Source organism: Cupressus sempervirens, chromosome 3, assembly GCF_028749045.1.
Source record: "Cupressus sempervirens isolate cs-2001-9-10 chromosome 3, ASM2874904v1, whole genome shotgun sequence".
NCBI classification, from domain to species: domain Eukaryota; kingdom Viridiplantae; phylum Streptophyta; class Pinopsida; order Cupressales; family Cupressaceae; genus Cupressus; species Cupressus sempervirens.
This window is the reverse complement of record NC_143120.1, coordinates 222,619,381-222,763,559: the sequence shown is the minus strand read 5'-3', so window position 1 is coordinate 222,763,559 and position 144,179 is coordinate 222,619,381. Positions and strand designations below refer to the sequence as shown.

General features: G+C 35.9%; 1 protein-coding gene across 3 annotated transcripts; it reads left to right on the top strand.

The window, feature by feature from the left end:
• The first annotated feature begins 24,674 nt into the window (after positions 1–24,674).
• LOC149565637 (Aldolase superfamily protein) lies at positions 24,675–138,606 on the top strand. Of its 3 annotated transcripts, none has more exons than XM_089819145.1 (10): positions 24,675–25,103; positions 25,249–25,326; positions 34,316–34,664; positions 59,816–60,005; positions 87,268–87,447; positions 109,209–109,289; positions 109,378–109,541; positions 121,834–121,970; positions 137,716–137,831; positions 137,996–138,606. In XM_089819145.1, exons 3-10 carry the CDS (start codon positions 34,402–34,404, stop codon positions 138,242–138,244), a joined length of 1,380 nt encoding a protein of 459 aa, XP_089675271.1. In that variant the 5' UTR covers positions 24,675–25,103; positions 25,249–25,326; positions 34,316–34,401; the 3' UTR covers positions 138,245–138,606. The 3 variants fall into 3 exon arrangements, with proteins under 3 accessions (XP_089675271.1, XP_089675273.1, XP_089675272.1); XM_089819147.1 differs by having other exon boundaries at positions 24,755–25,103; positions 34,428–34,664; XM_089819146.1 differs by lacking the exons at positions 24,675–25,103; positions 25,249–25,326 and adding an exon at positions 25,405–25,512.
• Positions 138,607–144,179: the final 5,573 nt, after the last annotated feature.

Below are 144,179 nucleotides of genomic sequence, written 5' to 3'. Positions count from 1 at the left end.
TTCTTCTTAATTCTTCTTTGTTGGACCTTGTTGTTCTATTTCCTTCTTCTTTTCTTGCTCCTTAGCCTTTTGAGTTGTGGTACTTGTACTTTCTCTTGTAATAGGCTTTGCAGGGCTTGGCTGAGTAGCCTTCTTTCTCTTTGTCTATGTCACAGGCTATTTGCTTGCTTTCCTCTTCTTGGGTTCTGGCTTAGTTGGTGCTTCCTCAGCTTGTTCCTCCTCAGCACCTTCTTCCTCTTCATCTTCACCCATGCCTTATGTCAAGGCATGTGGTTCCTAGCCCTATTCTTCTTCTTCATCATCTTCATCATCTTCCTTTTCTCCTTCTATAGTTCCTTCTCTAAATTTGGCCTTAAGTTTCTTGACCAACTTATCCTTCTTTTTCAATATAGATGTTGTCTTTAGATCCATGTCAACTTTTGATCTAACAACATCATAAGTGCCAAAAGGTTTTGCACTTTTATCAATTTCCTCTACAAGCAATGTTGTGATTGTTGTTGATGCCTCATCAATGTTTATCTCATATCCTAATGGCCTTAGCGATCTTGGTATTGCTACTTGAATATAAGTATAATCAATATCAACTAAGAAACACATATCATTAATGTGTTGCTCTCCTAAGGAAACTGGAAGTCTTAGTCTTTGATTCATGGAGTTCTTAAAGTCCTCAAAATAGCTTGTCATGAAGGTTTCAAAATTGGCTCCCATCTGCTCTATGCACTCATTTATCTATATAGCTATATACCTATTGGTCTTCCATCCTATCTTACCAAATGAGGGAAATTCATTCTGAACATAGAAAATGATACATATCAAAATTGAGCCAAACTTACATTGAACACTTTTGGATCTTCTTATTGCTCCCAAATTTTCCATAATTTGTTGCAATTACAATTCTACTAGATCATATGTATGATCTTTCTTAATAATTTTGTAGCCTACATCCACTGCAATGCATGGTACACTGTTTAGTTGGCTTGACTGGTAGAATTTGTGTGATATGACCTTCACAACAAATTCTAGAAGTGGATCTTTGATTGTATCAATGGTCATGCCCCTTTTATTCCATTTTGCCCCATGTGTTCTTCTCAATGGCTTCTTTTGAGTCGCTTCTTAGGGTCTTTGGTCGATCTAGGGTTGGATATCCTATAACCCTATTCACTATTCTCTTTGACAATTTAATAGGCCCTCCTTCCAACCATAAGCATCCATCGTGAATCCTACTTAAAACTATTCTAATCCATTCTATTTTAAAGATCATGGGGAAATCTAGGGCATGTGTTAGTCCCTTTCTCTCAACAATGTTGAATTCTTCTTTCAATACCCCATTCTCACATAGTTTTTCGTAGGTTTGGTGAATCTCCATGTCACCAATCCCTCCAACCTTGTAATTGTAGCATTTACTAACATCTTGAACCATTACGACTTTTGGTGGGATAATAGATAAAGTGCCAATATAGTTTTCTTATATGCAACTTCTAGAATTTCCCTAAAATCTAGTTGCTTAACCTCATTGCTAACTAGTTGAACCTCAAAAACTTCCTTATCCTTAGGGTTTTTGGAGCTAGAAGCCATTTTGCAACCTAGGGTTTCAAAAAACTTTGAAACAACATAGCTCGGCACTTGAGAAATACCTTAGATCGATGAGGTGATGCTAAATCTTTGCTGGAATCTTCGCAAATACTTTATCTTTGCTTGGAAATCACTTTTTTTTTCTGCTCGATCTTTGCTCTATGTTTGAATGATGAAAAATGATCAAAAAATTGACCTTATACCCTTCAATACATAGCATTTAATGCTTAGTGCATATACAACTGTACACTCGACTCCTTATGCGATTTCTACTTTACTCGACATCAATGCAAATTCCACTTCACTTGGTAGCTATAGGAATTACCCTTACTTGGCTTCAATAGAAATTCTCTTTACTCGACAGCAACTATCATTTCTTTTATTCAGCAACTACAACTCACTCGACTCCAACTAGTCTTGGCTGACAACTCGATACACACTAGGATTTTACTCAGCTTCAAAAGGAAACTTTTCACACTTGGCAATAGGATGAAAACTTGAAGATTCAATCTTTCATATTTATTCATGCTAATTTATTCTTTTTAGTACTAATTTTTTTTGGAACTGATGTATGATAAAGCTTTTAAGTATTAGTCTCACATACCTTCTCTTGCTTAGTTAGATGAAGTATGGCCACTTGACCTTTTAGGTGAAGTGATCCCTCCATTTGATGAGCTACTTCCATCTTTTCTCTCCCATGTCTTATTTATCTCTCCTCTAATATGTTCAACATCTACTTTTCCTTTTCCTTTGTCAAACTCAGAGTTGGATGCTTTGACCTTGTTGGGCAATACTTGCTGATGTGACTTGTCTTTAGGCAGCTAAAATAGGTAATTTGACTTAACCATCTACTATAGTTACCACTAAAATGTATTCTTATGTAGTTCTCAGGGATGTGTCCATACTCTTGACAGTAGTGGTAGCTCTGCCTAGTGTTGTAGTCCCAGTTATAGCAGTGTCCATGACTTCCTGCCTTTGTTGGTTTATTTGTTGACCACATAGGCTTAGATCTTCATTCAAAGGTTCTATGTCCATACTCTTGACAATTGTAATAGTGACCTTCAAATCTCAATGTCTTGATGGTTCTAGTCCTGCAGTCATGTGCCTGATGACCTTGCTTATTGCACTTATGACAGTGACCCATGTTTTTAGGTTTGTCATGTTGATTTGTAGTCTTGCTTCTACACACATTAGCAGTATGTCCTTTCTTACTACAAAAATGACAAGTGGGTTTGGAATTCTTACCTTTGTTCAGTAGTCTTGAATGACTCTCCTTCTTCAATGTTAGTATAGCCTAGTCCTGATGTGTCATTGCTGGACCTAAGGGATTTCAATAGTTTCTCAAAGTACTTGATAGCTTCATTTGGTTTGTTGAATCTCTCTCTCTCTCTCTCTCTCTCTCTCTCTCTCTCTCTCTCTCTCTCTCTCTCTCTCTCTCTCTCTGTCTGTGATCATTTTGTAGTTGTTCATTCTGCAACTTTAGTGTGGTGATCTCAATGTCTCAATGTCCTTGACATTTAGCTCATGATGAGCATTCATCATCTGACTTAGGGTATCCAATTGCATGTTGGATATTCTAGCAAGCTTAGTTGACTTCTCCTCTAGTTTATTGGCTAGGATCCTGTTGCCATCTTCTATCATGAACTTTTCCTCAATGGCTCTCTTCTTTTGTTTAGTTACTTCACATAGCATCATAGCTTGTGATTCTTGCTCAATCTTGAGATTTTTGATCACTTCTGCTTTAGCTCTGTTCTTCTCTAGTAGATCTAATATTGTTGCATCAAACTCATTTGAGTCTCCATTAGCAAATACTTTAGTGGTGTCAATCTCCTTGTATTGTGTATCATTCTCACCTATGGCTATTTCTTTTCCTCTCTTTAGGGATTTTCTCAGTTCCTCCCTAGCTTCTTCCAGAGAATGTAAAATGAGATGTATTTCAATCTCCTGGTTCTCTATAATCTTCCCAAGCTTGTAGACCTCCATCTCTAGATCTTTTCTCCAAGTTGTAAGGCTCCTCTTCGTGGGAACTCGGCTCTAATACCAATTGTTGGAATTTACAAGTGGGAAGTATATTTCTGAGAGGGGGGTGAATCAAAAGTGCTAAACTTTAACCTTTAAAACTTTTAACTTAAATCAATACATGTATGAAAACATATTGAAATAACATGAAAGTAAAAGCATGCATGAAAAACATTTGATCACCTAGAAACCCTCCAAAATGAGAAGGTAAAATTGGGGTGGAGATGACACCCACAACTTACTACTGCAACAATAATGTAACTTGTCAAGGTTACAATGTTTGACCATTAGCAATGGTCTGCCCTGTGAGAGGCCTGCCCTATTAAAGGCTTTTACACCTTGTTAGAAGTGCACCTGTCTAAAGGATTTATAAGACATTCACTTGGAATGCCACCCTGTTAAAGGATTTATATAATGGTTGTTAAACCAACCTAAGTCCATAGGATTTCATTCTGCTGCAATAATTGTTAGAGAGTATAGTAGAATGTTTGACCTAATCACTTACAATCTGATATTGCTAATTTTAGATCCTTGTTTTGTCTGATCTGACCCTCATTGATCTGATATGAAGCCCTTATAATGTTGATTCTCTATTATACTAACTGATCTTGCAATATGCCTACTCTGCTAAGTCACCTTGAATGTCCTCTTATCACTTCACCCCTTTTACTCCTTATGTTCTTCACTCACATGCATCACACTCTTATCATTCAGTGCAGACAAATTATGGGGCTTCAATCTCCTTAAAAATATTTTGTGACTTAGGGTTAGGTATGAATCTACGACTGAGATTCATTTATTTTGCCTCTTTAGCATTCCAATTATTTGATTGGTTGCATGTTGATTACATAGGGAATCAAATAGATTTGATCTTATCTCTAAGCTTTGAGATCTATCCATTACCTAGCGTGGAAAATAGTTAACATCTTAGTTTGTGAAGGCACAAACTCTTATGTTGATTCTGTGTTGCTTGACAATTGTTGATTACTGATGCTCGACACTTACTAAAATTCTTTCTTGCTCGACACCTGAACATGCTCGGCATCTATTGTTCACTTAGCACATATACTCACTCAGCACTATCTATTTGCTTGACACCTAAGTGACTCAAGACTTACTGTATTTCTGGCTTGGCACATATTGCAACTTGACACTTGTATATATTATACTCAACATATGTTGCTAGCTTGGCATGAACTTAACAAATAGCTTAAGTGTGTTGACACTCAATTGTCAAAACCATTATGAGATCAACAATCAGTGTTGATGAGTTGTAGAAAGTTGTAGCTGACTTAACAAAGGATAAGGTGAATCCACAAGAACCACCTTCTATTATCCCTATAGCTACTAGTGGACAACCTACAATGCAAACATCAATATACACATCTACAAAGGTTGACTACACAATCAAAGTGATGATGATTGAGCACAAGACTCAAACTATAGAGGAGAAAGAGCCTACAAAGGAACAAACATGATAGACAAATACTTTTGCCTCTATTGCATAAACACAGGGTGCACCAGCACAAATAATTGTTATTGATAAAGACAAATCATAAGAGGACAAGGAAACTCCAAAGGAAAAAGAGTAGGAAGCAATTCAAACATTGGTAAATCTACCAACTCCTGAGACTCCTACAAGAATGCTTCAGAAGCCAACATTGATGTTATGCCACTACAAATCTCAGCACCAGGCTTGAGCTCCACAAAAGTTGCAAGGGTACTTCACTATAGAGACCCTACATTAGATGAAGAGATAATCATTCCAAAATATGACTATGACACTATTACACTTGATCAGATAAATCTAATGTAGGAGGCATTAGAAAGGAAGAAGAAGCAGGAGATACTCAGAAATGAGTATAAATAAAAGCAAGTATTACATGAGATTAAGAACATCTTCTTAGATGCCTTCAACTTGCAATCACTTGATGAAAAAAAGCCCATTTTGGAGCAACTCTCAAAAATAGTGGACCAGGTGCAAAGTGAAGACTATGAAACCAATGCAAAACTAATGGAATGGTCAGAGAAGAAATTTCAAGCAAAGGTCAATGAAAAGATATCCAATGAAATAACACTATCGCAAGTAGAGCTGGAAAACAAAATTGAGAAGGTGAAGATAGTACTTGAGAATATATTCTCACTATACACAAAATTGTGTGATCCTTCAATCTTCACACAAGAAACCAGCCAAAGAATAATGAGCTTGGAAATAAATTTGGAATTATCAGGCATGCAATTACCAAAAGATTCAGCTCAAAGTGAGAAGCACTTTCATATAATGCTTCACACACAAAAGGAACTAGCTAATTGACAACAGAAGAAGCTAATACTAGAGCCAAATTAGTTCAAGTACAAGCTGCCCTAACCCCTCACATGGAGATTCTACAAAAGGAACTAGCCTATGCAGAAAATGTATCGAAGAAAGATCCTAATCTTTCAACATTAGATGGCTTAGCTCACCTTGCAACAGAGTCAGCAATACAAATCAAATCCCTAGAAGTTGCAATTCAAAATTGGGATGCTGCTTTGAGAATTGTGATGAAAGTAAACAAGACCTTCTTGGTAAAATACTCAGTCAATGTATAGACCCTTTGACATAAGTGTATAAAAGGGGGAGATAAATTAAAAGGCTAGAAGGAGACTTAATCTACAAGGGGAGACATATGAAAGGGGAGCCAAAACAAACAAAGCAGAGCAAACAAAGGGGGAGTACAAAGCAGAAAAGCAAAAATAGGGCATATTAGACCAGATCAAATAAAGAGTATCAGAAAGAATCAGCATGAGGCAAATCCAATCAGAGAAATTTTGGATACAAAGAAGGCACATCAACTCAGGGAGAGTTACAACAATTTTAAGGTATATAGTCCTTCACAAAATTTTGAACAGTTTTGAAGTTTTGTATATATGCCAAACTATAATTGTATTAGACTTAAGGGAGATAGACTCATCATGCATAGTTAAGTGTTTTTGACACTCATGTCAAAGGGGGAGATTGTTGATCTCAGAATGGTTTTGACAATTGAGTGTCAACACACTTAAGCTATTTGCTAAGTTCATGTCAAGCTAGCAACATATGATGAGTATAATATATACAAGTGTCAAGTTGCAATATGTGCCAAGCCAGAAATACAGTAACTGTTGAGTCATTCAAGTGCCAAGCAAATAGACAGTGTTCAGCATGTTCAAGTGTTGAGCAAGACAGAATTTCAGTAAGTGTCAAGCATCAGTAATTAGCAAGTGTCAAGCAACATAGAATCAACATAAGAGTTTGTGCCTTTACAAACTAAGATGTAAACCGTTTTGCATGCTAGCTAATGGATAGATCTCAAAGCTTAGAGATAAGATCGAATCTATTTGATTCCCTATGTAATCAACATGCAACCAATCAAATAATTAGAATGCTAAAGAGGAAAAATGGATGAATCTCAGTCGTAGATTCATACCTAACCCTAAGTCACAAAATATTTTTAAGGAGATCAAAGCCCCATAATTCATGTGCACTGAATGATGAGAGTGTGATGCATGTGAGAGAAGAACAAAAGGAGTAAAAAGGGTGAAGTGATAAGAGGACATTCAAGGTGACTTAGCAGAGCATGAGTATTGCAAGATCAATTAGCAGAATAGAGAATCAACGTTATAAGAGCTTCATATTAGATCAGTGAGGATCAAATAAGATAGAACAAGGATCTAAAATCAGCAATATCAGATTGTACATGATCAGGTCAAACATTCTACTATACTCTCTAACAATTATTGCAGCAGAATGAAATCCTATGGACTTAGGTTAGTTTAACAACCATTATATAAATCCTTTAACAAGGTGGCATTCCAAGTGAATGTCTTGTAAATCCTTTAGACAGGTGCACTTCTAACAAGGTGTAAAAGCCTTTACCAAGGTAGGCCTATCACAAGGCAGACCATTGTTAATGGTCAAACATTGTAACCTTGACAAGTTACATTATTGTTGTAGTGGTAATTTGTGGGTGTCATCCCCACCCCAGTTTTACCTTCTCATTTTGGAGGGTTTCTGGGTGATCAAATCTGGTGTCAAATGTTTTTCATGCATGCTTTTAATTTCATGTTAATTCAATATGTTTTCATGCATGTATTGATTTAAGTTAAAAGTTTTAAAGGTTAAAGTTTAGTACTTCTGATTCACCCCCCCTCTTAGAAGTATACTTCCCACTTGTAAATTCCAACACATACTCCCATCCTAGCCTATACTAGCACTAGAGGCATGGGCGAGGAAAGACAATGACTCTTATTAATTCATTTTACTCTCATTTAATGTAGTGTTATCACTTATTAAAACAACCTACAATGGGTTGCCCATCAGCCTCTTTAGGGCCTTGGCCTCCATTGCAAGCCACTTCCCAACATGACATACATATAACCTACCCTAAGCTTAGTAAAAGTAGTAGGTCTCATACGACCATAAATCACTCATCAATTCTTAAATAAGCAACTAGAAAAATATTGAAAACATTACTAATCATAATCACAGATTTCACCAATACGATCATCCTAACTGGAATGATCCAAAATCAAATACACATATACAAAATCATGACATCACATGACATCACCAAAATAATAACTCAATATCACCTCAGTCCTATACAAGCAACTAGGAAGTAATCCAAAGATAATTGATTGAAGACTCAAAGGTTATATCAGAAAAGTCACACCGTTCACCTTAGTTCTACACAAGAGAAACTGAAAGCAATAACGAAACAATAGATCAACTCGACATAGAGCACACATGACACATCACCATGATTGGGTATAAAAGATCGTAACCAAAATAAGCCATAACATCATCACATAATGAAAACTCCCAAGCCTCTGGTAAACATTCTGATTTGGTCAAAGCTAAGTCAAAACCCAAACCCCAAATCATACAACACAACAAACATCATAAAAATACATAACAATGCAACTTCCATAATTCATTCAATTTTGAAAACACGTAAGTCCAAATTTCACTATAGGTTTTCAAGTTTACATTTTCAAGTATTATGGTTTAAAGATTTTTTTATTACAATCAGGGTTCACGTTTTTGTTTTACGTTGTAAGTTTTCGACAATATAAAGTTTATAAAATTTCCCTTACAACTTAACCCATTTTCACTTTTAAATTCAAACACACAATTACCACTAACTTCTATAAACAATATTGCCTCTATTAAATATTATAAGATAATTTAAATAATAATTATTAAATTATTAGTATAATAATTATCGATTATTAAATAAAATAATATAATATTATTAATAATCACAATCATTAAATAATAATGTAATAAAAATTAAATTTAAACTTATTAAATGATATTTACTATTAATTAAATTAATTAATAATAATTAAACAATATTATTTAACATTAACTAACATTAATCTAAATCTAAATTTAAATTTAAATATTTAATAATTATTAAAAAAATCATAGTTTTAAATAAATAAACGTTTAAAACACAAGAGTTTAGAGACCTGCCAGCTTGCCTTTACAAGGTCGTCGCAACAACCTACTGTGACCGCATCAGATTACTGTTGCATTAGTAGCAGTACCTGTTGTTGCCGCAATAAGTTCCGCTGACTATGACGTGGGAGGATGGTGGGTGGGGGGTTGTGGCCTCACCCGCCAACTCATAATATTTTATAATTAAAAAATTGTTATATATATATATATATATATATATATATATATATATATATATATATATATATATATATATATATATATATATATATATATATATATATATATATATATATAACAAAAGATATATAAAACAAAAGATCTAAAATACCCTCCCCCTAAGGAAAATCCATTTTATAATTATTATTTTTTAAATTATTTTTTCTATAAATCACGAATTAGATTTAATAGGAAAAACTCTAGTAAACATTCAAATTTTGCATTTTATATATTGATTTCTTTCCCAAAACCCTACTTGATTAAAATACCCATCTATTAAATTCATAGAGCAAGGGTTTCTAAAATCTCACTTCTCATATACAGATAATCTCAGTATGAATAACAATTAAAAGATACGACAAGGGTTTCAATTTAATTAATTCAAGAACAAAAAATAAATAAAATCAACACAACGGATCAACCAAATCTAATATTTCAAAAACAAATTTATCCACACACGAAGAAGACATGAATTTGAAGACTGAAAAACTACAATGCAATAACTCACAAGATTCTACCTGAATCTGACGCTAATATGACAATGTACGAAGCACACGAGTAATTCCCTTTTTCTTCTGAAACCCTTCTCAAAAAATTGCTCCTCCAAATCTCGATTGTTGCAAAATGAGCTCTAGATTTCTGATAAAGAGTTCTCCCCTAAATTTAGGGCTTTGATTGTGCAATTGCGTAGGAAGACTCATTGATCTTTATCTTTTAATATTTAATTATATTTTAAACATTCATGCACACTTTTTTCAATTTAAAATGTCTTTATTAAATTAATTTTCTTTCTCTCTTTAATTAATTTTTGAGACATTTTTGATAAAACTATTTATTAACTTAATTAATAATAATATTTAACATTTATTTTAAAATGATTTCCTAAATATATTATTATTAAATTAAATATATATTATTACGCTCTAAAATTAGAACTATAACTTTATCTTTAATTTAATAAATTCCCAATTAATTAAATATGATTAAATATCAAATTTTCTTAATAATTTTCCATTAAATTAAATCATTAATTATTCTTTTAAATTGATTCAATTAAAATAAAAATCGCCAAACTCACAAGACAAACTACGAAAACCCATCATAAAGTACTAAAAACTAGATCAAAGTCCAGGGTTATAATCACAAATTTACATGACTTGACAAATTTGAAAGGGTAAACAACTTGGGTACTTCTCTTACTTTCTAGGACAATTGGCATAGGGATAGTATTCAAACTCAAGAGTTATCTCCCCTTTCTTACCATTGAGATATTGTGACAGGGTATGCTCATCTTGGCAATTCAAGGAAGTTGATACCTAGTACCTGCAATCTACAAAAAAACCACGCATGCACATACACATATATTCTAAACTAAACAGGCAATAGCGAGAAGTGATGCATCCTGTAGATCCTGACTAGCAGGTGACTACAACTCCCTTCCTCAACCATATCAAAAACATCATACATAAGATAAAATATATAGGTACACCATACACATGCAAGTATGGGGTAAGTATCCATAGAAAACATGTATAAATAATCCATTTAACTATCATCATGAAATAATTGGAAATCACTGTATACAATCATCATCAAAGAATAATCATGCATACATGAAATAAATAGTATCAAAGTAACTCATCATATAATCAACTGCATATGAAATTATATCCAACAATCTGGAAAACAATGTCACTAATCATCAAGCATAAACATAAAGCTGGCCTAAAAGAGTTCGACAAACTAATACAAAAAGTCAATTAGGGGTAGGCATTACAGAATGAGTGTAACAGTATAGAATTCAATGGTGAAAGATCATATAAAATAATAGGCTCCCATACAAACAAGATAATGCAACAAAACTAAGAAATAAGAGGAATATGTGATGCCTTTGTATGTAAATATATAATAATGGGAACTCAAACATAATGGAGGTATGTCAATATAAGGTAATAATGCAAATGGATAATCATGTAGACATAATATATATGATTTTAAACATAAAATAACCATTGTATATATTAGGATCCCCTAGATGAATAAATAACATTATGTAGCCCGTGAGATGTAGGAAAAGAGTGACATCTCTCAACATAAGAGGATAGATATATAAACACAACATAATAAATAAAGCATTATATTTAGCATGAGGAATGAATGGTGCCATAATTAAGATAAGATAATGAAGGCTAAAATATTATAATGTAATGCATCATGTGATTGTCACGACCTTCAACGTATATGGTGTAGCCATGTAGACAAAAGACAATTATATGTAAGCCATAATGTACCCAATATTAAGGCATAAACATGAATTTGGGACATATAAAGAGGGAATATATAATATCCCTACACTAAGTTCAAATGTGATTATACATGAGAAAAGAAGTGCACAATATTGAAGGAGCCATGGTGCTCTTAATCCTAATTATTTTGCAATAGAAACTCAATGTATAATAAGGTAAGACACATTGCTTAGATAAATCTGGAAGTGTGGTATTGTAGCATAGGATTAAAATTGTATGCTCTAAAGCCATGGTGTATTAATATAAGGTTCCATGTGGAGGCTCTAATAAGAATATTGTAATAATTTGTATGATTGATACAAAAACTTTAGTATATGTGACATGCTAGTATAAAATAAATAAACAACAATACAAGATTAATAGGAAATACAAATCTATCAATGACTAAGGAAAATGGTAGGGGATATGCAAATAAAAGCAAGTGGCTAACTTGAGTAGGAGAATGAAAGTAAACAACATAGTTAAATGAAATATAAACATAATGATGAGTAGGGAAAATGGTAGGGGCTATGCAAATAAAGGCAAGTGGCCAACTTGAGTAGGAGAATGAAAGTAAGCAACATATATAAATACATTATAAACATAATGATGAGTATTAAACACAAATACAAGGAAAAATGGGAAGAAAGGAGACTCACGATGTGATGCTAATTTTTGAAATTATATAGGATTTTAAAATGATCATCAATATGTCAAAATATCAACATTTGAATATTGTTATAGGCCTCCGAATGGAACTCCACGTATGACATTAATGTGAAAAACTAAAACTTGAATTTTCATATCACACCTCTCCTAATTAGATGATTTCAATCCCCAAAATCTCATTAAGAAAAAAATTACATGAAGAAGTAAGAACTTAATAATCAATTTCAACATGGGTTGGAAACACATGAGTACATTATTTTCCTAAAATAGGGAATCAAACATTGGTAATTAACCCCTTAATTGATCTAAAAGACACACGGGGACAATTGAAAGAGAAAGCTAAATATATGGACCCTCATAAGAATTTTTTGAGCCTCATGTCTCTTAACTTGAAGCAAGTTTAAATTATTGCATTTACAAGAAAACTACTAACCATTTTTTCCCCTGGTCTTCATTACTACTTCTATTAAAGACTTGCACATTTCATATTTGAAATCATCCACCCATCAATAAATGCAACAACGTCACAATGTACAATGTTTATTTCACTTTGCAAAAATGATTAAATGTAAAATGAAACTATGCATCAAAAGTGCAAATATTTACACAAAATGAGTCTTTCTAAAGTTTGTAGAATCACACTAAAGTTGTGCATCTTCAATATTAACAAACACATATTATCTTCAACAATGAAAGTAGAGTGGAAAAAAGTTATATTACCCCTCTTAGACAACTACATGCTACACCCATTGATAATGCAAAACACACCTCCTTCAATGGTCTACATATTGTTCCCCCTCGTAAAATAATTCAATCCACAAGGGTTTCATTCTACTATCAAACCTTTCTAGCACATAAAATATACTTATAACACCTATGAATGGCTCTATGAATTTGCATGCAATAAACAAAACAAAAATACCCTACGATTAATAGAAGCAAAATCCCTTTACATAAGATATGTCAATAAAATCCAATCGAAACCATACTCTCATATTATAGCACCTCCTATGTTTGTATTTTGTACCATGGCTTGCTTTGATTTGAGAGATACTTTGTGATATTCATGTACACACTCATTTGAGATGCTTCGATGACTTAACATTATTTTGATTTTTGGTATCATAACTGATATATGTTAGATGCTACAATGTTCAGTTTGATCATATCTACATGATGATGTTAGCGATGGGACATGATGCTTTATGATAATACATTGTTGTTTTGAATTTGAATATAAACTATGTTTATGGTTATATGATATATCTTATCAAATTTATTGTTGATGTGTTTGTGCTATAGATATTTACATAATTATTGCAATAGACCCTTATTATGATGTAAATGATTAATATAAAAAGATCATTTTAATGATTTTAATTAAATGCAGTTTCATGTGTTGTTTCTTTGGCTATATTATTATTGTGTATCTACACTTGATCAGGTTGTTTACTGTGCATGTCTAATATCCTCGACAATGGCACATGGAGTTAGTGATTTGGTTGTTCATACTGAGCCAATGTTGTCACTATATGGGTAACATATTTGTGTTAGTTAAAATAATAAACCATTTTGTTGATTGGTAAAATCCAAATTCATTGTGCATTTGTGATTAGATCATTGAGCATGTCTATGCAATTAGAGTTGTGGAAGTTATTAAGTTATCATGATTTAATTATTTAGGGGAAATTTTATATTTGATTTAAGTTTAATTTCTAATTGTAGGTTAAATTGTCATACTTAAATCCAAAGCAATTGAGATTTCCTGATTTATTTGGGTTAAGGGAGTTAATTATATTATTTTATTTTTAAGTAACTAATTTATATGTCAATTTGTAAAATTGCATATATTGACTAAAAGTGAGTTTATTGTCACTTCTCACTATAGAATCAAGGATTTTTGGAGCAAATCCTCCAAAATTCTTTGTGAACAATTTGGTCTTTTGTTCATTGTGTGAGTTGGGCTTGTGGGATCATTGCAAGAGTATGCTTGTTGGAGTCGTAGTTGGGAACTCCTCCTTTCCCGAGTGTTTCATCACTTTTGGCACCCCTATTATTTTGTGGTATTTGTTTCCATTTCTACACTTTTTTTTGTATGTAAATATATAATAGTGGAAACTCCACCATGGTTTTACTTTGTCTTCACTGGGATTCATGTTGAATATATAATCCTGACAATATGCTTGGTTGAGAGTGTTTTTACACTCGATGTTTCTTGTCTCTTTCTCATCCAACCCTTGCTTAGTTTTGAATTAGTGTGGATGGTTATGTCCATACATAAGCACATGCACGTGCCTATGATGGGGTGTTGTGATAACCAAACTCCTGGAATTAGGTCATTTGAGAGATGGTTCATTTGGGGGTTGAGTTGGGAAATTGCATTTCTTATAGGTACTCATCATGTGATGAGCTTGGGTATGTAGGGTAGACATGTGGAGTGGCTTCTCTCATGTACATCGACCTAGGAGTGGTCAAAAAAGTAACATGAAGAGGTTCTAACAAGTGATAAACAAAATGAATAAAGGGATGATAAAATATAATTTAAGATATGTGATCTACCCATTCGGGCGATAGTCATGCATCCTGAGGGAGACGATACGAGGATGGTGTGTTTGAATGATAGCCACTCTTCTGTGAAAGTTGGTGCAAGGGTACAATGCGATGGCCTCCTAAGGGAGTTTGTTTCTAGGCTGCTTATAGCTTGGGCTTCTCGATGCCAAGCGACTTACACTCCATTAGAGTCCATGCATAGTTATCTCATAGAGTGTCTGACTAGGACCTGTTGTGCTGCATTGTCTCATGATCTTGGTTCCAATCCCTTATTTGGTTTGGCATGAGCGTTAGCCTTGGATGGTTGTTCTTTTTATTTTTTGTCAAATCACTATCTTTATTAGCATGATGGGAGTGAGATTATGAGTAAGTTATGTGGTTGGGAGGCATAGCTACCTATAGCATTATTGGGGACTGATTTATAGACTTGGCTTTCCTCCAAATTAGGTCCAAGCTTAGTGCTTCACTTGGATCTCTGTTGATTACAGAGTATGTTTCCTTACAATTTATGTGCTTATTTGATATCATGTTTAGATATAACATATTGCGGTTCTTTACTCCATTTCACTATGATGTTGCTTATGTTCATGTTTGTATATGATGTTATGTCTATTTGCATCCTAGTGTGTTAGGGTTATTAGATCTACTTCTATGCTCTCGAATGTCCATTCCTTAACTTTGGTGGTTCTAGTCCCTAGTGTGGAGGCTCTAACCTTTATTACTTCCCAATTTAGCTATTTAGCCTTGCTTTTATTTCTAGATGACACTAGGACAACAATTTGAATGATATTGGTGAAGTATCGCCCCCCAATAGAGATACATATCATACAATATTGGTAAATTGCAGTATTGCAGCTATATGGTATGTAGTACGATACTAATGAAGTATACTACTATAGTTATATGGTCTATTGTACTACAATTTTATAGTCTATTGTACTATAGTTATATAGAGTGCCATATTGTAATTCCTGGGAAACCTAAACATCTAAACAGTGGGTACTTCTCGACTTGTCCAATTAATTCCAGTAGGTGATTTGGATGCCCTTTAGGGAGTTCTTGCTCCTTGTATCTAGATCATTTAGTTACAAGATTTTTAGGGTTCAGGTGTTGTTCTTGGCAATTGTTGCATCCTCTTAAATGGTAAATGGACTTGTAAGGATTAAACACTTAGGAAACTTGGATGTTGGATATAAAACACAAATAGTAATTGAATGTTAAGTGTAAATTGGGAATGCACACTGTATGCTTAACTCATGTATTTAGTTAATGAACATGTTAGTTAGTAGTGACACTTGGCGATCTTTGGTGGTTGGTTTATGCCAATCTTGTATTGCAATCTTGTGTAGTTTTTGTTGCATCTTAACAAAAATATATTAGCTTTTGTTTATCCTTGTTCCAACTTTCTCCAAACAGGGCATTACACATCTCCTCCCTCGAGTAAGAAGGAAGAACGAATTATACTAAAACCTCCCCATTAAATATTTGGCTCAACTAGCTTTGATACCACTTAATCCATAAAATGAGAAAATTATGTTGTACTCCAATCAACAAGAATAAATTTAATTATGAAGATTTTCAACAAACATACACATGCATCAACAACTAAAATGGCTTTAAAATCTAAGAGTCAATGTTCTATCCTTAGTTCTTAACTAATCCATAGATATTACATGTTTAAATCATCCTAAAAAATTTAAGAGTTTATCTCATGTTTTAGTCTCTTGTACATTTGAAAATTACCTCGAAGGATACATGTGATTGCAACAATCTCTTGAAATTTATAAAAATAATACAATCAAATAAAGAGAACAAGAGAATTCCTTGTAAATTAGAGAAACCAAATTCAAGGCTAGAAAAAATAGGTAGTAAGTACATTGTCTTAGCATTCATGGAACTCTCTAGATCACATTTGGAGCTTCTCTAGCATGCATAAGTACTCTTTATATGGATGAAAGCTACTACATATCAAGTTATGCAATAGTCATAGATTGGACCCAAAAAAAAAGAATCTATACCTACTTTTTAAGTATGGTGTAATGCCCCGCCAAGGGATCCAAAGAAGTAAGCTAAAATTTCACTAAGTTTGGTAGCATTTTTTTTTTTTTTGAAACATGAAAGTAAGTCCATTTACAACTTATACATAATAACAGAAGCAATAACATCAATTCAAATGAAAGTAACATAACATACATAACATGTTACATTCTTTATGGATCCCTTAACATTGAATCACATCTGAACTAACTATTAATGATTTCATCTAACATCACGTTCTCATGAAACTATAATGATACATTCAACATTCTTAAACAATACACAAGTGTCCTTTTAGTAATTTACATTTTAGTTTGCTCAATCATTCACTGTACATGTGTCACTAGGTATGAAACACATAAAAGAATATACATCTGTGTAAATAAAGTATATCATCATCTTAATCTAATCCATGATGCAACAACATAAATGAAACCACATATCATACATGATACATCATCATAAGAAATCAAACATAATTAACTAAGTGCATGTTCCTCCCAACTGTAAATAGCATCATTAGACCATCAGGGGCCCTAGCCATCCCTCCGTGCATAACATTCCAAATCACCGAAGAGATCATCGGTATAATCAAGGTAGGAATGTCACTCCTAAAACATACTACATCATATGCAGAAAAGAAATCTAACATGCAAAGTAAAGCATAAGATAACATTATCCATCATATGCAAATCATCAATGTAAGGATACGTGTCCACCATCATAATCAAAGAATGTATCAACTACGCTGCCTTAGATGGATCTCAAATGGTAAGAGTGAAAAAGCACTACCACCCGACCACATGGAACCTAAGTAGTCCACTCCCACCGCGCTGAGGAGATAATCTCAAGTCCCAAACAGGTTATCAAAACACATAGTAAAAATACTCTCTAAGTCCAGGAATCTTAAAAGTATACTAACTCAAGGTTCCATCATAAATCGACATCTAATCCCAGAGGCACACAAAGACATGTAGGAAACCTACTATGAAAGCGAGAAAGTTTCATCGCACAGATCATGCTAGAGTTACCCTGGTAGTCTCCCAATAGACCTAGGCCCCCTAGTGATCCCTATGCAGCCACTAGTATCCTCTCATACAGATGAGGCATACTACGGAATGCAAGGTCACAACCAAGCATTCTCTTTACTCCCATCCTAGTCTGTACTAGCACTCGAGGCATGGGCGACAACAAACAATTATCTTTTTAGGTTCATTTAAGTTAGTATTAGGTGTGATGTTTTTACTTATTAAAACAACTTACAATGAGTTACCCTGGCAGCCTCTTCGGGCCCCAGCCCCCATTGCAAGCCACTTCTCGACACTACAAGTAGATAACCTACCCTAGACTCATGGAATCATAAAAACACAAAATACCAAAAGATAATCCACAATATAAACAACAAATCTCCATGAGTCAATTGAAAAGCATCCATAGATAATCATGACCACAACAGTTCTCTATTGGCAATTGAAGGTATCACTGATAATCACAATAATCATTGGTTCTCAATAAGCAACCAAAAAGCATCTCAAAATAATACTGATTGAAGACTCCAAAACAGTTGAGTCAAAACATGTCCCAACATGACATCATCAAGATCAGATAACAATTCATTCCCATCAAAGTAACTAGAAAGTAATCCAATACAATTGATCGATAACTCATAAAAAGGTTACATAAATCACAACTTAGACAAGAAGACTGAAAACAATATCAATCAGCATGTCATCACATAACCATGGTTGAGTTTAAAAGATTGAGATTAAAAGACATCATCATGACATCACAATCATAACCTCCGAACCTTTGGTAGACGTCTTATAACTGGTCAACACTAGTCAACTCAAAACCCCAAAACAAGAAGCATAGAGAAAACACAATGCAAGCACATGTTTTGGTTTGCTAAAATTACATAGTTGAATAAAATGTGGAGGTCTTAGTTTTCGTTTTCAAATTTAAATTTCAAGTGGAGAAATCTGTGCATTTTTTCTAACCCATGTATATTTTTGGTAGATAAAGGTTTCTCCCTATATCCCTTATAATTCAATTTCCTAAATGTTCTAGGATTATACGCTATACATTACTTTGATAATGAATTGCCGTTTTCAATTAACTCAATTTTCTTCTCTTGAAAATTCCCAAACTAACAACTTTAAAAATATTTTATTTAAAATATTCTTATTAACCCTAAGTAAACTAAATTCTAATTAAGTAAGTTGATTAATTTAGAACTATATTATTTATTTATAAATCTTTGAATATTAAAATTTCTTTTTTATTATATACATATACATATATACATGCATACATACATATATATATATATATATATATATATATATATATATATATATATATATATATATATATATATATATATATATATATATATATATATATATATACATACATACATACATACATACATACATACATACATTATTGTTATATATACACACACACACACACATACATATATAATAATTAACATATAACAATATTTAATAATGTTAATACTTAATAACATTATATATAATAAAATTGAATTATACAATCGATTTATTAATACAAAGCAAATTTAACCATGTCGTTGTACCCCACACGTTATTTCCTTTGGCACGAGTACCGAGGGACTATCCATCCTTGCGACCACTGTACCATCCATGACTGTTGTTGCTGACATTGATGGCCGAGCCGCGACTGTCGTTCGTCGCCGATCGCGGGTACACAGTACCTGCGACTTCCAATCGCAGGCCGAGGGGGTACGAAATTCGTCCCTTCCCCAAATGTTATATGTTATTACATTTTTTATATATATTTCCCACTGCGATTTAATATTTGATTTTTCTATATATATATATATATATGTAGATGTGTATGCAGATTTGAAAATATAAACATGTATATTTCTACAAAGAACATATACCCAATTTTTATTTTTACTTTTTAAAGGGCTTCCAGTCTTGAGAATTTTCCTATAAAATATTTGTTCTCTAAATTTACTTATTAATCTTTCTAATAGGTTTGACTATAAATTTTAACCCTAGCCCCATAATTTCATCAGATCTACGCATATGAAAGTTTCTTATATGGAATTTAACTACCTATGACAAATGCATACAACCAAGATATGAAAATCCTCATAAAGCATTCAGAAGACACAAAGAAGACAAGAAGTGCAAGAAGCGAAAATAACATAGGCAAAATCACAAGTGTCTACCTAGACACTAATGCTAATTCGCTTCTCCTCAGAAACTACAAAGCAAACTCCTTCCTTCTCCAACGCTCCCGGGTCCTCCAAACATGCTCTCTAAGCTTCTAGGAGTGCCTGAATATAAAGAACTCTTAGGAAGCACCTAGAATGTCTCTAGAAACAACCATAAGGTGTTGACAACTAAGCATGAGTCTTTTCCAACCTTCTAGATGAGTCACAAGGTTGTAGACACCATGTGCTTAATTTGTGCGCTAACTCCTATGTTGTTGACATATGTGCAATCAAGAGGTGTGTTTACTCCTAGGTAGACTTATAACTTTTATTTTAATTCTTTTATCTTTTCTATTATTATTATTTATTTATTATTTTATTATTATTATTATTAATTTTAATTTCTTTTATTTAATTCTTTTCTCAATTAATTCTCATTTAATTAATTATAATCAAAATATCTAAAGGTCATGATATTATATTAATTTTTTCAAATAATTAAATTATTAATTAAATCTTTTAATTTAAGACTTAATTAATAGAAAATTCACCATAGACCTCCAAGATAAGATATGAAAACCCATCACAGAGCAATCTATACAAAATTAGTCTAAAGGGTCAAAACCACGAATTATGTCATCTGACACATTCAGAAGGTAAATTATCTCGGATACTTGTCCTACCTTTCTAGGACAAATGGTTTAAGGATTTAGGATTTGGACTTGAGAATTTATCTCCCCTCTCTTACCATTGAGATAGTGCGATAGGGTATGCTCATCCTGGCAATTCAAGGAAGTCGATACCCGGTACCTGCAACCTGCATAAAATCCATGCATGTACATATAATATATATATGCTAAGCTAAACAGGCAATGGCAGGAAGTGGTGCATCGTGTAGATCCCGACTAGCAGGTGACTATGACTCCCTTCCTTAACCACATTAGAAACGCCAAACATAAGAACAAACACGCACACCATACATATGTAAGTATGGGGTAAGTATCCATAAGAAAACACATGTAATAATAAACCATCTACCTAATCATCATCAATAACTGAAAGTAATGTAATAATCATCATGCATACATGAAATGTAGAGTCTAAGTAATCACATCATATATCAACTAAATCCATAACACAATATCTGATAGTCTTAAAACAATGCTATTAACCATCAACATAATCTAGTCTAATAAAGTTTGACCATGATAGCAACAATGTATCTAGCAGAATGTGAATGAGGGTAGGCACTACATATGGAATGCCTATTAAATCCCTCCTCCAACCAAAGAAAGGATGAAGCACAAGATAGACCAAAACTACATATATTCTAAAACTCTTAAAGTCACTCTTTTGGGTTTTTTTTGTTTGTATAGAACCATGGTTTTTGTTTTCTAAATGATACATCTATTATTACACTTGAGAACATGTACAATATCTATTTAATAATCTTTCAAGTGGATTGTAGGCATGCTACACAAGGTTTAACACCAAAATATGCAACTTTGGTAGCATCCGTGTGAACTTTTGCAATGACTTGTCATCTTTGGCAACAACCTTTCTTAGGCCATAAATTCTTTGTAGAAACTTAAAAAATGAAAGCATTATTTTCAACTACAATTTTTGCTGAAATGAATACCAATGGATGACAATATTCAACATTTCACTCTAATTAACTATTACTTTTAGCATCATAACGAAGTTGCACTTATTCTACTATCTTAATGTCAAAAGACAAAACTTTTATATTTTGAATTGATAGCATAAGAAAGGGGGGTTGGGGGGGGGTGTTGAGAAAACTTTACATAAAATCACACCATTTGTCAATATGCTTATGTGTTAAAGCACTACTCCCAAAATCGATAGAGAACTAAATGAGAAACAACATGAATATATGCAAATTTCACTTTACACGTTTAAATCAAATAATTAATGAAATTCTCCTACAAAATATAAGTAAAATTAGTTAAAAACAAAAACATAAATGTGTACATGTAAATATAAACATGCTTACACATATATAACTGTACAATGAAAATAATACCTTTCTATTCAACATGTTAGGTTAGTGCAATAAATGAAAATAATAAAACCATATCAACTTAGATTTAATTTGGAAGTTGAGAATTTGATTGAAATGTTATCCATTAAAATTAAACGCTACAGGTGGGAATTTAACTCTTCTAACATTGATGAAGAGTAATTATTGATGCAATACATAATTAATTTGTTAATGTCCATAATTTAATACTCTTGATGAGTTGATTGTGTTGAACCTTACACACATTATATATCAATAATATTAGATTTCCACAATTTATAGTTTAATGTATCCCTACATCAATGGATTATATCTATATTAGTTTTTGTATGAAAGCTACTTTTAAACCTCGTACCACCTCCCCCCCGGTCTCTCTAATTATCTTGGGCTAGGCTTAGAACTATTCATTTCACATCTTCTAGCGTTTTGGTATCCTAATGATGGATCATAGAGGGTGATTCATTATTTTTTATGTCAATACACAATCAAATCTAGAAATATATAGACATAATAGACTAGATACACTTTGCAAGTCAATCTTAGTCAAGTGTGGGTTAATCATAAACAACACAAACAAACTTTGAGGCATGATTTTTATCTAGTCAAATAGAAACTTTGCAATTTGACACTTTGTGATCTTTGCAATTCAACACTTTGTGATCTTTTTCGTTTGTTAATGTGTAAGGGCTAAAAATAATTAAAAAATACATTGGGAACTACTTAGATTGTGAGAGTCAAGTTCTCTTCAATCAAGCCCCTCAATATATTTGGTATATAGACTATATAACCTTATGTTAATTTTGTTGGACATTAAACATGTGTTCAAGTAGCATAGACACGATTTTTCGATAAAAAATACATTTGTTCTATACTAAAGTATTCCTATATTAAATGCTTTGTGTAATATAAATTATGTTGATGTCTTTAAATGCAAAAATCATAGTTTTTGAATATTGAGAAATAAAAAATGGCTGTACAAACATGTGTGGAGTTTGATCCCAATTATTGGCACAAGTATAGTTTGTTCCTTACTATTTATTTGAGGAATCCATTCACATGACTTAAGTTTACTTAGTTCTAGGTGACATTCTAGATATTCCTTATAACAAGGGCATGACCCTTTTTTAACTTTAGCCATTTAGCATTTTTATATTGTACATCATGCTTATAGTGTTTATATTAAGGGTAGTTGTCATCATATCTCATTGCCTTACCTATGTAAGCAAGGTCTCTTTTGTACATTTAATATGCTATGCATTGCATCTAATGTATAAATCTTGTAGATCATATCACATTTTCAATTTTGCTAACATTGGCAAAATAATATATGTCTTGCTTCTCTCTTGATTGTGAAGGTTATTGGTTAGTAGATTATTTATTTTGGTTGCTATACATTTGAATTTGATACATCTAGTGGGAAAAGCTTGGAGTTGGAAATCTAAATTTAGGGTCAATCCCACATAACTTAGGGTCAAATTTGCATGGTGTCAAATAATCCCAAGACAAAGAATGTGTGATCTTAAGTTAAAAAAGGGATACATGACAATATGAACTATTAAAGAGGCAAACATGTGGAGCTATTTGTAAAAAGGACAACAATAAAATCAAATGTATAGAAATGCTTGTGGATAAGAGTAAATATACCACTTAGTCCATGTTATAACATTTTGTCAAAAATAGAGCTAGAACAAATGCTAATTATATACAAATTCTATCTTTTGAAAGGAATACAAAGATAGTTTAAAACCGTTATTTCTTCATTCCTTAGGCTTTACAATCTTGTGAATGTCATCAAAAGATTTAGATCGAGGATTGAAAGAGCACTAAGCTGTGGGTATCTCGCCAATGAGTTTAACCACCACCATCATATGAATGAAAGGGTGAAGCTTAGTCGATATATATATAAGTCATCCATGAAATCTTTTTAGCTATTTTATTCGAGAGCACGAGCGAATGACTAAACCTCTTCGCCCTAGAGCCAAGGACTAAGAGGTATCCATTCCACCAAAGTCACCCATACACGATTCTGACCTCATTCCTATTTTGATGTCATAACCTTACACTCAGTAAGACTTGGTCCATGACAGACTCTTTATGAACCTTTCAACTTTCACCACTAGACTAAAAACCAATTGACATACATTTACACATTAAATAAAATATCATTTGAATATATATATATATATATATATAAGAGTCATCCATGAAATCTTTTTAGCTTTTTTATTAGAAAGCACGAGCCAACGACTGAACCTCTTCGCCTTAGAGCCAAGGACTAAGAGGTATCCATTCCACCAAAGTCACCCATGACACGATTCTGACCTCTTTCCTATTTTGATGTCATAACCTTACACTTAGTAAGACTTGGTCCATGATAGACTCTTTATGAACCTTTCAACTTTCACCACTAGACTAAAAACCAATTGACATACATTTACATATTAAATAAAATATCATTTGAATTTTTCCTTTAATCATCATCTACGATAAACTCCCTCAATATTTTTTTCCCCCTTGTCACCTCTTTATATCTCTTTATATTCTCATACAAACTTTGCACCATATAAAATTATACACTTGAAAGCAACTCGCAACCATTCAATACGTGCACGAAATATTAAATCTTTGGAAAATTGGCGTCGTAAACACATGCATTCAATTCCATGCAATGCAATTGAATGCCTGGGTAGTTGGTTAGGTGCGCACACATCGCCCGCGGGATCTACTCCGTCTACTCGTGGAGGGCCGCTGACCTTATATTTGGGAGAAACAAAGGGGGAATTCTCTAATCTCGATTGCGGAAGAGCCCACACGCGTCTCTGGGATACCACTCGCCCGTCATCTTGTGGTTGTAGTTTGCGTATGCTACAACCATCAAGCATCTAACGGGGCTCCTATATTACCCCGGCTTGACAAGGTCTCACAATATTATATAAATTCACACAACTGAGCTCCACAAATTTCAGCATTTCAGCGCCTTCAATTAATCTCATCGTAGACAATTTCACTTTCGCGCATCAGGTTTGTCTTTGGACAATGCTTTTTTTTGTTGGGTATTGAGACTCCCCCATTTTGTTGGAAGTTATTGGGAATTGTTGTTCTTCATCTTCGCTTTTAAGTATGCAATGGGTTAAATGACACGCGGTTGATGGCTTTTAATGTGCAGTACACGATTGAATTCAGTGTGTAGTTTTCAGAGAGCGAATTCTTGCCGCGAGTTGTGTTGAGGAGAAACCAAATTCAGGTACCCTAACTGCGCTTCTACATACAAGATTTGAAGTTTTTAACGAGTAAATTTAGGCGCATTGAGTTTGGTGTAATCTTTAAGGACAACAGTGCTAGACACGTGACTGCTCGAATGCCATGATTGGCACAACATATATGTTGCCGAGGAACTCATCTCCTGGTCCTATCTTTCCGATGTTTCGTTGTAATTTCTAAGCATTCCCTTTTTGTATTTCGATTTCTTAGATTCAAGTGACAATCTAAAATACTCATAAATGGGGGCTGTTTTTTAAGTTCAAAGGCATTGAGACTTAGGGTTCAAACACTGAGATTGAATCATAGCATAGTGTTGCTTTAATTTGGATGTTCCTGATGAGGCAAGGATCAGACTTCAGTCGAATAACAACCTCTTGATGGTTTTTTGACAAACCCCTACGTCAATTGAACTCAACAATTAGGAATTTTCCAATTTCGAGATGCTAATTGAAGAGATTTTTGTCGTAGTTCTCTACTAGCAGGACGTCACAATAATGTTTCCAACTACTTATAATAAAAGTTCCTTCTCACCAATCTGCAACGTCGGTTTGCTGACTCACATGTTGTAGGGTGTTTGACCAAAAGAGGTCATGGGTTTGATTCTTGCCCACTCTTTAATATGTGTGGCCGGGTTGACATAGTTCTGTTTGCTTAGAAGCTTGGTTACAACGTCAAGCACAGGAATACAATTTTTGAAAAATGTGTAAGATAAATAGAATGTGATCCTTTTTGTGTTTCAGAAATGAAAACCCCTCTTTACTCCATGTGAAGTTGGGGGCGGCAAGGTTTCTTTACTGCCCATGAGGTAAAAAATTGGAACTGAAATATTGAATGAATGAATATCCTTATATGCAGCACATTTGAAATAAAGTGCCATTCTGTTTCAATACATCTTTTATTGCAAAAATTACATGTTCTTTCGTCCAATAACTTCTCGGGAACCATTCATCTATTGTCTCGCACCACATATGATGGGATCCAATTCCCAATTATGCCACTAGCAATTGGACTTTACTTTTGATGGCAGCCCTGAAATTTTCCCGCACAAGTCTTCTTATCTCTTCATTGGTGTTGGGACATTTTTGTATGACAATATCCCATTTATTCAACCATGCCTTGTTTTGCCTCATCCACATCATCTTTCAACAGATTAATCTCTCATCGACCACTATCTTGGGCCAATGATGTTTATCCATATTTTCAACTTTGTTTAAATAGCCTAACAAATGGATAACTGCTGAAATTCCATCAGAAACATACTTGTTTCAATCAAGAGAATTACATGCAGAATTGTTGATTTAAAGCTAGTATTGGTAAGTTGTTTTTGTATTGTTTCAACTTGAAACATATATATTGTCAATGGGGGAGAAATTTGGAATACGTGGAAGGTCAACGAGAAGCAAATCTGCCATTGGTTCTGCAAGGGTTTGCTTATGCACCAATTTATCTTGTTTGGCAATGACCAGAGAAACATTAGTTCCTTCTTTTGACAATATGATATGATTTGTTTTGGGTATCACTTCAACTTCATATAAGGCATTTTTGAATAGCAACCTTTAATTGCTTATTCTTTAAATATGATAATTGTGAGCATTGTGATACTAAGATACTTTATAAGTCATTCATATATTATGTTTTCTATTTGGATTGTAAACTAGTTTGATGCATGTGTTTACACGTCCAATCTATATCAATGATTCCATTCACATGAAGTGTGTGCAATGAACAGCTATATAGTTATTCAATTTGGAATATCCAATTGAATCTTCTAATTTTTTTAATGAAGAATCCTTACATATATCAATTGCAAACTGCATTCATAAACTACATTTCTATGGTAGGAGAGAATTTATGCTCTTCACGTAGATTAAAAGGTAGAATGTACTTAGCTATGTGAGATTTCTCATCCATCATGACTAAAACCAATGGTTTAACAGGCTCCTAAAATTCTTGTCAACAATGTTTCATCGTTGGAGTCAGGAAAGAACTAATAGATGCAACAATCTAATTAGTAGTACCAAAAACCTTTTACAAGAGACAAGGGATAGAAAGGATTTCTTTATTGGCACAAAACATTAGATGACCTTGCTTTAAAGACAACAATTGTTTAAATCCTATACCATGAGTTAAAAAAAAATCTTAAGTCTAAGTAACTAGGTGAGAATAAAGCCTAAAGTGAAACTAGCTAGCCCCCAAGGATAATTTCCTTCACCACAATTGTCTATTGGAGCTGAAGATAGCAAGGTGATCCCAAAGATAACGTGTGTGATAATAACATTAAATAAAATGAAGAATAAGGTGATAGTGGAGGAAAAAGTGTGTGAATAATATCATCAAATAAAGCAAAGAATAAGAAGACAAGTACGTAGGAATACTAAGGTAAGGAAGACAGTCAAAGTACTACAAGTACTACTTCCTTGCAAGCGATAGTCGAAGCCCTTATACTAATTGGTTAAGGGTGTGGCATATTTAAAGTCAAACATTCTTATTTGAAATATGGGACTATCAAATATATATATATATATATGAATCATTCTTTTATTTAAAATGTATTCAGGTGAAATTGTAAATGAATGATAAATATGACATTATTTTTATTAAAATATTTAAGAGATCAAGTGAGTCCCTTAGAAAGGGAAGAGAGTGATCTCAAACATCTTTTGTGCCAATATTAAAGATGGGTGAAATTTCCATTTGGCTGACACAATAGAGATGGAACTTAAACTCTCAGTGTCAGTAATAGAGATGAATCTTTTAGTGCCGGTATTAGAGATTGGTATAATTCCCATTTGGTCGACATGATTGAGATTGATATAATGGTTAGATTATTCTGACAAGTCAGCATATGCATATGCGATAAGGCCTTGGATAGGGGTCACCTCTTCCAAGAAGAACCTTAGGGGGTGCACTCCAAAGAAGACGGCGAAATAACCGAAGATGGTTCTAGAATCAAGATTATATCATTCAAAACCTTTGGGGAGATCCTTAGGAAGGTTAGGTATCTGGATTTGGAGACGTCGTCAAGGTTTAGGGTTAGGATAGAGGGTAGAATATTTTAGCTAGACTTGTAATTGTTTAAATTTTAACCTTTAGTTTGTAGGTATTACTTGTCTCAAGCTAACCCTAATAACAAAGACATTACAATGATATTATAACATAATCTTGCCATCTTGTGAAGTTTGGGTCACACAAACCTATTCGCACACTAGAGTGCTATGACAAACAATTAGCACAAGAATTAAGAAGTTTCATGGAACCAACCAACGAAAGGTTTAAGATCTAAAATGATAGTCGAAGCCATACAAAATCTAAGTAATAAAATTCATAATGAAAGGACCAATCCGAATTAGGGAGGGTCATTCAAAAAATGAACCTTTGGTAGAAGATTCATTTCCATGAGACATTGTTCCTTTGTTCCTTCCAAGTGAGGAGCTAGTCATAGAAGAAGGGGAGCCAATGACAAATAAAGTGGAAGAAATTGCACAAATGCACGCAAGGGTGGATCCAGAGATCAAAAATTGTATTCCCTTTGAAGAGTATTATGAAACCAAAACACTAGCGAATAAAAAGGAAAACCATGTGAACAAAGACCTTAAAACAAAGATAAGTAAAGTACCACTACCATGCTTTGATGGGTCAGGAAAGGAAACTACTCAAATGTGGGTTTATAAATTCGATACATACCTATCTCTTAGCCCCGTGGCAGAAGGGAATGCCATCAAATTCACAATACTCCATTTAACCATGTCATCCCATGATTGGTGGCAACACAGTCTCAAAATTCTAGGCCATAAGAAAATCACCATTGACAACGAATTCACATAAAGGCTTATTAATAGATTTGAGGATAGAGATTCTGAATGGTATTTCCAAGAGTTGACCCACCTCAAACAAACAAGAACCATGCTCGCAAGTTCTTATGATTATCATTATGATTTTTGATCTTTCCCAAAAAAGGCTCACTTGTATGTTTATAGAAGGAATACCAGAGACTAGTAAAAGCTCAGTAAAACCTCTTGAACCCTAGAACGTGGAGGAAGCCGTTTGAAAGGCAAAAAGGGTTGGGCCTAATACACCCAGGGAAAGACCTGAGTCTTCTACATACAAGGCACCTTATCAATATGAGGGGCCGAGGAGAGATCATTAAGAGAGACCTTGCTTTATGTGCAAAGAACCATGGAGAAAGGAACGTCAATGCCAAAGAAGAGAGGAATTTTTCCAAAAAAATCCTATGATTTAAATGCAAGGAACCTTGGAAGCATGGTCATCAATGTAAAAGAGGGCAAATGAACAAAATAGAAGAAACATGTGAAAAAGAGACCCCCAGAAAAAAGGCAAGGACATGGACATGGACATGTTAGTCGAGAATGAAAACAAAACCTTTTGAATCAAGGGAACACTTAAAGGGCAAAGGATGATTGCGTTGGTGGATACATGAGCTACTCATGACATCATTGGAAAACACATGGTAGTAAGGAGAAAACTAAAAACCAAAGAATTTAACGGTTTCAAGGTAGCCTTTGTAAATCGGTCCACAAATCATTGTACAAAGATAGCGCTCCAATTAGAGGTCATCTATGGGGAATACACAATTAAGAGAAATTTTTATGTGCAAATATTCAAATAATATTAACCTAGGGATGCCATGGATAAACTCGTTAGGGTGATTCACAATGGACAGTCCTAATTTAGAAATCTGCTTCAAACATGAAGGGCATGAAATCATACTAAAAGATAGATAGCTTAGCGAAGATGGTCTCTTGTAGAAAAATGGCAAAAATACTCAATCGTTACCAAGGAGAATGGATCGCCTAGTGTATGATACTGGACAAATCAAACTCACAAGGACAAAAAATCCATGTGGATATCCAACCCATATTGAAAAGATACAAAAGAGTTTTTGAAGATATTCCCCCAGGGCCTTCCCCCCAAAAGGGGATTTGAACATTCTATAGAGTTAGAAGAAGGGGCAAAACTAGTAATAACTACTCCATATAGACACCCCCAGAAATTCAAAGAAGATATAGAAAAAACAATCAAATAGTTATTAGAGTTGGGACATATCCAACCCAGTAGTAGTCGGGTCTATGTTCATTGATTAAATTTTAACCAAGCCTATAGCCATATGCATAATAGTTGATATATCTTGGGTGCAACTCAATATGATTGTTAAAAATCAGCCATTTTTGAAGATCCGTTGAATTTCATTCCCTTGCCCTCAAAGCCCACAAAATTTGCAATGAGGACCGCTTAAACCAGGAACCCACCCATCTTCATCAACTCTTTAGGTTAAATGGGTATGCTCACAAGCAAATCACCAAGGCTCTCAACCATGCCAAGTCCTTCCATCTTTCATCTTCCAGCCCCATACCCACCACCAATCCCCCTCCCATGGTTGTATCTCCCAAAAGATTGCCAAAATCCTATCCCAGAAGGGCCTTCACATTGCTTTTAAACCCCTTTCAAGGTTAAGAAACTGTGCCCCCCCCCTCAAAGACCCCAAAGATTCTTTTCTAGAACTAGGAGTCTATAAAATTGTGTGCTCTTGTGGTGCCCCCTATATTGGTGAAACTGGTCGCTCATTCTGCACTAGAATTTGTGAGCGTTGTGCTGACATCAAGCATGATAAAGTCGAAAAATATCCTTTAGCGGAGCACTCTTCTACCAAACATCACATCTATTTGGAGAGTTTCCAAATTATTGCTAAGGAGGACAACTTTTTCAAGAGGAAGCTCAAGGAGGCTATTGAAATCAACTACCATCCCATCAACCTAAACCGAGATGATGGGTGGTCTATAAGCATGTCGTAGCAACCTCTTTTAAGTTCTATCAACAACCATCATCTATGACCCCCCTCTATGACCCCCCCCTTGGTGCCTTCCCCCCCCTCCCCCTAGGTGGTCCATTCGCCTTTTTTGTTTTTGTTTGGCTCACTCCTTTACCTTCCCCCACCTCGTTGCTTTCCCCCTCTCCCCTCTAGCTCTTCTCTTTATCTTGGCTCTTGTTGTCGTTCTCCTTGTCTTTTTGGTGGCTTTTTAGAGGTCCTCCCCCCAACCCCCCCACCCCTTTTGCTTAGTATTTGATAAACTCCTCTTATGTTGTTGCATTTGATCCTATATTGTTTTATTCTCTTCCTTTGCTTACATTTTTTTGTGTTTCTCTCGTTCCTTGTAGTCTTATTTATCCTTTCAATTATTGTTATAGTTCACCACTTTTGTTTATTGGCTCTCATTTGTTATGCATTCACTCCAATATAGATACACACACACACATTTGTATATATATATACATACATACATACACTTATGTATATATATGTATATACACTTGTACATACACATATGTATATATATACATAGATGTGTCTATATATATACACATGGACATACACTTGCTCATGCACATATACACACTGATACACACAAACACACACACACATATATATATTCTTAGTTTGTGTTTTTCCTCGTTTTTGGTTTTCACACGCACACACATAATTTCAAGGGAGTACTACCTTCTTTATTTATTATGGCTCCTTTCTTATATTACCTCTCTCTTTTTGTATACCTTTTGGTGGACTTTTGTTTATCAAGTTGTACTTAGGTGTTTTTTGTATAGTTTGGTTTAACGTGGTGGCCCACTTTCTCATTTTTTCTTTCCTTTTTGTCACGTAAGTGGTTCGTCTTTTCTTTTGGGGTTGTGTTTAGGTGTCCTTTTTTCTAATTTGTTGATTTCTTTGTTCTTGGTGATTTTCTACTACTTGTTGGTTTCCCTTCCCAATTCTTTGTTTATATATATATATTTATATGTATGTATGTATGTTATACATTCATATTTGTTAAATCATTTTTATTGTTATACATATAGATGTATATATATTATATATGCACACACATATTTGTATGTGTGTGTGTATATATATATAAAAGTGTGTGTGTGTTACATCTATTAATAATTTAGGGATAAATTATAACAATCTTATACACTAGATTTACTTACACTTCTTTTTGTTTGGTTTTTTAGTCTCCCTTTGATTCTCTTCTCCTTTTCAAGTTTTTTGGTTTTGTTGACTTTTCCTTCTGTGGTCTCAATTAGCTTTATTTTTATTTTTTCCTTCCCCACCTCGATGTTTGTGCCTCATCCCCCATCCACTCTTCCTTCCTTTTAAGGCTTGGTTTGCACATTCCACCATTACATTCTTACATTCTCTCATCCTGATGATGGATCATAGAGTGTAATCCGCAACCTTGATGCTAAAACACACACACACAATCAAATCCAGAAGCAAAATTAGTAAATTACGTATGACAAATGGATTGTGGACACCTGATAATGCTAAATTAAATAGGTTGAGCTAATAGGAAAATTCTAAACTAAAAAATCAGAATGATAAAAAAAGTTATTATGGTACATAAAGGTAACTTATGTTTTGGACACGGGTATTTTATGTGAATTTTCTATGAATTATATGTGTACTATCTAACATGAACATGCTTTCAGATGTCCAGTCACTCCAGAATACAGTTTTGGCATCATCTCATTTGTAATGGTCATGATGATTGGGTCTCCATTTCGCTAAATCTGCAACAGTGAGCATCCAAAATATGTCCAAAAGAAGATATGCTTAATTTGTAATAAGCTCTCTTCCTAATTTCACGGAACTGCCTCTAGACACATTCCAAATGCAAATGAAATTAGGCTGCATTGGTTTTGGAAAAGAACACGTACTGATAGCCATAAGAGTGCACTGGTCCTCGAACAGTACCAATCAGCTGAATTTTAGTGAACTGGGGTGTTAGTAACAATTTAAACAAGGTCAATCATTATGACTATTATAGAAGAAATTAAGACCTTTGATATCTTGGTTTTCAGTTTTCCTTGTCTTTACGACCCACCAGTATAGTGTCTTGTTCCCATATTGTCACCTCAAACCCCAATAAAGCTTTGACACTTGACCTGGCAGGTAATGTTTACCCACCAATACTTTTCTTTGCCAATGTTTGTCTTGGCCTAGGCAACTGTCATTCATTGATATATTGGGGGCTTAGGGCATGCCACCCTTCACCTTACTTGTTAACATGTTCTAGGTCCCTCTTTTTTCTCTATGTTGTTATTTTCCATCATGTCTTAATCCCATATGACCCTTGCTAAGCATTCTCTTGTGATATTCACCTTTGAGGATGTGTTTATCCCAATCCACAGTTGTCGCTGGTGAATTCATCAATGATGGAACTCATAAACTTCTTGGCTTTCCTTGCAAAAAGGCTGTAAATAGGGGTCTTAACTTTTGAAATTCAAAGTCAGATAGCAATAATCTTTAATAGTGGTTCTCAAATTACAACAGAATATCACAATAGGCCATTTTAAGGACAAATGGACTTCACTTAGAGACTGCATCTAATGTTAGCAGATCTGTGACTTAAGAAAAGGACAGATCCTTGTGACATGCTCCAGTCCTTCAGGAATATACATACTTGGTCTGTTAAGTTCCTTTTATCCTTGATGGCTTCATCAATTACACCTTCCTTGGTATGTAGGCATTCTGTTCTAGTCCAAGGGGCATGCCAATGCATTTGAGAGTTTTAAGGTTGCCACCCCTTGTCGATGGAAGAAGTATTGGCCATGTACAACCAGTGTGAATGCCTGACTTTGCATTTGTTATAGATGGCATTTTTATCAGAAATGCATGGTTACATAACATTATATGTCATTTGCTTTTAAGAAATCTCACTGCTGTTGTTTTCTCTTCTTGAAAGTTAAATGCATGAAAATGACTTAAAGAGATGAGCGGTATGTACCGCCACCTTCTTGGAAGAAGGCCAAACCATTAGGGATCAGAGCTGTTTTGTGATCTATATTACAGATTGAGGAATCACTTGTTATTAATTTTTTTGTTCTAGAAGATTATATAAGATTTAATTTGTTTCCTGCGGTTTCCTCATATTTGGTGTTTTCCACATTTGCTCTTACAGGTATGCATGTGGAGTTGTAGGCATACGTGGCTCAGCTTCTGTTGCTGTTCTCAAACCATCACTATAATTAAAGATTCAAATAACTAATGCTAATATCTAGAGCCTTTTCCAGATTAATTTCACGGAGGCAATCCCTGCTGTGGGCAGGCATTCTGACTCCACTGTGGTCTCCCGGCTTTAGAATGTCCAGTTTGGAGGAGCCTGTCCAAACCAACTGCTTTTCAAACTTAACTGGAGTGGGGAAGCTATCTCAGTTATCTTCTACCAATGGTAGGGTGAGGTTTGATGAAAGAGATGTATCACATGACTTTGCTCGAGAGGAAGACTGCAGCTGCTCATCCAGGGACGTGTAAGCATCAATCACATACTTCTCACAAAGATTTGATTTGTACATTGTTATAGCTTCATGATTTCTGTCACAAGTAGCTTTAGAAAAGTAGTCTGCTTTAACAGTTCAACTATTCAGTTAAATACTGGTGTTTGTTTTGCTTTGCACACAATGCTTTCAAAAAGCTGTTGGGTATTGTTTATTAGTTTCTTGTGGCAGAGAGGTTTGGGTACAAAAATATTTGGTCATGTTTACATGTTAAGGCATTGTGTAAAATTGGACATGGGAAATCCGGAATATCCAGAATATGTTGCATTCAATTCATTTACCATGTTTGTCTTCCAATTTCCAAGTATTGAAGAGTGTTAATTGTTTTGCTAATTTATATATATAATCTAATGGTGACTCTTTTAGATTTTGGATGTTTTCCTTTTGCCTTTTTGGACGATTTAACATTTTTTTTGTTCAAAGCACTGGAATTTTCTTCTTTTAAATTTTGGTTTTCAAAAGAGAAATTTACATTTTGATTTTGAACAATTTACTCTAAACGTCACATTTCAATAAAACATAAATGCTTATGACTTGGTTGTTAAATTGCTCTTAGATGTTAATTATGATTTTGTGTTTGCTTTTTCATTATCAATATTCATCACATTTTCCTTTGTTATTTTAATATTTTGATTGTTGAATAAATATTAATGAAATTATGAATATCTACCAACTTCATCTGCATGGGTGTTCTATTCTTCAAATTTGTCTTCTCTCATTTGTTTAAGAGAACAAAAATGAGCATGCTTAACGTACGGTTTTCATGAGTCTGATTTAGGGACATACGATGTGGTGCCTATGTTTGGGTAAGTCTGCATGAGTCATTTTGTCTACACTAGTGTATCTTAGGTTTTAGGTTACGAGTACAGAAAAACATGTCCTGTAAGAATCGTGAATGTTTGAGATGAGCATATTTCAATGATGTTTTGGCTTTGAAACATAGAGAGTGTTGTAGAAAGTGATGGGTTGCTTGTTTCTGTTTTTTTTATGGTAAAATTATAAAAGTAATTGAAAGGAAATGACATCTATGGCAGAGCAAACTGTTACTTAGTAAGAGTTTGATTTCATGCGAAGTGAATGAAATCTTTGTCAGGATAAAGGTAGAGAATCAGATGGATATAGCAAGGCTGACTTTTCAAAATAATTTTTAGCTGCAAATGTCTCGTGTTAGTCCTTTGCTTCCAGACTGATAGTGTTTTCATCATTTGTTGTGGTCCTGTTATCAAGTACCGTTGTCAGTTTATGGATGAAAATTAGAAATACATGTTTTCAAGTGACATAGTTATAGTCTTATAACTGAGTTGCCGACTTTAGCAGTGTTTTGATCAATTTTTAGTTAGGAATGGATGGGTTGACTGTTTTGTCTTAACCGATATTCATAAGGTGCTATAAAGAATAAGTCAAATATCAGAGTACTGACACTGATTTTAGAGAGCATTGTTTAGTACCCCGTGCAATAAAGCTGTTTTTCTCTAATATTCGTTTGTATTTTATACATGGCACGTATGCAATACCTGCCATGTAGTAGATTGGGAGAGTAGCATTTTTCTGTAAATATTTTTTTCACCATCAATAGCTTGAAGAACTAGTGGTTCTGTGAGAAATTTAGCCTCATTGTGAATCGAAGTCAATTCCATATGTAATATATGTTATTACATATATGTGTAGATTTATGTTGATATCCTTAAATATGGCATTCTACGAATATCATACAGAGATGATATCTCTTCATATACTCAAGAACATAATATGTTCTATATCAATCCTTCCTAACTAAGAGGGAGTGTTAAGTTTGTAGATATAGTCAGATTGATATGATCACGAGTTTCATTATTGATGCTAAATCATCATTAGTTAAATATTCTTTTATATATATATGTGTGTGTGTGTGGTTATTTATATTTACTAAGTAATGTCTAAACCTTAGTTATTTATGTTTAGACCTTGGAGACATGTTTAAATCTTAGTTGTTATTAATATATATTATTTATGTTTAAACCTTGGAGACATGTCTCCTCCTTTCATACTTATATGAGATCCAAATCTGCATTTCGAAAATATCTATAACAATGGCAATATAATTACATTTGCAGAAACGATCCATGTTACTTAACATGTTATCAGAGCCTAGTTGCAAATGAAGAAGTATTTTCTACTGTGACAGTTCGATCTTGAAATTTCTCTTATTGTCATGGGTGGATATTCAGTTTGCATATGTATTCAGCATTGGAAGCAGCTTGTCTTATATGAAACTAAAGAGTTTCCAGCGGCGCTCTTGTTTCAGCGTCTTTTATTATTCCTGATCTGTCATCCTTTCTATTTTTGAATTATTCATTATTTTCACGGGGACAAGATAAATTGTTTTGGGCATCAAACACGTCACTCATTCATCGATAATATATTGAATGCACATAAAAAAGGGGGGGTCAAATTCGGCATGGAGAGTCAATCTACGAATGTGACAGGGCAGTGGTTAAATAAAAATTGCAGAGGTTATACCAAGTGATAAGAACCAGGGGAATCTTCTTAAAGGTTACATGTGTGCATATAATATTATAAGCCAAACATAAACAATGACCAAACAAATCACTCACCACATGGCATGCTGAATATTTTGGTTAATTGTTCTAGCGTTGACAAAGATATAGTAAGACATTTGTGTATGAGTAAAAGTAGTACCTTGCCGTGATGACATCCCTGAATGACATTGATTTGAATGCCTCTGAAAGCAGCCACCTTCCTATATTTCTTCTTTTTCTGTGAGCGAACTCCATGTACAAATGTGAATTCTAAGTTTAATTTCTTCAATGAAAACTCGTTAGCGATCCAACGCATTTGTTATTTGGGAACATCAACGAACCACACCATTCATATTTCAGGAATACAATCAAATACCCAATCCCAAGGATATCTGCATTTTCACTGATCTCTTGATTTCAGCTTGTGTGTAAAGTTGTTTCCTCGTCAAAAAATGAAGACTTCACCTTGTGCGATGGAATTAGCAAGAGTTGGTGATTGGTGATATGTTACTGCAAAAGAAATAGTCTTATTACTTGCCATGGATGAAGCGTTAGCTTTAATTCTCTTGTTTGCCATGAATTCATAGAGATCCTGAAGAGTCAGTGTCGCTCTTTTGAGATTTTCCTGATAGTGGAGAGTCATCGTGTATCTTCTTGAGCTATAGTTTCCCAGCTGCCCGGTCATTTTTGTGTGGACCACATGTGAGACTGAGACTACATGTCTTTAAAAGAAATTTGTATCTTCTGCTGCTGTAAGTATGAGCAGAGAATTTTGAAGAGCTGGCAAGGTAAAAGAGAACAAATGCATTGCCATGACTGCAAGGACATTGATTAGTGATGTCAAAGCATCAATGAATGGAACATAAACATTTGACACAAGCTTGGATATCTGGTATCTATTTAGAGAGCCCCATTATATTAGCATTAGAAGTTGACTTAAGTGGGGATGGAATAGAGGAATGCTTGTTTCTAAGTACAAATATTCGTGAAATGAGTAAGGAGTGCACGTGGCCATTAGAACTGCGTATAGACTATAAGACAAGGTTTGCAAAAGGCACAGTGGAAGTGGGCACAGTCATAGCAGCGACCATTTAATAAAAACATCAGACTCTCCTACGTTAGCACAAGGGGTCCACCAAAAGAAAGGAAGGAGCATCAAAAGGAAACCATCCTTCTTATTTGTTTAGATGCCACATCGGTAAGATGAGACCCACCATTAGATACGTCTAGAAATGCATTTTGGCCACCGAGTTAAGCAAATGGAGTATTATTACCAAAGGTATGTTTGTGATTTAATATGATGGGCGAAACCTTTTGAAAGTACATATGTCCCACGGATGATGCATATGAACATCAATGTGAGTAACAACATATCAAGAGGTATGTTCATAAATGCTTTCTTATTTAACTTGAATATAATTATGATATGTTCAATAGTCCGAAGTGATTATATGTATATATATTTTTACCTTGCATTATTAACATATTATGGTAGATAATTGATAGTGTAAGGTAATGAATTAAAAATGATATTTGATAATTTGATACAATATGGGAGTATGAAAGGTTAAGATTGAGTATTATGTTATCTTATTTCTATTATTGGAAATATAGAGTTATTTATGTTATTGTTAGTAATAAGCATGAGTTAAATTACTAACATCCTAACCATTGTTAATATTGTTTTAGTATTTCTATACATACCATAAGAGCTATGTGCCTTGATCTTTTCTTTGAGAATGTTATTACAAGAAGAGAAAGATTGAAATTCAGAGGGAGACTGACATTTGAGGTAACTTTAAAAGAGAGGGAGCATATAGAGGATATGATTCAGTCAACCTTTGGTGATCTTGATAATATTAATTTAGAGGGAATAAACCACGTTGTGATAGATTCACTAATGATATAAATTTGGAATACATAGATTGCGAGATGTGTGTAATATAAGTTTAATCAAAAGATCAAACAAATACCTTTGCATTAACAAAAGAAATTTGAGTTGTGAGACGTTAATGAAGTTTATAAGAATTCATTTGAACCATCTACGAGTCTCTCCTTGATGAATGAAACTTGACATATGAGGTGTAGAGTCATTCATGTGGGACAATCATACTCAATCAAGATATTGGCGTATTGTGGACGAGTTTTGTTCGCTTCTACCATTAAGCTAAATTAATGTTTGGACTTTCAATGGATAAAAAAAGCAAGTTAGAACTTAGAAAAGAGTTCTCATATTTGATACAAATTGTTCAACGACATAAGAATAAGTGGAAATTTTACATTGTGGGGGTAATAATAGTCAATGTTCCATTCCCACTTTTAGAGGGGAGATGTTCCATAGTTTAAGAAGAAAGTTCTAAATCTTCATGTGCAAATAAGTATTCCTATATTTGACATTTATCTCTCTCTTATTTAATTTCTATACATACTATAAAGGTTATTTGTCTTGATCTTCTCCTTTATGATTGAGGATGTTCTTACAAGAAAATGAAGTTGGTATGTTACACATGCTACCATATATTGTGTAGACTTAACTTGATGATAGTAGCTCTAAAGACCTTGATGATCAAGATGGATAAAATGAGGCTTTCATCTTTGATGGTTGAGATTATGAGATTCTTCTACATTAAGAGCGAGTATGACACTTCTTCGAAGGCAACATAGGAGCTTAGAAGATTGATACTCAGAGGAAGTCTATAAATACATGTGGGTGACTGCATGATGTTGATAAGCCTACTCCTACATATATCATGAGGAAGTGATGACTTATCACTAGAAAATCAAAAAATTGATGGCAGATTCAAAGTGAGTTCAACAGACATTCTTGGGTGAAGAGAGTTTCTAAGGAAGTAACTAGAGGACCTGACTTCTCAGGATCGATGTTCACAAGGAGAAATTTTGAGATGAATCCCTTGTGGATGATATCTTCTCTATGAGAAGTTCTAAGAGAAATTCTTTGTAACACGCTCTCCTCTATGAGAGAGAAGTATGAGGTGAAAACCCTTTGTTCCACCCTCTAAGAGCAGCTATGGTGGGTCCACCCTTTGACTTGATCATGGTGGATATCATGTGAGTTACTACATGAAGTTGTGATTATGTCATGAAAGGTGACGATCTTTCATTGATCTATATATTTAGAGGGGAGCTATTGAAAGGTGACGATCTTATCGATAGTTGGACTTGTTATCATAACAGACTACATTAAGTTGTCTCGGTGTGCCAAAAGTTATGATAACGAACAGAAGGTAACTATTCTAAGGTAATGATCTTATCAATAGTAGACCTATCTCCTAACACCAAAATGTGTTGGAGCGAGTGTCATCATGGTCCTTCGGGCCGAATTTCGATGAACACCTTGATAACCACTCTTCAAGGTTCTTCGGGCCGGATTCTGTCGAATACCATGAAATTAAATTGTTATGGTTCTTCAGGCCAGATCTTGCTGGACACCATAACATAAATTTATTATAGACCACACTTAAGGTGGTTTTTAAACTTATATTAAAGTTATATAATTTGCTTCAATTCTCTCTTTGCTAAAGGAGAAGTGTTGAGAAATTTAGCCCCATTGTGAATCGAAGCCAATTCCATATGTAATATATGTTTTTACATACATGTGTAGATTTATGTCAATATCCTTAAATATGGCATTCTAGGAATTTCATACTGAGATGATATCTCTTCATATACTCAAGAACATAATATGTTCTATATCAATCCTTCCTAACTAAGAGGGAGTGTTAAGTTTGTAGTTACAGTCAGATTGATATGATCACGAGTTCCATTATTGATGGTAAATCATCATTAGTTAAATATTCTTTTATATACATATATTATTATATATATAATATGTAATATATATATTACATATATTATATAGTATATATTATTTATATTTACTAATGTCTAAACCTTAGTTATTTATGTTTAAATCTTGGAGACATGTTTAAACCTTAGTTGTTATTAATATATATTATTTATATTTAAACCTTGGAGACATGTCACTTCAACAGACATGTCTCCTCTCATACTTATATGAGACCCAAATTTGCATTTGGAAAATATCTATAACAATGGCAATATAATTACATTTGCAGAAACGATCCATGCTACTTAACAAGTTCATTCTGAGGGTGATTTGAATCTTCCATCATTCATACCCTTTCTTTGCTTCCCCAAGTGAGTAGAGCAAGGAAAAGGGACTATTGAATGTAATGTTTGCATTTTACGCAATGCTGTTATTTGAGCTTTTGGCTAGTTTGCTAGCTTTCTTGTAAGCTTCTTGGGGAGATGTGAACACCTAGAACTAACAACCTGGAATATATTTTATGTAATGCTGTTATATGATCATTTAAATAGTTTGCTAGTTTCCTTGTAAGCTTCCAGGTGAGTTGTGGATGTTGGTGTAATCACCTAGAATTAACAACCTGCAATATAACCTTCACATGGATGAGTGAAGCAAAGCTATTTCACTAATGAGAATGATAACTATGTTGAGATATACTTTGTATATATATTAGAGGTGTTGCTAGCTAGCTATAATTAATATCCAACTACAATATAGTAAATGCACTAACATTATTAAATACTAATAACTAATTATGTTGGCTACTTAGATGAACTTAAACATATGTAAATAATGAAAGCTCATCTACTCCAACAACTCCCCTTAAGTGCAATTTAGGGAGAAGTTTACTATGCAATATGAAAGCAAGATGCAATATGGTCCCAAGTACGCAACAATTTTAGGTATCCATGTACAATGCAAATACAATCTCTCACAAACCAAAAGGAGAGAACTCCTTTCCAGAAAAGAGAAAAGAAACAAACACAATGATGGATCAAGAACTCAAAATATTCTCCAAGGACTACATGCTACATGTATAGATAATCAAGTATCCCCCTTAGTTGCTGACTAGTCTAATGAATCTGATTCGGGCACGTGAATCGGATCCGTGGATTTGGGATTTTTCCCCCAATTATGGTTCGTGGAGGATTCATATACACTAAAAAATAAGAGAGATATACATAATTCTAAAACTAAATCATTTCATAGTATGAAGCTATGATTCTAGTATGGATTTATGAATCTAGTATACTTGATAATTGATCTATTTTCATGATTATAGAGAAAATCAACATATTCACATTGAATTATTGAATTACAAAATGAAATTATGAAAATTTAAGTGCTAGATCCTCGAGTTATGGCTTGGATCCAGGTAAAATTCTTGATTTTGCCTATGGATTTGTCAGGGTCCGCCCATGTGGATCCTGATGGATTCACAGATAGAATCAAGGATCTTGCCCGGATCCAGATCTAGATAGGATTAGGAAAAAAGAGAGAATAAGATGCCCCCCTTGCTCATAACAACAAAGCTCCAAAGTTGATAAAGTATTCCTAAAAACAAAAGATGATCATATGCCTACAAGAAACACAGCTCTTAGGAAGAAACAAGTTTATTGACTGATGAAGAGGTCACTCTATGTCCAATTAAAAGGAGGAGAATAAAAGTCTCCAAATAGAAAGGTGACAAATTTAGCAAATGAAAAACCACATCAATGTCAATCTCCAAAGACAATGAAGATGTATCAGTAATTGTGCTGAAATGTTTATCAAAGAGGAGAGCAACCCCCTTAAGTATGCGCTACAATGTGGCAAATTGAGACAACTTATAAGTCAAAAATACCTACGAAATACTCATCCCACAAAGCAAGATTTGGAGTAGTATGATCAATCTGCTCAATAGTGGAACCCAAATCCCAAGAAGCAAGAGGTGGAGGAGGAAATTTGAGAATAGTTTCAAGAATGCCAAGATTCAAGTGACTAAACTTATTCTCACAAATGTGATCCACCCTTGATGGAAGGGTGTGAAAATCAAACAAAAGTAACATCATTATAAAGAGAAAAAAGTGAAATAGAATACAACTATTATGCATAATCCATCGCACTTGTAATAATGATATCCCTAGTCTCCATATCTCTAATGTATAGATAATTAGGAGCGGACTCATATCTTACCTTGTGCACAATGAGTGATTTGATAATCTTAAAGGAGATTAGCCAAGTTAGTTCGTTCCTCACCCCCCTCAGGGTAGCAGATGTTCAAATTGGTTTGAAGTTCGGGTTTGGTTCGAACTATGGTTTAGGTAGGGTGCTATTCTTTGGCTGGGGGTTCGAAACAAGATTGAAACCGGGCGGACCAAGTTGGGAAACTTGAACCAAGTTCGAACTCACCTTTTTGCTAGGCCCAACAGACAGCGAAATTCAGGTTTTTTTGTTGAGCAACTTCATAAGCAATAGAAAATCCGGCCATGAAGAGGAAATTTTAGATGATATCTTAAGTTTGATTTTCTGTATAGTTGGAAGTTAAAATCAGTCACAGGAATAATGAAGTTTGGAATAAGTTTTGTCCTCTATTCAACGAAAGTAATTCCTAGTTGTAATGTTTACAAATTGAAATGTATGCAATAATGTTACAAGTTCCATATTTGTTGTTGCATGCATTTGGATGGTAACATTTAGGATTAGGGATTGTTTTAGATAATTGCAGTATAACTTATCTACCAAGAAAGGATATTTCACCTACTTTGGGCATTCCTTGACAGTCCTTGGGATGGATGCGAACTAGTTTAAAAAGTCATTTAAAAGAAAACACAAACATGATTTGTAGATTCTGGTTGTTAGGGTTTAGTTGTCAAGTCAACGGGGTTAGATACATAGGCTAATTTCTAGGATATCGGTTGGCAAGTTTGAGTTTCGAAGATCCAATAGCTAGTGAAGGTCACATTGTTTCTTTTTTCTTTTTTCTGAAACTATTTGTGCTGTCAAAATTTGAAACACCTTTTAAGTTTTTATTGCTTGTTGGTTGCTTAAGCAAGGGTTCTGGAGCATTCCACTTGGCATATTTTTGTTGTTTAATGTGTCTATGATACTATGCTACATTCTAAATTTAACTCATGCTTCAAAAAAATAAAATAAATATATATATATAATTTTTACATGTTTTTGTAGTAACAAACCCAAACAAACCCAAACCCCTTTCCAAAATTTTGACGAACTTGCGAACTAGTTCTCAAACTTCGAACTTTGAACCGAAAAATTGGTATTGTTGCTTATGAGCTGAATCTACTAGTAGGTAGTCGCATACATAATGTTTTCCATGTTTCTTGTCTCAAAAAGGAGTTGGGCATGCAGGTAACAGCCTTTGAAAATTTACCACCTTTAGACGCAGACGGGAAATAGGAAACAATACCCGAAAAGATTCTGGATACACGTGGAAGGCACTTGCGCAACCGCTCTATCAAGGAATATCTGATATAGTGGAAAAATTTGCCACTGGATGACGCTACGTGGGAAGGAGAACATGTGTCACAATATCCTAATTTACAATTGCTTGTGGGCAAGCAACATGGTGAAGGGGAGATTTGTAACGTGCCGAACTTTCCTCCAAACTTGTCTTTCTAAAGACAATATTATATAATTATTTAATAGTTGCTTAATAATGTTAAAAGCTTCTATTAAATAAACATTATATTAAACAAACTTCTAAAGTCAAATTAGTATGGCGTAACTCAATTATGTTAGTGAGTCCTGTATTCAATTGCACTTATGTTACTGAGTCCTATATTCAGTTGCACCACGGGAATGAGAGGAATGATAATAAATTTGAATTCGAGCCTTGGCAGTAGGGATGATGATTTGAGGAATGGAATTGGAAGCATTTGGTATCAATAATCAATCCTTTTGTCGATTTCTCCAGGCTGACCTAGTAGATAGTAACAAATGGAAACCTCTGAAGAAGACAAGATGGTATTTGTTGGTCCCAATGAAATAACACCCTTTTGTTTCTGGGAACAATATTGATTTCAAACAATAATCGGAAAAATCAGTGGAGGAGTTGCAAGACGCAATAAAAATTATAAATGGTGTGAGGGTATTCTATTGCTGCGTGTGATCTATTCAAGAGAATTGAAGCTTCAGGGGAATCGAAACCTTCTGGTTAGTTCACGTGCATGACAGATTGAAGTTGAAGATTGTAATAACATCAAATGGTTCATAGAAGAGTCAAGCAGGACCTTTGAATTATTATGAACTCTTTCCTAGTTGGGAAAAGCAGACAGTTTGGTGAGGCGCTCAATCAATATTTTTCATTGGTTGGAATCAATTCGTCTTTACAGGTGCACTGTTGTATTGTTGTTACCTTGTATGTCTATAACTTTTTGTTTTTTGAAAATAAAGGGGTAAAAACTTTATTAAGTATCAGAAAACACTAGTACAAAGAAACCAAGGACATAAGTTCCTGAGAAGAAACAAAATTACAGCACTAAACAGAGATAAAACAACCAGCACCATCATCTGACATCATTCTCAACCCTATCCTCATCAAGAATGCTCCTTAAGTCCAAACGGAGCTCTTGAGGAACCAACTCCCATTCCTCAATTCTCCATGCCTTAGCATATTCGGAAGCCCATTTTGCCAAACAATCCGCTGCCCTATTCCACTCCATTGGAATATGGGAAAAAGTCACCATTTCCATCAAAGAACTAATTTGCAAAATTTGTTGCACAATCCTAGCCAATTGCCAATTAACATCAGTCACTTTCTGTTCAATAAGCATGTTGATCAAAACTTGGGAATCAGATTCACAAACTATTCTTCTCCATCCTAGAGCGTGAGCTTTCTCAAGAGCAGCAAGAATAGCCAACCCTTCCACCAGGTTAATAGTCTGAATCCCTTCATAAATTGAAAAGATAAAAATCACTGAGCCCTTAACATCTCTACCAATCTCGCTAATCCTAGACGGACTCGGATTACCCCTTGAAGATCCATTAGTATTGATCTTCAAGACCCCATAGGAGGGAGGTTGCCATTTACCAACCCTGTCAATTTTTTGCTTCTCATGATGCCTTCTCTTAGCCCTGGTTAACGCCAAAGAAGACCCCAAAGTCCCCAATCTCTCCACTAACTCTATATCTCGTTTACCCAAAGGTAATTCCACTTCACACTTAACCTCCACTGTCTCCTGAATCATGCTCAATAATTTGTGCCAAATTTGTTGCACTAACCTCTGCTCTCCACGGAAAATCCTTTGATTGTGCTCCAGCCAAATCTGCCATAATAAGAAGATAGGCCCCACAAACCACACCTCCTGCAGAAAAGGGGCAATAGAGGGGGGACGCCCCATCCCCTGCGAAAACTCAATCAAGGAGGAAGCATGAACACAAGGAGCTGTCCAAATTCCCCACCAAAAATGCCAAGGGCAAAAGAGCAGCGAAATAACAAATGGGAAGAATCTTCCTCATTAGCCCTACACATAACACAGATAGAAGGGCCGTGGAATCCTCTCTTCCAAATATTATCCCAGGTCAGACACTTATTCCAAGCCAACATCCAGATAAAACAGTTACATTTTGGCCAAGATAGCTTGTTCCAGACCATCTTCCACCACTACACTTCAGGCAGAACCATCTTCTAAGACATCAATTTGCTGTGCCCAGAGGCAACTGTGGAAGTCCCCTTAGAATTGGGAGACCAGGCAAGCACATCATACTCCTGGAGGGAACAACACCTTCTATTGGAAAGGATATTTTGTAGCATAGCACATTCCTCTTGTAAATCAGCAACCAGCCAATCATCTTGGGACTTCCATTTAGCCATTTCCATCTGACCACAGGGGAAAAAAGACTTAAAATAACTCACTTGTGACCACGCCACCTCCAGAATCCGCTAGCAAAGAAACACAAGGTTAGGAAATTGAGATAAGATTGAGGGATATCCATCCCAAGAGTTCGACCAGATTTGGGCCTCCGCCCCACTATTGCAAATCCAAAATAATCCATCCTTAATAAGCTTAACCCCTTTCTTTAGAGGATCCCAAATCATAGATCCCTTCCCCCCAAGTGGATACCTGGAAATATCGGAATGAGGAATCCCCGGAAGATACTTCTGAGAGAGAACCATAGCCCAGCTCTTACCCTACTCATTACACCTTCACCAATAAAGTTTAGCAGCGAACGCCTCTCCTATCAAAGCCAACTTCCTTAAGCCTAGTCCCCCATACTGTTTCGGACTACACACCACTTCCCATCTAACCAAACTCCATTTGGAGGTCTCCAAGCAGCTCGCCCATAAAAATTGGCATATCACAGACTCTAGATGCTTACGAAAGCCCATAGGAGCAACCTGGAGCATGCATCTATAAATGGACAAAGCCTGCACAACGGACTTAATCAATTGGACACGACCAGCAAAGGATAGCCAACAATGAGTCCAGTGATTAACTTTCACTCGAAATTTGTCCAAAATAACCTGCCATGACTCCTTGGGAAGCCTACTCACCGAGATGGGAATGCTGAGATACTTCAAAGGAAGATTCCCAATCTGAAATCTCAAGGTGTGAGAAATCCTTTGTTGGATAGAGCTCGGAGTATTGAAGAAGTAGATGGACAATTTTCCCTCATTAATCTATTGTCCTGAGGCAGCTAGGTACATATCCAAGACCCTACGAAGATTGGATGCCTCCCTCATTGTAGCCATCCCCATCAAAGCAATATCACCTACAAATTGCAAGTGAGTCTGTAGGGGTAAGGCTTCACCCCACCTCCAGCCTTGAATAGAACTAGACTCCACATTCTGTTTAATCCATCTCCCCAAGCCTTCCGCCAAAAGAATAAACAAATAGGGGGAGAGAGGGTCTCCTTGACGAAGCCCCCTTGAAGCCCCCAGAAGCTCAAAATGGCTCCCATTAATAAGCACCGAGAAAGAGATTGAAGTAACATAGCTCCAAACCCATTGAATCCAATCCTCCTCAAAGCCAAAGGCACTAAGAACTTGCCACAGGAAAGACCACCTTACTCTGTCATATGCCTTGGCCATATCCAATTTGATAAACATCGCTTTTTCTTTTGATCTAGCTATAGAATGGATGACCTCAGTTGCAATAACAATCCCATCCAGAATTTGCCTACCCGCAACAAAGCCACGTTGCTCCTCGGATATCAAATCAGCAAGCCCCTTCTTCAACCTGTCTATAATAAGTTTGGAAATAATTTTGTAAATAACATTGCATAAAGAGATGGGTCGAAATTGGCTCAACCTATCAGCCTCCTCATTCTTGGGGATAAGAGCTAGAAAAGTAGCATTTAGAGGCCTTAACATCTGCTTATTGTGTTGAGACTCATGAACCACAGCGAGGAGGTCAAATTTAATGATATCCCAAAACTCTTGAAAAAACTCAATTGGGAAACCATCAAGACCTGGTGCCTTCCCTTTCTTCATATTAAAAACAACCCCTTCAAGCTCCTCAAGCGAGATATCCCTCATGAGCTGCTGATTCATATCTTCGGTCACAAGAGAGGGGATACATGACAGAACTTGCGCTTCCTCAGGAGACCCCCCTTGTGAGTCCTCTCTAAAGAGAGATTCAAAGTACTGTACTGCCTCCCTAAACATTTTTGGAAAGGAAGAAAGATGCTCTCCCCTATCATTCACCAACCTCGAGATAGAGTTATCGTGTCTCCTAGCTTTCACAGAGTTGAAGAAAAATCTGTATTTTTGTCCCATTCCTGAAGCCACTCAATTTGCGCCTTTTGTTTCCAATACATTTTCTCTCGCATTTCCCATTCTTCAAGCAATTTTATAGCCCGAGCCTCGTCCTGAAGCAAAACATCCTCTCTTATCCTTCTTGTGATATCATCCAAATCAGCTTGGGCTCCTGCCTTCTCAAGGAAGACATTACCATAGTGGGAACGATTACATCGTTTGAGCTCAAATTTAACATATTGAAGAAGCTTAGCGAAAATATACATTGAAGTGCCATAGGCTGGTCTACCTTTCTTCCACCAATCAGAGACCAAATCATACAAGGATGAGTCTCGAAGCCACATAAGTTGGAATTTGAAGGAAGGCTTCTGAAGTGCCCGAGTTGACTCTGCAGACAGTTTAATAGGCCAGTGGTCCGATCCTCTCCAATCCAAGATCTCAGAGCAAGATGACCGCATCCCTCCAATCTAGTAACAAGAAACCAAGAACCGATCTAACCTTTCTGCAATACAAAACTCTCCGCTCCGACGGTTGTTCCAGGTGAACTGTCCATTTCTAGGTTTAATATCCACAAGGTTTAGGGAATTAATATTGTCTTGAAGCAGCAGTGCAGAAGGCTTCAATCTTCCTATACCACCCCGCTTCTCAGCCAGCTCACAAATAGCATTGAAATCTCCAACTAAGATCCAAGGATGAAAGGGCAACATGCTACGAATCATCCTAATGTGGGACCACAAAACTTGTTTACCTTGGGAATCAGTAGGAGCATAAATATTGGACAACAAATTGACCTCCCCTGTCACAAGGCAGGTAGCAATCATGGACAGAGAGGATTTAGAGAAAATCCACCAAAGAGGCTAGATTTTTCAAGGATTCCATAAACAAGCCAAACCCCCGAAAGCACCTTGAGCTCCAATGCATTGGCATTCCCCACTACTCCACAACCTAGGCTTCAGACCTTGCATACTCTCCACAGATAGCTTAGTTTCCTGCAAAAAGAGAACATCAGGACCTTGTTTTCTGACTAACTGATGAACCGCTTTTTGTCTAGGGCCGTTGTTCAAGCCCCGCACATTCCATGACAAAACAATCATTTCGAGGGGCATGAAAAAATAGAATCCAGAGGCCTAACTGCCCCCAACTCCACTAAATTTTCACTAGCTAATTTAATCTTTTCCATGTCCTTTTTTCGGCCAGATTTAACAAGTTTCTCAGCCCCACCCTTTTTGATATGTTTCTGCAGAATGCCCAATTTGGGAGGAGGCTTAACGAACTTGAACCAATGTGCCGCTCAATAGCTGGAGAATCCATACTTGCTGTTGTAACAATGGCCAAGGGTTCCTGCGCCTCAGAAGTTCCCTTTTGCTGGTTAGCAATCAATTGCCTGCACTCATCCCCTAGGTGATCCATAGTAGAATCAATGACAAGATCCTCTTGAGCTAAGTCCACAAGCTCGTGGTCCAAATTGATCAAACCCGGGTTGACCTTCTGTTGGCTAAGCTCATCCAACACCTCAAACTTGTTAAAGGTATCATCTTGCCTTTCTTTAAAAGACCTCTTTTGACCTCTATTCCGATTTCGAGCCCTGACTGGTACAAAACCATCAGAAACACCTGCCTCACTAGGAGAAATGCCCTTCCCTTTATCTGTCTCAGAAGGATTGCTCACAGGCTGTGACCGAAGGGATTCCAGAGGTTTATTCGTTGGACATCTTTGCTGCAAATGACCATATTCTCGACAAAGGCAACAACGAAAAGGCAGAGTTACATAGTCCAATTGCTGCACCCAAGAATAAGAACCCGCACACATCTCTATTGCATTTGGTAAAGATCTACTTAGATCAATTTCAACACAAATGCGAGCAAAAGTCATTACCTTTTTTGCGAAGGTCTGCGATGAAGTCCCTACAGGTTTTCCAAGCACTGAGGCCAAAAGATGCAACACATCCTCTTGACAGCATTCTACTAGGAATCTTGATAACCGGACCCATACCGGGCCAATTAGGTAACTCCTCTGCGAGGTTGAAGCCAGCATGCCATGGCTTGATAAACAACCCAACCTTGTTGTGGAAATAAGGGCCTCCCTCAAACACCCTATTGCGATCAGCAATACAATTGAAAGTAACCATGAAATAGCTGTTCGCCAACAACATTATCTCCATTTCCCCTTCCGGCTCCCAAGTCCTCCGAGCCCAAACCTTCAAGAATTGCAAGGACACCCCCATCCCTAAGAACTTACAATATTGGGAATGATGCGAATAATATTCAACATCATCCGCAATCATTTCAACCGGGACCACCAGTTTTGGCCTCTCCTTGCACCTCTTGAGACAACCATTGGTCTTCGTAATCCTGGAGCCATTAGATGATCCCAAATTGACATTCCCAGAGTTTAGAGTGAACAGATTGTTGTCAAAAGTCTTCATCCCTTGATTTGAAAACTTAGGGCCTAAAGTTGCTCGAAAATCCATACGAGGGCTCAACATTGCTGTCTCCCCCCTAGCATCCGCCATTTGCAAGAGCCACAGAATGAAAAAGGAAACCCTCCACCCTTAATCCAATCCCTACCAACTTTAATGCTACACCTTCACTCCCCCTTCCTTCACAACAACAAACAGACGAAAGCCACGGGTAATCAAACCCCAAACGACACTGTCCACTGCCCACGAACAGTGCAATCCAGTAGGCAAGCTTCACACTTTCCCCATGTGCGGCAAGAAACTCCTCCTCCGGAGCACGACCCAGCCCACGGTCCAGCAGGAAGAGCCACCCAACTCTGCACCCTACAAACCCGCAATCACCCACTTGCGCAGCTTACAGACAAAACACGAAACAAAGCTAGGGCATGGGTGCCCTAGCTCGCGACGTAGTCTAGACACACGAGAGCCATCATTCACCTTGAGTTGCTTTCTATGTCTATAACTTATCAATGAAGGAATTTAGGAATAAATATTTCCTGCCCAATAATTAGTTGTTACTTTCAGATTGAAGGTGTATTTTATGGTCGGAATTCATTGCCAATCATTGTTAGATATTTCAATTTGTTTAGCAAGAATTGTAAGCAAACACCATAGAAATTAGTACAAATATCGCACACAAGGTTCAACTAACAAAATTAGAACAAAGATTAATATTCACAATTTACAATTGTGTTTGAAATCATTGTTGGTGGTTGTGTTCCAAATATATTTAGAATTGTGGGATTTTACAGCATGTAGGAAAGTAGAATGATCAATCACCACCACTAGAAAACAAGAAAATTGAGGAGTGTTCTTTCCCTTCAATCTGTCCAACCATCAGTCGTGATGGCGCAACCCCTTACGGTCCATTCCTTTTGATGGTCTGCTAGCTCAAACTTCATGTCCTCTACCATTTCATCTAAGAGGTAGCCACTCAACTCAGCCTCAGTAGGGGCTTTAAAGCCCAAACCACAAATAGTTATGGCATCTATCATGCCTTGCCAATAAGGAGTCTTGTCACAATTAGATTATAGTTAGAAATTTAGATGATAAATCATTATGTAAAATCAAATATGAATCTATGATTACAATTTACATCATTACACAAGTAGAAATAATTAAAAAAGAGAACAAATAAAAAAGAGTTAACTACCTCGCTGTAATAAATAGAATGTTGCAAAAGTAACAAAACTTGCAAATTTGTTTTGTGGTAACATCGTGAATCTCCTTGTTCAAACTACCCATGCTCTCAAGCTGGTTGTGAGCTAGGAGCAGTGCGTGGCACAAAGTAACTATCCAATCTGGACTTCCGCACTCTAGGCTGAAATATAATAGGCCTAGGCTCAGTGTAAGAATGACAAGCACTAGGACAGGCACTAGCACTAGCACTAGGACGAAAGGGAGGCCTAGATGAACCCTCTCCAACACAACCTACGAATGTAGATGTGGGAGCATGGGAGCAAATAGCACCTAATTGTTCAAGTTGTCTTTTCTTATTTAACTTAGCTTGTTCCAATGCCTTTAATGCCATATAACATTTTTCGTTTTGCCTCAGTGGTTTGTTTAGTGCACAGGATTATACAATGTCCAGATATGCCTGCAATATGATATTTGAATCTATAGATGCCACCCCAGTGTATTTCTTTACAAAAGAAACATATTGTTTGATATTTTGTTCTTCCAGGAAATTCTTTGGTATAGATCCAAGCATCATCCTTTTTAGGCATTGTGGAAAATGAAAGTTAAGGCTGCTGCTATAAGAAAAATCCATTAAAAACTTAAACTGAAAAAAACAGCAAACCCTACATTATTTTGTGCAAATTGTACAATGTAAAATTAAATAGATGTTTGTAAATTTGTTACAAAAACATTGTAGGGTTTGCACGATTGCAATTTGTAATTTAGTAAAAAAAATGTAAAAACTAAAACACAATCAAGATTTACAAATGTAAGCTAAAAGAATTTGACAAAAGATGAAAAATACACACATACAAAAAAAATTCAACACTTACCTCTTGCAAATGAGTTGAGAAGTGTTGCTATTGGTTGCTTAATGCTCCCAATGCAATCTTATGGCCTCCCCAAACTGAGTTTTGATCTCCTCGATGCTCTTCTTTCTTGCTGTTTGCACTTAACTATTCAAATTGTCTTTTCCTATTCAATTTATCTTGTTCCAATGCCTCTAATGCCATATAACATTTTTGTTTTGCCTTAGTGGTTTGTTTAGTGCACAGGGTAATATCATGTCTAGGTATGCTTGCAATATGATATTTGAATCTATAGATGCCACCCGAGTTTATTTCTTTACAAAAGCAACATTTTGTTTTATATGTTGTTCTTCTAGGAAATTCTTCGGTATAGATCCAAGCATCATCCATTGTAGGTATTGTGGAAAATGAAAGTTAAGGTTGCTGTAGTAAGAAAAATCCATTTAAAACTTAAATTAAGAGAAAACAGCAAAACCTACATTATTTTTGTGCAAATTGTACAATGTAAAATTAAATAGATGTTTGCAAATTTGTTATAAAAACATTGTAGGGTTTGCAAGATTGCAACTTGTAATTTAGTCAAAAAAACATGTAAAAACTAAAACACATTCAAGATTTACAAATATAAACTAAAAGAAATTGACAAAAGGATGAAAATAACACTAACATAGAAAAAAAATCAACACTTATCTCTTGCAAATGAGTTGAGAAGTGTTGCTATTGGCGCCTTAATGCTCCCAATGCAATCTTATGGCCTTCTCAAATTGATTTTTGATCTCTTTGATGCTCTTTTTTCTTGCTGTTTGCAACCCTATGGTTTCTCTTTTCTCTTCTTCTCTCTCACTGCTCCCCTCTTCTTCTCATGCTAAACAATTAGAAGGCCTTTTAGGGTTATAAGAAAGAAGAAAGGCAAAACAAAAGATTAAAAAAATGTCTATTTTTTAATGTTTTTAAGTCACCTTCTATCCTAGCTGCGCGATCGATTTCTTGTGCTGGCTTTGGGCAATTTAGGCAATTTTTGCATGAATCGTTGATTCGTGCAATTTTTGGGCCAAAAATCACCGAGACGATTCACCAACTCACTAGGAATTGCTTGGCCTTGCTCAGATCGCCACATCGCCTGAATCGCAGCGATTCACGTTACTCTAATATAGACACACACATATACATATACATATACATATATGTTTAATTTATATAAATGTCAACTCATTTAGTATCATATCTATATAACAAAGAGTTACATATTATCTTTAATTTGAATATATCCTTTATGTTTATCCAATTGAACTATAACATGAACAAGAAGTAAATTGAAGTCTATGTTACTAAGATAAAGAAATGACAATTGGTGGAAGATTAGACGATAAAGAGCTATGTATTTCATACCCTTTTGAATAATGTTCGCGAATCTTTTTTGTAGTTATTATTTCATATATTAGAATAGTAAATCATGTATGCTTCTAGCATTGATATTTCCCTACGAAAGATTGATCTATTAGTAATCTCTATTAATTGGTTGCAAATCGGATCAAGGAGCACACAGATGTTGAGTAGATTGCATTTTTGAAAGGGCTAGGAGTTTGCTTTGGCTTGTGGTTGTTATGAAAATATTAAGTTGAGAAGAATTCAGTATATAGGTGGATTTTAAATACTACCTTCCTGTTCGTGACTTCGAATATCCTAGCCATCTCAGCCCAACTTGCTTAGGAACATATATGGTGGTAGATTTGGGTGGCGTTTTGTATTCTCATGTCATGAAACATCAACTTATTGGTGTTTGGAACACCTGTATGGGTATCATCCGAGTTATTTCAGCGAGTAGAGATGGTGACTTCAAATCTAAAGTTGACAAAGATGAAATGCAACTACAGGTCTTGCTCATTTGGTGTATCGACCATAAAGAGATAAGATGGATCAAGGAGCATGAGAGGGAGAAAGAGCTTGATGCATCTTGTCAGAAAGTCATGCAGGCTGCAGAAATGAACAAATAGGAGGACACTGTTTGCAGACATGGGACTAAGTTAATGGCACATAACTTCATAGAAGAGGGAGAATCTATATAGATTGTCTTTGCATTCAGTTTACTCTAAAAGGAGGAAATGACATTCAAAGGGAGTTAAATTCCGAGAATTCATTTCATGAGTTGTGAGCATTAAGGTTCTAGGATTAATAGAGAGGAGTTAAATTCCAGAGAACTTCTTTGCTGTCTCTGAGGTAGCATGGATCAAGAGGGAGTTGTGTGAAAAGTGAATATGTCAACTGAGTGAGTTGCAGTGTTGCAAGATTCTGCAGAGAACAAAGTTGTACAGTCAATTTAGATATGACATTGATAGCTCCGCAAACTTTCAGAATTGAGTGATTTGGGATGAGGTCGAGTGGGACAGTCCTAAACTTTAGCATATCAGAAGTCTTGAAGGTGTGTTGTAATCGTTCCAAGGCAGGCATTGCAGGCAAACTTGAATGAGGAGGTTAGTAGGTTGATGCAAGTGCTTGAAGATTCAGAGGGAGCTTGAGTGGTTGAGGGAGAAAGCCATGTCGTTTACAGAGGATTAACAAGATTGAGAAGCAATGTGGCTTTGAAAGTTCATTGGTTGGTCAAACATTGGAGCCAATAGTAATTTATTGTGATAATCAGATCTGTGAGAATGCTGCCTTGCTGAGAGCGAGTCCTTACTGAGAGGGAGTCTCAGAATTTTGTTGTTCTTATCATGTATCGTAATGCATTTTTCTTTGTGATGGGGAATCTGAGGTGGAAGCTGTTGTAATGCATTTTTTTTGTCATGGAGAAATTTGAGGTGAAAGTCCTTGTAATACATTTTTCTTTGTCATGGAGAAACTTGAGGTGAAATCCCTTTGTAATGAATTTTTTTCACCTAGTTCAGAATCTCTATTGGAAACATAGTTGTAGCATTTTAGTACCTTTCCATCTCCTTTCCCCTTTGGCTTGGGAGCACATTGCTCTTTTGGAGTGTTTGAAGTGAATGATGACATCATCTTCTTGTTCATCTCAAAATAATGGGTTTGGGAGTATGCCTCATCTAGGTTGTTAAGCTTGTAGAAGAGTGCGGGCTTCCTTTGATGGTTATGAATTCCTGCAATGTATGTTACCGAGATGTCATGGTTTTGAACATATTTGATAATTTGAACAGCTTTTTGCAGAATTCCCTCATATATCCTTACACACATTGGCCTTGCCTTTTCCTTAAATATTTGTCAATTAATAGATACTTCCTCATCATAATTATATGGTAAAATCTTTAATCAGCTTCTTCAAATAAATCCCATATGGTAACTGGTGAATTTTTCTTCAAAGCTAAGGAATGGTCAAGTGCATGATTTATCAATTTCAGTCTAACAAAGGACACTTGTGATCTCAATTACTATCATGTAAGCTGAACTACATGTTAAGCTGAACCAACCAATGCCCAGTTTTTCACCATTTACTTCACATTATTATGTTGGAATCTCAATCTTGGCTTCCATCTTTAACAGAGGTTGAGATGGAGTAACAGGGTTGGTATGGGGTTACTCACGGGTCTTGGTATGCTTTTTTCTTAGCTTCTTATATGTGTTTGAATCTTCCATTCAAACTCATAGCTTTACCACGAGAGTTTCTTCATCTCGAGGCATCAACTCTTCTACATTAGTGTTGTTTCTCACTTATCCATACCACTTGCAATGGACATTTGTGACTGAAATGGAGCTAACTTCTTTTACTAGTTGTTCGAGCCAGTGATAGATGACATTCTGTGAAACTGATTACACTAGAAGATATTAGACAAAAGCCAAGAAACACAAAAGCTGTATTACCAATTCGATCCATATATAGTATTTATGTTCTGTAACTGATTCTCCGACACAAATCGGTATATTATCCCGAGTTTGTATTTTAATTATTTTATATTATCTATTTGAGAGAAAAATCAACATGTGCTTAGAAATGATTTATTAAGTAATAGCAGCATTACACTCCAAAAACCTGCAACATTGAGTAATCACCACCTACTTCATCCACTGACATTTCTCAACTTTTTCAAAAAATGGTTCTGAATTTTTTTCCAATGTATGACTACCTTTCCTTTTGTGTGGCCTATTTTTCACTTGGGAGAAAACAAAAAAGCGCGTATGAGTTGGAAAATTGCAGTGTAAGGTTAGGCTTGGGAATTCTTACTATTTGCAAGTTTCAAACAAAACATGCTAAAATAGAAAGTGTGATTCATGCAACTTCATGTCAGAGACGTGCTAGTATTACTATAATAATACGTCCCCCAAAAAAGTTTCCGTTGAATGGTAGGAGGGCCATGATAACCCTCTTTGAATCTTTCTCACTGCTGGAGTAACAACACAATTTACTCCATATTCAACAATAATTTTGAATAGATTAACTATTGAGTTAAAAATTTAAACAGTAATGAGGGCTTTTCTTATGATCATATTCTGATGAGGGTTCAAAATAAAACATTGGGCTATCCCTAATATAGTAGGCCGTGTTCGATAACAATAGCATTGGCTTACTGTTTTAAGATCATGTAGGTCCTAACCATAAATCCTCTTAGTTAAAATTAAAAGAATTGATATATAAATAATAAATCCTAATTGTTTTTAATTATTGATTTTTCTTTTTGGTATATTATGTATATTTCTAATCTTTATGCACCAGATTTGACATGAAATAACAAAATTACTTCTTTTCGATCTTTACAAACATAACAGTCATTTTCACTTGAATTTCTGCCAGTTCTCATTTAAAAACTGGTTTGCTGAAATTCTGATACTTTTTTGCCAGCTGTCTCAATGGAACGCTACTATAATTTAAGAGCTGAAAGAGTAGGTAGTTTAATGAAAGAACCAACAGCAAGTTAGCAACATAAAGTAGTGCCAGGTGCAAGAGATTAATATGGAAAACCTAATATTTGAAGAATCTCAACAAGATTAAGTCAGTTTGCCTTCTCTTGTCATTATCTCTACTGCAAATTACAAGTTTTCGCCCTTTAAGGACATCAATCACTATTACTATTGTATCTTAACATATGCAATGTTCTATGACTTGTTCCGGTCCACATTTGTTTATTGCACTTCACTTCTTATGTATTGAAGTGAGAAAACACAGCTAGAAACATTGAACTGAATTGAATTTCATTCTTTTCGATCAAACATGAGGGTTTGTTTATGCAATTACAAGAAGGTTAGGCTTGAAACACAGAGCTCAAATGCCAGGCATTGGAAAAGACATTGGTTTCAAACTGTTATCTTGCCTTTTTCTTCTACCTTGGCAAAACTATCACACAAGACAGAGCATAAACACAACTTTAAGGGAAAAACTGCCATGGTGGTTGTGTAGCCACAATCTGCTGCAGCTAGTTGTTCTCTGACTGCCATCCTACTGTATTTTACAGTTCTGTTACTCTGAAAATTGCACTTTTCTTTTTCTTTTTCCAAAGAACTGTGTTACTCATATTCAACTCCTTGTCCTTGAGTTCACCTTAGAACAATAAGCAACCTTTGTGGATGCCTGTACAACTTTAGCATTTGCTCTTTAGTGAGTTTTGCTGTATCAAGAACATTTTAAGTTAAATTTGAACAATCAAACAAAATAATAAATTAGCTTGAATTTATGAATGTTCATGGTTCAGTTCAGATTACAAAGACAGAGGAATTAAAATTCTAGTGAACAGCAAAGTAGGGGTTTACAATAAATAAAAAGTATTTGAAATAATTAGGATGTTATGGGGATTGGAAATGACCATTAAATGCAAAGGTCTGTCTGAAGAAATAATAAGGGCAAGTATTCTTTATAAAAATCGTTCGAGGAAGAATTATTCTAATGAATCTCAGCCTTCAACGACTTTATATTCTTCTCAGAAAGGAAAGATATCTGAAAGTTTTCAGAATAAATGGTTTCTGCTTTTAATTGTCAACTAGAAGTGGCAGATCCTTTAGTAGCGACAGCTCCTTTATGTACCTCTTCTTTCCTTCCCCATCTCATCATTTGTTTTGTATCTGAGTTGGGTCAAAAGAACTCTAACTAGTCTAGAGGGGAGGATAGTGTAGTCTGTGTTGATATTATTATCATCATTAGCTCATGATAAGATCATTTTCTTTTTGATGCTTAGTTACATTGCCAAATTATTTTATTGCTGGCCTTTGTATAGTATAGTTTCACTTTTTCATTAGGAATGGTTAGGTATGCTATTGTGTTTTGCTGGTCTTGCATTAGTTGATCTCAAGGTAAGGGTGCAAATCTGACAGGTCCTCCATGTACAAAGCATTGTATTGTACACTAACTTGTATAATAAAGCTGATTGTTTCACTTATATTTTTTTCTAATATTTATATCCATGGTATGTGATTATATGTATGCAAGACAATTGGTGGTGTAGCTTGTTTCTGTAAATGATTTTTTAATGGCACATGTTTGTTCAGCTCAACAATATTAGTTCTGTCATCATATGCATATTTGGGGTCTAGGTGAAGGCACTATTATCAGTGATTTTGTTTTCTTATATCAGTTTTTTGATTTATCTTACTATGAGCTTTTGTTTTCTTCAGGGTTCTTACAATTTTGCCATACCAGGTTGTTGAAATGGATCTTGATGCTTGTGTTGTGCAGGGGAGGAGCCATGTCATGGAGGGAAGTAAATGACAGATTTGGTTATGGTTCATCTCAGACAAGGTTCTCGTCCAGTACTAGGAGGTGTAACTTTTTGTCAAATGGCAAACACGAACCTTGGATTTCACAAGAGCGCTACTGTAGCTTGTTAAGTGAAAATACAGAGATAAAGCACAAGCTTACAGACAAGGTGCTTCCTATGCTTACTGTTGTTAGATCTTTGTACACATTAGTACTTGGTCGTATTATGTTAAAATTCTTTTGTTAAACCGTTCATTACACTTTTGACATGGGTCATAAAAAGAAATTCTTGCATATGCTAATTTATTCGCCTTATTCATACACATAAGTTCTTCTAGATCAGGGATTCAAATTGTCTTTAATATAATTTTTTCAATTATACAGATATGAAGACAATACTGAAAGACAATTTGAATTTTTTAAATCTGAGGATTTTTGGTGGTATGCTAAGTAATATTTCATATTTGAACCACATGATTAATTTGAATTCTGAATTTTGGAGAAATCCAGATTTTGACATTTTTGACTTGTTCAACTCTACCGAAATAATTTTCCTTTTAGCTTATTGGTCTGATGTACTAATTTTTTCGTATTTATCTTAAATTTTATTGTCAGTAATTATTGTGTTACGTAACAATTTTCCCTTAACCCTAGGATAAAAAGAAATAACCAGAAATAGGCTACAGGGAACTATACGGCTCCTCAAGTGCTAGGGGTTTGTGCCAATAATAGATATTCATCTGGTATTGCCTTTTTGGATATTGTGACATCAGATAAATCTTTATATTCTATTCAAATTTCCAATGGTCTCAGTTTATCATTTTTATAGAATTATGCAGTAATACTTCCATTGTTTCTGTCCAATAAAGTAACAATATCTTGCTTATGGCTTTATTTATCTACCTTAGAAGACTATTTACACCAGAAGACAAGAAAGTTGGGCTAAATTTTACCCCAGAAGACAATATGAATTTCATCGAGTATTGCATTCCCTTTATGATAGACAAATTGAAATAATCCTTGATTCAACATTGCTAATGGGGACTTTAAAATACGTATGTGCAAAATAGTTATGTGGTTTACATAAGATTTGTTTTGCTGTGTTGCAGGCTGGCAGGAGGGTCTTGTGGATTGAAATTAGTTTTTTTGTTGGTCAATAATTTAAAGGGCTGAAGGAAAGTACTAATGATTGGACTGAATAGGTATCTATAAAGATAGGGCTGCAGATCATTTATATTTAGTAACGTCTCTTATAGCCAACTTGTTTTATATTGTTACCATTAGGTTGTGATGCAACTTCTTGTGTTTGGTTGTTGAAGATTATGTAATCAATAACATTTTGTTGAAGATTATGTAATCAATAACAGTAAGTATTGTCATTTAAAAAGAAAGTCCATGTCAAAGAAGCTATGCTATTTTGGGCCCTTCTTATATTGAACAATTTTAAGGACACTACCTATATGAAAACCTACACTTATCTAGTATTTGTTATGATGGTTGCTTCTACTGTTATTATTTATGTTGCTACAATCTGGTAGTGCAGAATCAGTAGCAAATGTTGGAGTTTGTAGCTGCGATAGAAATCTTTATCTCTGGACATTAATTCCGTTATAGTCACCTTCAGCTGAAAAGGATGTTTATGATAATTATAATATTAAAGATAATGACATGTGTCATTCATCATGCTTTAAGGCATGGAAATATGAAGAGTGGTGTTTGTAATAAAGAGATATATTGTTGGGAATTTCAAGAGACCTTTCATTGTAAAGTGAAGAGTTTCTTGTCTTCTATATATCGCTTCAAGCAAAAGACATTGTACATTTGAATTTTTATTATCAATAAAATGATCTTTTGTTGTCTGGCTGGGTTTTTCCCTTCATTCTCGAAGTGTTTCCCCAGGGTATTTCTATGTATCTCTTGCATCATTTTTGGTTATTCATTGTTGCCGTGCATCGGGTTTTTGGGTTAAAATCCAACATGGTAGCAGAGCCTGGTTATATAACATCTTATAAGGAAGTGTTCCTTGTTTCAATATTGTGCTTTAGTTTGTATATTTGTGTTTGTGTCTTTAGTTCCTTAATATTGTCTGCATTAAATTATCTTTTGAACTTTATTTAATTTTTTTACCATCACTTCCTTGGAGTTGTATTATGTTTTTCTTTTGCTCAAATCCTGTGGTGACGTGCCTGACAGGTGGTTCTGAGCCTTCCATTTAAATCTCTCCTGGGCGGATGTGTCCAAATGATGCTTAGATTGATTATCCATTAGGAAGTTTTCTTTGATCTCTATCTCTAATTCTTACGTTGTCTCTCTATCAATTTTGCGTGTCTTCTATATCGGGCATCTGTATTGATAACATGTGGTGTAATGTTAAGTCTATTCATGCTTTATTTTAAGTCACGTGTGGTGAAAATCATACTAATAATTTTTTGATTTTGGTTGGGTATATAAACTCTAAGTAGGTCATTTTTTTCCGATCAAGTGAAACCGAAGCTTTCGCCTTGGTAATCATTGTCTGGAGTTTGTTATTTTTTGGGTTCTTGTGGTATTTGTCTTCCTCTGTTGTCAATGTTTACCCTTCATATGCTTTGTGTCAATATAATGTTTTGTCTTATTACATGTTGTTGATCGCTATTTTTTATTTCTATTTGGTATTAGTATCAATGACAATTTTTTATTTTGTTTTAAGTTTCCTCCGTGTTGGCAAGTTATCTTATCTTTTATTTATGCGCAATGACATTATTGTGCCCACCCTTTATTATTTTGGGTGGTGATTTTAGTCACCTTAATTATTCCTATGATTTAGCGCGCTGAGAAGAGACTTTTGTGGGCGTTAGCTTTTGTTTGATACTCTTCTCATATGAGCGTTTTAATTGTGTTGTGTTCTTCCTCAGTGATCAATATTTGATCTTTTTGGCATTTAACATCTTTTGGTCGTTAGGGAGTTTAATCATGTCTTCAAATAAAAATCATTATGAACAACGGAAAGGGTATTGATGGCAAAAGAGAAAGTGAGGGCCATGGGAGAAAGCTTTAGAATTAGAGATCAAACCCCGATGGGCACGACTCTATAGTGTCAATCATATCAACTCAACAAGACCTCACAGTGAATTACACATGTCCAGTTCTCCCACAACCAAAGTTGCACCAATTTAAGCCTGGAGAAGGTGTAGTTGGGCCGTGGAACAAATTGTGGGATCGTAGGGGATCCAAATTAAATTCTTACAACGATGAATTCTTCCAAAAAGGTTGAAACTTTCAGAATTGGGAATGTGTTTTGTTGGAATTGGGATTTTGCCTTGCTGCAACATACAAACTTGCAGAAGACGTAGCCTGAGTATTTATTAGGGATTTGAATGACATCTTCATCTCAATACTATTGTCAAGGAAATAAAGTGTTTGTTTCCCCACTTGCAGTGATAGGAGAAATAGCTCCTGCAATAGAGACATACACCAATCTCTCGTTGGGCTTAGATCATAGCTTGAGATAAGTATTACTGTTCTATGTTCTATTTTTTATCCATGTGATATTAATATCATATTTTTATAAGAAAATTTATATTGATTCTATGAGCTTTACAGTAGATGTAGAGGCACTATTCTCAATCTCTTTGTGTATGTGTGCTTGTCGAGACGAGACGACAAATAGATAAGTATTTATGGTTTATATGATATCATATATATATCAAAATTGCATCTTAAGGTTAGATCAATCCAAACTGTAGCTATAATCTTAACAGCAATCACTTCCTAGCTACAGTCGGATTGATTTAACCTTAAGATGCAATGTTGATATATATAATCTTAACAGCAATCACTTCCAAGCGATATAACCATAAATACTTATCTCTTTGTGGTCTCGTCTCAATAAGCACACATACACAAAGAGATTCAGAATAGTGCCTCTACATCTACTGTAAAACTCATATATATATATATAGATAATATTATAAATATATATAATACATTGTACATATATATTATTTTAATACATATGTTATATTGTTAAAATATATTAACTAATAATGATTAATCATAGAGACATGTCTCCTACTCTTATATTTATAAGAGATTGGGCTCTGCATTTGGAGCAAATCTATAACAATGACAATATAATTACATTTGCAGAAATGATCCATGTTACTTAACATGGTATTAGAGCCAAGTACAAACTGCAAATGCAAGTAAGAAGAGAACGATAAGAAAGGCATACTTGATATAAAAGGCAATTAAAAGGCAAAGAGGGTATCGACAATGGAAGAAAAGCTCTTTAATTCTTCCATGACATTGGTGCGGGATATTGGAGATATTGAGAGGTGGTCTTTGAGCACAGAGAATACATTAAATGATGGATTAATTCATGACTAAACTGGTTATAGGTTGGGAGCTATTATCATTTATCAGAAACTTCAGTAAAATGATTGGTGATATTACAAATATTATCACTGTGCAATGCCCTAAGCCTTGGCTATCATACCAAAAGCAACACGAACATTTCAGACAGTATCTGGTTATTTCCAACGTTGGAGTGTGCAAGAAAAAAAAAGTGATTTCGCCATTATTGTGAAAGAAGATTGCAGCGACTATAGACGTGTATAATGAGAGCTTGTCAAAGCTTCTGGAAATATCACGGTACAACATTTCATTTCTGTATGGGTGACTGAAAGCATTGGATATTGGGAGAAGATGCATAGAACCTTCAGGTGCATGGTATACAGTATTCACAATCTCAGACTTAAATATTAGTCTTATGTCTACACATTGCTATAGCAATGAGATAATTGTTGTGACTGTAGAGCTACATTGGATTGATGTCTAGATATTGAACATTTATGATGCAACCTCGTTTCATAATCTTTGCAATCCCAATTTATATAGCTGTAAGTCTCTAACAGCATGGTAGTGATTCCAAATGGGTATACCATTGGAAATACTAAGCAACTTTACTCCAGTTCCTGCCAACAAACCACTGCCAGAAATTCAAGCCAGAGAACAGAGCTTTTAGGAGCAGTGTTTAATAAAATTACAGCTAAGGAAAAGGGACATATTTTGAATATTAAATGCATCTAGGAAACCATCTATTGTGCTATTCAAACTTATACTTGAAGTTGCTGGCTTAAAAAAATAGAGAAAAAAAGAAAGGAAAAGAAAAAGAAACTCAGTCCAAATTTTGGTTTCAGAATTTGTGAATATGCACGTGGAATTTTTCGGACTTTGGTTACAGACATTCATCACAAGGGTTCCATATTAAAACCTTCTGTACTATACATCATTGCCAATTCATTCAAGAAATAAGAAAATGAAGGATAGTTGGAAAGTCACTATTGGAAGATAATAAAGGAGCTGTTACTTTCAATAGGCTATTAGGATGCAACAAGAACTTATGAAGGATCAATGATTGGTATAGAAGTAACTGTTGGCCTCCACGTCATCAACAATAGCAATTATAAAGACTACAAATAAATAAATAAATAAATTAAAAGCGTGATAACTATTATGGAAAGACTTACGTGGATAATAACGAAGGTCGATAAGAAATTGCCACAATCGGAAATATTATACTATCATGATCACCAACTCAAAACAAGAGGTCTTGTATTTCAAAGAACAAAATTTCATGTATCTCTAAGGTAGGCTAGAAGGGATAGATAGGATACAATATGAGAGAAGCCTATATAAATCCAGCCAAAAGACCATTTTGAGATGGGTAGGATCAATGTCCCTATAGTTGCCTTGAGGTTTGACCAAGATGGATCAAGCATAAAAAGACATGAGAATTATCATTATTATTTAGGCGGTTTCACCTATGGATATAATATGATTTTATATAGAGAGCATTGGGAGAACAAATAAAATCTCAGGGACCAATCAACTAGTGTTGGCATACTATGTTGTGAGATTGAACCACATATACCAAACAAGAGTAAGGTAAGGACTTGGATACCGACCTTGTAAGATGTGAACAAAGACTTTAGGAAGGTAGAGTAATAAGGCAGAGGGAGATTGAGATTTAAAGGGAGCTTGGCATTTCATTATGGGCAACCTTGAAAGAGAGGTAGCGAGATAGAGGATATGATTTAGTCAACCTTTGGTGACCTTGATCATATTGATTTAGAGGGAGTAAGCCATGTTGAGATGGCTTACCCAATGATCAATAACTTGTAGCAATCAAGAGGATTGTAATTCATGCATATACCTCGGAACTATGTGATTTTAATGCGCCTACCCCTTGTGTACATCATGAGAAAGTGGTGACTTCTAAATGATGTCACTGGTATTTGCATAAGTTACTGTAAGGAAATTTGAGTTGTTGTGAGACATAAGTGAAGTTTTTAAGAATTCATTTGGACCATCTAGGAGTCTCTCTTTGATGAATGAAACTTGACGTATGAGTTGTAATGTCATTCATGTGGCACAATCATATACTCAATCAAGATTTTGGCATATTGTGGATGAGTTTGTGCTCACTTCGACTGTTAAGCTAAATGAATGTTTGGACCTTCAATGGATAAAAAGACCAAGTTAGAACTTAGAAAGGAGTCATCATATTTGATACAAAATTGTTCAACAATATAAGAATAAGTGGAAATTTTACATTGTGGGGGAAATAACAGTCAATGTTCCATTCCCACTTTTAGAGGGGAGATGTTCCATTCTCAAATAATCTAAGAAGACAAATTTGAATCTTCATGTATAGATAAGAATTCTTATTTTTTACATTTATCTCTCTCTTATTTGTAATTTCTATACATACTATAAAGGTTATTTGCCTTGATCTTTTCCTTTATGTTTGAGATGTTCTTATAGGAAAAGAAAGTTGGTAGTTTGCACATGCTACCAGATATTGTGCAGAGTCAACCAAATGATAGTAGCTCCAAAGATCCTGATGATCAAGATGGATAAAATGAGGCGCTTGAAGCAAATATCTTTGATGATTAAGACTATGAGATTCTTCTACATTAAGAGGGAGTATAATACTTGTTCGAAGGCAATGCAAGAGCTTAGAAGATTGATACTTAGAGGCAGCCTAGAAATACATGTGTGCGATTGCATGATTTTGATGGGCCTACTCTTGAGTGCATCATGAGGAAGTATTGACGTAGCACTAGAAAATCAAAAGATTGAAATCAGATTCAGAGTGAGTTCGAGAGGTAGCCTTGGGTGAAGAGAGCTTTTGAGGAAGTAACTAGAGGACTTGACTTCCTAGGATCAATGTCTAGAGGGAGAATTTTGAGGTGCAAGCCTTTGCAAATGATATTTTCTCTATGAGGAGAAGTTCTAAGTACAATTTATTGTTATGTGTTCTTCTCTATGAGATAGAATTGAGGTGAAAGCCTTTGTACCACCCTTTGGCCTAGTTCATGGTGGTTACTATTTCACATATGATATGTAATGAAAAGTGACGATCTTTCATTGACATGTATAAACAAAAGGTAACCATTGTAAGGTAATGATCTTATAAATGGTAGACCTGTTATCATGACAGACTTCATTAAGTTGTCCCAGAGTGCTGGAAGTCATGATAACGAACAAAAGGTAACTATTGTAAGGTGACAACTTTATCAATAGTTGATCTATCTCCTAACACCAAAATGTGTTGGAGCAAGTGTTATCTTGGTTCTTTGGGCCGGATTTTGCCGGACACCTTGATAACCAACTTATCATGGTCCTTCGGGCTAGATTTTGCCGGGCACCTTGATAATCAACTCATCATGGTTCTTTGGGTCAAATTTTGCCGAACACTATGAAAATAAATTTGTTATGGTTCTTCAGGCTGGATCTTGCCGAACACCATAACTTAAATCTATCATAGACCACACTTAAGGTGGTATTCAAATCTTGTATTATAATTGCTTTAGTTCTCTCTTTGTTAAAGAGGGAGTCTTGAGAAATTTGGCCTCTTAGTGAATTGAAGCAAATTCCATATGTAATATATGTTAATATCTATATGTGTGTGTTGATGGATTTATGTTGATATCCATAAATATCACATTGAGATGATATATCTCCATATGCTTGAGAGCATATTGTGTTCCATAACAAATCCTCCCTAGCTAAGAGGGAGTGTTAAGATTATAGCTACAGTCGAATTGATATAATCTTAAGATGCAATGTTGATATATATATATATATATATATATATATATATTATAATAATAATAATATAATTTTACTACATATATATAATATTATAAATATATATTATATTATATTATATATAAAATATATTATACATATATATATTATATATAATACAAATGTTATACTGTGATCTATGTTAATATATATTGGCTAATAATGATGAATCATAGAGACATGTTGTTTACCATACAGATAAAATAAATGAACGCATACAGACAATGGACACGAACAGCAGAACTCAGATTATTATATTCGCATATCCCAGAACATACATTATGTTTCATAAGATAAGATGAATGATCAATGATAGAAGATGCTTTACAATGATCCCAGACGGGATATAAATACTATCCGCCGAACCTTCCCGAAGGAGTCCGTCGGCCATAGAATACAGAAACACCGATGACAATCATCCCATCGGCTACAGAAACATTGACGACAATCACCCCGTTGGCTACAAAAACACCGACGACAATCCAGTCGGCTGACACTATCCCCCCAAAAAGAAAAGTCGTCTCCTGATGACTAACAAAATTAGGAGACAACTTACAGACAACAAAAGAAATACTAGAGAGAAGGAGGAGGCGTCCCAGAAGAGTGCTGCCGATGACGCAACTCATACACCTGCTTTGTCCTGATGCGCAGATCTGTCTGAATCTGAGAGTTCACCTCTACGGCCTCCTTCAGTAGAAGGGCGGCATCCATAGCTTGTCTCCTGGTTAACTGCAACTTGTGCTCAGCGGCATCTTTATCTTGTACAGCTGCTTCAGCATCTCGGATAGCCGTGTCCTTACCCTGCACAATTGCTGCCATATCCCTCAATAGTGCTGCTCGCTCCGTTGCCCATGCTGCTTGCTGGTTGGCCAAGTCCGTGGCTAACTTCTCTCTTGCCTCTCTCTCAACTGCTAAAGATCCCTGAGTTGCAACATTGTCCGCTGCCCTGTCTGCCTCCGCGCGCCGCCAGGCATAGTAAACCTCCTTGTACAATCCCACAATCTCATGTGCCAGCTTCATTAGTGGGGTGTCACTGGGTCCCAACTTTGGCTCAGTAGCCCAATCTGCCAACATCTCAGCTGTCTCAACTGCCGGCCAACCTTTGTCCAGAAAACATGATTGAAATTGTTGTGGACAAATCCCACGAATATATGCTCGGATCAAATGCCACTCACTCCGCCGAGTCATAGCCTGAATTGCCACATCGTGTCCTTTCTTCAAAGCGGACTTCATAGTCCTAAGATAGTCTCTGCACCTATCCTCATCTGACCCGTAATCCTCCTTGGCAAATCCCTCCAACGACCATTTTGCATTACTATTCTCCTCCTCGTTAGCGACAAACATGCCCACATCCGGTGCCGCCAGCTCTGCTCTCGGCACAACCACGGCCTACGGCATTCCCTCCTCCGGAGGCTGACGCTCTGGTACTGTCGGTGATGTTCCTAGATGCCTGGGAGACTGAATGGACGAACCTCGCTTGGCAGGAGTGAGTCAGAACTGCTACCTCAAAAACATACTAACTCTATCCATCACCTCCGGTCACTGTTATTGTGCGGCCTCCATGTTCTCCTGTATTGGTTGGGCTAACTCGGTTGGCTCGATCTCTGCTAATAAGGATGACGAAACTGTGACAACTGCATCACAATCAATGACATCCAAACGAACTTGAGGCTCAGGCTTCGGTGCTGGCAACTGTGCTTTTTGTGAGGCTGCGACTGTAACGACATTTGCTTGTGAAACTTGCTCCGCTGGTACAACTGGGATCACCTTCACTATAGCCGTTGGCAATATATCGACGACTGTTCGCGGAACAACATCTGTCCTTGTCTGTGGGAGTACTTCTGTCGCTGTCCATGGGACAACCTCTGTCACTGTCGGGGGGGTCATCATGACCGGGGCATGACACTGGCCAAACGGGGGAATGACTGTCGTGCAGGTAGTCAAGTGCGCCGAAGTTGACAGCTGAGGAGGGGTAAAGAATGTGGATCCACTATCCGCAACCTCACCGCCAACTTTCGCCGAAGTGCAGTCCTCTTCCATGAACTTAGCTCCGTCATTCTCCGAAGTGTCCTCCTGTTCGCTATCTGTATCTCCGGACATGTCCAGTCCTCAGAGTACTCTCTTCTGGCCCGCTGCTGTTCCACCTGTATCCAAATGGTGCTAATAGAATATGGGAGGCTCCCCGTTTGCCAACTTGCCCCTCGAAGGAGCCTCAAAATCATCCAGTGTTATCTGACTAGTTGCAGCCTCCAGGAACAGCCCAATGGCATGGTGCGGCATAAAAAATGTTCGGTGCTGAAGCGTCATGAATTCCTCCATCCTGTCGGCAAGGATTGAGGCCCAATCATATATCATACCCTGCATGATGCCATTCATGAATACCACCTGTGGCAACGCTATATCTGAAGCCCGAGTAGCATCTATCAATCTGCTCTTGACGATGTCCATAATGCACCTCCAGTGACCCTCTCGAATAAAGTCCCTGCGAAGCCCTCTGCACTTTGACCCCTAAACTGCTGCGTCCCTCTCCATGGGTGTAAGATCTTGGCACACTAGATCTATCCAATGCTCCTTTTGTTCCCATGAGAGTTTGTGGTTCTTGATTTCCACTTTCTTACCGTCGGGGCCAGGAATGCCGAAAACCCTAGTGAAATCCCTAGGTTTAAACAACACTGTCATCTGATGCTTTTTGTACATGAATGTGCTTGTTCTGCTCCACGGGCTATATGTCTTTATCATTGTGCGCAATACTGATTCGAACAGTCGAATGGAGAAGATGGATGGCCCAATGTACCTGTGCCCGTATCAGAATCTGCTTAATCTGGTTTGCCTTCGGGGACTCCTGCCACCACCTCCGGCATTCGCTCCCATTAAGACCCTCGAACTGGACGGTGAGATAAGTGAGTTCCTCCCTGGTCTTCTGCTTCTTGCTACTGGAACCCGAGGGGCTTGCAACTCGAATCCCCGATGCCAAAACCCTTGAATTCTTTTCCATATTTGTCGTCAGCTAACTCTTCCACGGCTTCCGTTTGCCTGTCGATTCCATGCAATAATGGTTTATTCCTCCTTACATAAGTTTCCTTTGTCAAAGCACACCTTTCCCGTCGAAGGAATTTTGAATCTATGCGCTGCAACAACCAACAAGCTTTCTTTTGCACTTTGGGCTTTTCCTTTAATGTTCTCCCTTCGTGACCTCCTCGAGGCAAGGCTGAAGTCGAGCGCAGAGGAGAAATCTGCTGGAGGAGTACAGTGGAGATCCTACAGGCTGCTGCCCCCGCTCATCATCAAAAGACACTTTTTACAGAAGACTTGATCTGCAAATCGAACTCGTGACCTGCCAGTGCAGTATCGGCAACAAAAGTGCAGTATCGGCAACAAGCTTGTAATTTTGTTGCAAGAAGAGGCTTCCGTGCATGCCAAATTAAGACGCTGTGCTCAAGATTGGTGGACAATGGCGGAACAATTTTTGGAGAAGGAAAAATACACGCAGCGGGAAAGACCCCGCGGTTTGTCTTCGCCTAGGCAGAGATCTGGTGGAGCTTCTTCAAGCTACACAAACCCCTCAATGATGACACTTGAATCGGTTTACACATGGAAGAAACAAATGCCGTGGTTAATGAGAGGATGCTGCGGGAATACAGTGTTACATCCGCGGAAGAGTCTTTGACATCCAAAAGAAATCATTGATTGTAACCAGCGTTGTCATGGCACTGAGATTCAACTAGATAGCCTTCTGCTTGCAGAGCTTTGCCAAATCTTTCATAGTAGAGGCAGCGAAGCAAATTCAATCTCCAACCGATCGAATGTTCCAGCTCCTATCATGCCGTAACACACAAACTTCCTCGACTCCTGCTGATGAGGAAGTCGCACAACATGCGCCTTAGATGACGAACCAGACATGATGAATGCACCTGGGCCATCTTTTTGAATGTAGTGGTTTTAAAGCCACCTCGTGGGTTGCTTCTGTAGAAAGGTCCGGAGGAGAGTTGGCCACGGAGCACTCACCCGCGGAGATGTGCCCGCGGGCTATCTCCTGCGGAGAGTTGCCTGCAGACATGTGCCCGTGGGGCTTCTCCCGCGGAGAGTTGCCCGCGGCCTACTCAGCTTCTGTTTTTTTTTTTTTTTTCATCAATAATACAAAGGTAGCTTATTTTTATATCGACGCATCGTCGTTTAATGACGACGACGATGGAGGACTCATGCAAGCATTGGGCAACGACGATCGCAACAACACCTTTCTAGCTCGGTATATTTTCAATTTGGATCCGTTAACCACCTGAGGCACCTCCTGTCCGTCCAAGGTCGATAGTTTGATTGCTCCATTGTTGTCAACTTCTCAGATCTGGTATGGTCCGACCCATCGTACCTTGAACTTCCTTGGTTTTATTTCATTGCCACTGTCGTATCTCAATACTAATTGTCCCGGCTAGAATTTGCTACGTTTTAGATGCTTATCATGCTAGACCTTGCGTCTGTTCTATGTGAGTTCTGTCGTCCACTGCGCCAACAATCGCTTCTCCTCCAGCTTATTCAAAATATTTAGCCGCTCCCGTAAGCTTTCCTCATCATCTAGCTTGTTTTCCAATGCTATCCGTAGGCTCGGGATCATGAATTCCGCTGGGACTACCGCTTCCTGTCCAAACATTAACTGGAATGGTGTGTGCTCTGTCGTTACCTTGTACACCGTGCGGTAAGCCCACAGGACGCTGGGTAAGTTTTCCTCCTAGTCTGCACCTTCAACCGCGCAGGATTTGTAGATGATTGATACCAGGATTTTATTGGTACCTCGGCCTGTCCGTTTGCTCTTGGATAGTACGGTCTCGACAGTGAATGATAAATCTTGAATTCAGTGGTGAGCAGTTGAATGACATGATTAACAAAATGTCCTCCCCTATCACTTGTTAATTGCAATGGAATTCCATACCTGGTAATGATTTGTTCATAAATAAATTTCGCAGTGCTGACGGCCGAGTTATCTAGTAACGCACGTGCCTCCGCCCACTTGGTCAGGTACTCTGTTGCAACAATGATGTATCGGCACCGTCGAGTCTTGCTCACCCGCAGGGGTCCAATGAAATCTAATCCCCATCGCTCAAAAAGTTCCTACGCATGGGAGGGGTTAAGTGGCATGAAATCTCTCTTTAGCGGCCTCCCGGCCCGTTGGCAAGTGTCGCATCTGACGACCCATTCCCGCGCGTTGTTGTACACCGTCGGCCACCAGAGACTTGCGAGCAATATCTTCCGCACAGTGGTGTCGGGTCCCATGTGTCCGCCCGTGGGACCCTCATGTGCTTCTTTTAACACCCGCGGTATCTCCTCTTCAAACACACATCGCCGAAGAATATGATCCGACCCCATTTTATATAATAATTCGTTGATCAATTGAAAGGTACGGCTCCTGATTATCAACTTGCGCCTTTAACTTGGTGGCATCCCAGTGGGAAACTGTCCTATTGACAAGTACTCGCCGATACTCCTGTACCATTCCGGCAGTACCCCAATCTGAAACAGTTGCGCGTTAGGAAAGTCGTCATTCACACCCTTCGCTTGTTCCCCCGTTTTGATCCGTGATAGGTGGTCGGCGCTGACATGTTTCTTTCCCGACCGGACAATGATTTTGAAAGTAAATTCTTGCAACAGGAGTAGCCATTTGCTGATCCTCCCTTGGATGACAGGTTTATTAATCATGTACAACAGGGCCTGGTGATCAACATAGAACACAAACGACGTAGCGAGCAAATAATGACGGAATTTTTACACAACATCGATCATTCCCAGCACTTCTCTTTCAGTCTTGCTGTAGTTCTGCTTAGCCTTTGATAACAACCAACTGGCAGAGTATATCGGGTGATCCAGTCCGTGGTTACTTGTTTGTGCCAGGGTCACGCCGATCGCATAGTTGGAGGCATCCACATGAACATGAAACTCTTTATTCCAGTCCAGATACACCAAGATGGGTGCCGTAGCCAATCGTACCTTCAACCCTTCAAATGCCTCATCCTGGTCTTTGTCCCATCTAAATGATTCTTCCTTGCAGGTTAATCTGTCTAGTGGGTATGACACCTTGGCAATTTTTTTAATAAATCTCCTGTAATAACCTATATGCCCAAGAAAAGACTTTACCTCTATCACATTAGTGGATGGCTGCATTTCAAGAATGACTCTCACCTTGTCGGGGTCCGTCTTTAACCCTTCCTTACAGACAATGTGTCCGAGCAGTCTTCTGTGCGGAACCATGAATCTGCACTTCTTGGGATTCAACGCTAGCCGCGCTCTGCGACATCTCTCCATGCACTCACCAAGTGCTGCTAGGTGTCTGTCTTCTGTGCTGAATACTGACCAATCGTCCAGGAAGGCTTTGAAGTTTCCCACGGACATCCTGTTGAAGATATGCAGCATAATCCATTGGAATGTGGCCGATGCGTTACACAATCCAAATGACATCCGATTATACGGATAGACCTCGTCTTCAACGACAAATGTTGTCTTCAGTTTATCCTCCTCTATAGAGATCTGATTGTATCCGGAAAATTCGTCCATTAAGGAGTAGATTTCATGTTCGGCAACCTCCTCCAGAATGCTGTCTGTGAATGGAATCGGGAAGGGATCCTTGATGGTGAGTGCATTTAGGCATTTGAAATCGACACATATGCGGATCTGAGTAGTATCCTTCTTCAGTGAAATGACTATCGGAGATACCCATTCGTTGGTCTGCACCTTGAATATAATGCCAGCTTCCAGCATTCGGTTGATTTCCTCCGTAACTCGTGCTGCATAGTTCTTGTTCATTCGGTAGGGTCGCTTCCGTACAGGTACAGCTCCTTCCATCAGCGGGATGCGGTGCACACACAATTCCAACGGTACTCCCTTGAGGTCCTTGTATGTCCATGCAAACACATCCTTGTATTCCAGAAATATCTTGAATGCCGCGGCTTTGAGTACCGGATCCTAGTTATCTCCGACTAGTATGTTCTTCTCTTTTGCTTCGTCCCCCAAATTCATTGTTTGCAACGTAGCTTCATTATACTTGATTGTATTATAATTGCTTTAGTTCTCTCTTTGTTAAAGAGGGAGTTTTGAGAAATTTAGCCTCTTGGTGAATTGAAGCAAATTCCATATGTAATATATGTTAATATCTATATGTGTGTGTTGATGGATTTATGTTGATATCCATAAATATCACATTGTGATGATATATCTCCATATGCTTGAGAGCATATTGTGTTCCATAACAAATCCTCCCTAGCTAAGAGGGAGTGTTAAGATTATAGCTATAGTCGGATTGATATAATCGTAAGATGCAATGTTGATATATATATATATTATAATAATAATAATATAATTTTACTACATATATATAATATTATAAATATATATTATATTATATTATATATAAAATATTATAAATATATATTATATTATATTATATATAAAATATTATAAATATATATTATATTATATTATATATAAAATATTATAAATATATATTATATTATATTATATATAAAATATATTATACATATATATAATATATAATACAAATGTTATACTGTGATCTATATTGTTAATATATATTAGCTAATAATGAAGAATCATAGAGACATGTCTCCTCTTATATTTAAAAGAGATTGTGCTCTGCATTTGGAACACATCTATAACAATGGCCGTATAGATAGTTGGTTTTTTAATAACCTCTCTTCGATGCAGGACGCAACAAGAAAAGCAATGATTGAGAGTGAGATGTTTTAGCTTCAAAGGGAGGCTTCGTAATCAAGAGTGAGTGCTTATGGAATCCCCATCACTCTCATATATGCTTGTAATGCTTGTGGTATTTGTAAAATTTGAGACTTAAATGGAACTAAGTGTTGTTTTTGTTATGGCTATTTCTATTCTTGTGTGAATAAATAAGATTGTAAGAATCCACTATGCTAACTCTTTTGCTCTGGGAGTGAACATAATGTGGAAAGTGTACATGATGACATCACGTGGAGAGAATCCGTGATGGGAGTTCGATGTCATGTTGAGTAATACCATGACAGTTCACATGGAGAGAATCCGTGATTAAAGGCTTAGTTGAGATTCTTACAAATTTATCATGTTGAGTGATTCCATGAGTAAATTGTTTTCTTAGTGTCATAAGAGAATCTAGTTGTGTTTGTTGTAGGATTTTCATGTTGAGTGGTTCCATGAAATTTTATAGGATCTATGCGATTAAATTTTATCATTGACATTCTGATTGCAACCTAGTGTGATTGTTCAGCTAAAGATTTCTCTCTTGGTAAGAGGGAGTGTTGGAGTTTGTAGATGCGATAGAAATCTTTATCTATGGACGTTAATTCCGTTATAGTCACCTTTAGCTGAAAAGAACGTTTAGGATAATTGTAAAATTAAATATAATGACATGTGTCATTCATCATGCTTTAAAGCATGGAAATATCAAGAGTTGTGTTTGTAATAAAGAGTTATATTGTTGTGAATTTCAAGAGACCTTTTGTTGCAAAGTGAGGTGTCTCTCTTGTGTTATAAATATCGCTTCAAGCAAAAGACATTGTACACTTGAATTTTTATTATCAATAAAATGATCTTTTGTCGTGTGGCTTGGTTTTTTTCTGCATTCTTGAAGGGTTTTCCTAGGGTATTTCTGTGTCTGTTACATCTTTTCTGGTTATTCGTTATTCCTACTTATCTGCTTTCTTGGTTAATATTCAACAACAAATATTTTGTTGGTAAATTTGGATCATTAAAAAATGTTTGAAAGGAAATATCAGTCAATACCTATTGATGAAGAAATTTTACAGTAATATGTGGAAATTTGTCATTGCAGGCAAGGAGAAAAAACTGAGGGTTGACATTGAAGCTTGAGAAATTAATATTGCTTCCAATCAAAGGCACAAAAAGAGACATTTTTGGAGAGGTGATCTCATTTTGGAAGTCAAGGTTGCAAATGCAATATGTTAGTAAAAGCCTAAAAGTTGAAACATGAGAAAGTTGGACTTGGAGCCAAAATCAATGAAGGTTTAAACTGGTTAGGTATAGGGACACTTTACACCACCTATAAATGTTTAGTGGGTGGAGTTCATGTGACAACTGCTCCTTCCAAAGCAAGTGTAGATCTTGTAAATTATGTAAAATTGGAAAAGTTGATAAGAGTCTACAGACACCATAAAATAGCCATTTAAGTAGAGTGAATATGATTTATTTACAAAAGCTTGCTTCTTATGATTTTGAGAATTAGTGTTCACATAGGTGAGGACTATAAGGATACATAAAATAAATATTGTTGGGTTTGCTAGAGTCATTTAAATATGTGTGGTAGAGTCATTTAAATATGTGTGGTATGCATGTGTTTTTATTCAGTTGATAAAACAACTTAGTCTATTTAGGAATATTGTTTACTAAAATATAGGATATGAGAGATCCTATAGATATTTACATCACAAGAAAGACTTCTTGAAGTAGGGGTCAAAGTTCTATTTAAATGCAAAGGCAAATGCAAGTATGGTAGAAAACCAATTATAATCCAAGAAATAAACTACAAGGCAAGTATTTTAACCTATTGAACCAATGAAAGTAGCAAATTTAGTACAATTTATTCATGAATTTTGAAAAGTAATTGTATTGGGGTAGAATGAGATGGTTCATGCTATGAACTAACTAGAATCTACTAAGAAAGACGACTGAATAGTCAAACCTATGCTATTGGATGACCAAGTGAGTGATTTAATGTTATTGGTAGTTAATATGACAAAGAAACAAAGAGTGATGTATATGGATCTTGAGAAGGAATCTCCCTAATACAATTGTTGATGGTGTGTTTGGTATGAATTTGGGCGTGTTGTTCCACGGGCGACCCATCTCCAACCACATGGGCACATCCATACTTCCAGAAGGTACTTGGAGAAGTCTTGGCAAGTCAACCATCTAAACAACATTGCACATGCTAGGGGAAAATCAGCATGGTAATAAGTTACTTGGAGTTTAAATGTGACAAAAAGTGCAAGGTGAACTGCTTAACACACTCGTAATTCAAGCAACCCTGCTAAGGTATGTTGCATGTTGCATGTTGCATGTTGGTGGTTCTATAAACTTGTTACAAATCATGTTATGATGGATACAAATGGATAACAAATGATCTGTAAGCTATTTTGTGTAGATATAGATAGGGAGAAATATCAACAAGTTATTGGTTTGGAGAAAGTACATTTAAGTATGCCTTGTTGCATGAAGCAAAAGAGACAAATTAATAAATCACGAGTATCTTGTGGTCAACCAGGGAAGGTTGTGTTAGCTTGCTTAGACAAGGAATCCTCATGGCACTACATTGCTTCTATAGTGACCAAAAGGGATACATCTGCACATTGGAAAGAGTACAAAGATCTTATATGAGGATCAAAACTTGTACCAAAGGACAAAGGTTGAAAGAAGTATGTAATCATATAAATTTCAGATAAATATATTTTATAATAAGAAATGAATACAAGCTGTACTATACTAACATGATATTAATTACAAAACACAAAATGGGATAACATTTATTTATTAAGTATTCAATAAAAATGTGTTATATATGGAAAATGATCACATTATTATGTGATGATGACAATAATGATATCAATTTTTATGGAACCAATATTCCATGGAACATTGTTGAATAAGTCATAACTTTTTACCATATTTCTTGAATGGAATGGCAATTGTACCAAAGGAAAAAACATGTAGGAGTATAAATTTCATAATGTATTATTTCATAGAAAAGGAACACAAGAACTATAGTATGGAACTGAGAACACGAACAAGATAATGTGTCTTTAAACATAATAACATGATTGTGCTAGAATGACATTTATAAAATCAGTTGTAAGCTAATCAAAATACCACATTACGTTCTTGGAGGAAACTTGTTTACTTCCTATGGGTAAAGGTAATTTATGCATACTACTGATAAGAGTTAGAACATATATAAGTAAGTGCAAGATAATATCAATCAAGGTTTTACATCAAGTGATACACACAACAACATGATACTAATGATAATGATAATGCTCGCTTCCATTTGAGAGTGTACATATAACCCTCGAGGGTGTGCGACTCCCCTTGGCCATATTAATGACTGACGACATAATTAACACTTACTAAAATAGTTGATGCCATATATGGTTTTACCTGACAACATCATCCCCCCTGAAAAGAAAGTCACCTTCTGATGACACACCAAAAATGGGACAATCATATTCAATAACAAATCATGAAGGAGGAGGAGTGGGCGGAGGAAGCATCCCTGATGAAGGAGAAGCCACCAATTGTGCCCTCAATCTGTGCACTTGTTCTATACGAGACTTGAGGTTGCTCTCTGCCATCAGTTGGTGCTCTCGGGTTGACTTCACCATTATAGTGCCCTTGAGGATTTCCTTATCCTTCTTTTGCACCAGCTCCATAGTACTCACCAAATGAACCTCCTTCATGCCTCGTTGCAGTCGTTCCTCCTCCAGCAGAACCATAGTTATTTCCCTCTCACTTCTCTCCTAAGCCAACTAAGCCTCCAACTTGGCCAACTTATCCAGCTGATGGGATGACTCACCCTCCTTTTGTGCCAACTTCTCCTCCATCTCTTGGAGCTAAGTAGACATTCACTCTCTAGCCTTAACAACTGCCAACCTTTACACCTTAGTTGTGTCTGCCACATATTGAGTCCTTTGGATCTCATAATATCCATCCCTAAAGGTGCGTTCAATCCCTCTGAGCATGGCCTGAGTGTGGCTATCCTATGGTCGATTAGGGAGACTCCAATCGTCCAACATCTCGAGTTTCTCGGTAGTGGGCCATCCCATAACTCAAAAATGTTGGAGCGCACCCGCCAATGACTAAAGCTAAGAGCTGCTTGATCTGCTCCTCAACTCCCTCTTTAGCTCGAGATTGTACTGATGGCACTACCTGTTGGGCACTAGCAACTATATCCGCCAAGTACTCCAACTCAGGATTAATTGCCTCATAATGAGGCCCTACTAGTTGTTGCAAAGGTGGCTTCTCTTTGCCATCATGTATCTCCCCTTGTCTAACCATGATTGCGTCCTCTCTACCCTCATGAATCTCCTCTTGTCCAACCATGATGGCATCCACTTGAGGCTCCAATTGCGGCTGTCACACTATCTCCATCTCTAATGTATAACTTCCAAATCTACTATGGCCTTTGGTGGCAGCAACTACCTCTGTAGTGAAAAGACCGTAGGGGTCATTGGGACTCGTGGTACAAGCTGAAATTGGTGAAGCCAAGTGTTTGTTGTGGCCTTTGACACAGTGCTCGTAGTAGCTATCATCTCTTCTACACTGTCTCTTATAGACTTCTTTTCGTGAGGATGTCTACTCTTCTCTACCTCGGTTCCACCAATCTACCTACCAAGGTTTACAACTGCTACTCCCCCCTCCATCTGGCTGGGCAACCTCTGTCATTGGAATGGGTAGAGGTGATAGGATTGTAGGCTCCCTCATCTCTCCAAACCATAGTATCTCCGTCAAGATGGGTTGGACTAAACTCTAACTAGCAAAGAAGGGCGAGCGAAAAGTTTATTGGTGTGGTGGTTTTGGCATACATGTCTCCTCAACAACCTTCATCTCGGCAACTACTTTTGCCTCCAAGTGCTCATCTTTCCTACCCTTAGTGGCTTGCAATGCCACCTCTGACTCCTCTTCACTAATATCATTGTCCTCTTCTATCTCATACTTGGTTTTAGTTACTATCACTTGCTTCTTCCGCTTCTTGGCTAATTGAACTTCCTGTCCAAATCCCACCATATCTAAATGCAACCAATAAAAGCTAGGTGGCTGATTTGAATGTGTTTGTCCATGTGTTACCAAGTGTTGAAAATGAGGTGATACTTGCATGCACACACCCTTGAGAAATAATCTGATTGCATGGTACGACATGTAAAATGTTCAGTGCAAAAGTGTCATGAACTCCTCCATCCTATCAACTAGAATAGTCACCTAGTCATATACCATGCCATTTTGAATTCCATTCAGTAGTGCAATCTAAGCAATAGCAATATTGAAGGTGCAATTGGCTTTTGTCAAACGACTCTTCAGAACATCAAGAAGACATTGCCACTCACCTTGTTGAAGGTATGACTTCTTCACACCCTTCCCTTTGCATGAATCAAGCTTTCTCGTTTTGCTGACGCTAGGTTGCACCGACACATTAAGTGCAGAAACGTGTCATGCAGGTTTGGTACTATTTTCTATGCCTTATCAATCTTTCTTTGTTGCTTTCTTAGGATATCAAAAGCTTTAGTGAATTCCCCTGCCCCAAATGATACAATGATCTTACGATGCTAGTAAACAAATACTGATTGTTGTTGGAACCTGTCGTAGGCATCCCTCAAAGTCTTGTATGTAAAAGACGAGCATTTGAATTGCCTAATGAACTTGCGCGTGCCTTAGTTGTTCCTTGATGGGGTTGTCATGGGGTTTACCCATCCGCCATTTCTTGAAATTAACCCCATTTAATGCAATATCCCCTTAAAATAGCTAGTTTTAAATAAAATCATTATGTAATAATAATAAATAAATAATTGTCAATGTAAATTACAATTTACCAAGTTTATATAATAAAATAAATGTTTATATTAGACAAAAATAATACCCACTCATAGTAACCAAATAACATTTAATAATAATCAATATTCAAATAATATATAGAATTGTTAGTGTTAATACTAATAATAAAAATAATAAATAATTACTATTTTATAACGGTGTTAAGTGAATCAGTCTTAAATAACAAAATTATAAAAACTTGGATGATGATTTGAAAGGTAAGAAAAAATAGACTTTTCAAGGGCCACATTAGTTGATGGAATTTAAAAATAGATATTTAGGGAGTTACGTGGGATAAGAGTGGAGATTAAATAAATTTGAATATAGAGGAAGATAATATATTACGAGATATTCCTTATGGAATTGACCTAACTACATAGGAAGAAGGTTATGAAGGCAAGTTGTAATTTTTTTATTAAGTTACATTTGAATTTATATATTTTCATGTGTTATTTGTATGACATATACATATTTGTATATGTATATATAAAAATGGAATTCTAAATGCACAGTTTAGATGGCTTAATGGTTATAATTTTAAGATCAAGAGAGTTCCTTCAAGGGAACAGAGTGATCTTAATATAGTTAATGGTTTAAGATCAAGAAAGTCCCTTTGTAGGGAAGAGAGTGATCTTAATATGGTTATTTAAGGCCGGAATATTCTGTAGATGTTAACATATGCATATGTCTCAAGGGCCTTGGATAGAGAATGCCTTTTCTAGGAAGGACCTTAAAGGGAGCACTTCATAGAAGATAAAGAAGTAATTGAGGACCTAGAAATCCTCAAGAGGGTTATCAATCCTGATATGAAGATGTCTTTAAGGTTTGGGGATTAGAATAGAGGGTAGAATAGTGAAGTTAAATTTGTTATTGTATAAATTCTAATGTTTATTTTGTAGGTAGTACTTGTCCCAAGCTAACCCTAATAGTGGGGACATTACATTCAACCCTTCGAATGTGATGGAATCTACAATAATATCCTCCTTTGTTGTTTATACATGTACCCTTGGTCGTGTTTTAACCTTCTTTGCTTTACTCCTCCCACTGTTCATTTTTCCTGCAATTCTCACAGCCAACGACAGTGATGGTGGCTTTGTTAATAGAAGAAGATTTGCTAGGTAACGGTCTTAACAATTTTCTCCAAACTTGTTTCTTGTCTCCATCCATTTGTGTGGTTGTTGCTTGTGTCGGTGCAGTAAATGAGGATGAAAAATAGTTAGGGTTCGTCCCTTGCATACGCGTGTGTACTGTTTTAGCTAGATGGCTTGTGTATAGCTTCCTTCATTACACACACACCTTTGCTATGAAATTCTTTGTCGTCTTGGCCTTGTGCTGTATGACTTAACTCATTGTTCATTCTACACTTTTTGGCATCCTTCCTCTATCCCAACGTTATTCTTATTGCATTGTACACACTATGATATAGATCCTTCCATCAAAGCTCTCTGTCATGCGGTAAAGTTCCTTCTACTATGGTTGATTATACTCCTTGTCTTTATAATTTTTCTTGTGTTTTGGTGCAACACATGTACGATGTTTATGCCTCAAGCTTCCCCTACGCCCTTCCAACACAGTCCTATCTTCCGACATCTCTTGTTTGATAGTGTTTTATGTTTGTTTCTTTGAGGGTGTTTCCAGTGATGTCGTACGACCTCCCCTTCTCCCTAATGGTGTTTTGTTCTCGTTGTACGTTGTTTCTCTTTGTTAGTCTTCCCTTCCTAGTGGCATTCTATATCCCTCACATCTCATGCTGCATTTTTGTCTTTTGTCGGTATCTCTCATTTTTGGTCTTTTTCTTTAGAGCATTTTTTTTTGTTCAAAGCCATATGCGCATTCCTTCATATATTGGTGATCTTACATAGTACGGTACTATTTTTTTCTGTATGGTAGATTGATTTGTAGGGCCTACAATCCCTGCAATGTGGCCACTGCACAATTGCATCCCCATATGGTGCCTTGCCGTACAATAATGTCATCGTACGGGAAGTGCTAAATCTTCCATAAATATCAACCAAGGTTTACATTTTGTGATATGCACAACACTAGTGATACCAATGATAATGATAATACCCTCATCCATCCGAGAGAGTGTACATATAACCCTCAAGGGGGTGCAATTGAATCGTTGTGTCCATAACTACCTACCCCTTAGCCATAGTAACGACCAATGACATAATTAACACGTACTAAAATATTTAATGACACATGGTTTTACTTGACAACAAAAATCTTGTATTATTCTAATTTGTTCACCTCTATTGCTCAATTTACCTATAGCTAATATATAGATCAAATATGCCAACTCAGCTATTGCAATCTTTAAAATGAGTGGTCAGCCTTAACAATGATTGGGTTGGGTATTAGTAGATGGAGTAGCATTGATTCCGGACCTCCTATCAATTTATGTAGAGCAAAGTGTATAAATCAAATTCACCAACTCAACTATTGCAATCTTTAAGACAAGTTCTCATTCTTAACAATGTTTGAGTTCGGTGTTAGTAGATGGTGTAGCACTAACTCCAGATATTCAAATCTTTCTTAGTTTGGAAGGAAAACTTGTAGGAGAGGAAGTTCGAGTAGGTAATGCACAGATTCTAGGAGTTGGGGTAGGGGTTGATGCAAAATGCTCTTAGTTATTTTTTTTAACTTCCTATACTCCTTGTCTCAAGTACAACTTCATTGTTGTTGCTAATTAATTTTAATCAAACTTTTTGATCCTCTACTCTTATGGGAACACTATGGTTGTCTATTCTTTATCCTTCCTTGCCTTTATGTCTGCTCATTTTCTGCATCTAATTTTGTAGTTTTGCTAACTTTAACTTGAAATGGGATGCTTTATTAGAGGCAGATAATGCCTCCTTTCTAGCGTGTTCTACTTGTGTATCAGCATTTTGTAATAATCTTCAATATCTTAAATTGCTTTTGGAGCTCCTAAGTCTCCTTTCTAATTTTTCTACCAGTTCCTTCAACAGTTTTTTTAATATTCAATGTGAAGTTTCTTATTCTCTTCCACATGTGCCATAAGAAAGCGGGATACAGGGTTCAACTCAAGGTATCACTAGCTCCAAAAACCTTTCTTCTTGGTTCCCAAAAAATGAGGTTGAAAGAAATACCATGATCTGTGCTAAATTGTGCTGTGTCACACACTCACCATTGTACTGCACCACATTCCCACATTGCCAAAAAGGAGGGTTTGCATTAACTCATCATTATGCAACTCTGCAATCCATTCACAACCGTATTGGCCCAACATAAGTTGTTGCACATAACCTGCACTTCTTTGTGGCAAAAACAGAATATTGGACCTTCACATCACATTAGACCATGGCAGACTGCTCTGCCACAGCTCATGCCATGTTAGCACACTCAATAATTTGCAAAGTCTGCAACTGTCTAATTTGCCAATTACTCTATGTTTTTTTCGTTGGTGAGTTTTTACAAGTTTAACTCTCCCTTTTTTATAGACAAAAAAAAGATGGGTAAAAATATTGACACAGGTAAAACACTGGTTAAAATGCGTTTTTTAATTTTCACATGTATTTGTTACAAAACATACATTTTCTCTTTCCAGAGTTCATTTTTTTAATACAATTTGTAATTGAATTTATAACATGTTGCTTCAATATAATTTAATTTTAACCACTTTCTAAGTTGCTAGTTTTTGGTTGAGTTTTTGTCAAGTATCTGCCAAGTTCAAAATTTCGGGCTTGAGTACTCTCCAAGACCGAGTCTGCGAACTATGAGCACACTTGTCAATGCCACGGTCACTTTTATGTAGAATAGAAAACTTGCATAAATAGGACTATGACCATAACCACCAAACCATAGTAACACGGGGACGCATCCCCCCCCCTTTTTGCCCCACACACCGGGGACTTGGGGACTCCGTTCCCCCGTCCCCAGTGGTGCCACCAGATTCCAGCACCTCCACCGAGGATGGGGGGACGTCTCGGTGTTAACTATTTGCTGATTTGACTATTTATGTTCAATGTTTGATGTTTCCATTTCAATGCAATGTTCAAGTATTTACTCTTTTACATCTTTATATCTTATATTGCAACAAATCTTTTCATAATTAGCATTTTAAATACCATATGTACAATATATACAACCCTCCTGGTCCCCCCTCTGTCGTCCCCCCGCCATCCCCGTACTATCTCCAAATTAAGGCCCCTTTGTCCCCCCGTCCTGGAAAATTGCCCCCCCATCCCCATGTTCCCCTGTTCCCAGGGTGGTGTAACTATGCACCAAACCTTCTGTGACCACCTTAACAAAATCACCATACAACTTATACAACTTACATATTTGCAACATGCTCAAAATAGAACAGATAGATTTAGAGATCTATAGTGAGCGTTTAGGTTCAGATTCATAGCATAAATATAGGTAGAAGATAGCCGCCACTCTCTCAAGAGTATGCCATTTACAGAACATGGAAAGTAACACACTGTAAAGAGTATACTATTTACAGAACACACAAACCTACACACTGTTAAGAGTATGCCATCTACAGAGCTTGCTTTCAGTTCTATCTTTTCATGAATCATTTCTTTCTGATGATATTTGATTCACTGTCAAGTTGTCAACATTGCTTCTTGTTATAACATATCTAAATTTCAACGGTATTCCTTGAAGTCTCCTTGGGATCCAAATCACACTATTTGTTTCTGCTCATTCTATCTTATGTATTGTGTAGCTGCTCTAGTGATTTTGAACAGTTAATTCTCAACTCGGAACCTGCCTTTTACTTAAATTGTGGCCTATTACTAGCATGGTTTGACTCAACTTGGTTAACATTCTCTATATCGACATCTTAAACTTGCAAAATAGGAGTTGTGGTCACCTTGATCGCCTTCCTATGTGAATCTGCTGTCACTGTCATCAGTAGGATCAATATTTTCTGCCTCTGCCACATGGGTGAAAATTAGCCAAAGGCTCAAATACCTAATAATTACAAAATAACACTCCAAGGTGCTTTTTTGCTGTATCTAGCATATAATATTAAAATGAACTATCCTCTAATGAACTTGTGCAAGTATCTAATATCAAAATGAGTGGTATGATGCATTGCTTGAGAAGTTTGACTACTCAAAAGGTACCTAATGTTCACTTATTAGAGACTGTTGGTGCTCATAAAATCTCGATTCTGCCTCATTGATGTGCATGGTGCTCGGTTGCAAGTCACTATCACTATCATCCTCAGTATCTTGATTCTTGTTTTATTGTGTCCATTGATTTCTTGATTCCACCCTCCATTATCATCTGATTGATACTCCTTATTTGCTTGTCCTCTCTCTAAATGGCCTCCAATGAAAGCAACTTAGCACATATTATATGCATTGAGATTGGTTTTAGACCAATGGCATACTGTGACAATGTAAATTTTGTTGTGAGGGGTATCTAGAAGGCTTGACATGTGAATACCATCACTGTGGAAATATAATAACAGAGGGATTGACATCTTTAATCTTTTTGCTATCTCTCGATGCATTTCATATTCTATTTAAGATGGATCTCTCTCTTTTTATATCTAGGAAACTGACATGTTTTGAAAATGACATTTTTTGCTATGTAACCAGATGTGCACAGTTCAAACTTCAAACAACATTTATGTGTAAATCTGATAAGTACGGTTTTCATACTTTAAAGATACTATAATGGTATTGAATATATTTCACTTTGAGTGACTAAGTTTTATTGTACAGCTATTAAAGGGTATACCCAAGTTTGTGAAGGTTGTTGAAGTTGGACCCAGAGATGGATTGCAGAATGAGAAGAACATAGTTCCAACACATGTGAAGACTGAACTGATTGAGAGGCTGGCTTCTTCTGGGCTCCAAGTTGTGGAGGCTACTAGTTTTGTTTCACCAAAATGGGTACCACAGGTGCTTTTTTCTTTCCTACATTGTGAAGTCATTTTCTTCTCTGTTTACACAATATTTTTCATGGTTGTCACTGTGCTATTTGTTTTTGAATATGCTGTTTGTTCTTGGTTTCTACACTGGTTTGCTTGATTTTGTTACCTGTTCATTTTGAATGGAATAATATCAGATGCTGCCTAACCTAGATCTTCTCAATGCTCTGTCAGATTCTACCTGACTAGATCTTCCCAGTGCTCTTTGGTTATTCCATATGATAATATAATACACTTAACAAATATAAGAATGTTGCTATGAATGTTGAACAACTTTCATGTCCTATAGAGAATAGATAACTTGTGCAGTGAATTATCTGCTTAAACTGCACAATGGCGGTGACTATTAGGTGCTCATTGATTATTTATGTAACATGCTAAGTTTTCCAATCCTATTTTAATTGATTTAGATAACAATTCCTTTCAGATGCATCAAAAGGACAGTTATAACAACCATCGTATCATTTACACATGAAATACAGTTTTGTTTGAATTTATATATTCAAGTAAAAGGAATAACAGACTTAACTGACTCTTAATCCAATGAAAGGGAAACTAACTCAACTATATTGACCATTTAACAATGCATAATTTAGGATGCGGAAATACAAAGGTAAAATACCTGAAATGTAAGTATCTTGTATGCAGATCTTACCTTTGAGTTGCAAGCCTTGGCACCTGGAAGAGAGGAGAAACATTGCCAAGGGCTTAACTTCCCAATCACAGACTCTTAAGTATCTCAACACAATCTCTACTGAGAAAGGCCCTCCATACCCTGCGATTAGGCTTGGGACACCACTGTACAGCTATTGAGCATCCTGGTGTTGAGAGTGTTGGCTAGACAGCCAGCTAGGGTTCAAATACCTTCCTTGCACCTATCTGCCAACTGCGAGCATCCCTGACCTCTTGTGATCACAGCAGCAAGCATGCCACTAACCTACCTTGGCCAAGGATTTGTGTGGGCACTATTTATACGATCACCCACCGCTCGACTTGACAACAAGACCTATACAATGGACTACCATGAGCTGACACAGTTTAAAACATTCTTTATTACTTGCTTATGGTTACTGATTGTTCTTTCTCTCATCATACAAGGATATCCTGTAGTTCAATGGTTATCAATCCATACCCTTCATCTTGATCATGCTGGTCTTGCTTGATGAATTTTTGGGGTTGTTATATAAACATTATATATCACAGCCATTGCATTCTGCCCGACCTGGGCCTATGGCATTGCAAAAGACTTATAATTCTTGCAATTTATTCTCGACTTCATAATGGTGCCGTCTTTTATCTCAGAGAGTATATGGTAGACACCTTTGTATAAGCTTGCACTTTAGGATATTCCTTCAGTTAATTATAATTGTGAAAAGAAAATGTGTTTATGCAAAGTGCCCAAGTTTTGCTCGATTTGGAGCATATTTACAATTCTTAAACAAATGAAAGAAACAATAGATCATTTCAAATCAAGGCTCCAACAATGTTAATGTTGCCTTTTAATTCCAAGCTAAAACTACGAGCCTCATTATATCAAATTTAAGGAGCATAATTTAGTAGAGATATTTTCATGACCCGACTGTAATGTCGCCTCTTGAAGTGCTCGGTTGGTCTTTGAGCAATGCTGGTAACATAGGACCAAGGTTGTTAATTCGTAGTGCAAAAAGTATTGCAATTAATTTCTAATGCCTGGTGCAAGAAGTCCGCACCGTATAGGAAATATGAATAAGTGATGCTTGATTAAGGCGGAAGAACTATCCACAACAATATGGTAATAGCAGCTAGTATGCCACTGCAAGAAAATGTGTAGGACTCGTAGAGAATATGTGAAGCATTGTGAAAAGAAATAATGTAGTCCGTATGAAATGGTAATCACTTTGCCAATGATGTGTATTGCTCAATATGAACCATCACACAAATAGATCTTCGCCTTCTTTGCTGCATGGTCAGTTATGAGCAAGAAGTGTGAAGGTGGCGGGGAGTTACAAACAAAAGCCATTGACACAAATCTGACAATAATATTAAAATGGCCACTGAACATTTTAAGGCCCGATGAAATAATATAGAATTATGGCTGCTCAAGATAAATAATAAAACTATCGCCAAGGAGTAATAATAACTCATGCTAATATCTCAATATAAAAATATCATACTATACCTACCTATACTTATGTATGCATGTACACACACACACACACACATATATATGCGTGATATTCCAACAATATATATAGCATATGCGTCTTATATCAAGTGGGCATATAAGTATGTCTATTCAAATTTATCCATACATATATGCAAGCATATGTAGATACTATGGTATTGTTATATTAAGATATGATAGATATCATAGAAAGCTCTGAGATCATCCAATTTATAAGGTTACATATTAGTTCTTAGTTATTAATCTAATGCTTAGTGATCTTTTCTTTAATACATATGTATTGATCTATTAGCTCATGGTAATCCATAGTATACTCTTGCTTGCCTAGCCGTTTACCCCTTAGTCTTGGTGGTTAGAATTCAACAGGCAGATTGATGTCCCTTACTCAATTCCCTCTCTGGCAATAGTTCAATATAAATCAAAGTTACTATAACAACTTATCATTTTTATAAAACATCATAGCGGCTAACCACTATTTCAGTTGCTACAAATTTGTAATGAGTAATCAACTTTTCAAGATAACAAATACTCATATTAATATCATAACGATTAACTAACAATGCATCTTCATATGTAATTATAACGAATAACCATATTTCCATTTCACATGATCATATTGTTTAACTAATTTTACCAGTCAACTGACTTCACATAAAATCTCAATGACTATAAGAACATTTTTAAATTAGGCAAAAATTTGGGATGTAACATACCCTCCCCCTTGTTTCATCATCCTTGATGAACTCTTCAAACAAAAAAAAATTTCAATCACAACATATATATGATTGTATTAGTTTTGAATCAAAATTTATTCATAGTTCAAGTTTTTTGGAAAAAGATGTGGAAATTTTTGGAAGATTCCATCATAATTTTTGCAAGTAGCATTCTCTTCAGTATATTGGTCCCACTAGACCTTGCACTTGGTGATATCTCGATTACACAATCGAAGTTTACACACCTTGAGTATTTTGAGTGGCTCTATCTTCACCATCCCTGAATCTTGCACTTGCAAGAGATTCTAGTGAATAACATGTTCATGGCTGGTTACAAATTTATTAAGAGAAGAAATGTGAAATACATTATGCAGTCTGGAAAGGGTTGGAGGGAGGGCAATTTTGTAGGCTACATTGTTTACGACTTCCAACACCTCAAAGGGTCCCACATATCTTGGGGCTAACTTGGCATTCCTACCTAACATGATAGTAGTCTTCTGTGGTTTAACATTAAGGAGAACCTTTTCTCCCATTGAGAGTTACCTAGGAATCCTTTTTGCATCTTGATAATTTTTTTGTCGGTCATTTGCCTCTTTCAAACTTTGATGGATCTAAACTACTTGTTTGTCCATATCTAGAAGCATCTTAGGCCCGACAATGATTCGGTCCTCAATTCTGTTCCAACTTATAGGGGTTCTACACTTACACATGTATAGGGCTTCAAAAGGTGCCATCTTAATAGGAGACTGATATGAGTTGTTATAGGCAAATTCAACTAGGGGAAGATACATCTCCCACTGATACTGACAGTCCATGCAATACAGTCTAAAGAGGTCTTCTAGTGCTTGGTTTACCCTTTCTATCTGACCATTTGTCTCTGGATGGTAAGCTGAATTGATGTTTAGCGTTGTTCCTAAAGTTGAGAATAAAGTTTCCCAAAATTTGGATGTTATCCTAACATCATTGTCAGATATGATCTTTTTTGGGACTCTGTGAAGTCGGAAAATCTCTCTTAGAAACTTGTGAGCTATTTTTGGCGCCCCATTTGTTAAATTTCCAGGGATGAAATGTGCTACCTTAGTTAGTCGATCCACAACCACCAGGATGGTATTATGCTTGTTTCGTGTCATGGGTAACCCTTGGATAAAATCCATAGTGATTATTTGCCATTTCCATTTGGGAACCTTGTTCAGATGTAACAGTCCACCCAGGTATTGGTGCTCTGCCTTAACCCTTTGGCATTCGAGACATCTTGCCACATATTCAGTTGTTTCCTTTTTCATTCCTTTCCAAAAGTACACAGGTTTTATGTTAGCCAACATCTTGGTTACTCCAAGGTGTCCTGAGTAAGGTGCGGCATCAATCTCCCCCGAAATCATCTTTTTGAAATCTCAGATTCCTTAGTTATGTACATCCTACATTTATATCTTAAGAGTCCATCTCTTTCCACTGGGTATTATTTATACTTGGGATCTTGAGGTTCCTTATGGAGTGCTTGACAAACCTCATTGTAAAAGTCATCTCTTGGCAGACACTATCGTACTTGCCCTGAGCCCAGTGTTTATTGCTACCATGGCTGAAATATGTCTTCATCGACTTAAGGCATCAACCATTTTATTCTCTTTATCCTTGATGTAACTGATCTCAAAATCATAAGCTGCTAAGAACTCTACCCACCTTCTCAGGCGAGCATTAAGGTTGGGTGAATAGGTACTTCAATCCATGATGGTCTAATATGAGTTCAAATGGTTTCCCAATTAGATAATGTCTCCACATTTGTAAAGCATGGACAATGGGTGCTAGGTCCAAGTCGCGTGGTGTGTAATTTTGTTCATAGTTTTTCAACTTCCTAGATTCATAAGCAATGACCTAATCTTCTTGCATTAGGACACCTCAAGTCCTTCTCTTGATGCATTTTCTATAACCACAAAATGACCCTTCGGATCTGGTACCCTAAGTATCGGTGCAAAGATCAACTTATCCTTAAGTAGTCAAAGGCTGCTTATTTTTTTTGGTCCAGATAAACTTCTTCCCTTTCATTTGTAGGGTGGTGGTGGGACGTGTTATGCTAGAGAAATCCGTAACAAATTTTCTATAAAAACCTACCAACCCATATAGTTTCTAACTTCTGACACATTCTTTGAATGCTTTGATCTTGGTGGGGTCTACTGCTATTCCCTTGGCTGATGTAATATGCCCTAAATAGTGGATTTCCTTTTGGTCAAAAGAACACTTAGATAACTTTGCATACAACTTCTGTGCACGCAATCTTTGCAACACTATCTCAAGATGTTCTTGCTGTTCTTCCTCATTTCGGGAATAGATGAGAATATCATCGATAAAAACTAGCACAAATGTGTCTAAACAATCTTTGAATATGCTATTCATGAGATTCATAAAGGCTAAAATTGTGAACTCTTAGTGCCCATTGTGGGTTTTGAAAGCGGTTTTGTGAATATCCTCTTCCTTAATTCAAAGCTGGTGATATCTTGATCTTAGATCGATTTTGGAAAATTCCACTGCTCCCCTCATTTGGTCGAATAGATCATCAATCCTAGGAAGTGGATATTTATTCTTAATGGTGACTTTATTGAGCATTCTATAATCTATGCACAACCTCATACTTCCATCCTTTTTCTTGACAAATAGCACTTGGGCTCCCCAAGGCGAAACACTCGGTCATATGAGTTTCTTGTTTAATAAATCCTGTAACCGAACTGTAATTCCATTAATTCAGTAGTGGTAATTTGGTATGGTGTTCTTGATATTGGGTCTGCCTTAGGTACCAAGTCTATGATAAAATCAAATATCCTAGAAGGAGGTAGGCTAGGCAGTTCCTCTAGAAATACGTCCTGAAAATTCTTAAGATATGGATGATTTTCTTCGAAGGATTCTTTCGTCCTTTCTCTAATCTCCCATCTTCGAAAATATAATCATCTTGATAGGTTCTGTCACATCTTCTATCTTTATCGCAACGATTTCACACTGTTTTCTCCTACATCTCTTAAGTTGCATAGTTGAGATTTGACGAGGTTTTACCTCATGCATTATTCCTTGAATGCTCACAGGGTTTCCTTGGTCATCTAGGCATTCTATTGTCTTTGCAAGACAATCTACCTTTGTTTTCTTCTCACTGAGCCAATTTATTCCCATGATGATATTGTAGGATCCTAGAGGTGCTATATACAAATTATCCCTGGTAGAGAAATTTGGAAAGTCCACATGAGCTTCAAACGAACACTGATTTACCGGAGTCTTTGACTAATTTGCGTATTCAACAGTCCAGGGTTTTGTTATAAATCCTATTTTTTTGGGAAACCTACTTAATAATTTTGGGGAGATAGAACATTTTGTGGCTCTAGTATTAATTAAAATAGAGATGGGGTTTCCATAAATCTTACTAGGGGTTTTTATAGGGCCCAATTTTTGCTCTGTCTGACAGTTATCCAAGGTTGCATGTATCTTTTATTGGAACATGGCCTATTGAGGAGTTTTTGGCTAGAGTTTCCTTTACTAGGACACAAGTTGACGCAGTGGTTTTTGCCACATGTGAAACAACCCTTAGGAGGTCCCTTCCTCTTACTTCCCTTGTTGCCACTGCCACTTCGGAGTTACCTTTAAACTCTTTACTCTAATTCCCCTTGCATTCAGTCTTATTGGGCTTAAAGTTTTTTAAACTCTTTTTGTGTCCTTGAGTCAGAACTATTGGTGCTCCAATTTGCCTTCCTTTTGTTATTTTAGATGGAATCATCCCTTTTAACCTCGCGTTCCCGTCAAATGACCCTCTCTAGAGCTTCCTCCATGAATCGTGCGGCGAGAACATCAACTGCTCTCTTGATCCTGTTGTTAAATCCCATGACAAATTTTCTAACATTTAAGTTCCTATCTTGTTGATATGGAGGAACATACTATAGTAGTCAAGTGAACTTCTCCCAGTATCCGTGTACTGTCATATCTCCTTGCTTAAGTTTTTTGAAGTCTAGAAGCTTCTGGACATGAAAAGTTTGGGGTAGCCATTTGTTCTTAAAAATTGAGACAATCCTGTCCTAGGCAACATCGAGAGTCTTAATATTTAGTTCTATCTTGGTGTTTCCACACCAGGTGGCTACCTCTCCTGAGAGGTGATAAATTCCCCAAATTGCTTTGGAGGTTTTAGAGAAACTTCTGATCTCGAAGTAGGCCTCAACGGCTTCATCGTATTCAGATTCAAAAAATCTAGGGGGGCTTAATATTCTTAATGTAAGTTGATAGATCACTGACTATGTCTTGTTTTTGCTTTTCAAACAATGTTTTAGGAGGTTTTCTTTCGTGTGCACTTTGAGCAGATAACTTTTGCTCAGTTCTAGGAGGGGATACGAGTGGGTATCCTCTTGTCCTTGCCCAAGTTGAGTTGCCAGGGCATTCATTCTTTTCTCCATATTTTCCATCCTAGTTTGGGGTTCCCTCAAGACTTCGAGCAATAGGTCCATGGGGTTCAGAGGAACAAAGTTTTGCGGAACATAATTTCGATGAACATAAGTTTGAGGAATGGTACTTCTTTACATCTCATTCTCTACATTGTTCCCGTTGTTTGTCATGGTGTTTGTTTTCCTGAAATGTACAATTGGTTCCTTTATCAATATTATGTTTTCATACATATGCTCAGGAAGAGAGAGAAGATAAAATTATTTTCTCAAAATAAATCAATACAAAATGCCATTTGTTCTCATTATCATTCAAAAAATCAAAATACTTCTCTTCTTGCAATTGCAACCAATCTTATTTACAAAATTTTCCTCTTTTGAGGATATAACAAAATAGCTTAACATAGGAAATTGGACACCCTATTCCTGGGTATTCTATCCATTTCCTTTCTTGGGTGTATCCTGCCCTTTACAAGGTTTATGATAGATCATGAGTGGATTTGTTTTCTTGGCATTCCATGCCTTAATTATTTTGGTTCTCGAAATTGCTTTCTTGGTAACTCCCTCCTTAATCTGAAGCAAAGCATGGGCTAAAGTTTCATCATCCTCGGTCATAGAGTAGAGAGAGTTGTCGTACTTTGGCATGTTTTTAATTAGATAGAATAATATAGGGTGGCAAGTTTCTTTCGAGGAGTAATATGGGTGTACATCCTGTTTTTCATTTAACACTGTATTTTTTAGTTTTTTCTAGCGGAGAGAATGATGAACCCAAGGTTCAGTACCAAGCCTAGCGCTCTGATACCATATGTAACATGCTAAATTTTCCAACCCTATTTTAATTGACTTAAATAACAAAATAACAAATCCTTTGAAATTCATAAGAAGGATAGTTATAGCAACCATTGTATCATTTATACGTGAAATACAATTTCATTTCAATTTATATATTCAAGTAAAAGGAATAACAGATTTAACTAATGCTTAATTCAATGAAAGGGGAACTAACTTAACTATATTAACCATTTAACAACACATAATTTAGAATGCAGAAATATAAAAGTAAAATACCTGAAATGTAGTTATCTTGCATGCAGATCTTATCCTTGAGTTGTACAAGCCTTGGCATCCGAAAGAGAGGAGAAGCATTGCCAAGGGCCTAACCGCCCAACTAGGGACCCTTAAGTATCCCTACACAATCTCTACTGAGAAAGACTCTCCCTGTGCTGGGTAGGCTTAGGACACCACTATCCAGCCACTAAGCATCTTGGTGTTAATAGTGTCGGCTAGCCAGCCAGCTAGGCTTAGGATACCTTCTTTGCACCTATCTGCCAATTGCTAGCAACCCTAACCTCTAGTGATGACAGCAACAAGCATGCCACTTATCTTGGGCAAGGATTTATGTGGGCATTATGTATCCGATCACCCATCACTCGACTTGAGAACAAGACCCCCTTACAATGGACTACCACGAGCTAACATGGTTTAAAACATTTTTTATTACTTGCTTATGGTTACTGATTGTTCTTTCTCTTATCATGCACGGATATCTCATAGTTCAATGGTTATCGGTTCACACTCTTCACCTCGACCATGCTGGTCTTACTTGATGAAATTCTGGGGTGGTTGTATAAGGATTATATAATCACAACCATTGCATTCCGCCCAACTTGGGCTTACAACATTACGAAAGACTTGGAATTGTTGCAATTTATTCTTGACTTCATAATGGTGTTGTCTCTTATCTCAGAGAGTATATAGAAGATACCTCTATAAGCTTGCACTTTCTGATATTACTTAAGTTAATTATAATTCTGAAAAGAAAATGTGTGTATGCAAAGTGCCACAGTCTTGCTCGATTTGGAGCATATTTACAATTCTTAAACAAATGAAAGAAACATTAGATCATTTCAGATTGAGGCTCTAATAGTGTTGACGTTGCCTTATAATTCTATGCTAAAACTACGAGCCTCATTATATCAAATTTGAAGAGCATAATTTAGTAGAGATATTTTCATGGCCCGACTGTAATGTTGCCTCTTGAAGTGCTCGGTTGGTCTTTGAGCAATGCTGGTAACACATGACCAAGGTTGTTAAATCACAGTGCAGGAAGTATTGCAATTAATTTTTGATGCCTGATGCAGGAGGTTTGCACCGTATAGCAAATATGAATAAGTGATGCTTGATTAAGGTGGAAGAACTATCCATGGCAATATGTTGATAGCAGCGAGTATGCAACTGCAAGAAAATGTGTAGGACTCGTAGAGAATATTTGAACCATTGTACAAATAGATCTTTGCCTTCTTGGTTGTATGGCTGGTTACAAGCAAGAAGTGTGAAGGTGGCAGGGAGTTATAGACAAAAGCCATCGGCACAAATGTGGCAATAATATTAAAACGGCCACCAAAAATAAGGCCTGATGAAATAATATAGAAATATGGCCACTCAAGATAAAATAATAAAACTATTGCCAAGGAGTAATAATAACTGATGCTAGTATCTTAATATAAAAATATGATACCATACCTACCTATACTTGTACATGTATGTACACGTATATATATGTATATGTGTGTGTGTCTGTGTGTGTGTGTGTGTGTCTGTGTGATTTTCCAACAACGTATCTAGCATATACGTCTTATATCAAGTGGGCGTATATGTACGTCTCATTCAAATTTACGCATACATACATATATGTGCATATACAAATGCAAGCATATGCAGAGACTATGGTATTGTTATATTAAGATATGACAAATATCACAAGAAGCTCTGAGATCATCCAATTAATAAGGTAACACATTTTTTCTTAGTTTTTAATTTAATGCTTATTGATCTTTTCTTTAATACATACTTATTGACTAGTTAGCTCGTGGTAATCCATAGTATACTCTTGCGTGCCTAGTTGTTTACCTCTTGGCCTTGGTGGTTAGAATTCATACCTATTGACGCATAGGTAGATTGGTGTCCCTTACTCAATTCCCTCTCTAGCAATGCTCCCCCCCCCACCGTGCTCTTGCAAAAGAGGATTTTATCAATATAAATCGAAGTTACTATAACAAGTTTTCATTTTTATAAATCATCATAACGGCTAACCACCATTTCACTTGCCATGAATTTATAACGAGTAACCAACTTTTCAAGCTAACAAATACTCATAATAATATCATAATGATTAACTAACATGTCATTTTCATATGAAATTATATCGAATAACCATATTTCTGTTTCATATGATCATATTGTTTAACTAATTTTACTAGTCAACCGACTTCACATGAAATCTCAACTTCTATAAGAACATTAAATTAGGCAAAATTTGGGATGTAACAACTTAATCTGTTAAATATTGTTTGCGAAGATTGATTACCTTACAACTGGGTAATCCAAAATACCAACTTATAGGAGAGCATGATGAAAAATTTAGAATCAGGGAATCCTGATATTTAGGAATGATAGAGGAAAGGACAATGGCTTTTAAATTGTCATGCTAGTTATGGGTTCGTAGACTCAAGAGCAGCTCAAACTTTTCTCAACACAATTGACACAATTGATAGTGCTTTTTGAAGCCTAATCAAGTATTTATGCATTACACAAAACCACTTGTACTAAATCGCATCCGATCAAGTGCTGCAGAGCTTGATCCCTACAACTCCTCGACATGCTCAATTCTTCCAGAAAGGCAGAAACATTCACTGTTTGTGCTTCTATTAACCACTGATTACAAATTGAGTTGCTAGTTTGGGTTCCAATATTGTATAGTATGATTTTCTTTGCAAATATCTGTCACTTGAAGATGTGGAGGTGCAGGTATGGCCACTGGGATCAAGACACCTTATTGTGAATTAAGATATGCAAATAATTTAATAAATGAATAAGGCTATGGATATATTACATAAATAGAGTCACTAGAAAATGTAGAAATGTGATAGGGATGTGGCACTTGTCTTAAATTGGTGTCCTCTGGGGACTCTCAAAGTATATGATTTAAGAATCTTATACATCAAAATCCCTGGGGTATTCATAAACTTTATCTAGCTTCCCTTAGTTTTCTGTGTTGGACACATAAGCCTTTAGATTTAAATGCTGGTAGCTGACTCAAGGTGACTGACCTGATTTTCAGGTTTATATGCTAAGTACTTTTTACATGTGAATGCACACTCTACAGAACTATGGCTTTCCGATTGTTGAGTTTGCTGTATCATCAGATGTTTCAGCCATCACTCATACACCTCACCTGCTAATTTATTTACTCCTTCGTGCCTTACTGATCTCCGGTCTGTTTCTTGAATCTTCACTAAAGTTTTTGATGGTTCTTGTACTTGACGTGTTTTGTTTCTAAGGTATATGCATCTGAAAGCATATATGTCATCTACTGCAATTATTTCTGATATGCACAATTAACATGCATTTGATCCCCAATTTGGGAGTGAAGTGTTGGCATTCAAAAGAATCTACTTGAACCTTCTGTGGTTATTCTTCTGCAATAGGGGATTTTCATATCTTGCTCTAAAATCCATTCTCTCTCTCAGTTCACGTACATTGCCATGTTTGACACCTTCATCCTATCTGCAACTTATCAATTTACAGTCTTGTGACCTGCTGTTGTCGGTGGTCTCTGCATCTCTGTGTTTCAATCATCTGTGATAATGTATTATTGCAGCTACCCATATAATTCCATTGTTTTAGTTCCTAGTGTTGGAATGTTAAAGATATGTTGTTGGTTTTGTTTTTTGAACTGAAGTTAAAGTATACAGCAGTGCCCTTAGCCAGTTACCTGTATGCGTGTACTATGGTGCATAGATTCCATATTTGTCTGAATCCAAAAATGAGCTGTTAATTGGTCTGTATCAGATATTGGCAAATGTGAAATATGGGCTATGTGGAGCTCTTTAATATATTATTAATATTTTTTAAAAGAACCAAAAACCCCTCAAATAATTGGGAACATAATGAAGATATCAGGGAATCCTCCTTAAATGCTGATCTTCAGTAGCAGAGTGAGGTCAGTTCTGTGTTGGGCGTTGACCTGCCTGTAAGCTTTAGGTTTATTATTTTTAAAGTAAAAATAAAATCCATGTAAGAAAACATTTAGCTCAAACTTTGTGTCAATTCACTCTTTCCTTCAAAACTTTGTTGCATTTAGTGTTGGATTTGCTCAGTTATCTGTATATTTGATTTCTTTTTCCTTTGACCTGCTTGATTTCTATTCTTTTGTTTCTTCTATTTTTCTTTGGTCTGCATTACCTGCAATTTCCTTTCTAAAATTCTGTGCAGTATGGTCACTTCATGTTCTACTATGTTTTTCTTGTTATTATATCCAATGAGGGTGTTTAATATATTATTAATATATTTTAAAAAGAACTTAAAAAAATCCTCAACTAACTGGAATGTAATGAAGATAGCAGACAATCCTCCTTAAATGCTAATCTTCAGCAGCAGAGTGAGATTAATTCTGCGTCGGGCTGTAGATTTACTATTTTTAAAGTAAAAATAAAATCCATGTAAGAAAACATTTATCTCAAACTTTGTGTCAATTCACTCTTTCCTTCAAAACTTTGTTGCAACTCAGGAGACATGCATGTGTAATAACCCATCCAGGACTAGGGAGTCATCCCTAAATCTGGCATGGGCCTTATGAAGTTCCCATTTGCTTATAACTAGAAGAATATTCTGTAACTAATTAAAAAAAATCTATTTACGTTATAATACAGTTTTGATGCATTTTCGTGAAGAAGGCTAAAAAATATTATATAATAAGAAAAGGGGAACAAATTTAAATTATAATTTGCAGTCATTTTCCATATATTTAGACTTTAAATGGTAGCCTAATATATTTCTATTTGTGTATGAAGAAATGGCAACTTGTGTCCCTGGAAAATCTAGGTAGTTATGTAATTCTACCTATAAGGAACCTAAATAGTTTACCAAAGAAAGAATGTTTTTTTTAAAAAAAATTTGGAAGAGAATAATTTAATTTCTAGAAAACATGATCTCCACAACACCACCACAATAAAATGGGAAACAAAGCCATAATCCACACATTAGATATGAATATGAGGTCTTACCTTCACCGCAGTAAAAATATACCAGCAAAAACTAAGGAAGTTGAAGAAACTAGGTACTAATTCAAATTAGATACCCCTGCTGCCAATCCTAGTTTATGGGATTAGTCCTCTATGACCATAAGTGGCTTCTTACTGAACTCCGGCAGCAGTCAGGGTCTCTGGCCCTGCACCAGATTTTCGATTAAGGTGCTGGTATGAATGTATTGAAGGAGAATGTGGAGTGTCTTCCAAGCAGGTTACTTGTAATTGCTAATGTCAAATGGGGTCCCGACTCCTAAGTATCTGTTTAAAAGTGATTTCCACATCCTGCTTTAATCATTAATATCAGTGGATTACTTAAGAGGATCATGTTCCTTGGATATAGAATTAGAAGTTTCTTTTACCACATCAGTAGAGGTGGTTAACTTTTTCTACATCCGAACTGTAGAAAACTTGCAGGGAAAGTGGGCCAAGAGGAAGCAAATTTAGATGGATTCAAAATGAATGAAATGGCTGGAGACAGTCTTTGTAGAATTGTGAGGAGGAAGCACTGGAAGCTGAGCTGGTTAAGTTGCAGAGCTAGGAATAACCCAAAGAAATGGTGGTGGGAAAACTATGCCAAAAGGCAGAGCAATTCAGAGGAGAAAAAATAATGAGTCAAAGGAGAAACCAAATCGCATTGATTAAAGTAGCCAAGACAGGTTACTTTATTGTCATGCCACAATTAGAGCAATAACAGGCCCCAATCAAATGAAATGCCATCATGAAAAAAAATAAGGAAAATTAAAAAATATGTACTGCCAGAAATGGAAAGAGCTAATAATTATTGGGGTGGTCAAATGATTTGGATACCCACCAATCTTTAACGCAATTTGGTGAAACATATTGGATGGTGCAGGGTTATTCAAAATTTAAATAAACGATTTTCTCAATGCTGATTTATGATTGCAAGGCTTGCTCTAGGCCTAATGTGAGAGTATTCAGCCACATTGATGAGCAAATCGAATCTTGCAAGAGAGGGAGAAATGAGACTGGCCAAAATTTCCATGGGTTTGTTGGTGTCTGTTGTAACATGGAAATTTTTGAAGTCTTTCAAACCCTGATGAGAGATAGTGTTTGTGTGTGAGAAAACTTGCTTTATAATTTGATATTGGTCTCTGAGGAGAGAGTTGAAGCCAAAATTTTGAGATTTGGGGTCATCGCAACAGTTTTTGCAAGGTTATTAGATGCCACAGCCAGCACCAATTAAAGACTAAAAATAGGGTGGTCTTTTGTGTTTCTGTAGAAACCTTCAGTACTGCATGAATTGGATTGATTTTAGAGGCTCCATCAATGTTTAGTTTTGAACAATATTCCTCTAGAGGTTCCTATTTGATAACTGTGAATATTTTTATTAGCAACCCATTTAATCAGGTACAAGTAGGGATATGGTTAAACTATAGGATATAAGTTTATTATTTCCACCAATATTTTCATCTCAACAAATGTTATAGAAAACTAAGAATTGTAAGATTCAGGTTTGAATTTATTCTGTGTCAATTATTTTTTCCTTTGTAGTACTCAATAATTTATGAATATTAGTTATTTTAAATGAATAAATTCATTTTTATTTCAACTTTTTAAATTTTTCGAGCATATAATATATAACAATTATTAATATATTTCTAAATTAATTAATTAATTTCCCATTGTACCAGTCATCTATATCAAGAGGTCTTGTGTAATGTCCCCAAAATGGATTTTCATGAAATATATTATTTTTGTTTTCCTGAATTTTGTAAAAAAAAAAAAAAAAAAAAAAACAAAAATGCATCAGAGTAGCTGAAAATATCTTATCAAACTCTTAATGGCTGCTATACAACTTCACTTGCAACCCTTATAATTATCAGATCTGAAATGTGCCCGTCAAATCACATAAAAAACAAAAGTTGATTTGTAAATCATATTTTGCCAAAATGAATACCAGTTTTACAAAGTATTAGCTGCAGAAACAAGTTACAGTGCTGATATGATCAATTGGATTCACAGTTCTCAGAATTATAGTGATAAATATTCACTCGCAGTATAACAATTTGCAGATTTGAATGTCTGGGATCATTGTGTGTCTGAAAAATGGTCACAAATTGCTTTTGGTATGGCCAGAATACCCTTTAAATGCAATTTGATCTGAAATCTGTAGTAAAACAATCCTCAAAGTCTATGGTGGCATCTGAGATGTATGCTAGTATGTGGTGGCTGCAGGAATGAAAAATACATGCCCGGAAACAGGTTTGGAAAATTAATAGTTTCAAACCCTGCTCGGTTCTGGCATCCAAGGCCAAGGTCTGGGAAATGCTGATTGCTTCATCAAGGATGCAATTGATATTGTATGCCCCCTCCAAAACATGCTCAAATAGTACGAAATTTCCTAGTATGCTAGTATGTGGTGGCTGCAGGAATGGAAAATGCGTGCCTGGAAACAGGTTTGGAAAATTAATAGTTTCAAACCCTCCTTGGTGCTGGTGTCCAAGCCCAAGGTCTGGAAAATGCTGATTGCTTCAACAAGGATGCATTTGATGTTGTATGCCCCCTCCAAAACATGCTCAAATAGTATGAAATTTCCTAGTATGCTAGAATGTGGTGGCTGCAGGAATGGAAAATGCGTGCCTAGAAACAGGTTTGGAAAATTAATAGTTTCAAACACTCCTTGGTGCTGGTGTCCAAGCCCAAGGTCTGGAAAATGCTGATTGCTTCATCAAGGATGCAATTGATGTTGTATGCCTCCTCCAAAACATGCTTAAATAGTACGAAATTCCCTCAAATATGTAGGTACTCCAAGATAGGTAATAAATCAGCAAAAAAATGTGGATAAATCTGAAAATATCGAGATGAAATCCTCATGTAAACACCAAAATTTTTGCTTGCAAATCCAATCACCAAAATTTTGAAAACTTGCACAAAATAACCAAAATTCAGTTCCAATGCAACCCTTTTGTTAGTTAACCTAGACAGAGACAAGGGTTTTCTTCCTAAAATTTGGCGACGGAATCCAATAGGGTTTTCAATTGGAGATCTCCAAACAGCCAAGTGTTTGTCCTTAATGTGAAGATTGAACAAAACAGCTCAATTTTGGATAGTGAAGATGCCAAATGAAGTGAATCTTCACCTTCTTAAATCCCTCCAAAATCGCCCTCCAAGATATTCAAAAATTCTTTATTTTTTAATATATAACCATGTAAAACAACTTTATATTTGATTATATTAATTTTATTAACCATTTCCCTTGCTTTATCCTTTAGCATATGGAAAATGAGGATTGGCTAAAGGTCTTCTCCATGCCTATAATTTCTTAAGGGGACATGAAATCTTGAAAATCAGTTGTATTAATATCTGATACCGTAACCAGTTACACACAACTCTTCTTTTTACCATAGCTTGTTTCTGTTGTAATTGAATTTACTTTTGCCTTCCTTTGGTCATTAATATAATTTCTTTTGTTCACTGTTATGTTGGTTGGGCCCTAAACAAGTACTTGAGTACTTCCTGAAGAGTTTTCCCCATCTCAATATAGATATTTTTTGTATCCCTTGACCTATGAAACAAATTTTATCTTCCCTTTTCCTATATCATGTACCTTGGGCTATAAATCTCTATGAAAAGGGATGATTGCTAGAATGAGGACATTTTACAAAGGCAAAATAAAAAATCTGGGACGTAACGATCAATTTTTCTCAAGATAACATGAATTGGAATTTCAAAACTGGCTAGTAGAAAATTTGTGTAAAGATGAAGAACAAGGAACTCTAAAAATCTGGAAGTAAATTCTTAATAAAGATGATTGATTTTACTCGGTTAAAATTGGGGAATACAGGTGTGCTGAGTGGCAATACATATAAATTATCCTATTTCGAAACCCAAGTACATGGGTAGGTAAGATGGCATTTCTCATTCATGATACTATTTATTATTGTCTTTTGGTTCTCACAATTATTTATTTATTATTCATTATGACATACATCCTGATAGACAGTGCTTCATTTTATAAAAATATGTCAAAAAGTTTAGTTGTCCCCAACTCCACATGCTGGTCAATACCTTGACATTCTGTTAAGAGGTTTTTTTGTCCCCCTCCATTGTTGCTAATAAGTTTTTTGTTTTTGAGGTCTTCTAAATTGCCTTATATATAATGGTAATAGTATTACAATTATCTTGTAATCAAATTAGAGTTCATTTCAAAATATGAAAATTCTTCATGGCCATTATTACGAAATGGTAACTCTTTGAAGATAAATTACTTTCATAAACCTCTAGACGTAGAAAAATCTAAAGGCTATTCTTTGAAACTGAAGAATCAGTGTATTCTAAGGTTTCTTGGATTTGGATTGAAAATCCATTTTAGTGGACACAAAGCTAGTATGAATGGCCCATTAGGGACAGCTGGTGCGATTGATGTATCCAAGGTTTCACTTTTATTCTTAACTTTATCATGAATTTCTGATGTGCATGTTGGAAGTATGTTTATGGGAAGTTGGGTACAATGTTTTAATAGAGGCTTCAAGTTTATTACAGATCTTAGAAGAATGTTAGAATTGAAGGAGTTGTGGTGCAATGTTGGAGTGATGCAGTTGTCAAGAGAGTGATTCTAATTCAAATATCTACATTTTTAGAAGGCAACCCATCCACAGCTCGGCAGACATGGCTGCCCAGTAGCATATTTAGGACCAGAGCCTGGTCATCCCTTGAAACTATTCTGGATGTGTTGATCCTTAGCTATCCTAAACAAAAAAGGATGTTAGATAGAAGGATAATTCAATTGATTATGTAAGGCAGATAATGTCTAATCCAATAAACTATGAATCGATTTTAAATCATATTATTTAGGTGGAGGATCGATGCAGCCAAAATAATGGTTTTGGTAGGACTGTAGGACTAATGGTTGGCAGGGGCTGCATCACCTAATCCCTATTTACATATCTCTCATTTTTCAACAGGCTTTCGAAGTATTATACCAATGAGGCTTTGTCTATTTTTTAGTCATATAAATAAACATAGTGCTATGAATGGGATCAATGGTATCTTCTTTGTTTGCATAATTCTCATTCATATTTACCAATATCTGCATTGCCCACTCACTCCAGTAAGTTAATTAAGAAAAACATCTATTCATGGATTTAGTTGCTACCTGGTGTACTTGATAAATTTAAAACAGTCTGATCGGCTTTTGTAATCGTAATTTTTCTAAATATACTTTGTTAAAGTATCAGATTTTACACTAATATTATTGACAGTGATATAAACTCGAATTATATGAAGACTCTGTACTCTGCAAAATATATTGAAAGGATGAGAAGAATAATATCTGCTCTGCTGAATTTAGAAGACTTGTGTAGGTATGTGTTCATCCGTTCAGCAGAAACAGGGCGGGAGAAGATATAAATACGGCAGACTCTGAAATACAAGAATCACGACCGATAGTCGTGACTCATATTTGAGTCACGTCTATCAGTGTGACTGGCCAGCATTTGTTTAATAAGACCAAGTCGATAAACGACTTTATAACTGCCAGTTGATACATATTTCTTTGCTGCTTAATATATATTGTTTTGGTATTATATGGAGTTTGATCGATAACTTAATTTAATTATATTATGTATTTTCATTTACACACACACACACACACATATATATATATATATGAATATAAGTTATCAATAACTCTTTACTAATCTATACATTAACACTCCCTCTTAGATTAGTAAGATAAACACACATAAGAGGTCTTTGATCAGAAGACTTCTTTTATCCAATGTCAAAACATTGTGACATGTGAGAGTTGGCCTGTCAAAATATCAATTTCATGATATTCACCAATCTCTCAAGAGCAATGGCCTATCAGAAACATCAACTTAATGATGATCACCAAATACTCTAATTAATGGTCTCCAGAATATCAACACTTGATGTTTACCGTGTATTCAGTAAGGTAATGGTTTACATAACATCAACATATGATATTCACCATTATAAGATCATATTTGAGTATTAGTCTATAGAATATCAACGTATGATATTCACCAAATACTCTTTGAGTAGTGGTCTCCAGAATGAAATGCAAGATATTCACCAAATACTGTGAGTAATGGCCTTTAGAATATCAAGTCGTATGATATTCACCATGTACTCTATGTAATGGCCTCTAGAACATCAAATTTACATAACATTCACCATATACTCAAAATGTTTATAAGGTATGTGCACACGCATTCTCATAATGCTACCATATAAACATCCACCATACAAGGTATAATCTATCATGATCTTCATAGACATCATAGGATATCTATCATAATAGAAAATTTAAGTTATTGTAAGATCGTCACCTTTCAATAACTTCTGCAGTTTCAAGTGATGATCATTTGAAAGTCATCACTTCCTCATGATGTACATAGGGGTTGGCCCATAACATAGTCACAAGGTATATATAAATTATAGTCCTCTTGATTACTACAATTTATTAATTTCCAGAGAAACCATCACAACATGTTTTACTCCCTCTGAATCAATATGATGTAGAGCATTGAAGGTTGATTTAATCATATCCTCTATCTTCTCCCTCTCTTTCAATGTTTCCTAAAATGTAAGCCTCACTCTGGATCTTAATCACCTCTTTTTCTTGCAAGAACATTCTCGAAGGAGAAGATCAAGGTACATAACTCTTCAAGAGTATGCAGAAACAAATAAATTTGATTTTTTTTTTTAATTAAAAAAGTATATTACACTAAGTTGGTATTTTGAGACTCTATCTCAAAAATTATTACCAAGCTAAATTCATTTAAAAAAGAAAAAAATTTACATTTATTTTGCAATTTCATGAAGATGATAAGATAATAGAGAACTCCCTCTTAATCCTAGTATTTCATGTGTTAGGATATTTGAAGTTCTTTAGAATGGGTGTCTTTTTGGGTCTATATCAGAATTGCTGACTTTGGCAAAGGATGCTTGATGTTTTAGTCTATCAGGGCAATGAGATGCTAAGTGACCATAGTTGTCACATCTAAAACATTGTATTTTAGAGTAATCCATATGTTTCCTTTTTCCTTTGAATTTGGGTATCTTCTTTTTATCGACTTGGGTTGTGAGAGCCTGAACATCACATCCAATAGAAGTGTCATCTTGAGACATTAACATACCCTTCTCTTGTATGCAATCAGCCTTTAGTTGAGCAAGCTTAGGAATCTTGGAACGAGCACATACTCCTTGTCTAAAAGTCTTCCATGATGGTGGCAGTCCCTTTAGAGCAATCATGGTTAATTCTTTCTCATCATAGATATGACCAATCGTAGAAAGTTGGTTCCTTAGTTCTGTTATCCTCATGAAATATGTAGAGATGGTTTCTCCTTTATTCATTTTAATGTGGGAGAGATTGTCCTTCAGAGTTAGAATTCTAGTGGTATTGTTTATCTCAAACATTTCTTGAAGTGCTTTAAACATTTCATGTGCTGTGTCTAGCTCTGAGATGATTGGAAGTAAATGGTTCCTAACACCGTCCACAATCAACTTCATGGCTTTGGTGTTATCATTTTCCCATTTTTCCAATTCATTACTTCCTTTGGTTAGTGGTTCGGATTTTTCAATTAATTGTTTCAAACCATTCTCTTTCAAGGTTAACTTCATTCTCAATTTCCATCCTGCAAAATCTGAATCACCTTCAAGTCTATCTTCTAGCCTCATACCGTTCACCATTTTAACAGATGTAGATTTTAAGAGAACTTGATTGCACTAGTAAATCTGATCAGGATCACCTTCTTAACTAGGCTCTGATACCATGTTAAAGTATCAGATTTTACACTAATATTATTGACAGTGATATAAACTGGAATTATATGAAGACTCTGTACTCTGCAAAATATATTGAAAGGATGAGAAGGAATAATATCTGCTCTGCTGAATTTAGAAGACTTGTGTAGGTATGTGTTCATCCGTTCAGCAGAAACAGGGCGGTAGAAGATATAAATACGGCAGACTCTGAAATACAAGAGTCGCGACCGATAGTCGTGACTCATATTTGAGTCATATCTATTGGCGTGACTGGCCAGCGTTTGTTTAATAAGACCAAGTTGATAAACGCCTTTCTAACTGCCGGTTGATATATATTTCTTTGCCGCTTAATATATATTGTTTTGGTATTATATGGAGTTTGATCGATAACTTAATTTAATTATATTATGTATTTTCATTTACACACACACACACATATATTAAATACCTTCTACATATATATATATGAATATAAGTTATCAATAACTCTTTACTAATCTATACATTAACATACTTCAACAGCAATTATCGGTACTGCTTCATTTCATAAGCTTGTAGTTTATTTATGTAGGTTCTGACTTCAAGTTGATTGCTATGGGAATGTGATATAGTTGGCAGATGCAAAGGATGTCATGAATGGTGTCAAATCAGTTTTGGGTACACGGCTTCCTGTATTAACACCAAATTTAAAGGTAGAAATGCTTTCTCAAATTGCTCTTACAGGTTGTTTTCATTGTTTGCAGCTAAGATTAATGTTTCACTTGAATATTCGTGATACAGGGTTTTAATGCAGCTATTGATGCTGGGGCCAAAGAAGTAGCTGTGTTTGCATCTGCTTCGGAGTCTTTCTCAAGATCAAATATTAATTGTACCATTGAAGAGAGTCTCTCACGTTATAAAGAAGTCTTGGATGCTGCAAAAGGACTCTCAGTACCTGTACGGGGGTATATTCTTTTTCCTCGCCCATTTGTTTCCCAATCTGTACACTTGTTGGACCTATCAAAAGTAGAAATTTTCAACTTTCCCAAGGCATGTTAAAATGATAAATCCATTTTGTTTGATTGTAACCTTGGTTAAGTTCTTGGGTCATTTCTTGGTTTCTTCAAATTCATGAAATTTCTGAATGATACCTCATTTTGGACATTGTCTAGAAGATTTCTATATTGTGCACAGCAAACAGGGATGCCACCTATAACTGTATTCTGAACCTTCATTTCAAGAAAGTTGGTCGGGAAATACTAGAAATAGACATGACTGTTTTTTGGAGTGCTGTTGATAGTATTAGTGTTATTATTGACCCTTGAATTGCTTCCTTCACCATTATAGTTTGTAGGCACATTTATGTTATTCTTCATAATGAAGCAACTGAGTCAATATATCTGGGAGGCACTCTCCCCCTTGGGCAAGTTTCCTGACCGAAGCTTCGTTTAAGTAATCATTTATCATTGTTCATTTCTTTTGCATTTGTAACACTTGAGTTTTTCTTGATGGGTAGGAGATATTTTCCACAGCAAGTCAAATTGTGATATTGCTATCAGGATTCAACTTCATAGTTTTTAAATCAAACTCATTGACCCATGTTTCATGAGTACTAGCTCATAAGAAAGTAGAACCCTTCTCTCATTAGAATGAATGAAAAGCTAAGTACTCATTGCATCTAGGTGATGCTCATAGAGGTGAAGCACTGGGCCTTCCTGGGAGTTAATCCATCTTGGTATTGCTAACCGCTAGGGTTGTTGTTGCACCAAAAAATCAGCCTGTTAATGCTCGATACAATCACTAGAATTATCCATGTTGCGAATCTAGCGAGGGACGCTGGCCCACTGCCAACAAGACCCCTCCCAACGTTACTTTCTGTGGCCTGCAAGGATTTGAACCTGTGACTAAGCTATAATACTATTTGTTGACTACCAGGGTTGCTGTTGCACCAAAAGATCAACCTGTTAATGCATGATACAACCAGTAAACTTATAGAAGATATAGGAGGCCTTTAAACCATGTCGCGAATCCAACGAGGGACGCTAGCCCACTGCCAACAGATACTACTTTCTGTTGTTTCTTTTTAGGTAATCTGTAACTAGGATTCATAAGAAATATAGCTCTACATAAAAATGATTAACTTATGAAAAATAGGTTGGCAAGAGCGCTAGCTCTAATACCACTATATTGCCCCTTGCAGGATGCTAGCTCACATCCATCAATTTGTTTTTGTAATCACTTTGACTGCATCTCTTTCAAATTGCCAAGGTTCCAATGTGGCCATGGTGATGGCATACAGAAACTAGAATCAAACTGAAAGATTTTGGTGATTAGTTGACCAATTTACAATAGAAACAAAGTTGTAGAATCAAGAACAAATAGCTGATGGTCATGCACATTCTGACCAATTGAATTAGTTGAATACAAGCAGAAATGTGTCAATGCCAAAATGGAAGATGCACTTGATTCCAAATTCCCGTACATTTCACATTGGCAAATAATATACTAAAAGTAAAATGGACTCAGTATTTAAACTGACTTACAGTGAAAGCAGGGATCTGGTAGTAAAGCATCCAAATTTTATTATTTTAAAATATTGATGGCAAACCATCTAGTTATTACAAGACTGGGTTCTTATGAAAATGATTGGATTCAATAAATAATTTGCAAATCCTCATGACTGAAAAATATTATTCTGAAAACTTGTAAAATAATTGAATACCTTGCATTTGAAATGGAAACCTTAAAGACTAAATTAAAATTGGAAATATGTAGAAACAAGAATTCAAAAAATGTTCGACTGCAGTAGTGTGGAAATTTACAGAGATAATAGCCTAATGGACCTACATTGATTGAAGAATTGTGCACATTTTCTCTTATATTATTTGGGCAGCCCGACAACATCAATCAGAAACTACGTAAACAACACCCACGCCCACGAAATTAGATATCAAACTGTAATTGTTGATTCTTATGAGAGTTGTATGACTATCATTGAGAATGGCATGGCCTCAGTCATTACCATTGAATTCTGTGATCTAATCATTTGAGCACAATATGTACATTTAGTGAGAACACAATATGGAAATAATTGGATCCAAACAGGTGCAGTAAACGTTACATTATTTCCATCAGCTTGTAAGGCCTGAGAAGAGAGGTACAACCGGATCTTGAAACTGTACGGCAGATGGCCCTATGCAAAAAATGTTATGATGTTGAGAGAACCAACTCAATAACTGCAATCATTCTTAGAAGTTTAGAACTGTACAGCAAAGGTAAGTTAGAGTTTCAGCAATAACTTCAGGTCCTCTTTCTTGCATGGCCTAAAAAATTGTTACCAGCTTGCAAAGTGCAGACAGCTAGGGAAACAAACTCAACAATATTCAGAGCTAAATTTCACAATATATCCAACATTTGTATTTAACCATAAAGAGTATGGCTTGCATGGAAACAGCTTCACCAAAATTTGTGAAAAATAAGAAACATAATAATACGTGATATCACTTCAATTGCAGCTCACAAAACTTCTCACCAAAAAAAAACTAGGATATGGAAATCAATACTAGACGTAGAACAAGGGTAATGCCTAGGTGGAATTGTATAGAAAGGCTAGAGGGTTTTCGTTCTTTAAGCTAGTTGGAAGACCTTTTCAATAGTAGTTCTTTATAATAATATTTTGTTTTTTTCTTAATTATTCCCTCCCTCAAAAATTGTTAAGATTTTTTTTTAACTTACTTTTGAAACTTCTATCTAGTGATGCTTTATTCATTCACTTTTAAAAATAATTAAGTATAAGTGATCTTTAGCAATATTCCACAAGGTGCTTTTCAACAACCTAGATTTAGTTATTTAATTATTTCCATAATTTTTGAAATGGGGTTATGATATTTCTTGATGGATACTTGGTGGTACATTTTGAGATAAGATTTTTTTTTGATAAGAAAGGTATGTACATGGAGTTAAGTCCCTTAAATTGATAAAATTTTATTGCTTGAAAGTTCAAAGTTCAAACCCTACTAATAAGGGAGCATTTTCCACATTCCTTTACGTAGGGAATCAATCTTGGTTAGTAATAAGTTAATCAGATAAGAAATTCCACCACTCTCTCCAAACTTAGCATAGGAGTAGAGATTCATAAAAGAGTGAATGCGATCCTCTTTTGGACAAGCCATTTTTCTTCCTGACTACCTCCCAATTAACTTAGTCCAAGACAGTTGTCATAATCACAACTCAATCATTAAAGACCTTAACATTTGTTTGGGGAGTGGGAGGTCTCTCATGCTCTCCATGATTGGGAGTCGAGCACAAAGAGACCACTTTTGAAAGCTTCACCTTTGCTTCTATTGCATATGTTAAGGTTGACAACTCTGATTGTTGGTCATTGTCTGGTTTGGTTAAGTAAGCTTCCTTTTGTGCCAAGAAGCTTAGGTCTACCCAAAAGAGTTGGCCCTCAACCTCTTGACACTAGATGGCATTTGGTGAGTTATTCTTCACATTAGGGTCCTTTTCAAGTGAGAAATTGCAAAAATGTTCCCACTTGAAGCATCCACAACAATATAAGGGGGTATTGACATAGTCAAGAGTGAGCCTAACACAATTTATTATTTTTTAGAAAAATAGTCTCGAGAAGGTCCTTGCTTCCTCTTTTGGACAAGCCATTTTTCTTCCATACTACCTCCCAACCATCTTAGTCCAACACAATTGTCTTAATCACAATGCGATCATTAGAGACCTTGACATTTGTTTGCGAAGTGGGAGGGCTCTAATGCTCTCCATGATTGGGAGCCAAGCACAAAGAGGCCACTTTTGAAAGCTTTACCTTTGCTTCTATTGTGTTAAGGCTGACAACTATGACATTTGATCTTTGTCTGGTTTGTTCAGGTCCTCCTTTTCTGTCTACCCCAAAAAGTTGGCCCTCAACCTCTTGCTAGTAGTGGCATTTGGCAAGTTATTCTTCACATTAAGGGATCTTTGCAAGTGAGAAATTGTAAAATGTCCACACTTGAAGCATACACAACAACATAGGGTGGTATTTACATAGTCAAGAGTAAGTCCAACAAAATTAATTATTTTTTAGAAAAATAGTCTCTAGAAGGTCCTTTTCTAAATCCATTTGCACCCTTATTTTTGCAAATGTGGCATTGAGACGTACATAAGTATCTTTAGAGACTCACGAGAATTTTCTTAGTGCTAAAGTGTACCTTCAGTAGAAGTGAAGTACACATTATATTAAGTATATTTACTCTTGATTCTACGTATACATTTGTTCTATATGTCTTATATTCTTGATAAAAGTTATATATACACACACACATGTTTATATATATATATATATATATATATAATATTCCTTAACTAATTGGGCTCTTGTTATAAGATGAGTCGATCTAAATATGGTGATTAAATAGTAATGGTTCATTGAATGGAAATCGGGTTTGTATTATGGCCACGTAGAGTCATGTCTCTACGGGGACATGATGTCTAGTGTATTTAATAAGGAGAGCGCTGATGTAGACCTATATCAATCAACGGTAATACTCAGTCTTGCAGCAAACTCTTATAACAACAATCAAAAACGTCAATCGATCAAAAGTTGGGTCATTCTTCATACTACTATTCTGTTACAGAGATTTTCAAGGCACATAGAATCAGACTTATTACAGAAAATTAACCTTCAGTTGCTTTAAGCTCCACTGAAGTAGAATATATAGCCTCCTCCATGGGAGCCAGAGAAGCAGTATGGTTGTGAAAATTGCTAGTTGGGTTGTTTAAGAAGCCCTTGAAGCCAACTATCATTCACTGCAATAATCAGAGTTGTATCAAGCTTTTCGCTAATCCAATTTTCCACAATCGATCTAAGTATAATGGAATACCTTATCATTACATTAGGGATATGGTAGATCAAGATGTTATCAAACTAGATTACATAAGTACGAATGAACAAACTACGGATGCTTTTACCAAACCTCTTGCCAAAGTCAAATTGGAATAGTTCAGAGGAAAACTTGGTATATGATTAAATTGTGATTTTGAATATTGAACTTAAGTTTCAATTTTATATGTGTGCTTATGCTTCTAATATTGTCTAGTTGCATCAGATATGTAATGAAAGATGACAATCATTCATGGACATATATATTCAGAAGGTAATCTTTGTAAGGTGACGATCTTACAAATGATAGGCCTGTTATTATGATAGTTTTTGTTTTGGATATACTGCAAGTTATTGATAACGAAAGTATTATGATTACGCTAGATGTTGTTTTGGACTACTAGAGATCATAATACATGTTATTATAGTGTTCATAACATTGTGGTTATAGTTATTTGACAAGTCACCATTTCAGAATGTTAAAGTTAGATAATTTGTTGTGTATAGATATCTTTGATACTGTTATCGTGAAGGATTTTTATCACTTCTCCCTTGCTAAGAGGGAGTGTTAAAGTGTAGCTTCAGTAGAAGTGAAGTACACATTATATTGAGTATATGTACTCATGATTCTACATATACATTTGTTCTATATGTCTTATATTCTTGATAAGAGTATATATATATATATATATATATATATATATATATATATATATATATATACCTTAACTAATTGGGCTCTTATCATAAGATGAGTCGATCTGAATATGGTTATTAAATAGTAATGGTTCACCGAATGGTAGTCGGGTTTGTATTGTTATCAAAGGTCATTTCCATGCAGGGACATGACCCTATGTGGCGAGTCATGTCTGTACGGGGACATGATGTAGATCGATATCAATCAATTGTAATACTCAGTCTTGCAGCGATCTCTTATACCAGCAATCAAAGACGTCAATCGATCTAAAGTTGTTCATTCTTCATACTACTGTTTTGTTACAGAGATCTACAAGGCACATACAATCAGAATTATTACAATAGACATCAGTTTGGTAAGTAATTCTGAAACAATTCTGAGTTAATATAATTCCTGTTACAAGATTCAAGAATTGGCAGATTAACGAATTTTTCGATGATTGATTGATTAACAGAGGAACAAATGTGTTCCTTATAAAGAATTACAAGGATGTTGTTTCTAAAAGAAACAACGTAGACTGAAGATGAAATTAGAAACAAAATTGAAGATAGGATAGGAAACATTCCTATCTGGACTGAAGACAAAAGAGACAGGATAGGAAACATTCCTATCTAGACTGAAAGACAGACTTCAGACAAGTAGTTGACCATTATAGAAAGTATTTAACTAAGGAGATAATATCTTAATAAAGATATTAAAGATATTATCTTAATACCCTCACTTAATGGTCAACGTACGGATGTTAGAACATTCTGGGAATAACTGAGACCCTCCCTTGATCTATTGAACGTTGAAACCAAGAAGCTTTGCCAGAAGAGTGCTATGACTCAAAACAAATTGCAATTACAAAACTTCATTTTTGTGGAAAAAATGGTAAAACCCAGAATCTCGCGCAACCTTGCTTATTACAAACAACATGAAATGATTTCTAAGGAGAAAATCAACAAACCTAGAAAAACAAAAACAAATTCAGAAGGCAAAAAATGCAGCTTCACCTTGATTAGGAAGATGGTTAACATGTGCTGCTTCCAATGGTTATAATTGCGGCTATCGAATCGTAGATTGCCCTCCAACATCAGATTAGTCAAAGATGCCATTTTGAAGAATTCAGGTACAAACTTCAAGACTGAAATTCAATAGGCACGGATTTCAAGGCAAATTCTTAGCTGACCCAGAAAAAATTGACAAGTACCAAGAAGAATTGATACAAAACCCAGAAAGAATTTGAAGTCAGATTTCAAATCTGTCAGCTCGAAAATTGAGGCATGAAAAACAAGACACCCACAAAAAAATGATGATGAACAATTTGAGATCTTGAAAAACCCACCAAGAATATGCAAGCAAAAAATTTTCCTGACCCAAAAATCAAGGTTTCGAGCAAAATAACGGTTGGCTGCAAAAAAAACTCCAAATAATGGTAGTTTAGGGCACGCAGAGGGTTGGAAAACAAACATCTAAATATTAGAAGACGATTGTGATCAGAATCATCATTCTCCTACAAAAAATGCGAGTTGAATATTGGTTTTTTTTTATGCCACGATTTTTTTAAAAATGCAGAGCCGTGAGTTTTAAAAACCAGAGCCGTGAGTTCGAGTTTGTAGTTGTTGAAACAGCAGTCGTGAACCAGATGGTGATGTTGCAGAGCCGTGTGAAGACGGCAATCAAGAAACGAGTTGCAAAAAACGTACGAGATGTCCAAAAAATCGCATGGGAGTGACAGATTTGATTTTAAAAGAAATTACAGAGGGGAAATACGTGATTTGTAGACTAATCCGGCCACGAAACAAGTGGAATCCAATCACAAATTCGGTGGCCAATCTCGATTTGCAGAAAATCGTGATTTGAAGAAAAATCGGGCAGTAGAAACACATGTGTTGTTGAAGTCGTGGTTTAGGGTACACTGGTCCGATTTCACCAATTCACGATTTGCTATCAGAACAAAAACCCTGGCCGGGTTGTTTTTTGAAAGATTGGAAATAATTTCGAAAAATCTTAACAAATAATTTCAATATAAATTATAAGTTTTTCGAAAAAAATTTGAAGTATTTGCTCTGATACCATGTTACAAGATTCAAGAATTGGTAGATTAACGGATTTTCGGATGATTGATTGATTAATAGAGGAACAAATGTGTTCCTTATAAAGAATTACAAGGATGTTGTTTCTAAAAGAAGCAACGTAGACTGAAGACGAAATTAGAAACAAAATTGAAGACAAGATAGGAAACATTCCTATCTAGATTGAAGACAAAAGAGACAGGATAAGAAACATTCCTATCTAGATTGAAAGACGAACTTCAGACAAGTAGTTGACCATTATAGAAAGTATTTAACTAAGGAGATAATACCTTAATAAAGATATTAAATATATTATCTTAATAATTCCAGTCTGTCATAACAATTCTTATCTCTATCAGAGATCCTGTTCATTTACACTTAAGTTTGGGTAATCACTCCGAAAATTGCACTAAACTTGTGTGAGATATGGGAAGCGTACCCATATAAAAATCATAACAAATGAGCCTTGGATGGGATTGAACGACAATTACCATAGCTTCAAACATAGAATATTTTTATCCCAAATCTATGATCCATCTAATTGATATTCATCAGTTAGTAAAATCCATAATGTAAATCTTCTAGACTTGGTTAGATCCTCTAAATTCACAAAGTATAATTTGTGTTTATGAGCATTTTTGGAACAATCCTCCTTTGCATTCATGTCAATTGACTTTAGGGATGCAATTGGATCTTTTTGCACAATAGCCATTTCACATATGACTATTAGTTAGATTTGTTTTCCCTATTATAGTTTTATCTATTGTGGAAGAAGCTTTTGAGATTTGTTTTTCCTATTATAGTTTTATCTATTGTGCATTTGAGATTTGTTCTCCCTATTATAGTTTAATCTCTTGTGGAGGAAGCATTATAATCTCTTGTGGAGGAAGCATTTTAGCCCTTTACACATATAGGATGCCCTAACAAGGGAGCCATGTCATTAGATTTCATGAATTTATCCATGAACAAGTCTTTGGAGATGTTTTTGAGCTTCCTTTGAGTATTAAACACCGTTATAGAGTGAAGAGAGAATTGATTAGGGTTATTGCCTCATGGATTGCAACATAGGAGCCAATAAATGTACAAAGTACTTCAGAATACTAGCAACATTACCTGTGAATGTTACCTATAGATGGATTGAGGACTGGTCATGGGGGCATTTAAGCTCTTAAATAGGACACAATGTTGGCTGATTTCCTGAAAAACATTACCACTTGTTTTGTACATAAGATGACTCAATTTCAATTCATGATTTTGTTCTAGTCTTTTTATGATATACTGTTGGCATCTTTTGTTTGTTACTTCATTTCTTTGCATTGTGAATCACTGAATTACATACAACACATGTTGGTGGTGGAGCACTTTTGGAACCGTTATCATTTTTGGAACCCATCCTTGTTCATGTTTGTTAGTGCATTTGGATAATGGGAGCTTTGTTTGTGGAATTTTTTTTTCTTGTATATTGGCACTAGACAATGGTACAGGCACCAATAGTGGTCGGAAAATCCTTGGAGTGTGCCTTATTATAAAAAGAATGTTCTTTTCTTGGAGCACTGATTGCATGGAAATATTATAATTATGGGGACATTATATGGTGACATGTTTCTCTATTGTATTGGAGTCTAAGAGTAGAGGCTAAGAGGTGTAATGTTGCTTTTATCTATGAAATAAAGGATTCAATTTAATAATCAAAAGCTAATTTTATAATTTTATAAATATAATATTATCTGAATTTTAAAGATTTCAAGTATTGATAAGTAGGAGATAATTTCCACAGCAAGTCAAATTATGATATTGCTATTAGGATTTAACTGTGACTTTGAGTCAAACTCATTGACCCATGTTTCATGAGTAGTGATTCAACATGAATCCATCTCTCATGAGAATAAATGGAACACTTAGCACTCATTGGATCTAGGTGATGCTCACAGGGGTGAAGCATTGGGACTTCTCGGGAGGTCACCCATCCCAGTACTACTCCAGCCTGAGCATGCTTAACTACAAAGTTTCCTCCATGGTTAAACCCAAAGCTTGCAACCCCATTTGCAAAACCTTCACCAAGTTCATCACCCCTGTTAGCATCATCTAGATCCAATGAGTGCTAAGTGTTCTATTTATTCTCATGAGAGATGGATTCATGTTGAATCACTACTCATGAAACATGGGTCAATGAGTTTTACTCAAAATCACACAATTAAATCCTGATAGCAATATCATAATTTGATGTGCTGTGGAAATTATCTCCTACTTATCAATTGATGAGCTTAAGGGGCTTTCTAATGAATGGTTCATAAGGCACAACACTTGGTGAAGGTTTTGCAAATGGGGTTGCAAGCTTTGGGTTTAACCATGGAGGACTGTAGTTAAGCGTGCTCAGGCTGGAGTAGTCCTGGGATGGGTGACCTCTCGGGAAGTCCTGGTGCTTCACCACTGTGAGCATTACCTAGATCCAATGAGCGCTAAGTGTTCCATTTATTCTCATGAGAGATGGATTCATATTGAATCACTACTCATGAAACATGGGTCAATGAGTTTGACTCAAAATCACACAGTTAAACCCTGATAGCAATATCATGGTTTCAAGTATATCTATAATTTAGATACAAATGAAAAAGAATACCCATTTATTGATTCTATATCAAATCAATCTCATTTAGTTGTAATTATAAATAACTTTGAACAACAATAATTTCAGTATTTATCAGATTCACAACACTTTAAATGGTCACTCACACTGCGAATATTTCAATGGTATTGGCCCTCATAGCTACGACACTTTTTGGAGAACTTGTGGAAAAACTAAAAACACGTTATGTTCCTACTTGCACACAATATGTGCCTAAAAGCCTTGGTCGAGATAATCCTAGATACACTCCATACCTGAAGTTGGACACCGTGCCTATTGCTGATTAAATCACCTTCTTCCTTGAGTTATCTCCATGTTCTCATTTCAAAGTCTCAATAAATGCTTTAGACCTTTGCGCATTGGTTTCTAGACCATCACACCCTTTCACAAAGATTGCCTGAAATTATTATTTATTAAATACTATTATTTCTCTCTTTTAGAAGAGTTTTTATAAATTATTCTTATTAATCTCCATTTTAACTAAAGTATCATATTATCTTTTATTTATATATTTTCCATTAATAATTTCATAACTCTCTTTTCACTTTGGGGAAAAAAGTTTCATAACAAAAAGAAAATGTTGACTAATAACCACATGAGTCATTTGCTTGTGGCATCCTTAGGCAGTATAAAAGTCAATTTATAAATCCTATTCAAAGTATTACTGTGAGTTGATCATGTTGGTTTTGTTTGTGGTGCTAGGATTGGTATAAATCATTGTTAAAGTATTTTCCGCACTGGCTGAATGCATTTGCCCTATTTGCTGAGTAAAAGCTGCTAGGTTTCTATCCTAAATGATGCATTGGAAGCAATTACTGATCAGCTTTTAATGTGGTGGAGATTGTTTGGGAAGAAAGCATCCTATTTATATGATGCAAATATTGTGTTATATATTCAACATTTCGATGATAAATTATATGATGATTATTTAATGTAATTAGAAAACCAAACTCAAAACTCTGCATTATATAATCTAAATTTCTAAATCTCATCAAAGTTTCCATTTGTCCATTTAGTGGAAATTGTGGAATATTCAGCTAACATGTGCAGTGGCCAGGTTTATCTTGATAATCCTTCATTGTTGTATGAGCAAAGGTCTCCTCATTAACCTTTTTCTTGTTAGGGCTCATGCATATTTGCAGAAAATTTACTTTTATGCTTATATTTATCTTTAGCAAGCTCTATTGTTGCTTTTATTTGTAGGTATAGATACTACTTTGAAGGTAAATCTTCATCAACAAGGTTACATTAATCAAAAACTATTTATGAGGTTGAAACCTCAAGAGATGCGACACATTTGTTTGCACATGCACATGTGCACACATGTTTGCACACACACACACACATATACACTTGGACAGACTCACATTCCCCCATATGCCAAGTACACATGTTGGCTAAGCTGTGAGCTATAAAGTAATATGTACCTTATCTTCTTATATACATATATGTATATTCTCGCGCACATTAATTAATACAAAAAATATTAATTGTTTTCACAAGAATTATATACATATATGTATGTAAAGTAATATGTACCTTATCTTCTTATATACATATATGTATCTTCTCGCACACATTAATTAATACAAAAAATATTAATTGTTTTCACAAGAATTATAAATCTTAACATAGAAAATAATAAAATAATAAATAGCAATAAAAGTTTTCTTTCTAAAAATATATACATATCCATAGATTCAAAACATGAACTTTATTAGAAACTAGTAAGCACTACAGTATCTTGTTGGTACATTGAATATTTAATATCTGTTTCCAGAAGTAGAGTTCTAAAACGTTTGGAATATTAGTACTTATTCAGGTTTGGGATAAGGGAAATTTTCATAATATGTTACTAAGCCTGTCAGAGATAAGTGTAATTTAAAGTTATGTGTTCGACAACATATCACACTACTCATAACATAAAGTATTGTGAAATCATAGCTTAATATATCAGTAAGAAATTATTAAGGATGGTTACCCTTTGACAGTTTTATAATGGCAGGTATGTGTCGTGTGTTGTCGGTTGCCCTGTTGAAGGACCTATATCTCCATCAAAAGTATCATATGTTTCAAAGGAGCTCTATGCTATGGGATGTTATGAGATCTCTCTTGGCGATACCATAGGCGTTGGTACTCCTGGTACTTCATCTTGCATTTTATTTTTTATAGCTTCTAATCATCATCTAGATTGTATCATGCATATGCTCCAAATGGAAGGGACACCAATATTAGTGAATATCTAAAAATGTGTCCACTGACAAAAATATTAGTAAATAATTTTAATAATGTGCATCCTGTGGAACGAGTTTCTATGAGCATAAATTCTTAGAAGTTTATGGAACCTTGGTTTCTGTAACCATTGATCAGCCAGCGACCATCTATCGTGATATGTACAATGTGTATTTTGATGACATTTTTAACACTTGTATTTCATATATTTGAAAAACTTGAACTGCAAAATTGATTGGGTGGTTCTAAGGAATTAGTGGATGAAGGCAAGATTTTCTTTTATTAAGGTCTTAAATATATTTATAAGCAAACCACCTTATAAAAAATGATTTTTGGATGCATTTTTTCTGTCTGATCTCATCATTTTAATGCAATATCCTACCAAATGTTTGACATATTTGTTGATATCGCTAAGTCTTGTAATTCCATAATTTTTGTTCCAGGAATCTTTGTCCTAGACTGGGTTAGAAATAATTTATCATACTTTCAAATTGTAATTCCGGACTGTACGCTGTAGAATCTGTAATTTGTTTGCTTTATATTGTGCGAACTGGGAAATTTTAGAAGAGTAGCCACTGTCTGAATGTTCAAGCATTCTGGCTCTACTGGTCTTAGGTTCCAGGACTGAGTTAGTCTGACAATTCAACCACTTCAAAGATATCAGATTTCCACAATCCATATAATTACAATAAAAGTTATCTGGATTCGACTGTGTGTGTATTTTTAGCATCAACTTTTGGATCACTCTGCAATCCATCATCAGGATAAAAGTGAGCAAGAGATGTAACAAAAAAAATGAGTTGCAGATGTGGACTAACTCATGATATAAAGGGGAAAGAACATGCACAGGGAATGAGAAAACACAATAACCCACAAAAAATAATAAGACTAAAAGATAATAAATAATGAAAAAAGAAACACAAAATAGGAGAATGGATGGAAGTAACTAATAAATAAAAAGTAGAAGAAAAGAAAACCAGAAAAGAAGGGTAAAAAGCACTAAAAACACCAATAAAGAAAAAGAGAAGTCATCACCACAATAAGTAAAGATAAAAAATTAAAACATGACAAATTAAAATATTAAAAAAAGCTTAAGAACTAAGCTGATAAAGACATGCTAATGACAACATAAAAAACTAATTAGTTCTTTATGTTGTTATTAGCAGAGAAACCAAAAAATAAGAACAAACACATAAAAATATATATAAATATACATATATATGTACATATACATATTTACCTATATATACACACAAAAATACTAATATTTTTGCATATAAAAAAATATATGTATATAACAAAAAAAGATTATATATATATATATATATATATATATTCAGCCAATTGCTGCCTTTGCTAGTCTACTAAAAATGTTTTCATTAACAGCTGGAGATTTGAGCCAGCCGGAAGTATGTTGGAAATTTTTAATGGCATTTGCATTCATGTATCCTGCAAAATGGAATTTGCAATGTTGACAAGGCAAAGCAAAAATAGAGGTTTTCTTTTTTTGTGGTATAAGATAAGATAAGATAATAATATTAATGTCTAACAAAAGACCACAATGGGTCTATGGGACTGAGCATACAAACAAGAGAGCTGAAATTCGTGGGAGCACCAAATGGTGTCCTAGAAGAAACAATACAGTAAGCAAGAGTAGGAAAGCCAAGGCAAGAACTGGCGATATCGATCACAAAAGGGTATAATTGCGGACGATCAATAGTCCTAGATCGTTGCTGAGAACTGTTGGAAGAGTGTCGTTGTCTATAAAGATTGGTACAATGTCTCACCGATCTGGAGTCAGTGATATTGGATGACCTTTTCACACCTCGTGTTGGAGATAGGGGGAGAAAAAGGCGGTGATGAGTTGATCGAAGGTATGACATTGAGGTAACAGTGACTGCAAGGTATGATTGTGGAGCTGGGTGGCCTCCCGGAGGTAAAGTGCAAGGCATTGTTGGTTAATAAAACTGAAGAATGCTAAAAGAGAGAAGCAACCTCTGAATAGGCAATGGAATCTCCCTCTGATCTCATAGTAGATGGGACAACAAAAAATAAAGTGAGTCTCAGTCTCAACCTTCGCTAAAGTACACAGTGGATAGATCTAGGCATCTCTATCCATATGGTGGTTGGTCTGGACCCGGAGACGGTGGTTGCCAACTCTGAAGGAGTCCAAAGAGAGACGCAGGGCGTGACTCCAACACTGAGATAAATAGGCAAGGCGAACAATAACCCCTTCATGGGTCTCAAGAAAATGCTCAACATAGAAGGCCATCCTTGGACATAATCCTCCAGGAGGATTACACCAGGTAGTGGTAATATACTATGTAAATATCTAGTTTGACATGCTCATTCAACTTCTGACATGAGCGAAGGAGGTGAGTTACAGCATCCAACAAGAATTGATAAGGAGGAAGGCAATCGATCTCAACCCCAATTGAACTCAAAAGAGAGGTGGCCTGGGCCTACCAACAACGATATCTAGTGCTAGTGTTGGATCTCATAACTATAATAGAGGAACATTAGGCCAGGTAAGAATATCTGTGCCGATTGGTAGTTGAATCTGCAAAACCACGAAGGCGATGGAGAAACTTGATCAAATCAAATATGGCCTCAAGTTTGAAGGGGTGAGCACCAAACTCGACTAAGATAATGTTATGGGGGGTGAGTCTGTGACATCCGATGATATGCGGTAGAAGCAAGGTTTGAACAAGCTCGATAGAGGCCCAATCTGGGACAAGAAGAGAAGTTCCTGAAACCACTGAGCCATAAAGAACGGTCGGCCGAGCCAAGGAATCCAGGAGGGACAACTTGGACGAGATGTGCTGGAAATGATGTCTGAAGCATTGTCTCTCAAGCATGGCAAGGGAGCCCATGCCCTTAGTGAGTCTGGACTGGATAGCCGGTCTCAAATTGAAGCGGGACCTCGAGAACTTCACCCCAAGGTACATGTAAGAAGAAGTGATCTCAATCTGCTTTCCCTGAAAAAAGAAATGAAGATGAGAGGTCTTTAAGCAGTTAAAGGTCATAATCTGAGTCTTACTTAGATTGACCATGAGATGACGTTGATTGCAAAAAGAAGCCAAACCATCTAGGAGTCGTTGTAAACTATCAAGGGAAGAGGCCAGCAGGACCACATCATCTGCAAAAAGGAGAATGGAGATCGAAACATGGTGTAAATAGCACCCATCACCGGGGTGCGAGGAGTTCATGAGGAAGTCCTTGAGCTTGTCGATATACAGACCGAATAGAGTGGGTGAGAGGGGGCAGCCCTGTTTGACCCCAATGGTGCTCTGGATCACAACAAAGAAGAGTCCTAAATCTACCGACCACGAGCTCGTAAAGTCTCATAATAGCAGTCAGCAACATATCCGAAATCCCAATCTCACTAAGCCTTTGGAATAGGGCCATCCTAGGAACAAAATCAAAAGCTTTCCAAAAGTCTATAAAACAACAATAGACTTTTTCAGAATGGTACCTAGCCTCCTCAATAATAGCTTGTAACGTCAAGATGTGATCCATAGTTTGGTAGTCAGCACGAAAATTGACCTAGCCTCTTGCTCTACAACCTTTCCTATCACACACTGGATAACATAGTGTTCAGAGATGTGGCATACAGTTTGGCAAATGTATGCTTGATTATGATGGTCTTGTAGTTGTCGGGGTCAGAGATAGGCCTAGACTTATGAATAGGATAAATCACATGCCTCGACCAAGAGTCAAGAAAACTAGTACAGACAACTCTATTAAAGAGTGTAGGGAGGTAGGAGCCAAGGACCGAGGCACCGAGCCTAAAAAGTTCGGCCTGGAAGCCTTCCTTGTCAGCCACTTTGCTGCATCTCATGGATCTAATGGCCTCGTAAACACTGGGGGGGTGAACAGATGGTAGTAAGGAGGCATAATGGGATGGAGAGATGGCTGGTCAAGAATGTTGTAAAGCGTAATGGTATGAGAGGTCAGATAGTGAAAGTCAAGCATGGACAGCGGGGGGGAACATCAAGGGAATAAGGTGCGCTACAAGAATTGGTGATTGTGAATAAGCGTGGAGCAAAGGGATCTACACTGAGAAGAGATAGAAGAATGTTTCTTACAACAAAGAAAATAGAGGTGAGAATAACACAGATGGGTGAAAGCAGGAGAATGAGTCTCAAAAGTGGAGCAAACAGAGTGATGAAATGATTTGTAGTTGGTGTCGAACCATTGTTTCATAGGGCATGTATTTTGACGCTTAGATCTGTGAGAGATGGGAGAGCAGTGGAGGATAGAAAGGATAATAGACTCCCAAATGGCATCAACAAGTAGATCAAACATGGAGGAGGCTTCACACGAATCAGTGAAGCATGCAAGTGTCAGGAGTCTCCTAAGATGGATGGAAAAGAGCTCACCATTACCCTTGGGGAAGTGGAAGCGAGTAGGGGAGCATGCAACGATAGGCGAGATGCAAGGGGGCTGGGGAGAAGGTGATAGGCAGGGGGAAACGTGGAGAGCAAGGCTAAGAGCATGGTTGGCAAAGGGGAGACGCGAAACGGTGAAGCTGTGAATGGAAGGAATGAAGAAGGAAGAAGTGAGGGCATAGTCCACAACATTCGCACCACCACCATGGGGCCAGCAGGTAAAGAGATCGGACCCAGGGAAGGAAGATAGACCGTTTAGAATCAACAAGCCAGAGGACTCACAAAGTTGGAGGAGGTGGCGATCGTAGCAAGAAAATGGCCCAAGAGCATCATCCAAGGTATGCTGAAGTCCCATATTGGTTGGATCTATCTCTAAAGTGCAGATCGAATTAGAGCCACGGTCATGTATAGGAGTTTGGAGATTACTAGTCCGTGCATTGAAATCCTCGGGAATGATGATGTCACCCAAAGTAGCAAGTTGTGAGGCACACTCTTGAAGGTCACTAAATGGGTCCCCATCCTTGGCCCCATGAATGGCGTACGGAGAAGAGGTCGGTGGAAAATAACACAACAATAAAGATGTCCCTATGTTAGTGATTCCTACGACCATTACGGACCCACATGAATTTGGCAAAGTTCTTGGAGTGGACCACCGAGGTAGCACTAAAAATGTCATCACTAATCAAACAGGCAACACCCTTGGAACCGCAGATCCCACCTGAAGTACGAACCTTCTCTCGACAAACTGACAACCACCGGTACCCAACATATCTAGGAAGAGGGCGCATGGGACTCTCGTGGGTCTCAGTGACAGCCAAAATATCAAGGGACCCCACCACATTGTGAAAGAGACCAGGTTATTACCATAAAGAGCCATTACCATTCCAACAGTTGACAAGAAGAGAGCAAGAGAAGGGCTTCCTCTTGTTCAACTGCTGGCAAAATCATCATGTGGCCTTAGAGGCCTTTCTCGCATCCCATCTGCTGGGAGGTGAATCACGAATGATTGCTTTGAGGTTCTTGATAACAACCCATTTTCCCGCACGTCTAACCTCCGCCAAAATCCCTCAAGCGTGTTTTAGCTCTGTTAGCTTTGCCTTCGTGAGATCTTCATCCAAAAAAATCTTAGAGGGGAGAGAGAACAACTTTCTCTTCGCCCTAAGAGCACGAAGCCTCTCAGAAAATGAGAGAATCAGATGAAGAGGGTATCTCCAGGACCAAACCAGCATTTGTTTAATGTGATGTCAGAAATAGCAAGCTGATCAGTGAGGAAAGAACGTCTATCAGAGAGGGTCAGAAGTGGGAGAGAGACCACGAACACACAAGTTGAGCTCACAAGCCCGTCTGACACACTCATCATCAATCTTCCTCAGAACAGTCTTATCTAAGCTTGATATAGGTGCAGTAGTAGCTATGTTAGTGCAGAGAGAGGCCAGTGATTTCACCTTCTGTTCAGTTTCAGAAATCAGAGAGGAGTGTACTGCAGCCATTTCTGTTTGCTGTTCTTTGATCTTTTCCAGCCCATCTAGTTGCTCAATGATGGATTCTAAGTTGGATTTCAAACCTGCAGTTTCAGAGATGAAGGTAGCGGACAAGTCTTTGATCTGGGAGGTGTTCAGTCCTGTGGCCTTCTTGAGTTCAGCAATTGCCTACGTCAGTGATAAAACCTGTTCTAGAGTATTGTCTGTTTCCAGCTTATTTTTGCTGTCACACAGCCTCTGGTAGGTCAGAGGTTGGGTTTGTGATAAGCGTGATGAGTATGTGATAAGACATATCCAATTATCTGTAACAAAAAAAGAGAGAAAGAGAATGGAAATATCATCTCGTTGAAAGAAAAACAAAGGAAAGTCACTATTTTCTGGTTTTCATTATAATACTCTCTGTAGTCTGTAATGTATAACAGGGTGGGTTCATTGGTTGTTGAAGTTATTTACTTTATTATGTAGTCTTTGTACATTGCTTTATCAGAGGGATATAGATGCAAAGTACTGAGGTAGGGACACTTTTTAACAGGTGTTGCAATGCTAGCTTGCTTGCTGGCTATCAGATGAATGGTTATAAATAACATGATGATTATAACGCATGTCTGTTATATAAAAATTGTACCTAAGGCCTAGCTCGACATAAAGCCTTCATCATTGATATAATGAATTGTAATACTCCAATCCAGAATTACTCAAAATGCAGAGTGTTTTCTATTCTTCTGATAGTATGAAACAACGTAAAAGAGAACAGTAAACTGGCAAATGAACAGTGAAAACGAGTACTCTGAAACACTCACCAACTTTTCAAACAACTTCCTTGATTAAATCTGAATTGGATTACATCAAGAAGGGTTGGTTTACGAACAGTAGATGCTAAAACATACAAATCTCATGAGTACCAATACCAAACTCATTGAATATTATACCTGCAGAAGTGTTGTAAGTGTTGAATATTTGTTGAGGGGAGCTTTGATAAGTGGATTGAGATCTCTAAAATGATGAGTGGATGATGGGTAGCAATCGGCCTTAAAAATTAATGAAATTTCCGATTATGCATAAATGCTGTGATCAACCTTCAATGTCTCCTGCAGCTTTTGACAACAGTTTGATCTACTGTATGATGTAGTGGAGGTAATGTCAATGAGTGCCGATGAACAAATCCTTGAATTACACTTGTATGGTGGCAGATGAGAGTGTAGGAAAGAAACAGGCAATTAGGAATATATAGGGCTCAGTGGACAGCAGATGACACTCATGGAATCTCACCTTTTCAGTTGTGAAATATCTGTAATTTGATGTTCTACAGATGGCAAACAGAAAAATAAACTCCCATAAAAGCTGCAATTGTCCCTTGTAGTGTGTAGGAATGCTGTGTTGAATAATGACATGATGCAGCTCCCAAAAACCAGTGAAAGGAAATTCTGAAATTATCAATGATGACACTTTACAGTCAAATAAGTGCAAAATGATGGTGGCCAGCAATCCAGTGTTTGCAACACTGAAATCAACCTATTATATCGGTGGTGACCCCCTATCAATGTGGCACTCACAATTCCGACCTGGAAATGACAGCACCCAACAATTGTGCAAATCAGAGTTGAAACCCTTCTAAATGATGAACTTTGCAAATATATCTCCCAATCTGGAAACTTGACACAAGTTCTCCAAAAATCAACTCCAATCCAACTCTTGTGTGAGGTGCACTAGATGGAAATGAGGGTTTTCATCTTGAATTCAAAATGAAGTTGAAGATGGGTTTCCTCCTCCAAGACCTCTGAACAGCCAACGGTTTTGTCCTCTGTTGTGAATTCAAACCCGAATTCTCCAAATTGAAGAATGGCAAATGAAGCCAAGTGCCACCTTTTTTAAACCTCACCAATATGGGCCTTTGGAGTAAAATTCCCCAATAATGTATTTGGAATTTACTTTTTCATAATTGAGTGATTAAAACCAATTTTAAAACTAATAGTATTATTACGTTGCCCCTTAAATATTATTGTTTCTTCCTATCTCTCACTTTCCTTTCTTTTTCTCATAACAATGAAACTAGTCTCCTTTTAGGATTATGGATGCAAGAAGTAAAAAAAATGTTTAAAAAGTTTTTTGTCTTTTTGGTTTCACTTCAACCAAGTCACAAGACTCAGAGTTGGTGAGTGATCCTTTGCCTGCACATGAGTTAGAGGGTTTGAATCAACAAGTCAAGGGTTAGGGTCTTCCTGATTCGATATATATGGCTCAGCTCGCTTGACTTGCGACGAGTCAAGGTACTCTGGTTTTATCACTATAGCTTAATTTTTCATGAAAATATATTTTTTGCCTTTTTTAATAGATAATGTCCCCAAATGCTGGCAAACATATATATAAATAAATAAATTATTTTGAAGTTGTCCAAATCTATTAAATATTAAAATCATGACTTTAATTTAATCAAAAGTGAGCTCAATAAAAGAGATATAATTTGAAGTGAATCAATAAAGTGACTTTATTATAATGTCAACTATATACTATAACTCAAAATTGTGTTTTGGAGGGAAATGAAATGAAAGAAAATATATAAAGTATTTTTCTCAAAATAGGGAAAAAGCTTATTATAAAACGAGGAAAAAGGGAATTGTCAAGGCATTTTGGAGACTGTTATTTTTCTTTTGAGTTTATTTTTTGTGAGCTTGGAGCTTTGCTTGAAGGTCTAGTAAAATCTTAGAATGGAAACCCTAGATGGTTTGGTGATTTGGATGAAAACCTAGATCAACCCCCTTGTTAGATTTGCTTTAGGATTCATAGGTGCATCACATTAATCAGATTTGTGAAGGGCTACCCCATCCTTGGCTGTGACTTGGAGATGAAGGTACAATAAAATCGTAGAACGGAAACCCTAGATGATTTGGACGAAAACCCAGAGCACCCCCCTTGGTAGATATGCTTTAGGATTCATAGGTGCATTACATTATTCAGATTTGTAAATGGCTATCCCATCCTCGGCTATGACTTGAAGATTTTCATGTTGCCATTCTGAGGGAGGATTCTCATGATGTTTGGCGCTAATTGTGGGCGATTGTGTGGTAACAACTTCTCCATTTTTGGCAATGATTGTTCCTCATATTGCATCGATTATTTGTGTGTTTAGCTGATATTGACTCCCCCTTGCATGTTGGTATTGGCACACCTCTACAACACAAGATCCACTTTTTTATTGGTCACTCTTCTTGCATGCCAGTCAATCTTCTTCTATATGCTACAAATGATCACATCTCACAGGGGCTTTGATGATATTGGAGTGGAATTGTATGGGTATGTTGCATGCAGATTTTATGCACTTTTACATTGTAACAAAAGTTTTTATGATGTAACAACTATGCATGTTTTACAAAAGAATCATTTTCAATAGATTTGTCTTTGAAATCACTTATTTCCTTGGAAATCTATATTGTATTCTTTGCATATTTGTATCTTATTTTGCAATTAAATAAAGAAATCCAGTTGGGCATATTTTAGTGGTATCAAAGCTACAAGTCCTGCTATCCTGTGAGGGTGCATGTAATGTCCCTTCTCCCATCTTGAGTATTTGGTGCTTAAAACATGTAACAATGTTGGTAGATGGAAAAGACAGCTTAACCATATACAAGTATAAAACAATTATTAGAGATTAACAAGATGAATATTATTAAATCATCTAAGTACTAATTCACATACTAACCCACCTGATCCTTTGAAGGAGGCTGTACTCAGATTTAACTAACCTTCTAATGAGAATAACTCTCAGTTAGGAAACCGTCATGTTAAGAGCAACTTCTAAGGCCTCTGGGATCTCTATTAATGAGTGTGTAATGTCCCCAATTTTGTCGACATCAGAGTTTTAGGGATTAGAGTATTATTGTGATCCTTGTAGGCTAATAATTGTGGATAGAGGGTCTTCTATGGTAGTGGCTTGGCTTGGGAGGGTCTTATCTTTTTCACATCTCAGTAAGGTACAGTTTGGTTTTCGTTTGCCTCAGATTGGACTTCATTTGGACTTAGTTTTGTGTACTTACTATTTGTGGTAAGTTGTTGATCGAGATGAACCCTTTCTATTTTTTGAAAGTGCATTTGGTCCCATGGAGAAATAATAGGCATGACTCCTATTTCAAACAAATATTTCTCAATCAAAGAACAATCAACTTGCATACAAGGGTTTCAACCTAATAACATTTTGAAACCAAAACATGCAACAAACACGAAGAAGACAGAAGTTCGAAGAACCAAAACCACTGTACAAATAAACCATGAGATCCTACCTAGATTTGATGCTAAAACGACGAACGCATAGAACACGCAACAATTCCCTTTTTTTGAAAACCTTCCTCTCTCGAAATTCCTCTTCGAAAAACTTAGTTTTAAAAAATGAACTCTAAATTGCTGATAAAGAGTTCTCCCCTAAATTTGAGGCTCTGATTAAGAAATCACTAGAGGGGACTAAAAGATCATTATCTCTTAATATTTAATTATCTTTTACATTTTCATGCACGTTGTTTTGCAATCAAAATACCTTTATTAAATTAATTTGCTTTCTCGCTTTAATTGATTTATTATATTTTAATTTCAGGTATAAGCTTTATGTAATTTAATTAAGTTAAACTTTATTAAATTATGTTTTCTCTCTCTTATTAAATCATGAGATGCTTTAATAATATATTTATTAATTCAACTAACAATATTATTTAGAGTTTATTAATTAAGATAAAATTCCTAAATAAATTATTATTAAATTAAATAAATATAAAACACCAAAATTAGAACTATAACTTTATCTTTAAATTGAATTCTTTTATATAAATAAATTCACGAGATGTTTTTAATAATATATTTATTAACTTAATTAATAACATTATTGAGAGTTTATTATTAAAATAAAACTCCTAAATAATTATCATTAAATTAAATAAATATAAATACGTCAAAAATAGAACTTTAATACAATCTTTTAAATTTAATTCTTTTATTTAATTAATTTCTCAATTAATTAAATATAATATAATTAAATAATGAATTTTCTTTATAAAATTTTCATTAAATTAAATCATTAAATTGTCTTTTAATTTGATTTAATTAAAACAGAAAATCATCACAGGCCCACAAGACGAAATAATTTAACTTTATAATTTCAGTTGAGAGTTGAGTTATCATTGGAAAGTGTCATTTATTAATTAGTTAAGCCAAGTCAAGTGAGAGAATCTAATGGAAGCTTCTAATTAATGTTGTGTGGTGAAGCTTCTTGAGTGAAGTTACATTTTGCCAACAAAAGGGAATCTGGAGGTTATAAATACAAGCGCATTTCATTGGGAAAAACATGCTTGAATATTTATATGCTTTTGTTGCCTTTGTGGCTTTTCTGAACTCTGATTTTGTGTGCCCTTGCTGAAGTACAAGGGTTTGATTTTTGGGTGGTGTCTTTGCAAGTTTGCAGCTGAAGTATCGCAAAATTGCCATTACTTCTCTACTTTATCTACCGTGGCTGAGAAGAGAATTTATTGCATCTTTCATGTTTGTATGATTTGTTGCTTTGGAAGAAGCTTTGTGCTAAAAGTTTTTAGCGATCTAAATTCTGAGATTTGTTAGCTTTAAGAATTATGGGAGTATTCCTAGTGTACGTTCTGCTCTGGGAGACATAACTGGCTGAAGATTAGAAGTGGTGAATTCTGGAAGATCTGGTATTGTCTCTCAAATTGTTGCTGAATTATAACAGATTGAGAAGTCTTTCCCTTACTGTGATTGACTGTATCAGGCAAAGAGTATTCTTGCGTACCTGTGATTGAATATAGAGAGGTTGCGTTGAGAAATAAAGAGACTGCAATCATTTCCTTGTGGCTGCAATCAAGCCTAGATAGGCTGCAGACAGAATTGGGAAGCCTGTGATAAATTCCAATAGCCTGCGATAATGAAATTAGAGGTCTGCGGTTGAATGTTGAAGGCCTATGAATACACAGCAGAACTGCACCTGCATTAACTAAGGGTGCCAATCAAGGTTGTGTTCTACGTGAGACTCTGGCATGCTGCAGATTACACCTATAGGCTGGCTATCATTGGTAGAGTCAAGTCAATATATTCAGGTTCTATTCATAATTCAGTTTGTAAATTTTTAATAGCATCAGGTTGGTTAATAAATAAATTGCATGAGAATTCTGAGAATTAATGTGATTAATATTGCTCAAACTCAAGCTTCATATTAGAAGTTTGTGAATTGAAATATATTGAATATTCAACTTAACTCTATTTGATGATCTTATTTGCAAAGTTAATAAACTGTTTTCTGAAATTCAAAGTGCAAATCATATTCATATGGATGACACCTTGGCTTGCAAAATGTTTGACAATGTGACAGACAATTGATTGAGGAAATTGTTGTTGTTTTCATTTATAACTGTTGTGGGTTATTATAGAGTGAACTCATTAACAATACATACTTGGTACAAATACCACCTCTAACCAAGCCTCTTGTCTCTAACATATGCATATGATTAACCATTATAATATATATTGTCTCTAAGAGATTCTCTACAAATCTCTCTCTGGGTTCTAATTCAGAATCCTGACATTCAATCAAGAATACCCTCTAATCTTTGAGTTTTCATAAAAGAAACTTGACATTCTAATGAATGCCCTCTACCAAGTTCTTTCTTAATCTCTATGAGAACTATAAAGTTCTCATCTCAATCCTTGATCTTGGTAATTTTCTCTACCAAATGATTCATATTATAATTTATTTATGAAATAAACATATCAAATGAACACATCTCTGGTGTGAAGTGTTCACAATTTCTGAACAATCAAACCTGATATGAAGCCTTTATAGTTTGCTGAAGATGGTCTTTATCAATACCAACTGGTATATACAGTATCCTTTGGTGATGTATACTTCTGCAATATTATAATTAATTCTGCTACTAATTCGTACGCGGTAGGGAATGCTAAAGGAGCAGACTTCTTGTATTTGTGTGTGTCCTCTATCCACATTCCTATCTCTTACTTATAATGCACCCAAGAGGCATGTCCTTGGAAAGGACATGACCCTTGCTAGGTCGACCCTCTATACAAATTCCTAACTATGTTGCCAAGATCAGCGTCTCCCAGATTTACAATTAGTTAGTAGATAAACTAACTCTAACTTATGCAAATTAGAACATTTGAATGGTTCCAAGGAAAGACGCCAATTTGCTCAAACATATAAGGTTACATAAGAGGTAAATCCTTTTAAGGATATTTATGCTTTACAAGATCTGTCTATCTGTAGTCCAAAACAATATGATATCAGAGTTATAGAATTAACACTCCCTCTTAACTTGATAATCATATTGAGAGATCACATATTTAGTACTATCAATTATGATGAATTAGCATAGATTGATACTCTATATCTAGCTGAATCTTCTAAGCATAAGGTATCATAGAACACATGATACCAAGTCAAATTACTATACTTGTGATAACAGTATTTGCATGAAATGCAATATATAGGATAAAATCTGGAGAATGATTAAATTCTTCCTTTATCCAAGCTGTGACTCATTTTTACTGACAGGCCTATATCACACTTATTTTAATTTGTGTCTTTTTCTTTTCTTTGTGAGCTTGAAGGTTTTCTTAAAGGTCCAGTAAAACCTTAGGATGGAAGCCCTAGATGGTTCTGTGATTTGGACATATACCAATATCAGCCCCCTTGATGGATTTGCTTCAAGATTCACAGGTGCATTAAATTGTTCAGTTTAGTGAACAGCTATCCCATCCTTGGTTGTGACTTGGAGATATTCACGGTGCCATTGTGAGGGCAGATTCTCATTGATTTTTCACCCTATTTGTGAGTGGACATGTAGCAACAACCTCTCCATTTTTCGGCAGTTATCGTTCCTCATTACAGTGATTATTTGTGAGTTTAGTTGATATTGACATCCCCTTGCATGTTGGTACTGGCACACCTCTACAACAAAAAGCTTCAGTTTTTCATTGGTCATTCTTCTTGCATGTCATTTAATCTTTGTCTATATGCTACAAATGATCATATCTCACAGGGGTTTTGATGATATTGGAGTGGAATCACGTGGGTATGTTGCATGTCAACTCTATGCATGTTCTAATATCATAACAAAAGTATATTTGATGTAACAGCCATACATGTTTTACAGCAGAATCATATTCAATAGATTTGTCTTTGAAATTGCTTATTCCCTTGGAAATCTATATCGTTGCCTTTTCATGTTTGGTTTGCATGTTGTTATTTTGCAATTAAATGAACCAAAACTTGTCAAGAATCATTGAAACCTAAATCAGATTTGAAACAATATCCTACTTTGGTGTATTTCACAATATATCAAAATGTACTCGTGTGTATATTTATATTTTATATATCTATCTACTTAGTATCTGTGTGATTTCAGATCTGTTCCTACTTAATTGTTTTAGTTGAATGCTTTTTTGTGTAAAACACACACACTTACACACTTACACACTTCAAGGTAAATTTAGTTTTAAGTTCATTTAAATGTCCTCCTAGCTATGCGCGCGCACACATTCACTAAATGCACACATACCCCCCACATACACATACTTTAAGGTGAATTTAATTTTAAATTCATTTGATGTGTACTTCCAAGTATGCACATGTGCACACAAATGCACATGCACTCACATACATTTTTAGATAAAGTTAATTTTAAAGTTCATTTGATGTTACCTTCCAGCTATGTGCATGCGTGCACGTGCACGCACACACACACACTCTCTCTCTTAATCAGTTTGAGGTAAAAGTAATTATAAGTTTTCTTGATGTCCTAGGTATGCATACACAAACCCCACCCATAGAGTCGCACACTTGAAGGTAAAATTAATCTCAAGTTTGTTTGATGTGTCCTTGGTGTGCACCTGCACACATGCCTGCTTGCACACCTCTGTTACCAGAATTTTGATGAGAAATTGCCGTTTCACATTTCAATGATTGAAACCTATTTCCCAATGCTGAATACCATTTCCAAGCACTCCTGGCTGTTTTGAAATAGATGTGGAAAAATCGTGTCATTTACATTTATTTTCATTTATGATTTAAAAAAAAAAACTTTCCTCGCTAACTAATTCTTTAGAAGTAAAAGAGTTTGGTGGAGTCATCTATTAGTTTTCTTATGATTAAATTGCAGAGTTGTCCAATTCACCATCTAATGTTGATTTGTTAACCATTTTTATTGCCATTTTTAGCATTTAATGATCAACTTTTTAATGATTGCTTTGTGCATTCATGAATACTTTTTAAAACAGTATTAAAAAAGTAATAAATTATTGAAATATGCATTTTCATAAAATTAGCATGGTTTTGGTAAAATATTTTAATGGCTATTGTTTTTTAGGTATATTATATTAAAAAATAGTTATTGATTTTATCTAATTATGTTTTAATAAAATTGTAAGAATTTTATTAAACAATAAATATTATAGATTTTGATTTTTATAATAATACAAGATACAGAGTTTCTTATTTATGTATGAATTTTTTACAACAAAACTGCAAATATATGCAACCTCTAAATATCCCGTCTCTTGTCACATGCTGTTTTTGTTGTGATTTTCATTTCTCGTTCCTGGTAACATAGGTGACGTGCATACACTTCTATTGCTGTTTTTGTTGTGATTTTCATTTCTCGTTCCTGGTAACATAGGTGACGTGCACACACTTCTAAGATAATTTTTTTTTCAAGTTCATTTGATGTGTCCAAACAGCCTTAGTATACTTAATTTTTAATTTCTTTTGATGTGTCCTTCCAGGTACTGTCATTCCAATGCTTGAAGCTGTTATGAGTGTTGTACCCTTAGAAAAGCTTGCTGTTCATTTCCACGATACGTATGGACAAGCACTCGCAAATATACTAGTGTCTCTACAGGTTTGATACCACAAGTTATTTACAGCTATTTTGTGATAACCAAGGAGATCTTGAATCTTTTTGTAAAACTACAATTCAGTAAAATTGAATAACTTGCGAATAATTTAATAATGGAATGAAATATGCATACCTCCAAACTTCATTTCTGCTGCTTATATTTACAGATGGGAATAAGTGTTGTTGACTCATCAATTTCTGGACTTGGAGGATGCCCATATGCAAAAGGTGCTACTGGCAATGTAGCGACTGAGGATGTTGTCTATTTACTAAACGGTCTTGGTGTAAAGACAAATGTTGATCTTAGCAAACTGCTTTCAGCAGCAGATTTTATTTGCAAACATTTGGGCCGCCATTCCGGATCAAAAACAGGAATAGCAATGAGCAAAGGGATGAGAGATCATTCAAAGATGTAATTTGTTATATAGCTTCTATACAAAAGCTGGGGATTTTATAACTTCTAAACTTCTCCATTGCTTTCGGTTGATTATGGACTCATTATTAGCATAAAACTTGAATGTGCATTCTTTAATTTCATAAGAGGGACACATGACATCATCTCTTGTGCAAAAGCACAGATGTTTTGGGATCAGTATGGAATCCCACGTGTCCTGTTTATTGATGTCAACATTGTTGCTATTCCACAAAATTGATTCAATAACCGGCTCATTTTTCTCCCGAGAGATTAGGTATGGAACTTGATCAACAAAAGAAACAAACCTATGATATTTAAAGAAAAGCTTTACTAGCAACAAGCCTACTGGGTTTTTTATCGTCATTGTTACCATGATATTGGTGTATAAAATAATATCCGAGCACCTTGCTTTTGAAATTCCTCCGACAGACATACACTTTCAAACCCACCCTGACAAAATAATGGAAAATATTCCTTTTAAATAATCAGTAACAGTCCAATTATTTATTATCATGTCATAGGATAATGCATTTTGATGCGTAATGAATGTGAATGGGATTATATTTGTTGTTAGTGATTCATTTCTTCAGGAGGTGTAGTGAGCTGGCTGTATGCGTTTTGTCTGATGAAGAATGACAAGGTTGGAGATTATTTCCTTCTGATTGCCCAGTAAAAATTATATGGATCATTCTTAATCATGATTGCAGGGCTGACAGGGAAGTGTATTTACTATTATCTATATATTCCCTTAATGTATTTTAAAATAATTTAGTCATTTGTTGCTGATTCATTTTATTCCATATATACTTGAATATTCAACATCACATTTCATTAACTTGCCCCGGCAAATGATTTTTCCCATCCTTATGTCCACGCCCTTACTAGCTGCACACCAAAGATCAGTTCACACCGAAAACATGATCGCCATCCAGAGGCTGATTGGATTAACAATTAGTTGCCTTGGGAGACGTAAAAAAGTCTCCACAGGAGATGCAATGTCCTCTTCGCAAAGCCAACTTACTTCCCAAGTGAGGTAAAATGTCAGATATGTTGTTTCTAATGATAAATCCGTGCTTGACTAAATTCACATCGCAATGTATTTAGAAAGTTAGAACCATAACCTGACAACAAATTCCTACCAAAAAAGTCAGGTTTTCGACTTACTCATGATGCCCTAAAGATGTTTTTTTGATTCTGAGAATCCATATACAACACAATATTGGTTGACAATGGAAGAATTGAGGCAAAAAAGTTAAAACTAACAAGTTATGAACATATTCGTATGTTTTGCCATTGACATGATCATCTGGATTGTATTTGCCCCATTATTCAAGACAAAGGACAAATAACCCAGCAGATCAGAGGCAAAACAACAATAAGGAATATTTCATGAACATGTTCATAGCACCTGAAAGATATTTCTGACCATTTTCTCCTCAAAACAAGAGAAATATTAGGCATTTCACGTGGAGGAACCACGTTCATTTAAAAAAAGGAATCATTTTGTGACCGTCGCTGGGGTCAAGTGCTTGTGGACCCCGTGCCTTGTAGGTGTCTGCTGATTGCGGATCAAAATTCTCCTTGGTAGGTGCTGCTTGTGGACTCAATGTTGGACCCACACAGGGCTTTCGTGCTTGGTGTCTCCGTAACAAACACACACGGGTCTTTCACTTTGTGTATGAGGCCCTTGTCAGACTTCCATGCATGTGGGTTTGGGGATGAGGTCCCCCTAGTTGCAGCCTCACCTATTGTCACCTATTGTTGAGCCCGAAAAAAATCTTATGATTAATGTAAAAATAAATTTAACAAATAGAAGAAAACCATACTACCAAGGGAAGAAATTGTAAGTCAAAAGGAGTAGCTCATATCTAGGTGGGTGTTGGGTTTTATGAAACTACTAGTTTTTCGACCTTTAAGATGATACTAGTAATTTTGCTAGATATACTCCATTAACCAGTAATATCATTTTTTACTTCTATAGATAGGTACTAGGCTTACGTTCTGACCAATACATCTATCTACTATACCAACAATACTAACCAATAATATCATTTCTTACTTATGTAGATTGGTACTTGGCTTACGTTTTGACCAATTCATCTATCTATTATACCAACAATACACACCAATTGCAATATACAAAAGATATTGCCAGAATACCATGCAATGTGAAGGAAAATGACTTATATTATTAATTCCAAAATAGTCTATCTGTCTTTGCATTATTTCCATTAGTCCTTCCATACTATTCTTGTTGGTCAAGTACAACATCAGACACACCCCTTTCACTACAACTAGCTACTCAAATCCCTTACAACTTTTAACAACACGTATACTAATCATTTATTATTGAACAACATTGTTCTAGACAACTAAGACAAAAATGAGCTAAGTAGTTGACATCTTCTAAGAGGAAGGGTGTGAGGACATCTCTGAAATGGAGGCTTCTTGTTGTCTCAGAAAACTTAGGTCCAGTTGCTTTGCTCATGTTGTTTGTAGTTAATCTCAAAGCATCCATCCAATCTTTCTCTGTTGAGTCTAGTTTCTCCACTTGAGCCACTTTCTCCAACTCCCACTATGTTTCAAACTTTTATATTTTTTTGTCTCCAAGAAAGCATGTTCTCCTTTGATCTTCGTTGCCTCCCCTTTTGCATGTTGTAGGTCCATGAAAGTGGTTTTGAATGTACCCTCCATCTGTGCTAATATATGTATGAGGTGTGGTTGCCTTGTATATGTCTCCATTATGTTGGATGTATTCCATTTTTCATTTTCTTCCTCGTGACTCCTCCAAGAAGTGTACTCCATTCTTCATTGCATATGTTATGCATAAACTTCAATAATGACATGCTACCTTCACTACCACTCCCATATTCAACCCCTTTGCCCTTTTTATTATTTCTTGTGTAGCCCATGTTATGTCATTTAGTTCCGTTGGGAATTTCTCTACTTTATCTCCAAATGATAGTACCACTTTTTCTATCATTCATCCACCTTTTGGGTGTGCTTTTTGCTTCCATTTTGTCTTCCCCTACAATTTGGTGAACTTGTTCCTCTTCCCATACATCTCCCATCCACATTAAAGTGGGTGAGGGTGGGGGTACTTTTTTTTTTCACATTTGAAGCTTTTCTAACAACTTGTTTGCTATTCTCATGATGGCTGGTGGTTATATGCTTTCATTGTGTCTGTATCCTACTAGTCTTAGTAGGCGTGAGTGTGATTACTAAGACAATTGGTTAAGGTGTTTCTATTCCTTGTGGGGTGGTGATTCTGATGGTGTGTGGTGCCTTCTTGGTGTGCGGTATCTTCTCTGGCAGAACCAAATGTGCTATCGAGGAAAGTTGAGATGTCGTGAATGTTATTTGTTTGGCTCCCCAATTAGATAATGCTAGTCCTCTCTGTCTTGTTGGGTTCTTTTTATGTCGTAAGACTGACCTCTTCTATTGTATGGTTTCCTTCTCCTGTGTGGGTGTCACATTCTCCTGATGTTGTACAGAGGCCTTTCTCTTCCAACATCATATGGGTATCACCTCCTCTTGTACAGGAACCTTTTGCTTGCATATCCTCTCTAGTCATACAAACACCTTCCATCTCTGTCAAATGATTGCAATCATCTACCCTCATCGTACACACGTCTTCCTCCATCTTTGTCATTTGAATGTCTTCCATTTCCATAGAGACATCTCCCTCCACATCTGTTGTATGGACACCATCTCTTTCGTCTACTGATGTACGACTATTTTCTTCTACTTTTTTATGCTAGATTGGTTTTTCTTTATAGAGTCCATTTACCAAAGGTAATATCCCACATAGCTATATCTGAAGTTCGCCTTCTTCCTGTAAGCTTAGTTTTGACCAAATCCACAATGCATCTCCATTCTGCATTAGCTATAAAGGGTTTTTTCAAACCTCGATTGTTATTCTTATTCCAAATGCTTTCCCATTCTTTTTTTGTAAGGTCATTTTCACAAATCAACCCAAGCCATTTTTCCTTTTCTTTTGATGTCATTTTGGATAGGGTTTTTGTTGGGTCTTGCCCTTGCTTTGGAACACCAAATACTTTGCTCACCTCTTTCGGTGTATGAAAAATTGTAATAGTTTTTGAAAGGTATTGGATTATAGATTTATGCCCTTTCTTATCGTACTTATTAGTCATTTTTTGAAGAACGGGTTCAAATTCTTTTAAATCAAAAGTGGGCATAAAGATAATTTTGTCTATTGCTTTTTGTAATGCATCCTTCAACATGTGGTTGTCTTCAACATTCTCCCACCATGCTTGGCACTCACTTCCAGAGAAGCTCTCAAATGTGATATTGTTAGTCCTTTCCTCACTACTCTTCCCCCTCCCTTTCTTCTTGGTGGAAGCTACATGTTTTATCTACAACATGTTATTACCTTTTTCTTTCCATGAGTTTGTAATTGTGCCTTTGCTTTGGATTCCCTATACTCGCCTTCACTGTATTGCGAGTCTTCTTAAATACCCTAGGCACTTTTATGCTTTCCTCTTCTTGACGGTTTTTACCCATGTGTCTTTCTGTTGTAGTTTTCTTTCTTAGGATCCCACCTAATACTCTTGTTGTCTATTCATTGTATGTTACCCCATACTCCTTTTCGTACGACCTTTTGTACAGTCAAAATATGCTTCATCTCACCGTACGATGTACTTCTCTTTTTGTAGAGGTAAAACCTTAGTGCAGGCACTATTCTTCAGTTGTATGTTGTCTGGCATACAATGTTTTTTTTTCTCCTTTTGTACAATGGATCCCTCCTTTACTTTTACCCATATGATAGGTTTTGTAGGTTGGTTAGTAAGCTCCCCCTCCTTATCATACAACAGGTTCCATATTGTAGGCTTCCTTGCATATGGTGATGCCTTATTCTCCTTGGTTGTTTCATCTAAGTCATTTTGCTCTCCCTTGTACGGTTTTATAATGTTCTTCTACTCTTTGTTTGGGTGTAGTTGATTTTTTCTCGATTGCTTTTTTATTATTATTTTCACTATTTGATTTTGTCTTTTTCTATTCTCCCTTTTATTTTCCTTAAAGTACTTTACAATGTAATTTTTTGTATCTATTTGCTTTTGTTGCTTTGAAGTATGTCCTTTACGTCTCGTTCTTACTTCCAATGTATTAATTTGAAAAGTTTGTTGTCTCTATTTATAAATTTTTGAGCTTTGATCCATTTGTTGATTCCCTTAAAGGTTTACTATATAGTCTCGACAATTTTGTTGCTTCATTTGTTTGACCTCTTATATTTTGTAAGGTCTCAACCAATGGACCTGGTCATAGTTCATTATGACCATTATATTTAAGTACCAATTCGCCTAGCTTAAAATTCATTCCTTACAAGTGTTTGTCATGCCAAAATTTTCTCCTATTTTGGGCCACCTTAGTAGGCCATTGTGTTGTCATCCATCTCTCATTCAAACTTTAGTAGCATATTGAGTCTCCCCCTCAAGATTTCCTCATCTCCAAATCAATGTTCAACTGTAACCCTTAGGTTTGGGATTGTGTATTCTATTGGTATTACGAGCTTCTTCCCATACATCAATTGGAATGGAGTTTGTCATGTTGTGGCTTTATAAGTGGTACGGTATGCCCATAAAATCATTGCTAGTCTCTCCTTCCAGTCATCCTATTCCACCCACATGACTTGTACATGATAGATACCAACACCTTGTTTGTGGCCTCTACCTGTCCATTAGCTTGTGGATAGTACAGACTAGAGAGCGTATGAAAAATCTTATACACTAGTGTCATTGTTTGGATGACCTAGTTTACAAAATGTAGTCCACTATCACTAGTAATTGGAAGGAGTGTCCCAAACTGAGTTACTATATGTTTCTATAGGATTCTTGTCATACTTAGTATCATATTATCTGGTACAGCTGTTGCTTCTACCCACTTTGTGAGATACTCTGTCGCCACTATTACATATG

Excerpts from the sequence above, each read along its gene's own strand:
- LOC149565637 (XM_089819145.1), top strand. The coding sequence starts at position 34,402 with ATGCTAATATCTAGAGCCTTTTCCAGATTAATTTCACGGAGGCAATCC. Across the intron at positions 87,448-109,208 it reads CACCAAAATGGGTACCACAG|TTGGCAGATGCAAAGGATGT; the intron begins GTGCTTTTTTCT and ends AATGTGATATAG. Across the intron at positions 137,832-137,995 it reads ATATACTAGTGTCTCTACAG|ATGGGAATAAGTGTTGTTGA; the intron begins GTTTGATACCAC and ends TTATATTTACAG.